At 40.7% G+C, this 143279-nt stretch overlaps 6 protein-coding genes across 10 annotated transcripts; 3 read left to right on the top strand and 3 right to left on the bottom strand.

Moving 5' to 3' along the window:
• Window positions 1-719: 719 nt before the first annotated feature.
• LOC124284980 lies at window positions 720-13266 on the bottom strand. 3 transcript variants are annotated; one of them, XM_046721112.1, is made up of 9 exons: window positions 13194-13266; window positions 12259-12351; window positions 9887-10098; window positions 7847-8108; window positions 7443-7529; window positions 6244-6515; window positions 3234-4638; window positions 2437-2596; window positions 720-1434 (listed from the first exon to the last, which is right to left on the bottom strand). In XM_046721112.1, the coding sequence occupies exons 2-9, from the start codon at window positions 12308-12310 to the stop codon at window positions 966-968; spliced, it is 2919 nt and encodes a 972-aa protein (XP_046577068.1). In that variant the 5' UTR covers window positions 12311-12351; window positions 13194-13266; the 3' UTR covers window positions 720-965. The 3 variants fall into 3 exon arrangements, with proteins under 3 accessions (XP_046577068.1, XP_046577077.1, XP_046577085.1); XM_046721121.1 differs by having other exon boundaries at window positions 12259-12345; window positions 13194-13262; XM_046721129.1 differs by lacking the exons at window positions 12259-12351; window positions 13194-13266 and having other exon boundaries at window positions 9891-9973.
• A 1622-nt stretch (window positions 13267-14888) lies between these two features.
• Window positions 14889-41604, top strand: LOC124284996 (heat shock factor protein 1-like). Its single transcript, XM_046721140.1, has 12 exons — window positions 14889-15061; window positions 17292-17400; window positions 22061-22185; window positions 23361-23488; window positions 24348-24423; window positions 25533-25706; window positions 26335-26454; window positions 27277-27473; window positions 29916-30021; window positions 30822-30863; window positions 37572-37626; window positions 38890-41604. The coding sequence occupies exons 1-12, from the start codon at window positions 14951-14953 to the stop codon at window positions 39120-39122; spliced, it is 1476 nt and encodes a 491-aa protein (XP_046577096.1). The 5' UTR covers window positions 14889-14950; the 3' UTR covers window positions 39123-41604.
• Window positions 41605-44625: 3021 nt separating this feature from the next.
• LOC124285003 lies at window positions 44626-50845 on the top strand. The gene is made up of 5 exons (XM_046721147.1): window positions 44626-44787; window positions 45349-45439; window positions 47012-47158; window positions 47796-47916; window positions 49263-50845. The coding sequence occupies exons 2-5, from the start codon at window positions 45361-45363 to the stop codon at window positions 49873-49875; spliced, it is 960 nt and encodes a 319-aa protein (XP_046577103.1). The 5' UTR covers window positions 44626-44787; window positions 45349-45360; the 3' UTR covers window positions 49876-50845.
• Window positions 50846-52472: 1627 nt separating this feature from the next.
• LOC124285012 (endochitinase 2-like) lies at window positions 52473-58122 on the bottom strand. 3 transcript variants are annotated; one of them, XM_046721170.1, is made up of 4 exons: window positions 57436-58122; window positions 54295-54382; window positions 53836-54186; window positions 52473-53685 (listed from the first exon to the last, which is right to left on the bottom strand). In XM_046721170.1, the coding sequence occupies exons 1-3, from the start codon at window positions 58120-58122 to the stop codon at window positions 53873-53875; spliced, it is 1089 nt and encodes a 362-aa protein (XP_046577126.1). In that variant the 3' UTR covers window positions 52473-53685; window positions 53836-53872. The 3 variants fall into 3 exon arrangements, with proteins under 3 accessions (XP_046577126.1, XP_046577121.1, XP_046577114.1); XM_046721165.1 differs by having other exon boundaries at window positions 52473-53678; window positions 53829-54186; XM_046721158.1 differs by having other exon boundaries at window positions 52473-54186.
• A 3382-nt stretch (window positions 58123-61504) lies between these two features.
• Window positions 61505-75171, bottom strand: LOC124285717 (WSC domain-containing protein ARB_07870-like). The gene is made up of 5 exons (XM_046721997.1): window positions 74556-75171; window positions 73677-73770; window positions 72624-73109; window positions 65260-65387; window positions 61505-61787 (listed from the first exon to the last, which is right to left on the bottom strand). Exons 1-5 carry the CDS (start codon window positions 74556-74558, stop codon window positions 61638-61640), a joined length of 861 nt encoding a protein of 286 aa, XP_046577953.1. The 5' UTR covers window positions 74559-75171; the 3' UTR covers window positions 61505-61637.
• A 26188-nt stretch (window positions 75172-101359) lies between these two features.
• LOC124285542 lies at window positions 101360-114611 on the top strand. Its single transcript, XM_046721788.1, has 7 exons — window positions 101360-101557; window positions 102824-102911; window positions 104336-104535; window positions 106333-106418; window positions 107352-107556; window positions 109575-109787; window positions 114567-114611. Exons 1-7 carry the CDS (start codon window positions 101360-101362, stop codon window positions 114609-114611), a joined length of 1035 nt encoding a protein of 344 aa, XP_046577744.1.
• The last annotated feature ends 28668 nt before the right edge of the window (window positions 114612-143279 follow it).

The following is a 143279-nucleotide window of genomic DNA, read 5'->3' on the forward strand; positions in this document are numbered from 1 at the left end:
AGATTCTCTCTTTGCGTGGTACAACAGAGTTGGAGACGTAGATGGCAGTTTTAACCCAGACTGCTGAGGGTGTGCTAGCGCAAAATACAAACTCAACCCGAACACACACATGACCAAATTAGTAATAATTTACAAGTGACAACTGTGAATCTAAATCTACACATATGTATTTGAAGAGTAGTACAACAGAGCATTCTAGTAGGCCAGTATACATCAGTGTTATTGGAAACAATGACAGTGTTACAGATTCTAGAGAAGTCTTTCTTAAATATTTATGACAAATGTACTTGTTCTGATGTTGGTCAACAATATGGATGAGTTTGTAATTGTCCCCTGACAATGAAGTAACCCTCGCAAAAATGTAGAAATTACAATTAATAGCCACTAATTTATAGGCTACTTCTCATTAACTCTTCCAATTAAATACGCAATGGTCATTTTATAAATATATGAACAAGAACATTGCCTTTTGTATACAATATGCATTTACAATTTGCTTGACATCTAATATAGACATAGGGTTCCGATTACCCGACCGACCCTTGAATTCTGGTGCCGACCCTATTTCTTTTAGCGGTATGAATAAAATAAGCTTTCAGATACCATTGTTATTTCCCGGCACCGACGGACATTGGTCATTCTGATAGAGAAAGTCGACATGGTGGCCTCAAGCTTGATTGAATAAACAATTACACATTGAAAAAAATGTAAAAAATAAAATAAAAATCCTACCTACCTACCCTAAATTTTAAAGATGTGTAATCGGAACCACAACATTTTTTTTATTTGGCCTAGACACAGTAATCTGACAAGCCGTGATATGACTGGAGTACTGTTAAAAGCAGAGTTCGCCACAAGTCACTCACTCACTCTGATGTAGACGGTTGATGACTGGTCAGGTCGACTTAGCCCAGCAGCCTTGCACATGTCATTGCATACAGGGTGGACCTCTGACCAGAACCTATTCATGCCTTTCTCTTGATGATCATACGGACTAAACTTCTCCATGCCGCTTGTATGGAACTGTGGGTCGGTGAGGTAGATGACGCCACTGTCCTCACTTCCAGCCAGCCTTGGATGTCCACGATCATCAGCGTGCCCTTGGACTCGCAGAAGGAGAAGTGGGTCAAGGCCGTGGCCAGTTCCTCCCCGCGATGTTCCTTCTTGTTGGAGAAGGCCAAGTTGTTGGTGAGTTTTATGAAGTCGCCGTGGAGGTAGGGTTCCACGTTGATGCAGTCCTCCAGGCGTCCGTCCGGTGTCAGCAACTGAAGGTGGGATGCAGGAAGGAACTGGACCTGGATGTCTCGCTGGTAGTTCTGCAGGATCTCGTTGAACTTGAGGACATAGTGTCCAGCCATCATCTGACACACCACATCCTGCATGTAGCGTGTTACAGAGTGGTTCTGTGGAGACCTGTACCTCTTGCCCACGTATCTGAAACCAAACTAAGTTGTGTGAAATTTGTGCATTGAATAATGAAGCATACGACTTTATGGGTAACGACTTCTTGTTTATTGCACAGAGCGACGTTTCGGTGTAGGTTCTTACATCGTTTTAAGCTAAAAGTGACTACAACCAAATGATGAGAAGTATAAATACATATTGTATGTTCTGATAAACATCGGAGTAGCATTATTACCGCCTCCGTGGTGTAGTGGTTAAAGCGTCCGCCCGGAGAGCGGAAGGTCGCGGGTTCGATCCCCGACCGCGTCATACCAAAAGACGTTAAAATATGGTTCTTGTTGGTCCCTGCCTGGCGCTCGGCATACAACAAGGACTGGTCGGCTCGGAGTCAGTATAATGTGTTTGAGTGGGGTATTCATGCTTCACTGCGGCATGGCATCTCAGTGGGCTAGCACTATAAAACCAGCTTCAGTCTGGGCTAGTACAAGCAGCCGCACATACACATACACACGCATGCACGTCGTCATATGAGCGAAATATTCTCAAGCACGACGTTAAACCCAATTTCACCTCACCTCACCTCACCTCACCGGAGTAGCATTAACAACATGTAATTAGTTAACCAGTGGCACATAACTGGATGAGGCCAGGTTGTTAGAACAACAATCAGCCATGAAGCTAATAAGCAGGAGCGATTAAGTAGCAAGACCAGTAAAACTAAGCTGTTAAGGTGCTAGTAGATAAAGTCTATAACTTGATTAGCTCTTCGTAGCCCGATGGTATTTTGAAAATACAACCGAGCAAACATTGAAATACTCAGTCTCTCGACCGAATCGTTTTGCCCCACACATTACATAAAATAAATTTGCCCCACTTTTTTAATGAAAAAATATCGTACATTTTGAATTCTCAGGAGAAAATTGTGTCGATAAATAAGTTGACATACTGAAATGTACTCTTCCACACAAAACTCCCTTTCCATAATAGTATATGGTCCGCCCCTTGCATCAAGGAAGAGCAAGTGTGTCATACCGTCCTCTGGGTTCCTCTTGGTGCAGGAACTGAACGTGGTAGGCATCTCGGCAGTGTCCTCTCTTCCCCTCTTCCAGATCAAGCGTCTTCCCAATATATACCAGAGTACTCTGTGCTGTCCAGTCACCAGTGGCGGGGTTGTATGTCAGCAGGAATGACCCTGAACAGGTTGTGTCCATGAGAGTGTGAGGGTAGGATAGCATGCAGTTCCAATATGGCAATGATAACATAATTTCTTTTCACAGAATGAAGCTACGAGTTTTCCTAAAAACAATCTACAATTCAACTAAACATTGCAAATTTTCACTTTAAGAAATTGAGATGCATTTTGTGCGAATATGTATAAAATGTTACGACTCCTCCAGAGTGAATACAAACATAGGTGCAATGTTTGAAACCCATTTTGGGTGTACCACGCCACTAGAGAACAGTAGTGCTAAATTGACACGAGGGGACATCTTTCTGAAGAAATGACATCAAACCTTGGGACATCGATACGTTACAATCATAGGAGCTAGACGTTGACTTCAGTAATGTCTCTTGGTTTGGCCCCCGATACTGCTGGAATATTGCTAAAATCTGGACCAAGTTAAAACTCACTCCTTCACTACAGAGTGAATGTATATCTAAACTGAACTTTATGTAATGCACAGGTACTATTTTCCGTTAGCATAGTCTAATGCATGTACGGTCTCTCAAAAGCACAATTTCCACTTTAAATGAATCTAAACGCTTGGGGTTACATTAGATTTTTCACTGTTTATTTAAAAACAAAATACAAAATTAACTCTACTTACTTCGGAGCTTATCTGCGGGAGATTCCGGCTGTGGCAGGGGTGGACGCCAGTTGCTTAGGTACTCTGCCGGATCATCCGTTGAGATGCTCTCGCCAAGATCCATTTCTACAAAAGAATCGGTCAATGTTGTCCTTGAAAGGTCAACAAGGGGCTGTAACTCTGGAATATCAGTATTCTCATTCAACTGTCTTTTCTTCCTGTCTTCCTCGCTTCTCATTGGCTGATTGGGAATGTCGTGGGGGTGGAGGAATAATCTGTTAACATCTTCACATGTTTCGGATGGCTTCGTTGTAGCATCCTGGTCCACCAAACTATTCTTGTTGGTTATCTGTTTCCCTTCCCCAGTGCTTTCTCTGCTTTCAACAGTTTGGGTAACATACGGTACTGATAAATTCACAAGGTCCTTTCTATGAACTGAGGAAGATGCATCGTCCGGGTCCTGGGTACCTCTACAAGGAACCGGGGAGGAGAAGAAAGCTGGATCCACAGGAAGACCTACACATTTATGCTTATATATCTGCCACTGCTTCTTAGGATCCACAACCCTGCCTGGAGTCATCAGGGGATAGGTGTAACAGCCTTGAGGTGTCTCTTCACTGCCGAGGGATGCCTGCTGGAAACCGTACGTCCAGGCTCTCGGGGTCGTTTCCTTCCTTCGCCTATAGATCACCATAGATTCATTTGTTTCTGTTTGGATATCCGTGTATTCTGGCTTATGGCTTTGGAATGACGATCCTCTAGAGGGCTCTGTCTCTGCTCTTCCCAAAGAAGGGGTAACACCACATATTTCTGCTTCTCTTGATCTGCACTTCCCTCCAAGTTGCCCTTCCACTGAGGTCGATCCATGCTTGGCTAATGACCTCGCCCCATCCACAGCCTGGACCATATCTCCTTGCTGCGGGGACACACCTCCATTCTGAGAGGCCCCTCCTCCCGGAAATCCCTCTTCTTCCTTCTGAGACCCATCTTGCATCTGGGATGTATCCCCATTATGTTGCCTACCCATGCTGTCATTCCCGGCAACCTTCCCTTCAAGCTTAGGAAGATCAAGGATTGCTAAAGACAAGTTCATAATCTTCACTGTCCTCGATGTATGGTCCAGCTGGGCCGCCTGACCAGCAGCTTGATGGCTACATAGATGCAGGTATAACTCCATGCTCAGCTGCTGCAGGTACTCGGCTAGGTCTCGGTCCTGCTGAACAGGGGTGAGTGACAGAGTGAGGCTGATCATGAATAGAGCGCGGACAAATTCATGGAACTGTTCCACACTCCTCAGTGCTGAGACGGTCTTGTGTGCACTCAAGCAGGACTTCATCTCCTTCAGAACTGTCTGGAACAACTTGTATTCCTCTTGGACAGAAGGTCGTAGGATGGCATATTTCAACAGTGAAACATCCGCATCCAGCTGAAAGGACATGAAGAACTCTATAACTACACTGACGATGACAATAACACTGACAATGACCATGACAAAAGCACATGGTCACAAAGTGACAACAGTGATCAAACCCCATCCAGCTGCAAATCTTTTAGAAACGTATATGCAATGACACTGGCAATGAAAATAACAAAATCAAACCAGGAGGAACGTCTTGAATTCACTGCCAGACAACACAATCTGCCAGGTGTAAATGTATACTATTTTCGTTTTCATCAGCATACATGGCATTGACACGATGAAATCATTAGACTTCAAGCTTATGTGGTTTAAGGGTCGGGTCTCAAAACTCAGAGGTAAGCATGGTCGCGTTCTTATTCATGATATTGCGATTTAAGAAGCACGTGACGAATATTTTTTAAATATTTCAAATTCATATTTTATCAGTATTTATATGTTCTTTACACAGGTTATAATAAGAGTATAGTTATGTCCATTCCTCCTCATAATGGACTGCTATTAGCAAGATTAGCATGTTACATTAATGTTGACCCTCACAGGATGATGACGGCCTCCAGCTGTTCACTCCGTAAAGCGATATTATTGAGAACATGATAGTTATTAGTTACTAATACACTTCGTGTGGGGATTCTTGGTAAGACTATGCGATTAATTGATTAATCGGATGATCTGTGCGTTGGTCAATGCTCATGGTGTCAATGACTGGATTAAGCTGTCCAGCCTCATTTTCAGATCGTCTTCTCATAGCTTGAATAATGCTCAGAGGGCGGTGGGGTAGCCTAGTGGTTAAAGCGTTCGCTCGTCACGCCGAAGGCCTGGGTTCGATTCCCCACATGGGTACAATTTGTGAAGCCCATTTCTGGTGTCCCCCGCCGTGATATTGCTGGAATATTGCTAAAACCGGCGTAAAACCATACTCAGTCAGTCAGTCAGTGAATAATGCTCAGCGTAGCCTTAAGAACAAACAACTAAATATGACTTCAGTTTTGGGGATAATTATGAGTTAACTTCCATTGGCATCATGATTGTCTGTAGTCTTAGTCTCCGCAAATCGACATGTAGAGTTGTGCCTTGTGAGCACGCTAAAAACCTATTCTTGCGTTCCGTATATTATTTTGCCTAAAATATTTTTTGGGTTTACCCTACCCTTGATCGTGCGTAGTGGTAAACGTCTATAAGACCTGTATTAGGTCGAGCTTTCCTCCTACAGTAAGCTGACGCGCCATGATATATCTGCAGGGGCGGTGGGGTAGCCTAGTGGTTTAATCGTTCGCTCGTCACGCCGAAGGTCCGGGTTCGATTCCCCACATGGGTACAACGTGTAAAGGCCCATTTCTGGTGTCCCTACCTGGACTCACTCACTATGACATCTGTGTCCACTTGCAAAAAGCGCTACGGCCAACTTAAGTCTATGTCTCTGTTGCGATCACAGGGGGTTCGAATCACTGTTTGGACAATAATTTTAAAAAAAATAAGAATCTATACAAAAATGTAAAAATGTAGATTTTAATTTTTCAAAATGATTGTCCAAACAGTGATTCGGAACCCCTGTGGTTGCGATCATCGTGGCGCTTAAGAGCGCTTTGTGCAAGTGAGCCCTGTACTGTGTACCTGATGCTTGGAGCGGTACAGGCTCTCATCAATAGTCAGAATGTAGCGGACAGCTTCAATGCCGGTCAAGTAGGACTGGTGACAGGGATGCTGGGACTCAAAGTCCTCGGGAAATCTATGTCGGACTTCATCGTAGTCGTTCAGTGACAATCTTCCCAGACATCTGGTGAGCAGCCCGAGACACGATGCTATACCCTTGTCGTCCTGTTCCCTCAGAGAGGCAAACAGTTGGATTGATTGCAACAGAGGCTCGACAGCTTCTTTCATCATACCTGCAAACAAACGACATCTATCACGGACTCTTCCCGAGGCAAGGGAGGTAACTGACCGTAAAATACCAGTTTCCATCCTTGCCGAACTGGGCTGGAATTTCGTGGCTCGTTCGTGGTACCTTCAGTGAATTAAGAGTTGTATACCATCTATGTCCCTCGTTTTGATTAAAGAGATTTCAGCTATCATGTTACTTGCATTTGTCTCAAGCACAACGGCGGCACCCAGTCAAGACGATTTAATCGAAAATCAAGATCACGAAGTACATCAAATTACTTGACCAGTTTGATAAAAACCATTGAAAATATTCGGAAAATATCTGTACGTGGTCTTTAAATGCTGCAAACGGTAATTTCCGTCCCTTATATCTACTTTGTCGAGCAGTTTTGATTGGACTCTAAATAGGCCAAGAAAACTGTGTCTCCGAAATTTCAGCCTAGTTCGGCAAGGGCAGAACCTCAACTACCACTGTACCCTCGCGAAGCGGACACCGACTACGGGTCAGTAATGAACTACTGGATCTCAGGATTGTGATCGAGTGTTGAAACACTCACGGACACTGCACATTCGTACATGATATTCTACATATCTTCCTGCTGTAGTCATTACACTTGAACTGTCATCCAAATGTCCAAAGACAGTCATCAAATGGGTGATGATTTTGCTAACATGAGTCCCAAATCTTTGGTTTTGACACATTAAGGGAAAGATTGCTACCTTGTCTTCATCCAGATCCAGCTGTGTGACCTCATGGGCCAGCTGTGTGACCTCATGGGCCACCTGTGAGACCTCATGGGCCAGCTGTGAGACCTTATGGGCCAGCTGTGTGACCTCGGCCAGTTGTGTGACCTCCTCGGCCAGGGATGTGACCTCATGGGCCAGATGTATGACTTCGTGGGCCAGATGTGTGACATACGGTTTCAACTCACCTAGATTGTGCATAATATTGCCCTTGATCTTGATGACCTCTGCCTTTGTGGTGACATACTGGTCATCATCGGCATACCTCCATTCCCCTACAGGTATACACACAGCTGGCATTGAAGATATAATTGACAGTACAAGAGAAATTAGCCTCCTTTTTGTGTTAAGAATTGAAATTAGAAAAAAAGAAAATTATTTTTTTGGCTTTTTAAAACAATATCACGGCGGGGGACACCAGAAATGGGCTTCACACATGGTACCCATATGGAAATTGACCCCAAGCGAACGCTTCCACCAATAGGCTTCCCAACCGCTCCGGGTCACTAACGAACATAAATTATTTTCATCTGTTATCATGTTTTTTCTCAAATATAACAGTAAGTATGTACTGTCATTCATGGCTGTCTACCTGGATTCCCCTGGGGTCTAATGAGGACTTGGTTGAGGATCTTGATAGCTCCATGGAGGTCCCCCTCGTCCTTCAAGAGCCGGGCTTTCCTCACTTGGATCTGAGGAGCGATGGCCACCTCCGGACATTTCTCCTTTATAAACTCCACAATTTGCAGCAGAGGTTTGGACGTCCCAGACCAGTAGGAGGCCCGGTCCACGGTAAAGGCAATACAGGCGGCCATCTTGAAATCTCCAGCTTCTATTGCCAGATCTATGCACCTCTGCGGATAAAATAACATACAGTGAAGTCACGAGTGAATGAGTCAGTGAGTGAGTTGGGTTTTACGCCGCTTTTCGCAATATTCCAGCAATATTATGACAGGGGACACCAGAAATGGGCTTCACACATTGTACCCATGTGGGGAATCGAATCCGGGTCCTCGTCGTGACGAGCGAACGCTTTAACCACTAGGCTACCCAACCGCCCGGCATGAGTGAGAGTTTAACGCTGAATTAAACGACATTTCAGCTATATCATAGCGGGGAAGGGATCCAGTCGTCTAAGACGGCGCAGTTCAGTGTGCAGAGTTGCGTCCCTTTGATTTACCAGGTTATTATGGTCGTTGGTACCAATTCCGATTCTGTCGGATAATGTTTTCTAGGTTAGCCACAGCCATATCCTTTCAAACACAGTGGTAAACGTCTGAGACCCGCGTCAGTTCGGTATTTCTTCCTACATATAGCTGGCAATGACTAGAACTGACTGACTGACTGAGTTTGGTTTTACGCCGCTTTTAGCAATATTCCAGCAACATCACGGCGGGGACACCAGGTGGGCTTCACACATTGTACCCATGTGGGGATTCGATTTCTGGGTCCGCCGTGGCGTGACGGAATATTGCTTTAACCACTAGGGCTAACCCAGCCGCCCAGCAATGACTAGAACTGACCAAACCCAACAACAAGCATACTCTGCTGATAAACTAAGAATGATACTCGGGGAGAAACTAAGCGGATCCTGAATGTTTGTCTATTGTTCCCCCCAACATTTGACATTTTATAATGCAACAGGAGTGATTGCTCTTTTGTTGTTGTTGTTTTGTTGTTGTTCGCCTCACACAGCAATATTATTCAAGTTGGCCTTTTTGCCAAAGTAATTAATATTATCACCTGCAGTCTTACAGCCGATCGGTTCCCAATTGCGTAGATCGATGCTCATCATGTTGATCACTGGATTGTCTGGTCCAGACTCGATTATTTACATACCGCCGCCATATAGCTGGAATATTGCTGAGTGCGGCGTAAAACTAAACTCACTCATTCACTTACAGCCGATCAGTCTAATAAAACAAAAACAGAAATTAGGCTACTTGTTTCAGTATTTGTTTGTAATGGATACTGAGTTTACACCAAGTTGGAAGAAACAGAGTCTTTACACATGTTGAGTATACCCTGCTCTACATACATGAGGATGGTTGAAAACTACCCAGCCATTCAAGTTTGTTTGTTTGTTTGTTGTATAAAGCCGCACTCACCAATATTCCAGCTATATCGCGGCAGTCTGTAAATAATCGAGTCTGGGCCAAGTAATCCAGTGATCAACAGAATGACCATCGATCTACACTAGAGGGCACAGTCATTCACAAGTGGAATTCTGCACATTACCTGAACGTGGCTAAAGGTATTCTGACAAGTATTAATATGATTAAGACAAGGATTTCAGCAGTGATCAGAGAGTAATGTTGCCTCAACCACAGACGAGAATAGCAGCAGAAACATTTGTATATCTTAAACTTTGTTTGTTGTTTAAGGGGGTACTCAGCAATATGCCATGGCCAGCTATATGGCTGCGTCTGTAAACGATCGAGTCTGGACCAGACCATCTTGTGATAAACATCATGACCTTCGATCTACGCAAATGGGATACGATGACATGTGTCAACCAAGTCAGCGAGCCTGAACACCCCGATCCCGTTCGTCGCCTCCCCTCACAAGCATGGGTTGTTGAAGACCAATTCTAACCCAGATCTTCACAGGGTCGTATTGATGATTGACTCACATACAATACTTCCATCTGATTCATTGATGAGATTCTATCATTTGCAGCGGTCATCATCTCAGGTGTGGCTTCGGGTGGTAGAAAGGGTCGCTTCTGTTCCCTTGCATCATCTATGAGTTGACGTATATTCGGTGGAAGGAGAGCTAGCCACTTGTGCAGTTTTTGTGTTGCTGAGGTGGGTACCGTTTCCCCATAGATGACCGCCTGAATTCCTGCAAATCACGACTCACGTGTCAAAATCTGTAGGTGCGGGATTTAAACGGACTTTACAGTATGTGACCAAAGGCTGATTTACAACAGGGTAGTGTTTATTTGTTTGTTTTCTTACGCTGAGCTATTGCGGCTATATATGTGGACAGATGGATTAACGCTTAGTCTCTGAATACATGTACATGTATACTAGCCACATAAAGAAACTGTGCATTGTCAAAATATTATCCCAGTTGAAAAGTACGATAACAATGTCAAAGGTACATATAAACTTTAAAGGAGGGATCATAAGACCATAACAAGTCGGGAGAATTTCAACTGAAAAGTCAATCACAATGACGTCACGAGTCCACAAGCGGGACAGGGGTCAAACGACCATGTCAAAAGCTCAATAACGGGTATGTCCACCATCGGCATTGAGAACAGCAGTGCATCGACGACGCATAGAGCCTATCAAACGTGCAAGGAAGGCTTGTGGGATGTCACGCCAGATTCTCTCAAGTTCTGTTGCAAGGTCAAGGACGTTATCTGGCGGATGAGGAAGACGGCGTAGACGTCGATCCATCTCGTCCCAGACATGCTCTATCGGGGAGAGATCCGGTGAATTTGCAGGCCAAGGCAGTAAGTCAACGTTGTGGTGTTGCAAGAAATCCATAGCAACCCTTGCCGTATGAGGGCGGGCATTGTCCTGTTGGAATGTTAACCCAGGGCCATGACGTTGCAGAAAAGGAATTGCCACAGGTCGAAGAATCTGATCCCTGTAGCCCACACCAGTTAAGTTGCCCTGAACAATCACCAAAGGAGTTCTTTGGCGTGCTGTTATTCCACCCCAAATCATCACGGAACCACCACCAAAGCGATTCCTCAAGACACAGGCCTGTGCATAACGTTCTCCCGCGCGTCTATAGGCACGTTGACGTCCATCACTATGGGAAATGTTAAACCTGGACTCATCTGTGAAAACAACATTTCTCCACCAAAACAAGGGTCTGCGGACATGATTTCGGCACCACATTCGGCGAGCTTGTCGGTGACGTTGTGTCAGGATAGGCCGTATGGCGGGACGTCGTGGTCTGATCCCGTGATGACGTAAACGTTGTCGAACTGTTTTGGGGTGGATACGGCGAAGTCCTGGGATGGTTCGGGCAGTCATCACTGCAGTCTGAAACCTGTGGCGAAGATGGGTCACCCTTATCCATATGTCCTGTCTTGGCGTTGTTACACGTGGACGTCCAAACGTGGCCGATCGATGACGTCATTTGTGTTCTGGTAGCGTCTCACCAGTGCAGAAATGGTGTTCCGGTGGCAGTGGAAATGTGCAGCCACTTGTCGTTGAGACATTCCCCCACGGACCATCCCAATGGCCTCATGACGTTGTGCAGACGTGAGCCTTGGCATGCTATGCGTTTCAATAGCCGTTTAATTTTTTGAACGATTGCAAGGGCAGGGGTTGAGCTTTCCAAAGTGACAGTATTGTGTGGCATTCATTTGCTCTGTTTCTCTTTCCCGGAATGCAAGTGACGTCACGGAACGTAGCACGTGCATGCATGTTGGATACATGTCACTAATCTTTGAGTTTAAATCCTTATGTGTCTACACTGGTTTGATAAATTTAGATTTTAAATTTTTGTATGCACAGTTTCTTTATGTGCCTATAGTATATATATAATTTTGATAGTAACAAATAAACCCATTTGAATTGAAAAGGAGCCCCAGTGAGATGGGAAATTCAGAGCCTGAACCGGAGTGAATCTAGACTTGCTTCATTTAGGGTTTTAGCATTGGAGGGAGGGCTGGGCAGTAGGGAAAATAATGTGGGTCAGGGACTGAGAGACAGACTAGTGGACAGCCTGTGTCCTATCTTCATTGTCATTCTGATTTAACGACAACATAGAAAATGTTTTTTGTTTAACATCGCACTCGGCACTATTTCATCTACATGTTGACAGTCTATGAACAGATAAAAATTGGTAGCTTCGATTTTATAAACAGGAGACATTGGAACACAATGAGTGCATGTTGAACAATTGAAGCGATAAGTCGACAATGTACAAAGTTATTCACTAACTTTTTTCGGGAACATTCAGAACATCTCAACATTACGCTACGGTTGAAGTAAATTAGTTCTACGTCGAATATATAAGTGCATTTCCTCGTTTTACCTTCATCAGTAATTGGCTGAAGTCCAAAATATTTCAGCACGTTGTCTGACATCTTGAATATGGTCCCTGTTCAAACGAACCTGTTCACTGGAATTGGACAGAAATAGTTTTGAAGCTGGGATTATTACATAACCCAAGGTCAAATCACAATAATCATTCACACGGGCTTGTACTGCAAACAAATGGCATCGAGGTACATACTGTCACTGACGGGGCCTTAACACTATATAGTCCATAGGCGGATCCATAATTAATTAAAGGGGTGGGTAGGTGGGTGGTGGTTCAGGGGGTTCGAAGCCCCCGAACCCCACCTTGGCTCTGCCATTGCAAAACATTAACTTCAATGTGGTCTTTGGTCATTTTCAAAGAGAGGGTGGGGGTTGGGGGTGGGTTGAGGGGCATCTGGACACCCCTGGATCCGACACTGTAGTCAGTGACAGTATATATCTTGATGCCAGAAGAGACCACATGTGGTCTCTGATGCCAGGTTTTTGCGTTACAAGCCCCTGTGCTATCATTTACAACCAAGGTCGCCAATATTCAGGTTGTAGGCATACTTCGGCGCATTTCATTTTCCCTACGAAATAACTTCACAAAATAACTACGACAAGTTGGTGATTGACAATTTGATTTTTGAACTTTGACAATGTGCCTGTAAAATTATACTCTATTGTGACGTGAGTTGCTACACAGGTCACACTAGAGACCATCTATTATATGGTCTCTGGTCACACGTGCTTCATTTCAATCTGACCACGCCATCTTATACTAGACTGAAAGGGTTGAAGGCTCAGCGGAGCGGTGCCTTGTCAACGTCGTATGTAACAGTTCTTGTTAGTTTCATTGTTGTAATTAAAATTTGGAATTCTCGTAAATTTGATGTTTCTGATTACGTGTACAATGACGTCATAGCTAAACTTTGCAATCATTCATACCTTTTGGTCGGCTATGCGCGTGCGTGAGCTTCCATTTCATCAGTTAGGGACTTGGGGTTTCCCCGTATTGTCACGTGACCCACGTGCTACCAGCCAACAACTACCTTCAATAACGGGTTTATGAAAAGACCTCCTGCGATCAACCCGGAATTCTTAAGTACCCAAACACGGATTCGCAATCCTATATTTGGACATCGATGCAATATTTTGAAATAACAAAACCGAAAAACTTAAACTGTTAATACGTTAAGGAAATAACGGACCGGAAAATCTAAGAGAGAGAGAGAGACAATATGAGAGTGCATTAGACACTTTGTAAACTCTGATCTGTTTAGCCTCAAAACCTCTCTGTCTTGTGACTCGATCGTCAACTGAGCGGAAGAGTGGTGGTTCCGTCCCCGAACGTCATACCAAACGGCGTTCAAAGATGGTACTTGTTGTTTCTATGCCTGTCTGTCAGTATTAAAAATAACAAAAAGAGGAGGTGTCAGTATAATGAGACTGAATAGGGTCTCCATGTAAAACTGAGTGGTTTCTTTATCCACACCTTTATCGAGCAAGTGAATTGATTAGTACCTTGATGAACCTGCACAGAAACATCCCCTCTTTTCTAATAATGAAGTTTCTAATGAAAGACAACGCTGTTCTTTGTCCGGCGGATCTAAGGTTGAGGGGAGATAACCCGATGTGTCTTGAGGTGAGGCGAAATGGGGTTTAACGTCGCACTTGAGAATATATGGTTCATATGACGACGTGCATGCGTGTGTATGTGTGGCTGCTTGTACTAGCCCAGACTTTAGCTGGTTTTATAGTGCTAGCTCACTGGGATACCATATCGCAGTTAAGCACTCAGACATATTATAGGGCCTACTGACTTTTAAGCCGACCAGTGCGTGTTGTACCTGTTAATGCCGAGCGCCAGGCAGGGACCATCAAGTACCATATTTTAACGTCTTTTGGTATGACGCGGCCGGGGATCGAACCCGCGACCTTCCGCTCTCCGGGTGGCCGCTCTAACCACTGCACCACGGAGCACAATGGTTAAATCGTTCGCTCGTCACGGCAAAGGTCCGGATTTGATTCCTCATCCACGTACAATTTGTAACTGGGTATTTCCGACACGACCCTAATTTTCAAAACCAGTACTTGCCCCGCCTGTCCTAAGGTCATATAATTCTGCATGTTTTGTTCAGGTTGTCTGTAATGTATGTCGAAGGGTTTGAATTTCTTCAAAATTTAGTGAATAAGATTGATATAATACTATTATGTGATATTGCGAATATAATCCATATACCTAATATAAAGATCAAACTAATACACCCATTATTACTGCATCCTGATCGTGACTGTATAGTTGAGGTAACGGAATTAAGCCAGTGACCCTCATCTTGCATTCTATCGGATTATTGACATTCATTCATGCACGCTGTCATTGATCCTAATTGTTTGGTTAATCGAGATTTGTTTGATCACGTCCAACAATGACTGTGTTATAACCTTAATACTAAACAAACGTCATAAAATAAAACATTCGCTTTAACCCTGTTTAGATATAGTGAATAAATGAATAAAGACAAAATTTCCGTTCTCTGAATGAATGAATGCATTCAAAAAGTAATCGAATCTCGTTATCCATGTGAAGTACTCAATATAGTGACGCATATATCATTTGTCTTTGGGTTGATAGTACGCGCATGCGCTTCACACGGATTGGCAGTACATGCAGGGAAAATACCTTGCACGGTGAAATTTGGAAAATGTATTCTGTTACAGACAGTAACGATACTGGAACCGTTCCTGCATTTTTGAAAAAGTTATGGATATTAGTTGAAGACCCAGGATGGAATGATTTGATTTGTTGGGGAGAGGTACGTATAATCGCAATGACTTGCGGTGAGGGGAGAGAACCGATGCGTGTTCCCTGTATGTCGTATAAATGTTTACGATGACATATCAGATTTGAATCGTTCCTTGATGTACTTTAACGTTTTTGCATTAGTTGCAAGTTTTGGATAAAAAGTATTTTATGTATAGAGATTCGAAAGGTACTGGTGTGAGATGGAGACATGTTGTAAATCTAGATGATATTGAGTGTTACTTGCTATGCAGCATGGCGTTCCCCCGAGAGAAATTAGTCAAATAGGCCTCCCCTTACTATTCTTTGGCATTGTTGACAACGAACATGGAGAGGTTAGACATTTCCAGTTTTAGTTTGTGCGTTGTTTTGGAATTCGTAATTGTGTAGAAACGTTCTTTTGCACTGAGAAAGTTTATATTATAACTGCTTTGGTCTTGATAATGTTCATAATCTGTAATTTTGTACTTATCAAGTGCTTTAGAATGTATCACACTTAATCGTTTAAACATAAAGAATTATTTAATCACCATACTGTAATGCAAATAATACATGTGTAAATATTAAGTGTTTTTATTTATTTGTATAATGGCGTATTGGGTTTTCGATTGGATAACAGTAAAATATTTTCTGAACAGGGAATAAATACAGTATGTACATATTGTTTACATAACATGATTTATTTGATAAACTGTTGCATTCTCATGCATGTCATATGTATTCTATCGGTAACCCGCCATTGCAGTCAAAACAATCTCAAGGTCTTGTCGTACATCTCATCATATGGTTTCGATCCTTCCACTGGCTGTATATTTTCAGCAATGTTGTAATAGCAGATCATGCCCATTGTATCAAAACACTCGCACTATGCAGTCAAACCCGTCACACTGAAGAGATAATAAACAATTTCCCCTTCTACATCGCTCCAAAACAGTTTTAACTGTTGCTGAAAACAACCCCCCAAAATCATCGTGTAGAGTAGCATATAGCAAAAAAAGTCCTAGCAGTACGCTATTATATTGGCATTGCCTGTACAAGGCAACAGCCTTATGAGCAATATCTAGAGGCTCATGATTACATTGCCTGTAACTGGCATTTCATAGCTAGTAACGTGATCTTGCTAGGTTGGATGTAAACTAAGCAGATGAAACAATAATGGCATCTTTGGAGTAAAGATTTATGAGTTTCATGCATTTGATTATGATATTGCATTAATCATCTATTAATGATCCCTGAGTTAAAATTAATCTTTTGTGTTTTTTTGCTGGTGCTTACTCATGGAAACTTGATTCGTAGCATATTGATGTAAGACTGATAGCTGGGATCGACATGTTGACATTCGGGCTGCTTCTCATGGATTTTCTCGCATTCTCGCGCTATTATTAAGTATTAACGGGAATCATAATGTCAGATCAAAACCATATGACAGTCTGAAAAGTAAGACGATAGGATATGTTACATTTGATCAATGTTTAAAAAATCTGTAACAAAAATCAGTATTATTGTGCAACAAATCAACCTGATCAAAAGGATCGTACCATCAGTCTCATATCACCTAAGAACATGCCATTTAACAAGTTTGCTTCTAGATCACCAATTACTGTCAATGGTAGATCACTTTTAACAAACATGTTACAACTTCATCTTGTTAACCTTTTGACTTTGATCTTAACCATAAGTGGAAAGCGGGATGTCATTTGTTTTCCATATTCTGCTATGTTCTGTCATACAATTCTAATACCATAATATACTATTAGTAAAATATAAACTTGATAAAAGAGTTTCAGACTGTGTTAATTGTTTTAGGGAAATTTGCTGGTTGTACTTGTAGTGTTCATTTTTGGCTCAGCTGATGCTCCATTTGTGCACTAAAATCGTACATGGTGCACTCATGAAATTAAACTTTAATCTGAAAATTAAATGCATTACAAGTTTGTCACCACTTGTCAACTCATGCAAAACCAGTTCTTTCAAGAAAACTCAGATTTATCAATTACCATGTTGCTTAGAGTGAAAAATGTTCAGTCAGTGTAAACAAATTTTTATTTAATTGTCTTGTCAAGACTGGATTACTTTCAGCCTGCAGTCTTACAGTTGGAATATTGCTAAATGTGGAGTTAAACAACACAAACACAGAAGACTGGTTCACACCAATGTGCATGCAGGCATGCCCGCACAATCACATGCATGCACAAATTTCACTGTGTTACTTGGGTCATGAATTCATATACATGTTTTTTCAGGGTGGCACCAGTTTCCATGTGTACGACCAGTCCCGGTTTGCTCGGGAGGTCCTGCCGCTATACTTCAAACACAACAATATTGCCAGCTTCATCAGACAGCTCAACATGTGTAAGTTCCCCAGTTTGCAGCCATTAGAGTGACTTCATGCACTTTTGAATATATTAATATGCCCTCACAATGATGCTCTTGACAAGTTGCCATAGGTAATATTGTGAATTTGTTTATGGAAATTTGGTAATTCCAAAATCTATTATGAGTGAGTGAGTGAATTGTGTTTTATGCTGCTTTTGGTTTTAGCAATATTAGAGCAATAACACAACAGGGAATACCAGAAATGGGCTTCCCACATTGTACCCATGTGGGGAATTGAACCCGGGAGTGATGAGACAACGTTTTAACCACTAGACTACCCCACGCCCCAAAAACATATTATGAGCTGTCCTAACTGGAGTAGATGGTCAGGTTGATTACTTATCAATCTTCATACCCCGACAACATGGGATGTTGTTCCTACTCTCAACCACTGGTTTGTTTGCCAAAGCTTAATTACTTTGACTATCATCATGGTCATAATATACCTAAAATATTGCTGACTGAAGTCCAGAACTGCAGACAAACACTGCAGCTGCTACGATTCACTGAACATTTGGTGAATCAAACCATATTCCTTCGTGAATTCAATTTGTTATTCATGGTCACTTGAATCGAACGTTCATGCATATTTAAAGGAATGTACTCATTTGAATTTGGTGTTACTTATCAAAGGGAAATGTGCAAAGTGGAATATGTCCAAGTCAGATCAGGATAGTGGTCAATACTCTTATAGTAATTTGACAGTAATGTGGTCACTAGTCACAATATATCAAAGAATGTACTTTGTTATTGTCCACTGAATATACTAATTAATACTTCAACTGCTAATTTATTGTATTCGTTATCCAATATTCGCATTTGTTGCCCCAAATATTTGCCTTATTGTGGATTCGGTGCAGCCCTGCCAAACACCCGACAAACAAAACTTTGTATAGAATGTTGTCATGGTGATATCATGATGTTATGTACTAATGAAATGTTTATACAGAAGGATATAATTGAAAAATCACTTGAATCTGTCGAATCAATTATCCACTTTACGTATCCTGTTGATAGTACCTCCAGAATAAACAGGCTGACATAGTATTTTCTGTGACATCTAGTTTTATCAGAATGGGCAGTGATTTTCTGGATCAAAGTAGTATAGATAAGTAAATAGAGAAATTCCTGTAGCCCAATGGGTACAATTAGAAATAACTTGTTTATCAAAACTGTCAATGAAATGAATGGGGTGTAGCCAATGATGATATGTTCTTTGACAGAAGTAAATTGGGTATAGAAACATGTCAAATATATATGTCTTTCAAGATAATCCTAGGGATTCAGACACTACAGAGTATAATAAACATGATAAATGGAAGGGGGAGCTAGCTTGTTTGAATTATTTAAAGATGGATAAACACATAATTTTTTTCTTGTTGGTTCCCCCAAATTTGAAATGGTAGAACTAGATATTTATATGAGTGTCCTGGGACACACTTGAAAGAAAATACATCAGTGTCCCGTAGAATTAATGGAATAGTATTGATAATAATGATCAAATAGTCTTTCAATATACAATATGGCTGAATGTAGTTTCCAGCATTTTGATAACTCAATTAGTATGGCTGGAATGAATCACTGATCCAGTGATATATTAATGGATTTAATAAGATTACAGTATTTTCATTCTCTGTATGTATTCATAAAGATTCCCACTTTGTATTCATTATGTTAAGGCACAATCAATACATTGAAATGTGGTTTGAAATGCTTCTCTATTTGGTAATTGGTTGATATAACCTTTATACCACTGACATCCAAATAATATTAATAACTAGTTTTGTGTGTTTCAATCTTTCATATTGTCCAGTGTCACAGTGTGAAGGAAGGCTAGGGGATAGCTTTGTAGTTAAGTGTTTGCTCATGCTGATTCCCCACCAGGCTACCAGTTTGTTTCTGGTGTCCCCACTGTGATGTTGCTGGAATATTGCCCAAAGAAGTGTAAAACCATGCTCATTCGCTCAACACAATGTAACAGATCCATCAGTGTTCAAAATTAATCATGAATATCAATGGATTTTTGTTAGCATGGTTAGAGCAGTGTCTAATGCCAAATATTAAAAATCCTTAACAGTCCCTACATAAATAATACATTCCAAGACAAAGGCGAGCAAGCCTTGAGGATCCTGGACACCCTTAATTTTGAAACACTGCTTTAGCCAGATCGTAAGAAGTTTGAAACTCTAAATGTTTCGTGAGAAATTACTGGGAAAGGCGGTATTTAACTTATAGTTCAAGCCCTTCCAGTAATGAAGGTCGGACATCAAGAAATTCTTCTTGGGTCATGTTGTTTGTTAACTTTGTCGTGATCATCCCTGTTTGGTGTGAGTTAAGGCCACCATGCAGACTGACTTGACTGTCTCGTCAGACCAGCATATCCTGTTGTCTGTCAGATTCAGTAAAGTATTCTCATCTGTTTCCTTGTTTGTTTACTGTGATATGGTAACAGGAAATAAATACTTGCTTCAAACCATGAGTTCAGTAAATGTTTTGAAATGATTTTTGCTTTCATACTGCTTGGATCCAAAATTAAATACATGTATAACCCCCATCTTTTGATTCAAGGAGTATGTAATCACTGTTCTTCAGTATTACTATACCATTAAAAAAAAGTAGGGGATATTCCATTTTGCAAGCATACCACTAGCCACTGCCAGTGCATATGAGAAAAAGTAATATATATCCATACAGATGAAACATTTCCAAAGGAATGGAATAAATTCTCACATTTTCCTTTAATTTCTCTTCATCATGTGTTTCCTCCTTGGCTTCATCATTTGCATTTTATCAATCTTGTAAATCCAATATCCCCTACTTTCTTTGAATGGTATATTTTGAGTATTACTAAGTTAGTTTCACCGTTACTACAAGTTAGTTTAACTTGTGAAGATCTGGTATAGAATTGATCTTCAGTAACTCATGCTTGTTGCAAGGGGCGACTAACTGGATCGGGCGGTCAGGCTCGCTGACTTGGTTGACACATGTCATGGTATCCCAATTGCGTAGATTGATGCTCATGCTGTTGATCACTTGATTTTCTGGTCCAGATTCGATTATTTACAGATCGCTGCCATATAGCTTCAATATTGCTATGTGCAGCGTAAAAGTAAACTCGCTCATTCTTGTGCTGTTCCCATCTTTGGTTCAAACCGATATTACTCTCTGGTCATTCAGGCACATTCACTACTATTCAAATGTAAAACATCAGTAGGTCTGACATATTTGAAATGATTTCCTTTCTAAAGGTTTTTATGAGACAACACGTTATCTGCAGAACAAAAGGCAACAGTAGGAGCAGGTTTCACCTTAACAATGAATGTTTTCTTCCGAAATATGCGTAAAATGAATAATTTTTTGGCAGTGGTGAAACAAATAAATAGTTAGTTTAAAAAATAATAATACCAAAACCAAATTTTTATGTGTTTATATTTGTTAAAATAGTGAAAAAAAGACTTTGCTTAGACAGAATTACGGTCCACCTTCATGCAAATCATGTGGATGCTCCCTTACTGTGATTTGCATGTAGCTACTCTTTACTACTACACCACATGCCTCATTTGATTCTGTCAACATGGTCAACCCTGACAGCCATATGTCACCACTCCCAAGTAACCATGGTAACCTGCAACTTGTACTAGATTCCTTGTCCAGGACTTCCACAGAATAATACAGATTTATCAGGAAAGTGTCTACTGCTCTTCTTAACAATGCTTAAGAAAACAATTTTGTATGAAAAATGAACAATCAATAAATTTTAGTGTTTCTAGTGTATATATCTGAATATATTTCATTGACTGTGGACAAAATTTGATTTTCTTTCTTTCGAAACAGTTTGGTTTCTGAACATTGTGAATTACCTAGACATTTTCTGGAAACTGAAATTTAATGGAAATGAAGATCAATATTTATGAGATTTGCTTTATTTTAGTCGGTCATTATCTTGGGTTTTTTTAATTTTGAAAAACAAAGTAATTCAAAATTTTGCCTCACATGAGTGTTGGGTGCACATGCATGGTGATTGAGAAACTAGCCCCACCACAGTTGGCACCAGTTAGGACAAACAAATCCATGTCTGGCTATTAGAGTCCGTGACTTTCTAAGTTTCTGGTGCTGCAGGAAAGACAAGGACACTAGTCCATAAGTCTGAGACTAGGGACTAGTTCTTCAAATCTACCTTTTTTGTGTAAATCACTAGTCTGCGTTGGATTTGACCAATGTTGAAATTTTCTCTTACCATTTGTTGACTTAGGCTTTAAACTACATGGACTAGTTTCTAATGTTTCGGTTTCAAATGTAGTTTTGATCAAGAATTTGGTCATTGACTAGTTTCTTGACTTGAAAAGTTTGTTGTTTAAGGCCGCACTCAGCAATATTCCAGCTATATGGCAACAGTCTGTAAATAATCAAGTTTGGATCAGACAATCTAGTGATCAATTAATCATCAACAGCATGAGCATCGTTCTACGAAATTGAGATATGATGACATGTGTCAACGGAGTCAGCGAGTCTGACCACCCGATCCCGTTAAATGTCTTTTACGACAAGCATGGTTTACTGAATCTTCACGGGTCCAGACCAATAACATGATTATATAACTGCCGCCGACATGATCTGGAATTTATGTTATATTCAGATGGTTTCCGAAAGGTTATGAGCGTCGACCAGGGTGCCCTGAAGGTTGAGAAAGATGACCTTGAGTTCCACCATGTGTACTTTCAGCAAGGTCAAGAGGAACTAATGGAAAACATCAAGAGAAAGGTGGGTTCCCCAGTTGGGAGGCAGGGTTTCATTTGATATAGGAATCATGTGAGCTCAATGCAGTTTTCAGCCGAAATACTACTCACGATATTTTCAATTATATTTGATGCAAGTTATTTTCATCAGTTGGACAGGTTAGAGGTATTCTGCAAAATGTTTATTGTCCCCCGCCGCAATGCGGAATGTGGGACTGTGTATTCAGCGGCGTCTGTCCGTCCGTACGTTAACTTTGTTAACTTTGTATCTCATGAACTGTTGTACCCAATGTCTTCAAATTTGGTGACAGCCTACATTGGGGCATTACCCAGACATCAGTCGATTTGGGTAACCTTGACCTTATTTTCAAGGTCACCACGACACATTGACCACTTTTTAACCTCTTGTTAATGTGATATCTCATGCACTGTTGTACCCAATGTCTTCAAATTTGGTGACAGCCTACATTGGGGGATTACCCTGACACCAGTCGATTTGGGTAACATTGACTTTGTTTTCAAGGTCACCACAACACTTTGACCACTTTTTAACCTCTTGTTAAACGTGATATCTCATGCACTGTTGTATCCAATGTCTTCAAATTTGGTGACAGCCTACATTAGGGGATTACGCAGACACCAGTTGATTTGGGTGACCTTGACCTCATCATCACACCCGAATACAGATACAGATACACCCGAATAAAAAAGTTGTTAAACAAACGATCATTATTTTGTTGTCACTTTTCGCTGTTTCTTACGAGGGGGGAACCTCTTGCTGGTAGAACAGCCAGATAATCAACAAGCATGTGCAGTGAAATTTCAATTTCACACATACAACTCACACATCTGACAGTTCTACCAGCAAGTGGTCCTCCCTTGTAAAAAATAGCAATAAGTAAGAACAAAATAATGATCGTTTGTTACCAACTTTCTAATTCGGGTGTCCCAAATTATGAGACAAATCATCAGAGTTGGTCTGTTGATTTCATGTGACTGTGCAAAGGTTGGTTGTGTTGCATTTATTAGATTTTGTGTTAGTGAGCAATTCATTGGTCTCAAATGAAGTCATGCGGACTATAACTTCAAGTCCTTTTTTTTCATGATCATGGGTAACATCTGAAATAGTGCCTGTGTTTCATATGATGAAAGGTCATATGTTATGTCCCACTAATCATTTGTTTGTGTTGTTTGATGTAGGTGTCGCCTGGAATGAAGGTGGAGTCGATCAAGTTGAAACAGGAGGATGTATCCAAGGTGCTGACTGATGTCCGCAATCTCCGTGGCAAGCAAGACAATATTACAGCCAAGATGGACACTCTCAAGAGGTAGACAGAGATTAAATATTTTACTGCTTTGTTACTACATTCTAACAATAGTAGGGGCGGTGGGGTAGCCTGATGGTTAAAGCGTTCGCTCCTCACGCCGAAGACCCGGGTTCGATTCCCCACATGGGTACAATGTGTGAAGCTCATTTCTGGTGTCCCCTGCCGTGATATTGCTAGAATATTGCTAAAAGCGGCGTAAAACCAAACTCACTCACTCACTCTAACAATAGTATTATCTTTAGTCTCGTGGATAGAGTATCCAGAGAATGTAAGGTCTGTGATTCAATTCCTGACTATGTCCGATCAAAAGATGTTATATAGATGGTATTTGTTGTTACCCTGCCTGGTATAAAAGTGAGGTATCCAAGTAAAACTGCGGCTTGGTATCATTTAAATTTTACAATATTGCATGTAAAAGTGTTTAACTTTCATTCACTCACAAATAACCTGACGTTAAAGTGGTCTAAGAACCTTAACAAATGGGTCTAGTTCTAAATGTTCTAATCTGATTGCTTAAGAAACATTTTCAGTTGTTTGGTATCATTAAGACAAATAGTAATAGAAAACACTTGAATCAACATTTCCTGGTAGAGATGTCAGAGTAGATGTTAGAGTTTTGCAGGTAAGCAGGCTTTGCATGTATGTTCTGAGGTGGTAGGGTGGTGGGGTAGCCTAGTGGTTAAAGTGTTTGCTCATCAAGCTGAAGACCAGGGTTCAATTCCCCACATGGGTGCAATGTGTGAAGCCCATTTCTGGTGTCCCTCGCCGTGATATTGCTGGAATATTGCTTAAAGCTGCGTAAAACCATACCCACTCACTCACTCACTCACTCACATGTGTGTTCCATTTCTCGTTATAGAGAGAATGAGGCGTTATGGAGGGAGGTGGCCAATCTGAGACAGAAGCACCTCAAACAGCAGCAGATTGTCAACAAGGTAACCATGTTAAACCTACTTGGTGGACGTGAAGGAGTGTTGATGTAGCCTTGTGGTTGGCTCGTCATACAGATAGCACTGGTTCTACTCCCAACACTGTACACTTTGTATGTCCTTTCTTGCTGGCCACTATCATTATATATGGCTGTGTAAAACCAGACTCTTTGGTCTTTGGGAGGGGAAATGGAGGAGGGTGTTTCTGTATCTCATCGTGGCTTCCATTAATTATGTTTTGTTCATTTTGATGTGTTAACATATTTTATTTATGTTTTTTTTGCTATTATTAAACTCGTTATATCACATGACAGATTATACATATTGAAATGAAGTGTGAGTAACAATTTATAACGTTTCGAATAAGTACTTTTCTCTGAATCAGTAAAGAATATCCTAGTCACAGGGTTACCTCAAAGAAATGACATGGCCTAAACAAAGTTGAAGTCACAAATATCATTCCTGTAATCATATGTGTTCATGACATGACTAGTGCTATGCTAAGGGTGATGTAAATAATAGAATCTCCTTGTATAGGCATCTACTAAATCTCATAAAATTGGGGAGACAAATGGACCCGTAGTCTAAGACTGCGCAATTTGTTGTAAGGTACCACGCTTAGACATGCAAGAAAACCACTAATAATTGGTTTCAAATCCGATTCACGACCATAAGTGTTTTTAGGTTAGGGACCGTTCATAATTTATAGCTGGGGGTGGGGTGGTAGTGGTGATGATGATTTTAAGGGTGGGTCACCCATTTTGTTCATGGGAGGTATGGGGGTCATCAATTTTGTACACATCTACTATAGGGGTGGGGGTGTGTGTGTCAGCAATTTTGTACATAAATATTATTAAAAACTTATGCTTAAAAATTATGTGAAGGGGAAGGGGGTCATTGATTTTGTACATGACATGCAGGGGGGGTCACTTACTTTGTACATAAAGTTTAGAGGGGTCATTCACATTGTACATGCTTCTCCATAAAAATCATAATCAATCTCTCTCACACACACACACACACACACACACACACACACACACACCATTTGTTTTTACTTTTGTTTTTTAAATTCTAACAATTATTTCAAAATGGTGATTTTTTTTCTTTGCCAGCTGATACAGTTTCTGGTGACCCTGGTGCGAGGGAACCGGGGAATCCCCACCAATTCCAGGAAGAGAGTGATGCCACTTATGTTGAACAACTCCAGTCAGATCAGTGCCAAGCAGCCCAAGCTGAGTCGACAGTTGTCCATTGAAGAGACAGCCAAACCCTACACTGTTCAGTCGGTATGTGTAACAGGCCTGCTTATAAAACAGAAGAGTGAATCAGAATTCACAATGAAACAGCTGGGATTGTACAGTGGAGCAGTTGGAATAGTACATTGTGCTCTGAGAGATTATTTCTTCTTCTCATCAGGCTTATTATGCATATTTTCCTCTTCTCTGGAGCGACTAATCTGTTGCTTCTCTCTATGCTGGTGGTATGATCACCTTCAAAACCGATATTTAATTCAAGAACTATGCACCCTTGTAAACCTAGTGGAGAAATGGTGTGTCTTCTGGTCTTGCATGTTAATAGTTATCAAAAATGAAATTAAACACGTTCATGTTTGAATGCTTCAATAACTATATATTTCTTCTCATAAATTAACATGTTTGTGCCAAGCTATTCAAACTGTATATGCTTGCCCATCTTGAAATAAATTTGTCAATTTCTGTATTTCTGCACGTGATTTTGCTTTGAGAAAGGAGAGCTTTTCATCTGAGTGTTTTAGTGAAAATTCTCAATAATCTTCGAAGTATTGCAGCTTAACACTTTATGGGTAAAGTATTTTTCACGTGTGGTGGCCTTCATTGATGTCACCAGGGGTTAATGAGCCGGAATGTGTTTCCATATTTGCTGTTTACATTGCAGCCGTCAACCAGTGAAATTGATTTCACCCAACCCCAAGCTTCAGGACCAATCATCCATGAAGTAACAGATTCACTGCCCAATCTCAATCCTGATGTCGTGGATGATGATGAAATCTCACCTGTAAGTAACTATTCATATTAAGTCTCCCGCCGTGATATTGCTGGAATATTGCTAAAAGCGGTGTAAAACAGCACTCACTCACTGTTCATATTATTTCACATGTAAGCACTTATTGTATCTCCTATAAGTAACTGTCCATATTATCACACCTGTAGGTAACTATTCATATTATTTCACATGTAAGCACTTATTGTATCTGCTATAAGTAACTGTCCATATTATCACACCTGTAGGTAACTATTCATATTATTTCACATGTAAGCACTTATTGTATCTTCTATAAGTAACTGTCCATATTATCACACCTGTAGGTAACTATTCATATTATTTCACATGTAAGCACTTATTGTATCTTCTATAAGTAACTGTCCATATTATCACACCTGTAGGTAACTATTCATATTATTTCACATGTAAGCACTTATTGTATCTTCTATAAGTAACTGTCCATATTATCACACCTGTAGGTAACTATTCATATTATTTCACATGTAAGCACTTATTGTATCTTCTATAAGTAACTGTCCATAATATCACACCTGTAGGTAACTATTCATATTATTTCACATGTAAGCACTTATTGTATCATCTATAAGCAACTGTCCATATCTCACCTGTAGGTAACTATTCATATTATTTCACCTGTATGTAACTACCCAAATTATTGACAACTATTGTATCCATAATATCTCAGAGGAAAGTGTTAACATTTATTCTTCTTTAAGTGTATAAAGTTGATACAACATTAGGTAGTGCAGCAAAGGTGATGAACTATTGAGTTCTAAACGATAAAAACTCATCAGAATATTTTGTTTTATGAAGGATGCACTTCTCAATGAAGTGACCCCTATCAGCCTCATGCCAAACATTACCAGCCTTATGACAACCCCTCCCACCTTTACAACTACGCCTACTCCACCAGTGAATGTTCCAACCACAACAGCCGGCATCATGGGCTTGCAGGTGACATCAGCACCCATCACAGCAACGTCCGTCATCCCCACTGACGCATTAGACAGGTACAATGAGACTGAAACAAGAGTATTCGGTTTTAGCAATTACCGGCACAGTGGAAATGTTTGTTTCTTGTCAATTGTTTGAAACCATCCGCTCCATGATGAATATAACCTTTTGGTAAGATAAAATGTTTGTTCAGAATTGTTTATTTTCATGAAAATGTGACCCGTGAAGATCCAGGTTAGAATTGGCCTTCAGTAGCCCATGCTTGTTGGAAGAGGCGACTAATGGGATCGGGTGGTCAGGCTCACTGACTTGGTTGACACATGTCATTGTATCCCAATTGCGTAGATTGATGCTCATGCTGTTGATCACTTGATTGTCTGGTCCAGACTCATTTATTTACAGACCGCCACCATATAGCTGGAATATTGCTGAGTGCAGCGTTAAACAACCAACCAACCAATCATGAAAATGTTACCAAAATAAGCAAATGGAAATGTTTCATTCTTTGACACAATGAAGTTCGAACAGTCACTTGATAGGCCAGAGTATTTCCTCAGATAGTTCACACATTTATCTAGACCTGCTCAGAGGCTGACGTTTTTCTCAAAGTCTGCAGTACATGAAAGGAAAGGAATGAACAAGCTGCAATATTCATGTTGTTATAACTTACATGGTGACTTTGTAGAGGTTATTATAACTTATATGGTGACTTTGTAGAGGTTATTATAACTTATATGGTGATTTTGTAGAGGTTATTATAACTTATATGGTGACTTTGTAGAGGTTATTATAACTTATATGGTGACTTTGTAGAGGTTATTATAACTTATATGGTGACTTTGTAGAGGTTATTATAACTTACATGGTGACTTTGTAGAGGTTATTATAACTTATATGGTGACTTTGTAGAGGTCATTATAACTTACATGGTGACTTTGTAGAGGTTATTATAACTTATATGGTGACTTTGTAGAGGTCATTATAACTTACATGGTGACTTTGTAGAGGTTATTATAACTTATATGGTGACTTTGTAGAGGTTATTATAACTTATATGGTGACTTTGTAGAGGTTATTATAACTTATATGGTGACTTTGTAGAGGTTATTATAACTTACATGGTGACTTTGTAGAGGTTATTATAACTTATATGGTGACTTTGTAGTTACATGGTGACTTTGTAGAGGTTATTATAACTTATATGGTGACTTTGTAGAGGTTATTATAACTTACATGGTGACTTTGTAGAGGTCATTATAACTTACATGGTGACTTTGTAGAGGTTATTATAACTTACATGGTGACTTTGTAGAGGTTATTATAACTTATATGGTGACTTTGTAGAGGTTATTATAACTTATATGGTGACTTTGTAGAGGTCATTATAACTTACATGGTGACTTTGTAGAGGTTATTATAACTTATATGGTGACTTTGTAGAGGTTATTATAACTTACATGGTGACTTTGTAGAGGTTATTATAACTTACATGGTGACTTTGTAGAGGTTATTATAACTTATATGGTGACTTTGTAGAGGTCATTATAACTTACATGGTGACTTTGTAGAGGTTATTATAACTTATATGGTGACTTTGTAGAGGTGACTTGTACAACACAAGACTAACCAAGAGACTTCATGCTTACTTTACATAGTTGCATTGAATGTATTGTTATGAAATGTTGAAACACCACAATTGAAATAAGAAATTTGCCAGAAAATCCAGTTATTAATAAACAAACATTTGAACCCAATTTGTCAAGCCTTTGAGTTCATTTTATTAGGGGGAATCTCAGAAAAATATCATTGTTGAAAAACCTGAATTAATGCTTGATGACAAATTTGTGCGATGGGTTATCCTAGTGGTTAAAGCTTTGGCCGAAGACCCAGGCTTGATTCCCCACATGGGTACTTTGTGTGAAGCCCATTTCTGGAGTCCCCGCTGTGATATTGCTGGAATATTGCTAAAAGCAGCTTAAAACTAAAACTCACTGATGAGACATTCCTTGTAATGTAAACTATTGGTGTTCCGATTAATTGAAATAATCGAAGATTGGTCGCAGTGACTATGTGACCAAGCAATCGATCACATTTTCTCATAATCGAACACAAATGATTTTGGAACTACTGGTTTAGTCTTAGAAATACTTGACGATGGAACATGTCTTCGAAGTTGTCAGGGCCTGAAAACGTGTTTAATTGTTAGAATACTCTCTTCACTAACTGAAAAGTCATAACTGAATATTTCTTGAAGTCTCCAGGAAGTTTATGTTCATGATATGTTAGTCATCACTTTAAAGTAGCAAGTTGCATCATGTTATACTTATCTGCAATAACAACCTTATAGGAAAATCTGAAAAATGACAATAACCAATTTTTTTCGATGATTGATCGGTGTTATAATGAACCAATCATCAATTATAAGATTTTAACCAATTCCCAACACTAATGTAAACACATTTGTGTGTTGATCTGATGTGGCTACTACTGTGTTGCAGGACTGATATGAACGAACAGCTGGACATCCTGCAGACTGACATCAATGAGTTGAAGGATTTGTTGTCAGGAGGACAGTACAGTCTTGACTCCAGTGTGTTGTTGGGGGTAAGTTTGGGTTGGCACATTACTTTCTCCCATTACATGCATGCTACTCATAATCACTACTGGCAGTCATGAAAAAGACTTGCGTCAATATCTTGTTTGTTCATTTTGAAGTTATTATTGCAGAACAGTTACAGTTGATAATTGATCACTGCATATCAAGTTTTCTATCACTGTCTTAAACAAATCTAAATAATTTTGTCTTTTTAGTTCAGAGGACACACATGTTAATCCATGTTCATGTTTTTCCTAAAAATCTGCATATTGTTTTGTATGGATAGTATTTGTTAACTGCATTATTTACTGTGGAATATTTGGTATCAAAACTGACAGTGAAGTATGTAAATCAGTAAGTCGTCACACAGCATTAAATTCTGTAAACCACTTGTCCAAAGATAGAGTCTAGTAAAATTCTGTGTGGTCGAGTAAACTCAGTTGATAATAGTGCATATGAAACTAATATCATATACCAAAAAATGATACACTGAGAAACAAATATGTCTGCAATAACAGCTTTCCAGGTCTCATAATTAATCATGACTGAAAAAACTGGTGAAGTACAGATCAGTGACACCAAACAGTACAATAAATACATAGTTCTTTCCATTTCGTTATCTGTTAACCATTAAACAGCAGCCTGTCAATGGCTAATTTTACTGTGGTTAATGGAGACATAAACACAAAAACTTTGTTTAGATAACCCCCAAAATGCAACAGAATCATGTGCAAAGTACGTGTATGGAAAAGTATTTGAAATGAAAGAGTTGTGTTTGAGTCAACAAACAAGGATTCAATTATTTCAGTTGTTCAATCCAGAGTCGCCCCTGTCTAAGGCTGCAGATACAGTAAGTACCATACGCTGTTTATGTTGAATACAGTTGCCTCTACTCCAGATCATTAAACAACTTCTCGATCTTCTCTTTGAGATATATCTTTACGTATAGTTAGCTATTTAATTTTTGCTTCCTCAGATGGTGATTCTAGGAAAGAAGTCCTACATGTCCAAAGTCTTCCACACTTGTTTCTTTGTTTGTTGTTAAATGCCACGCTCGGTAGTATTTCAGTATGTGACTGTGGTCAGTAAAATTTTTAACTTACCTTACCTCATGGTAATGTGCATATTACCTTTGCAAGATTGGAATGTATTGATAAGTATCCTTGTTGAATGCTATCATGACACTGGTGACGTGTCGATCTCGTCCGGCGAGCAGTAGCACGCCCCCCAATCCCGTCATGTGACAACGAGAACACGTCTCTTTATCCTTTATCGCACTGCGAGTTGGACGTGTATCGAAGTGTATAGGATATTTCTGTTTTCATTGCTTACTGTATTCTTTGTGTTTTGCTACGGTAAGGTTTTCCTATTGTATCCTTCTACCATGATATAACAAAAAATTCTACCCACCGTTGGCTGTTTTTGTCGCTGTACGGTCTTTGCGGTGTGTTGTTTTGCTTTGTTTTGCCTCGCGTTGTTCTTCCAGCTTCGCTACGGCAGAATTAGCTAATTCCTTGGTCAGCCTGGGTTGTTTTTATCCTTGCTTGTCCATTGTATGTATCTTGTTCTCTTTCTTTGTGTCATATTTTTTGTGTTTCCCCTCGTTGAGGTTTTCACTTGCTTGGCAGTAATGGAGGCTGTCGCTAGGCATGGCACATACATGCAGAGCTACTAGTGTGTGCTCACTGTTGTCGTTTAGTTTCGTATTCCGTTTTTCCTGCCGTTTTTCGCTTCATTGTCGCGTTACGCTGTCTGCGTTTCTTTTCTTATATGGGTAAGCGTGTGTTATATTTACTTAACGTGTTCAACAGTAATTGTTTTTCTGTTGTTGCAGTTTGCAGTGGTTAGTTCATGCCATGTGTTTACTGCAATCGGTGCAAGTCTCAGAAGTCAGCTAAAGACCCCCATCCTGCTTGCCTGGACTGTCTGGTCGACTCAGCATGTACTTGGACCTCTCAGTGCTCGTTTCGCGGGGACCTACCTTCCACCGACTCTAAAGCATTCCTAGCTGCTCGGAACAAACGTTTTACTCAATGCAAGCGCCTCATGTCTTCTAACGACGCCTGTGAGACTGCTCAGGTTCCCTCGACGCCTACGGCTCAGCTTGGGAACGCCTCTACGCCTTCAGCGGATCGGCGATCTACGATTTCGCCTCCCCACCAGTCCTCATCTCCGGAACGCTCCAGAGCGAGCATCCTCACACAGGCCCAGATCGACAATGCAGTGAATCCAGGCGTTCCGTCTATTCTTCAGTATTCCCGGCTCATGGATCTCCTGGTTGGTCTCCTTGAGAGGGAGGACCTTCAGCGTCCGGATGATCGCTCTAAAGAACACCAGCGCTCCTCTGACCGTGGTTCACCTTCCGGAGATGATCAGCGCTTGCCTACAGATCGTCAACGCTCCCCTCAACTTTCTCCAAGGCGTTCACCTGCGCGGGACGTTCGCCTTGGGGCTTTCCTGTATGGGACGTACGGTGCTCCTCGCCTCAGCGCTCTCCACGAACTTTCACCTCTTCATCGGCGTTCCCGTTCCCGATCCCCTATATTTAGGTTGCAGGATTCCACGTCCCTTTGTCGAAGGCTCAGTTTGTTCCAGATTATGAGGAAGAAGACAACCAGGGTCTGACGCACTTGGGCCTGGAGAGTGTTTACGCCTGGATAGCTGACAGACTTATCAGTTGCCCGTCTCCAGGGTTGGATATCCCTCGTGCTACCTCCATTTGGGATGAACCAGAGCTCCTTCTGCCACCGCACCCCATGGTTGCTGATGCCATTGCTTCACTTGACGAGGATTTCCAAAAGTTATCTCTCAATCCCTCCATCAAGCCTGCTAAACACAGCCGTCAGGATTACAAGGTGCATTCTTTTGACTTTGTGGATTTTGGCGCTACCCAGGATGAAGCGGCCAAACGCCTTTCGGACGCTTCTCAAACTCAATACAAGGTCCCAGATGCCAAGTTGTTGGCGATTGATACGGAACTCAGTCGAACGTTGAAGCCCCTTTCCGTGCTTGCTTCGGCCACGGAGGCCATGTCTCGAGATCTCTCGGAGGATAACCCTTCCCGCTTAGATCATCTTACCACTATGTTCAGGTGGCAGGCAAGAGTACTGTCCGACGTGGTGGATCTAGTTTGTTTGGCCTAAGCTACCATCACTGTGACTAGGAGGACTGGGTTACTTGCTCCCTGTACCTGGCAGGAGGAATTCAAGAAAAGACTGATGCGTGCCCCGTTTGCGGTGCCCACCTTATTCGCGAATAAGATCATGGATGTTTTCTCAGAGCATGCCTCCTTAACCCAAACTGAGATTGCGCTCTGATCTTTTCGTCACTTCACAACTTTGTCAGTGCCAGCTACCAGTACCACCAACCTTTACCAATCCAGGAGGACGTTGGTTCGTGGAGCCTTTAGTGGTCGTGGCAGGGGACGTCCCAACGGCTTCCAACGTCATCCCGCCGGTAACCAAAAGGACTTGGACAAGACCAGCAAGCTGATGTTTTGGGCGGTCACGACTGGGACCTTCCGCCCCCATTTGTCCATATCCGCGATATACCTGTAGACGGGAGACTCGGGGTCTTCTGGCCCAACTAAACAATCCTAGAAGACCTCTTTGTCACCAATCTTCTCAAGACAGGCTACAAGTTGCCAATAACCAAGTTGCCTGCTTTGACCACTTCGCCCCAGTCTCACGAATATTCCATCGTTCAACACCAGCACCTGTTGACCAACATCCAGATGTTGCTGGACAAGAAAGCCATAGAACAAGTACTAGAGCCCAGCAACTCCCCAAGGTTTTACTCTCCCATCTTCTTAGTACCCAAAAAGAATTCTCAGAAGATGAGAATGATACACAATATCACGGTGTTCAACAAACTGTACCTTCCAGAGCTGCCACATTTTCGGATGATATCTCTGGTCCAGCTACGAACCAAATTGTCCCCCAAGGATTGGTTGGCCAGTCTGGATCTTCAAGACGCCTACCTACATGTTCCCATCTACGAACCTCACCGAAAGTTCCTGAGGTTCATATTCCACGGTCACCATTACCAGTGGAAGGTCCTGCCGTTTGGCATCTCTATGGCCCCGTGGCTTTTCACTCAAATTACAGCACTGATTTCCCGGTATCTTCATCTTCGAGGGATAGAGATCGACCCATACATCGACAACTCTCTCATGAGCCACAAGGAGTGCCTGCTGCTACGCAGACAGAGGGATTTTACACTCAAGCTTTGCCACCAACTCGGTTGGATTGTCAACCTCGAAAAGTCCCACCTAGAGCCATCTCAACAGCTGACATTCATAGGGGGGTTGTTCCTGACAGACCAAGACCTTCTGCGGGTTCCACCGGACAGATGGCAAAGGATCCTCAGTCTTGCTCTTCGGGGTCTGTCACACCCACTTACACTCAGGGAATGGCAGTCCCTATTCGGTCTGTTGATGTCAGCTCAGGATCTTACCGCCGGAGGGAGATTGATGCTAAGACCGCTTCAACGGTTCCTCTCGCCTTTCATCCGCTTAGACGATCTCACTCCGCGGTTTCCGCTGCCCCTTCATCTTCATCCCTTTCTTCAATGGTGGACGATTGAGTCAAAAATTTGCGGCGGCAGCTCTTTGACCGAATTCACACACGATCGCGAACTGTTTGTGGACGCCTCTCTGCAGGGTTGGGGCGCTCACCTTGACTCTCAGACAAGGGCAGGGCTGTGGTCAACCACACAGGCAGGTTGGCACAGCAACAACCTAGAGCTCCAGGCTGTCATCTTAGTCATTCAGCACTGGATTCATTTGCTACGGGGTTCCAAGCTCTTTGTGGCTTCAGACAACTCGACAGTGGTCTTGTTGATCCGCAACCAGGGAACAACCAGCTCAGGCCTTCTCTTGGATCAGACGTTTCATTTGTTTCGTCTCCTGGACGACAACAACATCCAGATCAGAGCTCGTCACATTCCGGGTTGCAGGAACGTCTTGGCAGACGCTCTGTCCCGACCAGACAATCCGTCCCCAACGGACTGGATGCTTCATCCAGAAGCATTCGATCTGGTTTGTCACTTCCATCACAGACTGTTAGTGGACCTCTTTGCAACAAAGCACAACCATCAACTTCCAGTCTACGTGTCTCGTCTTCCGGATCCTGCCGCTTGGGCAGTGGACGCTCTGTCCCTCTCTTCGGAGGGTCTAGACGCCTACGCGTTTCCTCCTCCAGTCCTTCTTCCCAAAGTCGTAGCCAGGCTCAAGGAGACCCCAAGCGGATGACTTTGCTTTTGACTTTGCTTTTGCTCACGCCTTGGTGGCCGGCGAGAACCAGGTTCTCCGAACTATGTCGGCTTGCCGAAGGAGATCCTCAACCGCTACCACAGTGGCCGCACCTTCTACCGCATCCTCACAGCCGTCTGTTGCGCCCAGATCCGGACAGGTTTCATCTATGCACTTGGGCCATCTTCTGAAAGCACTGAAATCCAAGGGTTATTTGGCTGGTGTGGCTACGATCATCGCCTGTGCTCATAGAGTGTCCACCTGCAGCCTGTCCCATGACAAATGGTCTGCGTTTTGTGCTGATCGCTCCAAGAATCCGGTTAAAGCTTCTCCTCAAGTTACTGTGGAATTCCTCCTCTACCTACGCAACACTCGTCATCTGAAGGGTGGTACGATTTCCACTTATTTGGCAGCCCTTAATTCAGTGCTGGCCGTCAAGTCTGATAGGAAGGTCTCCAAGATCCCTGAACTCCTGGCCATGCTGAAAGCGTTTAAGTTGGAGGATCAGAAGTCGAAGTTCCGCCCTCCAGCTTGGGATCTCAACGTGGTTTTACAACACCTACGTGGGCGTCCTTATGAGCCTTTGTCTGAGGCCTCCTTCGAGGACACGTCCAGGAAGGCAGTCTTTCTTTTGGCGCTTGCTACTGCGGCCAGAGTTAGTGAGCTTCACGGGCCAAGACGTCACCAGGATTAGGTTTGAACAGGCTCGTCACGGTTCCGTCCATTTGAGTCATCTCTGGGACGTCATTGCCAAGAACCAGCTGCCTGGTCAGCCGGATCATTTGTTTGTCATCCCTCCTTTGTCTTCTATAGTGGGCAGTGATGAGTCCGATGAACTTGCGTTGTGTCCCGTCAGGGCCCTTAAAGAGAACATCAAGCAGTCGGCAGTCAGGAGACGCGCCAGGAAAGGCCCTTTTATTCCGTTTTCTTCTGCGTCAAAGGGTGAGGTCAACAGAAATACCATCGCTTTGTGGCTTAGCTCCACTATCCTCGCAGCTTACGACTCTGCTGGTTTGCCTCACCCTACCGCCAACAACCCACATGAGATCCGGGCCTTAGCGTCCACCATGGCCCTGCACAGAAACTGCTCGGTCCCCACTATTATGGAAGGTTGTTTTTTGGAGGTCTAACACAGTCTTCGCCAGCCATTATCCGGGATCTGGCAGTCCAGGATGTACAGGGGCTTCAGTCCTTTGGCCCGCTTGTAGTAGCTCAGTAACTGACGCGGCCTTCTTCTCACTAGGTGATTCTTCCTTTTGTTTAATCACCTTAGTGATGGTTTTAAGGTTAACCCACGTTCTCTCGTGTTGTGTTTCCTTATCAGAGGCTCTACTGGTGGTTTACTGTTCTTGTTTCGTCGGTTCCAGTTCTACAACAAGACAGTTTCCACGTCCCCAGCTGTGCTGTTTTGGTCTGATAGTTTTGGCTGGTCCTTGCCGGTGTCCGACCCTCCTGCCTTTCTGTCGGATCAACATGCACATTTCCATGAGGTAAGGTTAGTTAAAAATTTATTAAAATCTAAATATTTTAGATATTTAAATACTTACCTTACCTCATGGCGTCTTACGCCCTCCCTACGATGGATCATCTCCTCCCCACTTTGGACTCTGCTCGGACTTCAGGATTCAGATAAAGTGACGTGTTCTCATTGTCACATGACAGGATTGGGGGGTGTGCTTCCGTTCGCCGGACGAGATCGACACGTCACCAGTTTCATGATAGCATTCAACAAGGATACTTATCGATCACGTTTCCAATCTTTGTATTGGATGAGCAAAGGTAATATGCACATTACCATGATAAAATATTTAGATTTTAATATTTTAATCTTGCCAACTTGTCAATCCAGTGATTGAGATCAGGAGCATGATGACCTACATCAACCGAGTCAGAGACCCAGACTACCTGCTCCTGTTATTTGTTTATTTAAGATCCATGATTGCTTGTCAGAAGATGTGACTAACAGGATTGGGTAGTCATGATCACTGACTTGGTTCATGTATGTCATTGTGGTCAAGTTGCATGAATTGTCTGGTCTAGATTTGGGCGGTGGGGTAGCCTAGTGGTTAAAGCGGTAGCCTGAGTGGTTAAAGCTCCAGCCTGTCATGCTGAAGACCTGAGTTCGATTCCCCGTATGGGTACAATGTGTGAAGCCTATTTCTGGTGTCCCTCGCCATGATATTGCTGGAATATTGCTATTATTGACAGATGGCTGTATTGTTGCTGGAATATTCCCGAGTGCGGCATAAAACATCAAACAAAACCAAGTTGTTATTCCTCTTGATACATTTGATGATATTTTTTCAGACACTGCAGACAATTCAAGATGGTAACAAGTCTGGAAACACTGGTACAATCTTGGGTGAGTGACAGTCATATGGCTTCAGAGTTTTAGGGTTATTTCAAATGTATGGTAACAAAAATTTATTTCTCAAAATAATTTAGCAATGATGAACTTGCTGGTGGTGAAATATTTATACTTGGATTACTAACAAAATGCCATTGATGATTCTGAACATAGTAAGCAGTCAGTGAATACAGACCTAACTTTGTGTATTGTCAGAGTAAATTAAAGATCTATTTCATCACCACAGTTTATGTATGAAAAAAATGAAACATACAACTTAATGGATGAGAACTTCTTATTTATTGCATAGAGTGACGTTTCGATGTAGATTCTTACATCGTTATCGAGCTAAAAGTGAATACAACCAGATGTAGAGGGGTATATATACACAGTATGTTTTGACAACAGCAGATTAACATTAACAACAACATGTAATTGAATAACAACTGGTACATAATTATGAGAGGCCAGTGGGAGACTAAGAACAACAAATGAGACTGGGAACGAAGCCAATAAACAAGAGGGATTAAGTTGTAATAACAAGCTGATTGGATGCTTTGTAGAGTCTATAGTTTGATTAGTTCTTCATAGGCCGATGGTATGTAGTATCCTTGGTCTCTGTTGATCAAAGGTTTGTGGCGGCGGATTTCGATGGCTTCAAAGAGTTTTCTTTTTGTGAGGTCCTGATTCTTGGTTGATAGGATTTCAAATTTGTCAAACTTGATTTGATGAGCAGGGAATTTCTGTTGGTGATCGGAGAGGGCTGATTTGCTGTCTGATTTTGCTGTTGAGGTTTTATGTTCTTGAATGCGGATATCAACGGGACGGTATGTTTCACCAATATAGGAGTTGCCACATTTACAATCTGCTGTTGTCAAAACATATTGTGTATATATACCCCTCTACATCTGGTTGTATTCACTTTTAGCTTGATAACGATGTAAGAATCTACATCGAAACGTCACTCTATGCAATAAATAAGAAGTTGTCATCCATAAAGTTGTATGTTTCATTTTTGAGTCACCAACATCTAGAATGCCCATCAAACAATTAGTTTATGTATGATAATATAAATGAAACAATTTTCTTATCAATTGTAAGTTTTCCTGTTGATGATATTTCCGATTATCAGTCTTTTTAGCAAGCCCAGCAACAAACAAAGATAGTGTCAATTACAGGATTGTTTGTTCAATACTTACTTATTTGCAAGCAATCTTAGACATAGCTGGAATTGTACTTTGTTAAACAACAAACAAAGTCAAAATGTCTGAATTTCAGGTAATGAATTGATCCAGTATGAACCTCAGGAAGACCTGTCCAGCCTGCCACTGTTTGACCTTGGCGACACCGGCCTAAGTCTGCCTGGTCTGGAGGACATGGATGACAACATGGACGACAACCTTGCTGGGAATTCCTTGCCAGAATCTCATCCTCCTGAGCTCCACACTCCGCAGATAGATCCTGATCTATTTTTGACAAATGTGAAAATCAAAAGGGAGAAGGACAACTGATTGAGATGATGTACATATTTTAATTTTGTCATATTTGAGTCAGGAAATGAAGTTGTAAATTACCCAACTCTTTAAGCATTCACAGCTGGTCGAGTTCTAGATGTGCTCTTTGTTACTATGTTACTGACAAATAGCCATGGGATGTTTTGGGAGTTTTAAAGGCATTGATTAGTGTATACACAGTATAGTGAAATCAGTTGTAGGTTGGCCTTTGAGAAATAGTCTTTTCATTTATTTTTTTTTGCCTCAGTATGCCACAGCATAAGAAATATTGAGCATTTATGACATTTTTATTGCATTGTATCCATCAGTCAGTCACCTATCAATAAACATATTGCTGAAAATGCATTTATCAGTGTTCAAAACATACACCATTCAGGGAGACAAAACCAGGTGAGATTAATCAGGATCACCAATTGTTAAAAGTCGTCTGTCATATAAAAATAATTTGTATGCTTTGAAAGTGAAAGTATCCATATTTCTTGTAGCACTGGGACCATTTTGAAAAATGATCCTTAACTTCTGAGTAGTATATATAATATGAGTTAAGGTCATTACCCTTTGGCTCTCAGTCTACTTCTAACGTCACTATTGGTACCCAGAAGGCCCAATCTGGTCTCATGACTGACAAAACCCTTGCATGATATATTATTTGTTTTAATATTGATTACGAAGGAACATATGATTGCATGACCATAACATCTCTGTGAATTGTAAAATGATTTAGGTAGCTTGTTCAGGACAGACAGCAGATGTCGTCTGCCCTTTTTGAAGCTGCTGTTTCAGAAGAAGTGCTCTCATCTATATTTATTGTTGTAGCTTCATCTTTGCTGTAAATAAATGTTAAGATGAAATCATCCATCATGAAGAACTCATCCTGATGTTTCTGTTTATGGCTACTTATTTTTATTACTTATTTCATCGTGTTTCTACCAGGATTAGGGTACCAGGATTAGGGGTTAAAATAGGCAGGTTGTAAGCCCAAATGGATTTGGTGGCTCAGTGACTTGATTCATTGCCTGTCTTCGTACCCCTACTGGGTGGAACATTGCTCACAACACCCATCACAGGATTGTTTGGCTTAGCCTTATACAGGCCACTGTCATTGAGCTGGAATATTGCTTAGTGCCGAATAATCACCACGCCCACATTGTATATATGTACATATGTTTAGCTTGTACAAGACCCTGTTGTGAGGTAATCTACACACTGTAAAAATATATTAGGTTTGTGACCATCTTTAACAATCTTTTGTTCATCCCTGTTTCAAGTTATACAAATGTTTGATGCCTTGTAGAAACAGACTTAATATACTGTCATTTGATTATGGTAGACCTTCATTTAATTCATCTAAGGTATTGCAAATCTGTGCACACACTTGTGTCCTTAGGTGTGCCACAACCATGTGATCGTGGGTTCAAATCCCAGTTTGTTTCTAGGTTTGTCTAACACTTGAGCAATAAACAGTTTTATAAACCAGTGTTAAATTTCCAAAAAGCTCAAGGTATGGCAAACCTGTTCCCAGGTATCACAGTGTCATATGTCTGAGGGGCAGTGGGGTAGCCTTGTGGTTAAAGCATTCGCTTGTGGCGCTGAAGACCTGGATTCGATTCCCCATGTGGGTACAATGTGTGGGGCCCATTTCTGGTATCCACCTTGATATTGCTTGAATATTGCTAAAAGTAGCATAAAACTACAACTCAAACACTCACTCATATGGGCTGAATATCGTTTGAACGACTGTAAGACCATCCTCACTCACTCTAAGTTCTGTTTCTTTTTTTGAAAGTGATAATAAATAAATTTTAAAACTATTGTTTACACTGTGCGCAAAATTATGCTACTTAGGGTCAGCTACCCATGATATATTTCTCAGGATAACTTGTAAGGAAAACTGAGAACTCGCACAATACGTCCACACAGCGGTGTGACAAGAAGAAGAATGATCACTCTGAGGTAGTCACATGGGTAGATAGGGGAACGGGCTGCCCGCTTAGCCAGGGACTAGGGACCTGTCCTATAAAGAGAGCAGCCTGGGGAACATTATCGTATGGACAAGGGAGGCCTACAGGAAAAGTTCTCATTCGTTCCATTCGTGGAAGCAGGAGAGAGAAGTGCAAATCGTGACATGGATAAGTATATGAATATACAATTTATAGTTACAATTTCCAATAACAACTTATTTTTGTGAGTGATGCATGGTGTTTCTTCTATTTTGTGTTTGTTATAAGGTTAACCTTGTCACAACATGTATTTTGAGAAAATATTTGTATCAGCATCAGTTTGTTATTCATATCAGTTTGTTTTGAATTTTCTCAGTTTCTGTTTAGCACATGGGGTTTGGCGCATTGTTGATTGCCTTCTTACATTGGTCATGTACAGTGTATATACAAGTAGGTAGTGTATCATGAATATGCAGACATTATGCACCTGCTCAGTCAGCTGCTATGATTAATAAACTGTTATGGTTTCATACCAAAAATGTCTTTGTGTTTGTTCACATGCAACTGCAATTTGTTGTGCAGAATTGCATCCCTTTGGTTTCAGGAGCTGCCAGTCAAGGATCAGATTTATCATAAACCTACATTGCATGGATATTAGTGGTGGTCCGATTAATTGAAATAATCGAAGATTGGTCGTAGTGACTAAACGACCAAGCAATCGATCATAATTTCTCATAATCGAACACAACCAATTTTGGAACACTTGTTTTCATTAATAATATTTTTCACTTGGTTGGTTTTGTCTGTTACATTTTGTAAGCACTACAAGCTCGTTTCAAGTCATGATTGAATTTATCTTAAAGGCTCCAAGAAATTTATGTTCCTAACATACTAGTCATCCTTTAAAGATGTGAAATTTTGCCAAAAGCCCCAACAGAACTACATGTTTTTTTCCTTATCTTTATGTGCAAAAACAAATTTAATAAATTACGCTAACCAATTATTTTCGATGATGAGCGGTTGTAATGAGCCAATCATCAATTATGAGATTTTAACCAATTCCCAACACTAATGGATACTCAGGTTTTTCTGGTACAGACATAATTGTTTATCAGGTGTTGTGATATAGCTGCAATATTACTGTCCAGAGGATTAAACAAGATACCCTCCCCATCCTTTGTAGTCATTATGCTGGTCAATGTTCAGAGCTATCAGTAATGGATTCACAGGTGACATGATTTTGACAAGTTGTCAGATCGAACTAAAGGATCTAGAGGTTACTCTGCCTGGACCAGCTGTCAGATTAAACACCTATTGTATCCACAGGTTTCACCCTCATGGGCCAAAGTCAGCTTAAACTGAAGGATTCACAGTTACTGTATCCAGACAAATATTCAGATCAAAATATAATCAAAAAATAATCTTACACTGTCTTGACCAGCAGGTTAGGGCATGGACGGGTAACCCGGATATCCGGGACGGGTGGGTAATGAGTTGGCCCCGGTACCCGTCTTAATACACGGTTATGAACATGTGACTAATAGTAACAATGTAATATGTTATTCTTTCATGATTAAAAGGTTGTATTGTCTTTGAAGATTTCGACATAATTACAGTCACTTCTTTTGAATATAATACATGGTTAAGATATTGAAAAACTGGAAATTTTAGCCTCCGAGCTGAAGAATATATTGCCATTTCTTACAAATTTGATGTCAAGAATTAACATGACGGGTATCCGGTTAGGGTAGGGTAATGGGGGTTGAGTACACGGTTAGAAAATTTGGACCCGTCCAAGCCCTACAGCAGGTTTCATCAAGCTGGCATTTAGAGAATGTAATGACAGGAACAACATTCTTCCACGACGTCCATCATTCCGTGTTGATTCCGGATTTAAGCTGCTCACCAGCGACCTATGCTGGTCGTTATTGGCGACCGAAAGGATCTGGCGGTGGGCTCGCTGATAGAGAAGGTGGTGTGTAATCTTCCTTCAACGGTGTTGATCGTTCGATGCAATATCAGTCACTTGATTGTCTGCCGCAGTCGGGTCCAGATTATTTACTACTGGGATTGTTGTTGAGTGTGTCAGAATAACGACACAGAGATGTAGCAATCAGCACGACTTACTTGGCATGTTGGTACCGGAGGAGGTTCACAGAGCCTTTGGCCTATTAGCAGACAAACCGAGAACGGTAAGTTTCTCACAGTGGAGAAACATTTGTTTACCTTTATAAATAATTGAAGTTTACGTTTAGGTACAAGTGACTGAAACTCACATAAAATAATCACCCCAGAGTGCAGATTCCGTGGCTGGACAATGAGAAGGTCCTGAGAGGAAGTCAGTGATTGGACAGTGAGAAAACTTTGAGTTCGTATCACAGGAGGAAGAATTTGTCCATTGCATTTTACTTAAATAATCATATAGTATACTAGATGTACTTAACTAGTTCGTTTCACAGTCCCTAAACCGTATTATTTTCCCTACTGTCTAGCCTTCCCCTCAATGCTCAAGCCCAAAATGGGGCGGTGGGGTAGCCTAAGTGGTTAAAGCGTTGGCTCGTCACGCCGAAGACCCGGGTTCGAATCCCCACGTGGGTACAATGTGTGAAGCCCATTTCTGGTGTCCCCCCGCCGTGATGTTGCTGGAATATTGCTAAAAGCGGCGTAAAACCAAAACTCAGTCAGTCAAGACCAAAATGAAGCGTGTCTACATTTCCTCAGGTTTTGAATCTCCCATCTCACTGGGGCTCCTTTTCAATTTAAAGTGAGTGAGTGAGTTAGGTTTTACGCCGCTTTTAGCAATATTCCACCAATATCACGGCGGGGAACGCAAGAAATGGGCCTCACACATTGAGCCCATGTGGGGAATCGAACCGGGGTCTTCGAAGTGACGAGCGAACGCCTAAACCACTAGGCTTATTATTTTGACTAACGGCTGTGACACCCAACTGAGCTGACTGAAGTTTCAATGGGCGTTCATTGAATCAAACGTCTTTCTCTTTTTCAAACAAATTCCAATATGCTTTATACTAAATTATCTTCTTCGCTTCATGATATTGTTTAACATAAAACTGGATTTGAAAGACTGAATCAGTTACATTTTAGGATTTCGGCCATTTTGGTGAATCTTTGACATTTGCGTTGGATAATTACCACGTTCCCGCTTTGTTTTGCATTTGATGCAAAAGATAAAAAAATAAAAATATGACGATTCTTCTTCTCAGTTCATATAATATTAAAAAGGTGAATGTAGGAAAGCAAAATAACCATAAGGATACGATCCAAGGAATGTTACAGATAATAACAAATTATCATCAATGCAAAAACTAAGAGTTATCTGCCCTTTCGTCTTTTCAGAAACTCCGTGCATTGACAAAATGGACTCCAGATAATGAAATGAACTGAAAGGTTTGACTAACTTTTACTATGCAATCTCTTTTCTACAAGTATCAAATGTAATTTGGGATTTGTTCCTAGCCGCACATCGAATTAAGATTACAATGAAATACACTTACTTTCTGATAATCTAAATTGCAACCCTTACGTCGCAAGGAGCGTGCTTGAATACGTCACGTGACCTTGTTTTCGCTGCGTCTGTGAATTTTTGTCGGTTTATTGATGTTGGATTTATTTTCAAGCTCTGGATTTCGTTATAATTTAGATGCGTGCAAATCGAGGAACAGGATGCGATCTCCCCAATCTCACCTAGATTAGTTCAACAAGTACGAAACCTTGTAGCATTTCATATGTTCAAATGGCTCCATTCCCACGTTATTCGTCATCATCATGGGCGAAACGTAATCATCACGAATTTGAGTATACGACTGCAGGGATATTATTAGGTTCTCGCATCATGTAAACTGATTGTTTTTACTTTTAATATTTAGCCTATATATCATCAGGCGACAGTTGAAAAACGAGTCATTTGTTCTGATGTATGGTCGGATTACATTGTTTTCGAATGGCGGTGTTTACACGTTATATCGAGGCGTTTTGCGTAGCACTAACGTCGTAAATAATCGGATATTAGCTTATGTTTAAGATATATTTGTCATCAATAAGTTGGTGACGACAAGCTCATGCGACTTTCGAGCAACGGATATTCTAAGCTTACGAAAACCCAGAACACACGTGGATAAGTTAATTGATACATCATCCCAGATAGCATTCGGACGTTGGCCCAACGTTGGCAATGGTTTTGCCAACATTGCCAACGTTGAGCCAACGTCCGAATGCTATCTGGGATACAACAGCAAATCTCTATTCAGTATTTTTTTTGTTAGCCCATTTCAGATATGAAAACAGTACCACCAATACAAGTGAGATCTCCAAGTAGAAGTACATCTTCTCGGTCATCAGAAGCAACTCCCACACGTAAGTGTCGTCCTGAAGTGTCAACTCTCTCTCACGTGGCTTGGTCGTTTTCTTGTAGCCAACTGACAGACCAGTCACGAGTTTTAAATTGCGTAATTTAAGCCCATACCAGTATCTTGATCTTGCAATGTAGGTCATATTGATCATTTTATATGATTCCTGTGTAATATCAGTTTTGATTTTCAATGTTTTAACTGTCAGTTGGTAAATGAAAAGTCAGATGTCAGGATTTATACTACTGGGAACACAGATCAGACTATCTCATTCTTGTGTTGCATGAGACTACTAAATTTGGAATTTGAAGGTGAAGCTTGGTAGCTTGGTAGTCTTATTCTGCTTGATACTCAAACCATGCTGTCAGAATGGTTTGTCTGTCACAGCTAGACTCATTAAATGTCACAAAATGTCTGTATAAGGAGCTAGTTTTATAGCTTATTAGACTTAAGTCGTGATTCTTCCTCACTAAAATACATATTGAATGTGGGACAATAACTGCCTATCTGTTCACATTACATTAAAAACCATTATCTTATTGTGTCTTAAGGTAGTTGGGTACAAATTGATAAAGCGCACTAGTACGCTTCTTTGTCCCCCGCCGCAACGCGAAAGGGGGACTATGTATTCAGCGGCGTCCGTCCGTCCGTCCGTCCGTCCTGATTCTTGGTAACGCGATATCTGATGAACTGTTGTACCCAATGTCTTCAAGTTTGGTGACAGCCGTAATTGGGGGATTACGCAGACACCAGTCGATTTGGGTGACCTTGACCTTATTTTCAAGGTCACCACGACACTTTGAACCCTTTCCAAACTCTTGTTAACGCTACATCTCATGGACTGTTGTACCCAATGTCTTCAAATTTGGCGACAGCCTATATTGGGGGATTACCCAGACACCAGTCAATTTGGGTGACCTTGACCTATTCGTCAAGGTCACCACGACACTTTGACCGCTTTTCAAACTTATTTAAAGCCATATCTCATAAAACATTGCACCCAATGTTTTCAGTTATGTTGACAGCCTATATTGGGTGATTATGCAGACACCAGTCATTTCTGGCATAGATATTCCATTCTTTAGTGGCTGGGGACATTGCCATATCAGTGGCAAACACTTGTTTTTGTTATATTGAACCTCAGGTTTATAAATATAAATGAATGTAAATATATTTACCATGTCAATGCAGACAACTGTACAGGGTCACCAATCAGTGTTCATAAATGGCAATCAGAACTGAAGTGAAGTATACTAAATGAAATATGTTGAAAGTATTGACCTTTGGCAACTGAAGGGCTTATAATGACCACTGAATGCTTAATGAGGCAGCATGTGCAGCTGTACAAAAACACATATATATGTATTCCTAATTTAATTGTATTGTTCACAGACTCCCCCTAAATCTTATCACATGTAGTGTGGCTCTTCTCATTTATTACTGATGTCATACATCTATTCATTCTTCATAATTTCACCTGCCATTTATTGGAACTTCAGATTGCAATCAGATCCTTAAGGATATTATGCAAACGTATTTATGCCAAAAAAGTTGACAAGCATTTATTTATTTGACACAGATAAGAATGTGAACGTCAGCGACCTGGTGTCACAGCCTCGCCCCTCTCCATCTAACAGTGACGAACATGATGGTGCTCAGAGACCAGCCTGTCACCATGTGAACACACAGGATACTGGCATTGGACTGCAAGACATTAGACTAGATGGTAGGAACATTGTAAATTGATTCATGAATGCTGTTTGATGGAATTCCAGTGCCCAAATGTAGTAAAAAAAAATTACATCATAGGCATGCTTCATATAAAATCGACCTGGATACTATACAATACCTTGGTTGTAATGTGCTAGATTTGTGCTGGATGTCACATCAAGTCATGTTAAGAAATCTAATGTGTTATGCTCATGGTTTTCTGATTTGTCACTTCCCCCGTAGGTCCTAAGCTTATATTCCATACTCTTAATGCAGCATGTTTTCCCCCTTCATTTTTATTGTTATAGGATATTTATATATCTACTCATTCTTATCAGGTGTTTTATATTTCATCATTCTACAACCCTGAATTTAATATTTTCTACCACCCATATATGCAGTTCTATTCTTTAACAACTTACCTCCAAGTTAGTATTCCTCAAAAGTCACCTTTCAATGAGGAACCCAGATCAAATACGAAAATGTCTGATGATATTTCTTGGAGACAGCTACTCGAACTTGAATAAGAAATTTGTTTGCATGTTTTTGTAAGGACGGAAACATGGGTCCCATTTAAGATTTCTGCATTTATATAGCCACAGCCATATCTGTTGTTGAGGTAATATGTGGTGTAATTTCGTATGTGTTACCAGATCATTTCCTGAACCAGTTCGAACCCAGTGTTCAGAGCAAGCTGAAGATGATAACAGCCGCACACCAGAATGCTAAGAAGTACTTGGACATTACTGTCACTGCACTCAACAACCAGAAACAGTAAGTGTGTTGTACTGGGTACACATCCTGAAGAGGTTAAGTGCCATTTTCCGCCTTATGCCCACAAATATTAGGGCAGAGGAGGGGCTGTTCCAACATATCAGTGAGTCAATAACAACAAATCATATTTGAAGAACTTATGTATCGACTATTTTGGTACAAATTAGTCATATACCTACTATCCATATATAACGTTTCGAATAAGTATTTTTCTCTGAAGCAGTAAAGAATATCATAGTCACAGGGTTACCACTAAGAAATGACATGGCCTAAACAAAGTTGAAGTCACAAATATCATTCCTGTAATCATATGTGTTCATGACATGACTAGTGCTATGCTAAGGGTGATGTAAATAATAGAATCTCCTTGTATAGGCATCTACTAAATCTCATAAAATTGGGGAGACAAATGGACCCGTAGTCTAAGGCTGCGCAATTTGTTGTAAGGTACCAGCTTAGACATGCAAGAAAACCACTAATAATTGGTTTCGAATCCGATGCATGACCATAAGTGTATCTAGGTTAGGGAGCGTTCATAATTTATAGCTGGGGGTGGGGTGGGGTAGTGGTGGTGATAATGATTTTAAGGGTGGGTCACCCATTTTGTTCATGGGAGGTATGGGGGTCATCAATTTTGTACACATCTACCATAGGGGGGGTCAGCAATTTTGTACATAAATATTATTATAAAATTCTGCTTAAAAATTATGGGACGGGAGGGGGTAATTGATTTTGTACATGACATGCAGGGGTTCACTTACATGTACAAAGTTTAGGGGGTTCACTTACTTTGTACATAAAAAGTTTAGGGGGTCACACACACATTGTACATGCTTCTCCATAGAAATCATCATCACAACGACGAGAGAGAGAGACAGAGAGAGAGAGAGAGAGAGAGAGAGAGAGAGAGAAAAATTATGAACGGTCCCTTAGTCACATTGTAAATGCCTGAGACCTGCATCGGCGAAACCGCTAAAACGACGGTTCAAGGGAGGTTACTCGCTCTCACTACATCGGGCAATGTGAACTTCAGGGGTATTGTGAATATAGTTTGATGTAACTGGAGTACTGTTAAAGCAGCGAGTGAGTGAGTTTAGTTTTACCCTGCACTCAGCAATATTCCAGCTATATGGCGGCGGTCTGTAAATAATCGAGTCTGGACCAGTGAATCCAGTGAACAACATCATGAACATCGATCTACGCAATTGAGATAGATGACACGTGTGAACCAAGTCAGGGAGCCTGTTACGACAAGCGTGGGTTACTGAAGATCACTTCTAACCCAGATCTTCAGGGTTTGTTTCCAACTCAATAACTGTAAAGTGTACTGTAATCCCCGGTTTCAGATACCTGAAGTATATGTCCGAGCAAAACAGAGAGTACCAGGTGAAGCTTGAGAACCTTGAGTCAGAGCTGAGGCGGGAGCAGGCTCTCAAGGACAAGGCAGAGCGTGACATTGATATGTGGAAAGCAGAATGCAACAAGGCTGAGGCCACCTTCAACAAAGTCAAATCACGTAAGACACAGATACAGGCTAGTTTGGCACAAATGTATGACAAATATGACGTTCTGATGTCAGAGAATCAGTCCTTGCGGAGACTAGTAGAAAACCTGTCTTCCAGCGGAGAGGAGAAACGACACAGCGTGATGCCTGCCCGTAAACCAAAGCAAGGCATACCAAGACCTGTGCCAGCAGAGGCTAAGAGTGATACAATGGTGCGTTTGCCTCCTATTGCTAAGTCAAGTCAAAGCAGATATTTTAACAAGACCAGACGGCCAGGACAGGCGTCCCTGCCACCAATTGGACAGGGGAGACTCAACCCTCTAAATGATACAGAGAAGACTGCATCTTCTACGTCCCTCCGCCAGTACCGGTCCTCAGTTAGAACACCAACCCCTTGGTATAAGGGCAGCGACAACAGCAATAACAGTGGCATTGGGGATCGTTGGTACCAATGATTTTGAGTGTCATGTACAAACCTCCGATATGACTTATCATAACAGCTCTTGGGATTATCCAGCTATGGTAATGGCATGGAACAAGTCTTTCAAATGCCTGTCATAACCCAACATAAGGTAACACTAATTAATGAGTACCAGAGCATGTACATCTTTCTCTTCCCATTTGGATACATGGTGCATCCAGTTGATATTGTTCATATCTGTCAACCAAACAATTAAACATAGTAGGTATCTTTCTCTTCCCATTTGGATACATGGTGCATCCAGTTGATATTGTTCATATCTGTCAACCAAACAATTAAACATAGTAGGTATCTTTCTCTTCCCATTTGGATACATGGTGCATCCAGTTGATATTGTTCATATCTGTCAACCAAACAATTAAACATAGTAGGTATCTTTCTCTTCCCATTTGGATACATGGTGCATCCAGTTGATATTGTTCATATCTGTCAACCAAACAATTAAACATAGTAGGTATCTTTCTCTTCCCATTTGGATACATGGTGCATCCAGTTGATATTGTTCATATCTTTCAACCAAACAATTAACCATAGTAGGTATCTTTCTCTTCCCATTTGGATACATGGTGCATCCAGTTGATATTGTTCATATATGTCAACCAAACAATTATACATAGTAGGTATCTTTCTCTTCCCATTTGGATACATGGTGCATCCAGTTGATATTGTTCATATCTGTCAACCAAACAATTAAACATAGTAGGTATTATTCCAAAGATAGATAACAAAATCAGCTCACTTTTTATTTAGCTTTTCCAAATACTTGAATTAAGCTGTTTTCATGCTTGTTGAGAACTGACTGCAAGATATCCGAAGAGTGGAGACTAACAATTGTTTGCGGAAAACGTTTTGGGAATGGTTTCTATCTGTATTCAAACTAATGAGGATAAGGAACCTTGTTATGTTATATGTGCATTTGAAAATAGATGATATGGTATAGATTACATGCCTCATATTGATATTTTGTTGATCCCACTTAGTAACAATGCTTGGTTACATTGCGATAAACTCCATGCAGTACATGCTCAAAACGCTAACAGTCAATATTGCTGAAGAGATGAGTTCTAAGTCTTCCTCTAAAAAGTTCACATGGTTCAATCACTCTGTTCTATGGCGAGTGCATTCCAAAAAATTGCTGCTACAAAAGCAGAAAGATCTGATTCCAAATGTTTTCAGTTTGTTTGGGGTAACTTCAGACTGTAGCTTGGTGCCGAGCCCAATACTTAGTGTATGATGTGTTGGCATCAGTGGTGTAGGCTGAGAAAACCTAATTACACCAATTTCCCCCCATAATTGGACCTCTTCGGTTGTGTGCACGTTTCCTTTGAAAGGAGTGATGGACATCAAGAAATGTGTGTTGAGGATAACATCTAAGCGTATTCAACATCTTCAATTGCCCCTTTCAGGGTGTCCATCAACAAACATGGGAGCAACCAGTTATCGCCATCTGTTGATTGTGTTTGCAGGTCGATGACGTCATCTGTGATACGTGACTCGTATATAACGGTACATATATGTTGATTTGACAACTGGAACATATAGGCCACGCCCACTATTTCCTGACCCGCCTTATAAGAGGATGGACAGAACTTTTATTGCAACCCTGCCCTTAACTAAGTCACTTTGCTGCAAATCCGCCAAAATGGTGTGCACACTTTGATGCAAATCCACCAAATGATGTGCGCATTTGCTGTAAATGCGCTAAAAAGATGTGAGCTCTTTTCTTTGCTGCACATCCGATGTAAGGTGCGCGCAAAACCTTCTAAAATGGGTATGCATATTTTGCTGGCGTGTTCTGTGCGCGTAGATCCGCAGAATGGTGTGCACATAGGTTGGTCCCTTTCTACCTCCATAAAAGCAAAAACATAGAAGTTAATTTTCATTTGACTAAAGTTGCCCTCCATATATCATATTCTGGTAGGGGCGGTGAGGTAGCCTAGTGGTTAAAACGTTTGCTCGTCACGCCCAAGACCCGGGTTCGATTCCCCACATGTGTACATTGTGTAAAGCCCATTTGTGGTGTCCCCCGCCGCTTTATAGCTGGAATATTGCTAAAAGCGGCGTAAAACCTCACTCACTCATATTCTTGTATTGATCTGCTGTTACGCAATGCTGTTACTGTTTCATTTTTTTAAAAAATTGGGATGTTCTTAGCTGGACTGTAATGTCATTTTCATTTAACATTAATGGACTCTGTTTTTAAATATAGGAGTGTTTATTGATTCAGATGAGGGAAAAAAACATTTTATAATTGTTATGAACCATTAAATGTGCTTGTTGCAAACGTATGAATTTACACTTTCGCAGATCGGATTCTTCACAGCTTCCCGATCTAACATATGGCTTCATTTGGTTGTATTTGAATAAAATAATCACCAGTGGTGTTGCTGACTGATCACCTAACAACTATTAGCAGAACATTCAATAACTAACTGCAGTAATGAACGATTTTTATTTGTGGCTACTCAGAGCTGTTAGCTGTTCCATAGTGTTTTCATTATTGTCCTGGGCCTAGAGTTTCGAAACGTTCGTAGCCCTAAGAATTGTTAACTTTGATCGTAGCCAAGCCCTAAGAATTGTTAACTTTGATCGTAGCCAATATGTTAAGAATGGGCTCAAGAAGTTAGTAGGGCTCCAAACGTTTCGAAAATATAGGCCCTGAATCGGGAACCAAACTCACACACAACCGTGCCCTATGTACATGGAATGTGCAACAGGATTTGCTTCCTAAAATACGCAATCTAAACTACGAGTACGTTTGCACCGTGCCGCAACAGTATTTGTGATGTTTTGGGTCGAAGGTAGTGTATCACGAGATCACAATGCATGCACTTTGCGATACGGGTTTGGATCAGGGTCCTAATGGAATCACTATGGAACAGCTCTGTGACGCGTCAAGTCAATAATGCATGAGTTATATATAGTGAGTTATATAGTTCAAGTGTTGTAATGAAATTCTTCAAAGGCATTTAGAAGTTGGTGTAATGATACAAGTCAAATGTTTTGGATAACAACTGTTTCTCACGAAAGGTGGGTGAACAAGAGGCAAGAACTAGCCCAGAAACGTCGTGAGAAACAAATAAGTTGTTATCCATAACAAGGTTTTGTTAGACTTAGTATAGCAGTGTAACGAATAATACTGAGCCTATGTTTACTTAGACTGATCCAGGCCCTCCAAGGAAAATGGCGTTGTAGCTCACGTGACGTCATCAGGGACGACTGGCTTTTTCTCCGCGGCATTGCCCTTTGTTCATTTCGTTGAAAACTTTTTTTTACTACCCCATCGCAATTCGGGCAAATATCATGCAAATATCGGTTGTATGATTGACATTTTAAATGCTAATTTCGTTGAAATTGTGACCCGGTTATACAATTTACTTCGTGGATCTATCGTTTGTGATATTTCAACTAGACTGATTCAAAACTACGGTAAAGTTTTTGTTTAGTAGTCAGTATATTTCGTAGTGAAAGTCTTCGGTCTTAGATCCTCTAGTGCTAGTTCTAAATGCTCTAGTTGTCTCATAATATCTCATACTGTCAGTCTCAGATCCTCTAGTGCTTGTTCTATATACATTTGTGGTAGCCTCACAGTGTTTCTGAATGGTCGTCTTAGACCCTGTAGCGGTCTCATACAATATCGTTGTGGCAGCCTTTGGTCCATCCAGTGCTTGTACTATGTGCTTTAATGGTGGTGGTCTCATGCTGTTCATAGAGCGGTCTTGGATCCTCTAGTGCTAGTTGTATAGTCTTTATTGATGGCATCACGCTATTTCGTAGCGGCTGTGTTAGACCCTCTAGTGCTTGTTCTATATACATTTGTGGTGGCCTCTCACTATTTCGTAACGGTAGTCCTAGACACTCGTGTGGTCTCATACGATTTCGTTGTGACATCCTTTGGTCCTCCAGTGCATGTGCTTTTATTTATAATGGCGGTCTTAGATCGTCTGGTGCTAGTTATGTATGCTTTAGTTCTAGCCTTTTATTTCTGTTTCTTTCATGGTGGTGTGAGGCAGTGTTGTAGTGGCAGTCCAAGATAGCGCGGTGGTGGTCTCATACAAGTTCGTCGTGGTCGTCCCAGAACGTCTAGTAGTGGTCTCATCATCAGATGTAGGAGTGGTAGTCCTTTTAGTGGTAGTGTCGACATCAGAGGCAGTTTCGGGTTCGTCAGTTCTATATGATTTAGTCTCATCAACTGATCTGGGGGTTGTAGGCTTGTCAGTTGAAATGGAGCTCGGAGTGCGACTTTTAGGCTCTTCAGTCGTGGTGGTGTCAACGTTACTTGAACCTGTAAAGGAACTAGGATTGTCAAGAGGAGATGGAAAGTGATCAATATGTTGGTAGTATAGATACTGTCAGAAACGCCGCATTAGGTATTACATCAATATGTACTCACCTAGGGGCAGACATAATGACACTGAAGTCACACGTATACACATCTCCATTGTCTGGCATGGGCGGCCGCCACACGGATGGTCCGCTCCCTGGATAAGAACAGCGTGACATTATAATACATGTATTCGTACACTTTTCGTTTTGAGGGGTACAACGACACAAATACATATAAAATGCCAGCGCCCAAGAATAATCTTTGTCGATTATGGCAGAAACAATATTCCTCGTAAATGGCAACATGGTAGTGATAATTGTATGATCAGTGATAACACCTGGTGTTCGTGAAAAGAGTGAGCATGTCCGGCCACTCATGCAATCAGTGTTTGTTACTTGTTTGACGTCACACAACAGTACTGCCAAGCAATGGTGGTCTTTGAATAATCGAGCCTTACATACATACATACATACTTACATCACTCAATCACTCAATCACTCAATCACTCACTCACTCACTCACTCACTCACTCACTCATATATTTATTTAACAGTGTTTCGGGGACATCTGGTTGAAATTTGCATTAGTCGTTGAACGTCAGATGACCATAGAGTTTGTTAGATTATTGGCCAAAAGCGCCCTCCTGTCGATTATGCCAATATGCATGAAAAGTCAAATTCATTAATATCGCATGAGTTTTAGTTGTACGCCGCTTTTAGCATTAGTCCATCACGGCGGGGGATTCTCACATTGTACCAATGTTAGGTCTCCAGTTTGAGAGGCACTTCGACTACCGTCGTTCTGATGAAAAGGATTGGTCGACCAGATAGACTGCTGTCATTAACGTTACATGTCGATATCGTGATAGTGACTGTGAAACACTCGTGCCACTGTCCCCCGCCGAGATATTGCTGGAAAATTGCTAAAGCGGCGTAAAATCCTACTCAAGCGCTCACTCACTAAGTATAGACAATATACATGATAGGTATTGTAATATAGTATTATGGCGTAAAGGTTTAGCACCTTATCCAGTACTATCCACCCTTAGATCATAATTAGAGAATTACAAAGTCTTGGTTACGGCTAGTGAATAAGTGACTGGAGTGTGGTTTTACGTCGCTTTTAGCTATATTCTATCAATATCACGTTGAAGGGCACCAGAAATGGGTTTCAGCCATTGTATCAATGTGCGGAATCGAACCTGGGTCCTCGGCTTGACAAGCGAATGCTTCAACCACTAGGCTGTCTCAATGTTCCAACTGTGAAGTCAGAAGAATATTGTTGTCTTGAGACATAATAATAATGTTTAATTCAAGATAGCCGAAACTGGAAAGGCTTCCTTGCATTTTGGTGTATATTCAGATATGTGTTTGGGGAAGTGTGGCTAGGACCATGCGCTGGAAATGAAGGTTTATTCTTTGATCAATAAACCCAACGGTGTAAAGATATTGATGATCAGGTTTATCAACAGGAGTACAGGCACTAAAATACTTCCTTTCTTCAGTAAATGATGTGAATGGTGGGTGCTACCGGTAAAGCAGGACATGTGTACCCTTTTCATGAACCACTGGTTAGGTAAATATGCCAAACACTCAAGAAATGTACTAATTACCTTTGTATTAAGAACAAGTAACTTAAGTAGAACATACCGGCCATTTAAATGAATACACGTGTACTAAAAAAAAGAAGAAGAAAGGTACATTTATATGTGCTACTTTATGTCACAAACATTCCCATATAGAACAAAGTGTGTTGCTGGTGGATAAATCTTGTTAATGGAGGTAATGTGCGTACACCAAAACAGGATTAGACATTGAGGTGCGCTTGTGGCACCCTCCACAGTCAACAGTAGCATGATGGGGTCACCTTTCACAGGGAGTGGCCATCTGTATTGGCGTTTGTTGACGCGTATGACCGCTCTCTCGTTCACAACAGCAAGTCTCATTGTTGTACCAACATGGCTGCCCAGCACTTCAACGTACGTTCTGGGATTGACGTCTCAAAGCACGAAGATTTCTTCAAAGAGCATCCAATCAGTGTGTGATGAAGTCAGGTGATCTCGATGGCCACACCATGACGTCAACACGTCTGCAGGTACAACGTAGACTTTCATTACGGTCTATCTGTGTCAGAATCGGCCTAACATGGGAACGTTTGGCACGGACATGGCCACAGGACCCAGAAACAGTGCATTACTGGTTGACGTTGCGGTCGGTAAACGATTACGCAAATGACGAAGCCGAATTTGATTATCTTCGTCACGTGCCGTCACACGTGGCCGTCCTGACTTGGGGCGGTCAGATGTTGTAACCGTTTGATGCACACGTGTTCTCGGGTTGTGAATTGTCCACCTTCCGCATCTCATGGCACGTGCTACAGTCACACCAGCCTAGGACATGCCAATTGCACGCTCACGTTCAAGATTTGTAAGGCGTGGCATGAAAATTCTTTATCTCCCAAGGATTGTTAACATGTTCAAATCCCCAGAAAGTTCTGCACTCGTGTTGGTTGTTAAGGTCACGAAATTATGGTCACGTGGCCTCGGGGCAGCGTTTTCACTAAAGAGCGTGCTTCATGCACTCCGCGTTGGTCACCACACTTAAAATGAGCGGTTGCGTCAGGTTAAATCTGGCCATTATGGTAGTCGCCCATAGTAACTACCTTCTACTGACCATTTTCAAAATAATTAATTTCTCCAAGTGTGAAGTTTCTGTTTTGTTCCAAATATATATATATATATATACCAGAATACATATATATATATATATACACCATATATATATATATATATATATATATCTATATATATATATGTATATATCTGTGTGTGTATGTACTTTTGTAAATTTAAAACATTGATATGATGAGTTGGCAATGGGTAACTGTAAGCCATACGTCACTGTAACGTGTACGGTGGGTCGGTAGCCTCTTGACGCAATTAACACTTCACCGTATCCCATGTGCCTAGATCGATGCTCATGATGTTGATCACAGGATTGTCTGATCCAGACTCGATTATTTACAGACCTCCGCCATATAGCTGGAATATTGCTGAGTGCGGAGTTGAACAACAAACACATACGAAAAGATGATAGCATGCGTAATCGTGATGTACGATTCAGTTGTTGACGAGACAGTACCAAGAGGGTAGAACGTCGCCTTTGTCGGAACAAAGTTTAACATTGATGAAGGTTACATAATACTTACAATACGGACGGTGTCCAAGGTCCCATATACCCATTCCTGTCCCGGTCTACAGCCGCTCCCCCTACCAGTAGCCTTCAGCTGACAGACCCCAGTCTGAGTTTGCCAGCAATATGTGGAGCAAGGCTTCACGTAGACACACATGGCGTTGCACTGCCCTTCCGTGTCCAGTACCGCGGTGAGGATCTCGCCCCCCTGGTCCACAGGTTCTTGAGTGGCAGACCGACTTTCCAGTGGGGTGGTCATAGTTTCTCGAGTGGCAGACCGACTTTCCTGTGGGGTGGTCACAGTTTCTCGTGTGGTAGACCAACTTTCCTGTGGGGGGGTCACAGGTTCTTGAGTGGTAGGCCAATTTCCCCGTGGGGAGGTCACAGGTTCTTGAGTGGTAGACCAACTTTCCTGTGGGGTGGTCACAGGTTCTTGAGTGTTAGACCGATTTCCCTGTGGGGAGGTTCCAGGTTCTTGAGTGGTAGACCGATTTCCCTGTGGGGAGGTCACAGGTTCTTGAGTGGTAGACCGATTTCCCTGTGGGGAGGTCACAGGTTCTTGAGTGGTAGGCAGACTTCCCTGTGGGGTGGTCACATAAGTTTCATTCTGCAACCCTGTCGTATGGCCATGCGACGCCGTATCAACAGCAAGGACCATAGTCATTGCAAATAGGAACCAAGATGACATGATGTCTTTCAGCATTGTCCCTCGCAAAGTTCACCAGGGGATATGTTTAGTTCAATGAGTTCGAACCCTTGTTATGGTATATAAGATCGTCGCATTACACATCACATGGTACGGCAGTTGCTGTTAGTTTTCTCCAGTCCTCCAAAACTGAACGCTTGAAGGGACTGTTGCGTATTTCAAGTAGATCCTCATCAGTCATGTGACAACACCTAGTTAAATCTTGCTGGCTCTTCTAATATTAAAAAGGGCCTTTGTATTAAAATATCCACAAAAACTTTCTCATTATTGATAATTACTCCGTAAGCCAATAGTCCTTAAAACGTGTCGTATTGATTGAGAAACATATGCTGAAGCTGCAACTTTTTTGACTATAATAATCTACTTAATATTTGATACCCTGACACCAATTAGATGAACCCATTGTACAGCTCCTCGTGTGTGAAACTAAGAATATGTCAATTAGGTCTAACTACTGAGGGGGAAACAACTATTGCGATAGCGATAGTCTATTGCGACAAACTATTGCGATAGCGATAGTCTATTGCGACAAACTATTGCAATACTATTTTCCCCCTTGAATTGTCTCATTTCAAGTCATTTCCCAAATGAATGTATAGTTCATATGAAATAAAAACAAATTAAGACGTTTCAGTCTCTTTTTAAACTGACAAGAAACCTAGAAACCCAGATCTAGTAAACAGCCATGTTTGTTTAAGAGGTATCAGGGGCGGATAACTCTAACTCAAAATGAACGAAGCTGGTACTTCCTGTATTTGGCGCTGAGCATTTATTATCAGAAGTCAATAATTATTACCTAACTATCGATAGTCACACATACTATCGATGCATCGATAGCTTTTTTCGTTTCTACTATCGATTAATTGCTATTGGAGACTCAACAATTGCAATCCATCGATAGTTCGATGCATCGTTACAGCCCTAAAATTGTCAATAAATATTCCTACACACTATACAGTAATCAATATAAGACGCGGCAATTCACAGGACAGTTGCGTCCCTTGGACACGTTCAGAAACGGTTCATTGTTCGAATCCTCATTCACCCTGATTACTATTTTGTATATGGTTTGCCTGCACCACACTCGTGTCCGTCCTTCCAAGTGGTCAACATAGAGGACCAAGTGGAACAGTATCAGTAGGTCTTCCTACGTGAGTGGCGGTGGGGTACTCTAGTGGTTATAGTACAAATACGTGAGTGTGCTCAATACCGCTTTGAACTGCATTCAAGTATTTTACGACGTTTCAGCTCACGGTTGAAGAGTGAGTGAGTGAGTTCCTTTTTACGCCGCTTTTAGCAATATTCCAGCAATATCACGGCAGGGGACACCGGAAATGGGCTTCACACATTGTACCCATGTGGGGAATCGAACCCGGGTCTTCGGCGTGACAAGAGAACGCGTTAACCACTAGACTACCCCACCGCCCCTGACCTGAGGTGAGGTGATGTGAAATAGGGTTTAACGTCGTACTTAAGACTATTTCGCTCATATGACGACGTGCATGCGTGTGTATGTATGTGTGGCTGCTTGTACTAGCCCAGACTTAAGCTGGTTTTATAGTGCTAGCTCACTGATATACCATGCCGCAGTGAAGCATGAATACCCCACTCAGACACATTATACTGACTTCGAGCCGACCAGTCCTTGTTGTACCCATTAATGCCGAGCGGTAGGCAGGCAAGTACCATATTTTAACGTCTTTTGGTATGACGCGGCCGGGGACCGAACCTTCGACCTTCCGCTCTCTGGGCGGACGCTCTAACCACTACACCATGGAGGCGGTGTTGTTGCCGCCTGAACATACAACCAAGCAGAAATTAAACAACCAACCAATCCAGTGGTAACTAGCATAAAGTATAAAACTGGTGCTCTGGCGTCACGACATGTATAACGACATCATATATACTACTAGTATTCGTTTATACACTGACACACTCACTCATTCATGCACGCACGCACGCACGCACGCACGCACGCAAAATACTTACATCATCCGATCACTTATTATTTTCTCCAGTCAAAATATTATTGATCGACAAGATTAATCAATAGCCGACGATATTTTCTAGAATAATTAATCACAAAAACCTATAATATGGTGTTAGTTTTTCACGTTTCACTGAGTATTTGAGTAACCACACCAATTACAACTCTTCTAAATGATACTGTCTCAGTGACATCGTTCAGGATGAAGACGGATTCGTCACACTACATTTCAGCTGAATCCATTGCGTGAATATTTCACAAGACGTCGTTAGTCGTAATCAGTATAATTGGAAACCTGATATAGGAAATCTATATTTTCTATTTATTTCACAAATCTGTAGTTACTCATTAGACTGTTTTTATTTCCTCTGTGCAAAGGCGATGAACGTGAGAAACGTGGCCACAACGGACTTGGGTCCCACTTTATGCTAGAATTCCGTGGTGTGTTTGTTCGTTGTTTTATCAAATACTCCAGTGCTCCACTGTATGCCGACAGTCTCAAATATCGAGTGTGGATCACACAATTCAGTAATTTGCATCATTAACACCGATCTACGCAATTGGGATTCAATAATGATTATATCAACAAGTCAGCGATGCAGACATATCAATTCTATTTGTCGCCTCTTGGGACACGCGTGTTTTGCTAAAGACTGATTGTAACCCGGATGTTCTCAGGGGCTCCGTAATCTGAAATATTGTTCAGAGCGACTATAAACTGAACTACCTCACTCATACTACAGAGCAACCTGCGTTGTGTTCAATCATTCCACATGTTGATTGCTTTTGCTCACATATCCATTTCAAAATGCAGTTCGATTTTATTGAATTTGCCACATTTGCCCCGATGCCAGATTGTACATTAAATGTGCCTTTCAAATAAAAGTTTCAGTATAAAAGTGGATAAGATACTGTGCTATGCATTACTTGATGAATGCTGGGATAACGCCTGTGTCAGGACAAACGATTTTTACTCGAATCATTGGGGTAGCCTTGTGCTGACATATTCTCTTTTTATGCTCAATGGACCCGTGAAGATCCGGGTTAGAATTGATCTTCAGTCATCCATGCTTGTCGTAAGAGGCGACTAACGGGATCGGGTGGTCAGGCTCGTTGACTTGGTTGACACATGTCATCCTATCCAATTGCGTAGGTCGGTGCTCATGCTGTCGAATCGTAACGAATCGTACCACCCGATCCATAAGTAGCCTCTTATAATCAGCATAATGTAGCTTGGAGTGAGTGAGTGAATTTAGTTTTACGCCGCACTTCAGCAATATTCCAGCTATATGGCGGCGGTCTGTAAATAATCCAGTCTGGACCAGACAATCCAGTAATCAGCACCATGAGCATCGATTTGCGCATCTGGGATACGAAGACATGTCTGAACCAAGTCAGCGAGCCCGACCACCCGATCCCGTTTGTCGCCTCTTACGACAAGCATGGGTTACTGAATATCAATTCTAACTCGGATCTTCATGGTTTGTGGAGACAGGGCATTTACGTCATCATTCACGCCAGGGAATCATGTTTGAACTAATTCATAGATTTCTATGAACCAGTAACCCCCACACGTCTCGTCTGAATTGCCCGAGCAGGCGTTGTTGCAGTTGGAATCATTTTGAAGTGTATGGCCGGGTGCTTGGACGTCATCGCAAAAACACTCATCTGAGAACTGAAATAGAAAGAAAAGATCTTTGAATTTCTGTCATCACCACCACCATCACCACCATCATCATCATCATCATCGTCGTCGTAGTCATCGTAGAAACAGTAGTAATGAGTGAGTGAGTTTGGTTTTACGCCGCTTTTAGCAATATTCCCATTGTACCCATATGGGGAATCGAACCCGGGTCTTCGGCATGACGAACGAACACTTTAACCACCGCCCCAGCAGCAGCAGCAACAGCAGCAGTAGTAGTAGTAGTAGTAGTAGTAGTAGTAGTAGTAGTAGCAGCAACAGTCGTCTTTATCGTTTTCGTCGTCATCGTCATCACTCCTTTTGGATTAATGTAGCCCATTTCTCCTTAAACACACCAGGTGATATACCAACGCTTGCTTCCCTCAGCTTTGCCGCTACACTATTTGGAGCTACTTCAAAATTCAGCACCACAACTTCTTTCGTGCCGACCGTCTACACTCATTCTCAATAACGGGGTGCAAATGCTGTCCATGCTTCTCCTAAACTTCATTAGTAAATGTTATTATCAGTATGGTTGGATAATGGTTCCAACCTGGCCAACATCCATCATGCTTAAACAGTCCAATAACACCAAAAATATATTTGTTACAGCTACGGTAATAGGTCAATTTGAAATGTTCGTTACTGTCGCCGGTAACAAAACCTTACTTTGCAGTTAATGCAGTTTGGTATACAAATACCTGGATCTAAGTAGATTAGGATTTTGATATTGGTCAAAAGTTTCATTTTCTGCAAATTGTTAGACCAATGCATTCTTTTTAGACAAATGAATGTGTTCTAATGCCATGTCGCCAGTTTTAAGGAAATATCCGTGACTAATTTTCAGCTTAACATGTACATGTGTAGAACAAAACATAATCTTACCCATTCACTTTGAATGAATACAATTTCTGTTTACATTAATGGTACTTGACATTATTTGGGGTTTAGAATAACTCTCTGCATAGTATATCTCAATACATAGGAAATATTCCATGCGTATAAATACGAGTGAAATGTCCGTTACCACCGCCAAATTAGGGAATTGTGCTCTTTTTTTACATAGTTTAAGTGACATTTAGAACACAAAGTATGCCAGATGGGAAAAGAAAAAAATATTCAAAGCTTGTGTGGGGTTAATGGTAACTTCTGCTTGATTTGCCAGAATATGAAATCTCCGTTACTGAAATGTTCGTTACCAGGATATTCGAACTAATTTATAATGTGAAGTTCTGATACTATTTTTCAAATACCACGTGACTCCTATCCCATCTGGGAAGTTAAAGGGGATGGATACTATCACCAAAGACTTAAAATTGAAAGTCATCTGAAATAGGAAGTAACGATGTAACGAACATTTCATTACTAAATAACAAATTGACACCACCACTTACTGTTTAGTTATAAGTCACGTGTTCCGAGTTTACAAAGTAATGTCACTCTGTATTTGATGAGACAGACTTGCAACTGGGCAATAGAAACCTTACCATAACATCAATAACAACCACAAGGAACATTTCATCCCAGTAACGGATATTTCTGTCGCTCGATTGGATTAAAATTAAGCTACAGTGCTATTTTTTCCAGATTTTTGTTGCTTGTCTCATGTTATATAGTTACAGTATCATTATTTGAAATTTTTACCCCAAAAAGATTGAATGATAATAAGTAGATTTGAGAATAGTTAACTTTCTGCAATTAAACTGTTAAGATTTATAAAGATAATGTCAATTTTTAGTTTGCAAAAAAAAGCTCCCAAACATGCTCATTAAATCTTTATATGATTGTTTTCAGTTTCAACATCTTGAAATCTGCCCAGTTTAAGTCTGTCTGATGACAAGACAGTGTTTCCTGAAATGTTGCCTGAAATGTTCGTTACTTATATAGTGGTTTATATCTAGTGGTTAGAAACTATTAAACCATGTTTCCTCCTTAACTAGACGACACATATGGTTTATGATTAAACTTTCAGAGGATTTGAAAGTATTTGTCACTTCATGGCATTTTGTTTCATGTGTATCCTGCGTTCCTAAAGTTTGCTTTCACACAGTTTGGTCAATGTTTGCAAGTTCAGTATGTTTTATCTTGCACTGTACTTGCTGGGGATTAGTAAGTCTACCTTGCAAGAACACATTTACAATGATAAGGAAACGTGTACTCCCAGGCTTGGTAATAAGGGCCATGACTGCTTTCTAGATGTGTGTTTTTATCGGCTTAGGTTGTTATCCCATGTTATAACAAACATTTCTGTGTTAGGTTTCTCTAAAAGTGTACCTATCTTGTTAGCTTGTTATATTTCAAAAGTTTTCAATTCTTGTTGAATTCCCGTTGGTTTTAAACTGCCTAATATGTTACCATGGCAAAATGAATGATTTCACTCAAATACAACTGGATTAATGTTTCAATATTTTTGTGAGCCATTTGCACCCCGTTATTGAGAGAGATCTAGTGTGACAAGCGTCTCAATTACAATGCGTATAGAGACCTTCACCTCTGTGGGCAGATGACCTACCCATCAGACATCGGAGGTTGTTATGATAGTTTAGAAATATAGCGTTCACTCAGCTTCCCCTCTGGAACTCACTACCTCTCCATGTCAAGTCATCTCCTTCCATCTCCATCTTTAAATCAAGACTCAAAACATTCTTGTTCAAGCACAACTAAATCTTATAAAACTTCTTCCTGTATATAGTGTACATATTTACTGTTGCGCAAAGAGCATGCCCTTGAGGTGTGGAGTTACTACTATACTGCGCTCTACAAATGTCCATATTATTATTATTATTATTAAATAAAGACTGAGAGAAAGAAAAGGTAATTGACTTCATTTGCACAGACAATTTGTGTCAAAGATCAACTATTCTGAGTAGTACTTATGAAAATATATCATTGAACATTCTTGAGCAGTTCTTGCTTGCATTAAAGTCAGGATGTTACTTCTAGTCCATACCTCCCTCCGCTAAGATCCGAACACCTCACATTTGGTCACGTAAAGTAAACACTGTTTACCATGACCGCCTGAATTTTGAGCCAAATGATAGGACGTCGTTATAAAACTGTCTTTCTTTGGCAAATGTCAGATGTTTTATGAATACATGATGAAGGAGCATGCATTAGCTCTGAATAAATATACAGTATACAGAATAAAAGAAGTTATCATTCAAAAACGTGTCTTGCATTCATGTTCGTCCAACCTCTAAATGCCTTTCAAGAACTTCACATGGTATATGTTAGAGAAATGGATCCACACTTGTAAGGAATTATCAATTCATTGAAAGACACAACAGAATCGACAGGCTGAAATAAATATTCAAAGAGCTTGTCCGCTTCGATTATTCATTTGGAACTGCATCTTTACGTTTACTTTCTTTTATGTTTGTAAGATGTTCAGGGAGATATATTACCGTATTGACTCGGGAATGGGATCAAGAAATTAATATCAAAGATATTACGATAAAAAACAAACCTCTAAGCCAGCATATTTATACGGCCAGCAGTGCTGGAAACACATGTTGTGGTTCATAGTTGAAGACTCGAGGGAGGACCCGTTGAGTGCGCGAGTCCAGCTGTCGTTGTAGCATCCAAGATAGGTGTCTGCAAGTATGGAGGTGATACACACATAGAGGATATTATATGAGTGCCTATGTCATACTATGTTTTCCGTAGATCAACGAAATGGGCCTCAGACACGAACGTGTGCTGTTTATATAACCTGGAGCTGTATCAATGGGGCCTCGGCTATGTGTTTAGAGATTGTATTTTCATATGGCAGGTCTCCTATCATACCAGTCCAAGGCGACTGTTCTCATTGTATATGATATATTGGAAAACAAATTAATTAATAACCTTTGGACTTTGATATTGGAAGACATTATCACGGAAAAGCCAGTCGAGTCGGCGACACACTAAGGGAAGTAACTCCAATTTCCTTCCACCCTGGCTGATGTCGATCAAATGTATATTATAGGGTCGGTGAAGAGAGCTGCATGACAGAACTCTGTATTGGTATTTCGCTCAATCAAATAAGTCACATCACTGGTATGTGTATGCTAGTCTCTGTGACATCAGATTAAACATAGCAACACGATCCGGTAAGTACTCGTACATTTGAATGAGCACTTTGTGACCATGTAACGGAAATATACTACTCACACTTTGCTAAGGATCACACAAATTCCCGAATTTACTTAAACATAGATTTATAATTTGAAATTGTATCTATTTAAAGTGTGAATAGTATAGCTGCAAATCATTTGGCAATATATGAACACTGAGTGAAATTTTGTCTTAAAAGTCAATTAATTTGAAAAGAATATTGTATGATGAAGAGGCCGTTAACCACGTGTACTACAAACGTATATGGTACTTACGATATGGAGACAGTCTCTGAAAACCTCAAGTTATCTAATTTTAAGATATTCCTGTTAAGTGACAGTCACAGTAACGTTAGTACAAGTCCTATAGCGCTCACCTAATCAGTAGGTATTAAGAATATAATTTAAAATATCTAATATAATTGATTTTATTTTTATACAATTTAGTTCGCGATAACCCTACTTTTTTCGCTTGATTCTGATTGGTAACATTTGTTCATAGACTTTAGAGTAGGACAGAGACAGAGACCACCTTTAATATCGGAACAGGTTGTAAAGGCACAATGTCACACATTTTCGACAATATTTTGGCCTATGTTATATATCAAATCTTTGAAGGGCATTTAGAAGTGGAATGCATAAGAAATGCAAGATTTATGGATGTCAACTCTTCACAATAAAGAAGTTGACATCCATAAATCTTGCTTTTGTTATGTTATACATATTGGGGCATATGCCCTCACTTTAGCTTCCTATTGATGCAATAAAAGACTTATCCCTTACGACGTGCCTGAAATCGATAATTGAAAGGCGAACAGATTCCAAACAGAGAAATCTTGCCATACATGGAATGTAAACAATTGCTCCATACATGGAAAACTGTCGCTGTTGTCGGTGTTTGCTGAACTGCTTTCAATCACAAGTTGTGCGTAGGATATTCGCGAAGAGCGCTCCAAGGGACGCAGCTCTATGGGTTCGCTTGAAATAATGTTCGTCCGGTAGCGATTGCAAGAGTCGATTTAATGCAACGTCGGGGAATAAACTATATGGTAGAATCCATGTGGGCTGATAGTATTAGTGTTAGTGTTAGTGAGAGGAATGCATTATATATTTTTAGAGAAGTGTGGTGTGATATAGTCCCTTTAACATGTCTTCTAAATTTACAAACATGGTATTTGCTTGAAAATATTTATCCAGCACTATTTCTTTCTCTATCGCCCGTGAATACACACGAGCGGTTGCCGCATATCAGTGGCGTGTGAAGAGTGTCAATATGTAGTGAAATCATTCAACTCATGTAAGCTCATGTAAGCAAAATGGGCCTGTAAGTCTCGCGAGGCTTTCCTCGCGGTCTAGGCTGGTTACCGGCTCCCTTTGCGCGCACCAACTTGCGATATGCGAGACTGGGCCCAGCTTACTTCCGGTACCAGATTTCCGGTAACAAGCGTATATCATGAACCAGTTCTGGTTCCAAATTACGCGACCGCCAAATATGACTACTAAACCGGACCAAGTGTATGTTGTTTGTCACCGGGAGTACGAAGGTCTCGCGAAGTGCCGTGACCTCCCAGCGGGCACACAACGTTGAATCAACGTTGAATCAACGTTGAATTTTGGTTGTTTGGTTGATCAACCTTTCATAAACGTTGATTCAACGTTTATCATGCAACCAAAGAAAGTTAGTCGAGATTCGTTTAGTTGTCAACGTTGTTTCAACGTAAGGAACCAACAAAATGTCAACTAATTGTTTCCTTGGCAAATTTGATACATAATTCATATTGGTAATAGGTATCCAACTTAGCAACTATCATTTCGGAACATTATTTTCATAAAAGATCAAGATCGAGCCAGTGACAGATATAATCTTATATATCATTTGATTGTGCATCGATCAACGGACGGAAATTTTACGTAAATCGCAGTTTTGGGTATAAAGTCATCAGTTATCCAAATTGCATTACATTTGATATTTTCCCACAAAACTGTAAAAAATTGTATAATTCCCGACAATTTGCTTTCAAACACAAGCCAGATGTTGACCTTTCGATCGCCTCGTTTGGCCATATCCGGACATGCGCACAATTATCGCGCACGCAAAGGCAGCTGATCGTTGTCAGTTCACTTTGGCGAAGTTCAAATCGTTCTATTTTCACCATCTTCACGGCATGCTGGTGTTTATTTGGTAAGTATGTCCTTCATGTATAATGAAAACGTAGGAATGCCGTTTAAATTTAGCAGTAGCAAGAAACTCCGAATCAGGGCTCATGTTTTATCTCACAAGGTTACCGGTATGTCACAGTACATGTTTCTCAAAATTTAGTGGAAGCCCGTGTTTTCCATGAACTTGTTTTGTTATTTTTCAATATATTTGCATGCATATATTTGGCATTTTATTAATATTATATAATCGAATAAGATTCCCTTTCGTACCCATCACCTGATTTGAATTTTGCAAATATACATTTTCAAATAATCAATGAAGTACATCAATATAAGGAACCGTTCATAATTAAATATATGGCTGCGGGTGGGGGTGTTGATGGTAAGGGTTGGAGGGTGGGGTGGGGTGGGGTGTCACCCATTTTGTTCAGGGGAGATAAGGGGTCAGCATTTTGTACACACGCACTATGTTTAGAAATTATGGGAAGGGAGAGGGCGTCATAGATAATGTACATGACATGCAGGGTGGGCCGTCTCTTATTCTGTACATACTCATACACTTTTAGGGGGGGTGGGGGTGTAATTCACATTGTACATAAAATCAACATCACCCCAAAGCCATACATTATGAACGGTCCCTAAGGGCAGCTATACAAAATCGGATAGGATTATTCAACATTTTATATTGCATCCCATTATTATGAACATTTGTTCGTTTGAATAGATCTATCAGTAAATGATGCATTGAGCACGCCCTGAACCCTGTCAACATATGTATATTATTGGGGGGAAGGGGTGGTGGAGAATGGCGTAAGGAAATGCAACGAAAATTTTAACTTTAAAATGTCTTGTGAAAGTCTTTGTTAAGGATGAAATTGTATATAATTTATTTGAACTTTTATTTATTTACAAAAAGTGTAACTTCACTAATGATTCTTTGATGGGACAATTAACAAAACTGCACGCACAGACTTTCATTCTTACACTTGTTTGGAAGGGATATGATAATTCATGTCTCTTAAAGGTAAAAATCTTACATACAAAAGAAGTAATTTTAATGTAAGGAACATTTAATTATGAAATAAGATTATTTTAATGGAATTTGCAGAAATCTCATCTTCGAAGACTGGGTGGCAGCAATTTTGTGGATCACATAAAAGGAGCAAGGCTAAGGTAACACGTTTTTAACATTTCACTTGTTTCCAGTATATCCACCACAAAGTTTAAGAGAAAGATGATAATGCTCTTTCATTACCACCTGTTTTGAATATTTGTGATAATGTTTGGTCGTTTTTGGTGATAATAGTTGGTCGTTATTTTCATTTATATATTAAGGTTGATCATTTAAGAGAGAAAAATTGACAATGATTTCTCCCGGAGATGTTTAGTTTAATGAGCACTCCCTTGCTTGGCGCCATATTGTTTTTCGCCGTAAACAGCTGGATGCAAGATAGCACGCGAGAAGACAGAAGTCATACATTTATAGATATATAGAGATGTTTATTGCTGGGAAACAAACTCTTCAGGTATTTGGTCAGCTGTAGAATTTGAATATGATGTTTTTTATTATTGTCAAAGGGTAGGTTTTTCATTATTTGCAATCTAATATGTGTGCAGTGAAACATACTGAGATTTGGAAGAGGTACAGATGTTGTTAGATATCAGCATTTTATGTACATGTTCCCTTGTTAAGATCATCTATCGAGTATATTAGAGAGAAGGTGTATATTTGTAGTGTTTTAAATCAGAGTTAATTTCAGTGTATGACCTACATTTCAATATGTTTTGGCCACCTGTCACCCCTTTGGTCAAATAGAGTAGGACTTCCATTTCTTGGAATTGAGAGTCAGAGATGCACTGTTTCCAAGAATTTGCGTGTGCCAGCGATGTTTGTTTACAAGTACATTTAAGTCTTTTTGAGTGTAGATTGGAGTTGTAAGAGATGTTATTCAATGTCTTATTATTCATGGTATGATAGATTATTTCTGGCAATGTAGAGTTTAATCTCATTATTTTATTGTTCATGAACCAGAGAAGCATAGTTATGACGTCGCAGATAATACGCACACATAATTCATTATATGAGAGATTTTCTAAGCGTTCCTATAAGAGATTAACTGTAAACATTTATGAATTATAAAAAAGTTATTTATCTGAGTTTTATGAGTGTACAAATGACAAAGAGAGAGAGTAGATAATAGAGAATATATTGTATACTTATGAGAGCTCATTATTGTTTTCAGAACTCCATGATCCATACTTCCTTGTGTTTGGGAACAAATGGTGTTGGGAGACCTCCCACAATAGACTTGTTCTTTGACCTGTGAACCACCACCCATTTTTTTTTCTTATCATTTAAAGTAAAATGGCTTTTGTTACAATTTATAACTCCTGGTAGCAAAATTGCTACATCAGTTCAACTCCTATTAATTTGAAATAATCATTTCCGAGAATCTCTAAAGAAACCTAAATCTGACAGAATAACAACAATCTTCCATTGTTTTGCAGGACAATGTCAAACAATTTGATGTCAAGAATGAATGTTGATGGGCAAAACGGCAAGTTGTCTTTTAAGAATACAAGGTTGTATTCAATCATCTCTGGTAAGTTAATTACCAAGTGCAGCATTTTCATCATGACCAAAGCAAATAATATATGACAGTAAAGCATCGTCTAATTCATCCTACCGGTAATTCATAGTCTAATTAAATAATCAACTTGCAATTGAGGATTTTCTTTGAAAATGTTTAAGAAAACTTCCATTCCTTCGGTTGAAAATATAAATTGTTTACACTTTTCGTCATATTTTGTATTGATGCTGTTCATATGTTCACATGCCAAGTTACAGCAGTGAAATGAACCTTTCAAGTGATTGATTAAACAAATACTTGAATCATTTAAGACAATATATCTTCCATATAACTTATTCATGTATTTAAATATAAAATTTCAGAATGTGTCCTATCTCAAGGGAATGAGATGGGAATGCATCCGAAGCAAATTTCAAGAAAGAGTTAGGAACATTTCTGAAGTATCCACCTGACCGCCAGGCAGGGAGTGGCAGAAAGAAGAGGAGCTGATAATTGTGATTTTGGAGTTGGAATTGTGTTGAAAAATCTGAACTGTGGTATTGAAATTGGTGGCGTAAATGTCACTTTGATGCTATATGCAGATGATATTGTGTTATTAGCACAACAGAGATCACCTACAGACTATGTCATGTGTGATGTTTTACATTATGCATTAAACCACGTTTTCTGTGTGTGTGTGTTCATAAAGATTTCATGAAAAGTGACTTGTTTTATGTGCTGTCTTCAGGTATAGTTCCTGGTCATCTTGGATCCCTTTCATGGTGAAAGTAATTGCATTGTGTTTATTCAGGGGTCTGTCTACGAGCTGAAATTCAGACTAAATGTCTTCTCGGGACAATTTTACCTTTTCAAGGTAACAATACAACACTAAATAGTTTTTCTTAATTTGGAATACTCTTTTCTTCTTACTGGAATTATACGTCCAACTGACATAAAACTTAAATGAACATTATATTGAATGTGGAATTTTAACCAAGTATTTTATCAGGTAAATATTTTTACTGCAATTTTCTGTTTGAACACTGTTTATTGCAGGTAGCTTTTTGGGTATTTTAGCTGGATGCAGGAGTTTGGTGCTACTTTATTGTAGTTTAAAGATGAAGTGCGAGTCTATTTACAGGAAAGCGTAATGCCTCCCAGACACAACCACGGAACAACCCATTTTCAATGTTAATGATATGTCAGACTTCAACGTTGATTCCACGTCGGATATCTACGTCAAAAAAACTTTCATATACAACCTATTTTCAATCTATTTTCAACGTTGAGGATCAACCTATTCTCAACGTTGATAATCGGTCAAACTTCAACGTTGATTCCACGTCGGATATCTACGTCAAAAAAACTTTCATATACAACCTATTTTCAATCTATTTTCAACGTTGAGGATCAACCTTTTTTCAACGTTGATAATCAGTCAAACTTCAACGTTGATTCCACGTCGGATATCTACGTCAAAAAAACTTTCATATACAACCTATTTTCAATCTATTTTCAACGTTGAGGATCAACCTATTCTCAACGCTGAAACAACGTTGATGTGCCTGCTGGGCTACTAAAGGGCCCTATTAGAGCAATGTGAGTAGAGGCTATGGCATATCCTGCACGGCGAACCTTACAGTTCATGCAATGTAATCTGAGCGCTCATTGGTCCTAACAAGTCTGGGTTCGTTAGTATAGAGTGGCGACTTCAAATTGACCGTATGTAGTCACGGGTGATATAGCAAAGCATACAAGATCGTGAAGTTTTGACGTTGCTGGAAATGTTCTATACCTGTGATTTATATGCTTCCAATACACTCTTGCTTTATAGTAGCCTACTGTTAAAATTGATCGGTGCCACGCTGACATGTTTTTTTTAAAAGGGCATTTATTGGGAACAGTTTTTGCTGTTGGTTTGGTCTGCAAGATTTAATGTAAGGACAAAAATTAAAAATGGTGTTACAAAAATGAATACAAAACATTCGATATATGATGTCACTTACAAGTATATAGCTGTTGAGAAGTGGTTGTGTTTGGAGGTCTGGTTGATTCACTAGTCGAGGCAGACGATCTGTCGGTGATGGCACTGGTCACCGCTGATGCTGTTATACTGGTCGGTGCTGACGATTCTGCACTAGCCACCGGTGACGGTAATTCAGTGGTTTCAGTGGCCAGCGGTGATGGTAATTCAGTGGTTTCACTAGCCAGTGGCGATGGTGATTCAGTGGTTTCACTAGCCAGTGAAAATGGTGATTCAGTGCTTTCACTGGCCAGTGAAGATGGTAATTCAGTGGTTTCACTGGCCAGCGCTGATGATTCAGTGGTTTCACTGGCCAGTGCTGACGATGTTGCCACAGTCGTAGTGGTCATATTGGTACTCATTTGATTAACGCTGGTCAATGTTGACGAGGGAGGAAACATCACTGTCGTCATTCCATCGACGGCTGTGTGTGTTGCCGGCGTGGTGTCTTGGGCTCCTGGCAAATCCGCTATATGAAAACGTGAAAAGGGTAAGTTAGCGAGATTTGGTAAACGCCGCGCTGACATGCATGTCAGTTATATCACGGCGGGGGACACCAGGAATGGGTTTCACACATTGTACCCATGTGGGGAATCGAACCTGGGTCTTCGGCGTGACGAACTAACGCTTTCAACACTAGGCTACCCCACCGCCCCAATGCAGGTCTCAAACGTTATGATGAAACCCATCAAACATAGGTATGCAAGGACGAAAAAATAAACCTCTACATTTTCAAAATATACCGCTTCACATTATTTCATTGGGTTTCCTCTCATTCTAAAAATACAAGTTAATTAAATTCAATAATGGTAAAATTATAACATGCCATATTTTTTGTAGAAATATACCCGGAACGTCTTGTGATACTACACATGAATTAAGATGTCTACGGATTCGTGATCTTCTATTTGAATCAGTTTGAAACTATGTATTGTGTTCACAGTCATGAGAAACAAAACGGCTTTTATATGTGAAGATTAGTTGTTAATATTTCTATATGTATGACAAGTTCCCGCAGATGTATGTTGTATTTTACCTATTGGCAGACAGATGTGATGAACGGCAGCCAGTACAGGTATGCACACTTCGTAGTTCCGACAAGGCCGATGAGCACATGCGTGCTTCGCACTCTGAAAGCAATATAATGATTCAGAGAAACTTCTTCTTAACGGCAACCGAATAGTGTCATGACCTTCCTGGGCGATATCTGTAGGGACTGTGGATGTCTGTGACCCCGTGCTTGACGAAACCGATTATCTGTTATCTGTCTGATTGTCTTCTTGTACCAATTACATCAGAGATCATGCGTCCAACTATTGGTTTACATGTCACGGATTCGACCTTTTGCAGACAGTCAGTACTAGAGTACTGCTGATACATACCAACCACCCAATAAAACAAACGTTAGACATTTAGATTAACAGGAGGGGTGACTAAAAGGTTTTTGGCTTAACTAGTCAGTGAGTTTAGTTTTACGCCGCTTTTAGCAGTATTCCAGCAACATCACGGCGGGGGACACCAGAAATGGGCTTCACACATTGTACCCATGTTGGGAATCGAACCCGGGTCTTTGGCGCGACGAGCCTACGCTTTAACGACTAGGCTACACCACCGTCCCGTTGAGCCAAACTAAGAACTGCCTTGAAGGAATAGGATGCTCATTATCTTATTATACAAATAATATGGTATATCGATGCTCATGATGTTGATCACAGGATTGTCTGGTCCAAACTAGATTATTCACAGACCGCCACGATGTAACTGGAATATTGCTTCGTGCGGCGTTAAACAACAAACAACCAAAGGATCGTGACTCACTTGAAAGTTAAATTCTCAAAAAATATAAATTTAAAAAAAGGGTGCAACCATATTATCTGACAGTTACGTTGACAATGCATCTAGCTGTCTTTCTTACCATGCATAAGGGCTCAGCTATTCCTTTATACTCCTTATGAACAAATAATAAAGGATCACTTGTTTTCTCCACGCTGTTTCGAAGTTGGCAGAGTCGCGTTGTCTGCCGCCAACGGAAGCTGTCACATGGCCTTGTGTATAAACACAAAGTATAGCATTGGTATTCTGTAGCCACAGCTTGGGAAAGTAACACAACTCCTTTCAACACCGTCCCACTTGGTTGAGGGTGCGCACATTTTTTGCATGTCAGCGCCAGTATTCGTCATTCCCCACCAAGTATTTGCAAAACATATTTCTGAACAAAACGAAAGAACTAAAATGTGGCACGTTCGTGTTAGGTCCAACGTTCTCATTGCTAAAAAGTACCTTCTGCGGTAACTAGATGATGGCTAATTATGGGTGTTGAAGTTAAAGTTTCTTCCAGAAAAACTCTGTTTAATGCTGAAAACAATCGGATGATAGTTACTGACGTATCAACACCTTGCAATACGGGCCAACTTCATCAAGTGACAAACCCAGTCGAATATTTTCTCCAAATTTAAAGACATCACATGAACAATCTTCCTGGTCAATACGGATCACTTCGTTGCTAATGGCGCCCTCTACGTGACTGAAGGTGAAACAGGTTTGATCGTTGATTGACAAATACACATGTACGGGTATTATTTTTGTGAAACACGTTGTTATAGCAACGCCCACATGTACGTATCAACACGTACCATTGTGTGCTGGCCGTACCTTAATCAGTCAATACTTTTGAGTTAACAGATCAAGGGAACGTGTTCTTTGAGTCTGCGTGTAATGCATTTCTTATCACCCATCATATCTTAGACGTGTAAATACATGCGACAAACACTTTTCCATTAACGCAAGAAATAGCAGCTAAAAGCAGATTCCATTAAACGATTCCGGAGATATATAAGTTTGACGGTTCAAATACTCTATAAAGGAAACAAATGAGAGTTCTCCGAATAGCATCAATATTTAGTGTCGATCTTAATGCAACCATGTAACCCTTTCCAGCTGTAGACAAAATAGAGACGTTGTCAGTGTTGTTGGCAATACAAACACGCATTGATTTTAGAACTGCTGTTATTAGTATTCTATCATATGCAAACAAAACCAGGATTAATAGTCGCAATTCATTTGGACAATCACAGAACCTGTCGCTGTGGCTACTGTGCCAAAGAATGCATTGCTATAGTCACTTTCAGGTAGTTGGTTGGTTTGTTCTTTGACCCTGAACTCAGATATATAAAAAAACGAGTCTGGACCAGACAGTCCAGTGATCAACATCCCGAGCGTCGATCTACGCAAATAGGATACGATGACATGTATCCAGGGTAGAATATCAGGATCCCATCTGGCCCAACTAATTAAATAAATGAACTTATTAAACAATCGCACTGGTCAGTGAGATAACATTGCCCCTCACTAATGGGACACATGCTGGCCAGGTAAATATAGTACTGGCCAGGGGACCGAACAATAACCCCTGACCAGCAGAACACTGGACAAAGGACACTTTGACCAAGTCATTCCAGATATCCAGTCACGATAATGACGCAAACCAAGTAAGTGCAATTTGGCCAGTAATTCCCATGTCCAGTTATGCTATTATGGGCCTAATTAGGAGTAAGATCAAATGGGGAAAGAAAAAAAGGATGACTCATCACTGACCAGATGCGAAATGGGGCCAAAGTCAAAGGACCAGAATGACCAACTATGGGTATATACCGGGACAGGCAATAGGCCTGGGAGAGAAGCTGCATAGAACTTCTGGCCTACGCGTGAAGATGTAGCACTGAATAAACAGTTGTGGACCCTGTGACGGACTTGTGTTGTTCATGCGAAGACATCCACATGTGCGATACATGTGTGAACCACGTCAGCGAGCCTGGTGACCCGATCCCGTTAGCCGGTAAGAATAATGTACTACGATCATGGGATGCTGAAGACCAATTCTAATCCGGATCTTAGCGGGTTTCCATGCAGTAAGATACTCAGACTTCATAGTTGTGTTAAACATGTCAGCTTGTCTGAATTGAGATTATTTTCCTTTCTGAGTCAGGTATAATTCATATCTAAGCTTCTTATTCTAATATTCCAAATAAAAAAGGAAGGTCAGTATGCTTTCCGTTTAACTGGATATATATTGCTACTTTCAAACTTACACTTTACGAACGAAACATTATTATCGGCTGCCATTCATTGTCTTCACAGTTTTGCATCTAACTAATGGCATGTAAGTCGTTTAAATGCATATAGTCATTATGTACAAACCGTTTAGCTATAAAAAATTATAATAATTTCTATATGTTACTGTAAATACTATAAAAGCACAGCAAATGGACAAATGTGAATTCTCATCTCTAACGGGGCGGTGGGGTAGCCGAATGGTTAAAGCATCCTCTGGTCATGCTGAAGACCAGGGTTCAATTCCCCACATGGGTACAATGTGTGAAGCTCATATCTGGTGTCGTGATATTGCTGGCATATTGCTAAAAGCGGCCTAAAACCATACTCACTCACTCAATTTCTGATGCAAGTCGATAGTCTATTGATACCATACAGTGATGTGACTGTGCGATTACAATGTGACGGTGACGTCATACCTAAGGGCGGTACGGCATTGTCGTAAGCAGTACGTACGCTCTCTGTACGCAAAACTATATATACTAATGTCAATAATGGTTGTCACCCCCCTCCCCACCCCACCCCTTCTCCAATAAAAAAAAATTGAAGGGGGTGACAACCATTATTGGCATGAGTATATTTAATTTTTGTGTAGGAGTTTACGCAATTTGAGTATTTGACGTTTTATAATGATTTTGTGCTTCGGCACTTCTACTTTGTAAGATTTTAACTAACATATATCGTTGAAGGGCTGGCAATACCCGACAGTTCGACCCGTGAAGATCAGGCTTAGAATTGGTCTTCAGTAACCCATGCTTGTCGTAAATGGCTATTAACGTGATCGGGTGGTCAGGCTCGCTGACTTGGCTGACACATGTCATCGTATCCCAATTACATAGATCGATGCTCATGCTGTCTATATAGCTGGAATATTGCTCAGTGCGGCGTTAAACAACAAATAAACCAAATAAATCGAATCGTGCAGTAAACAAAAGAGTATACCACCAGGCAACTTTAAACTAATTCATATTTATTTTACGAATGTTTTCAATAAAACGTGATATTAAATATCAATCTTCTGTGAGAAACAACAAACCAGAAAGGAGGATAGATAAAACGACCTTGCCCTAAATAGGAAAAAACGCGAAGTAAAAATGAGGCTTCACGTTGCGTCCAATATATGATAGCACTGTTAAAGTGCCGTGTTAAAGTGCCGTGTTTGTGGCTGCCTTTTCCGGGCCATTGTTTTACACTACACTGAGATACCATACCGCCATTTAAGACTGAAACCTACACGGTCAGAGTACTCACTACGACCTAACCAGTTATATTTGCCTTTTAATACCTCGCGCTAGACATGGTGACATCAAGTACCACCTTTAATGTTTTGTTTGTATGATCCGGCTTCGGATCAAACCACCGACCTTTACTTTTCTGACTAGTAGGCATCCAGAATCTGTGTAAAACTTTTCCCGTCGCGAATGTAATGTTATTACATGAAAAGACAAATGTTTCAAGGTATGGGAACGATCAACAGTGGACAGGAACTGTGCACATGATGCATGCAATTGAGCCACAACACAAGAGGGGGTCAGAAGCGAGAGTGTCCACCTTGTGCATTGATGCAGGCTTGGCACCTTCGCCTCTCTGAGGTCGGTACACGTCGATGAAAGTTCTGGAGAATATAATTCCATATCCATGGATTTGTCGGAGTACCTGCAACGTTGTTGGAGGATTGGGATGACGTCGTGAACGTCGCTTAATTTCATCCCATACGAATTCAGTGGGAGCGAAAGCAGGGGATCTTGCGCGACTGTGTAACACAATAACATTGTTCTAATTACGATACTGCTGTACAACTCGAGAAAAGTGCGCTCTTGTGCTGGCGGAGTGAACCATCCATCCAGAGCCGTCCTATTACAAAAACCGGTAGAGTGACCATTTGCAAAATCTCGTCTCGCTACCTTACAGTCCCCCTCAATCACAATCATTGGCGTCCTTGATGCAACTGATATCCCATCCCACATCATAACGTCCGCACCTCCAAAACGATCCCTTGTGATGTACACCTCTGCGCTGTCGAGGAAGAAGAAACGTGACTCATACGCATAGCTATCACGGCTTTCCATTTGCATCTTCCCCGAAGCGTGTCATGTCGAACTTGTTCCACAACGATGAATAGATGTGTTTTCTGACTTCTGCCTGCTTAAGACAGGTGTACGCGTCAGGTGTACTGAGCTTTTGCAGTGGACATTGTTGTGGTTCTTGGAGACCTTCAGAGATACGTGCTAGCTCAGTGTTAGAGATAAGACTAGTGATGGCTCCATAACGCTAGAAGAGATGATGATGCTTCAATAGTCCTTAAAGTAATAAGACTAGTGTTTATTCCACGATGTCAGCACCATCGACAAAGATATAAGCGCTAGCATTATGGTCTGTCGGAGATAATGCAATCTTCATAAGGGTTTGGACTTATGCACAAGCGATGTCCTACACATCTTTAACACGTGAAGATCTTCAGTACCCCATGCTTGTCGTAAGAGGTGACTAACGGGATCGGGTGGTCAGGCTTGCTGACTTAGTTGACACATGTCATCGCATCCCAATTGCTTAGGTTGATCATGTAGTTGATCACCGGATTGTCTGGTCCAGACACGATTATTTACAGACCGCCTCCAATTAGCTGGAATATTGCTGAGTGTGGCGTTAAACAACAAACCAACAACCAGCCTACACGTCTTCAAGGTTATGTAAGGATTAGTGGTGGTCCGATTAATTGAAATAATCGGAGATTGGTCGCAGTGGCTAAACAACCAAGCAATCGAACATGTTTTCTCATAATCGAACGCAACCAATCTTGGATCACTTGTTTGCATCAACAATATTTTTCATAAGGTTGGTTTTGTCTGTGTCATTAAATTTACATTTCATAAGCACTACAAGCTCGTTCCAAGTCATGATTGAATTTATCTTAAAGAATCCAGGAAATCTGTGTTCCTAACATACTAATCATCCTTTAAATATGCGAAATTTGCAAATGAATTTTGTGCAATTTGCAAAAAAACCCAAATTACTACATGTTTTTTTCTATATTTTTGTGTGAGCATTAACAAGGATAACAGGAACATTTGATAAATGACGCTAACCAATTATTTCGATGATTGATCGGTTGTAATGGACCAATCATCAATTATTAGATTTTAACCAATTCCCAACACTAGTAATGATTGTAGCTGTCAGTGTCATTAAGAGTATTTATTTTCCCATGTATGATTCTATTTGTCTTTTTAAGTTTAAAGAGGGCAATGACATTCCTTTTCTAGGGAGTGAATTCTTTCGGATGAGGTAAACAGTTAACTGGCTTACAGTGTATGTAATTATACGATAAATAACACATCTTGGTCATCTTTTGAAATCCTTTCTAAGATACTATACAGTCAAACACCGTTATTTTGACCTTTGATGTGTCGAACTTAGGTTGTCTCGAAGTAAACGTTTAACCCCGGGGTATTCCTATTTAGTCATCCTACTACGGTTGCTTCGAACCTCGGATAACTCGAAGTATTCCGTAGGTCCATTCAACTTCGACACAGCTGTGTTTGACAGTAGATGCACGTTTCAAATTACAGATCATACGAGAAAAGCAAGAATTTAAGAAATGCGTGGTATATTTGAAACCTTCAAAAAGAAAATAGGTTCTACTGCCAATCAAAACACGTTGAACTCAAGGCAGGGAACTGCAAGTATGTGTGTTCACATTAAAGTAGAGAGATCTGTAGAGAGATTCGCCGCCGCTTTGAACATTGCATCATTTATGTCAGGGCGTGGCAGGTTCTAGCTGCAGAAAAGCCGGAAGTGACGCACGCCTCTGTGGAAGCACCTGTTGTTGCGACATTAGATAATATATTCGTCATCATTTATTAGCATTTGTCATCCCAGAATTTGTTGTAAGCGGCGACAGAGTGCCATGTTCTATATGTCATTGTGTGAATATATCCCGTTGGCCTACCAGAACTCCAGTAGGGTACGTTGCATTGCTATTATCCAAGTCACCAGGCCAGACCTATTTGATCGCCCATTACTACCAGCAACGGTGGCTAGGGACAATTCTAACCATGTTACAGTATGAAAAGTATGTGTAAATTTAATTTATTATATTTACAGATCATTCAGACGGGCACATAATTCTTAACACCACTGGCCTTCTGTTTTAAATACAGTTCTCAATAACATAACTAGGTACAGTGTTATGCCGCTTTTAGTGATCACATTGGGGGACGCCAGAAATGTGCTTTACATATTGTACAATTGCGTGAAATGGGGTTTCGGCCTAACTAGCGAACGCTTTAACCAGTAGACTACCCCATCACTAAATAGAACATGTTTATGTACTAGTTGCCTGGGTTCCCGATCCACAAAGCGTTCGTTGCGTTACGACCTGTCGTAACTCTATTGTTTACCACAGGCTTACGAATGTCGTAGCGCTACGAATGCTTTGTGGCTCGGGACCCTGGTGTTTGTAGGACTGACGCTCCAAGCCATGGGCTGCTTCTGTCACACGCATGTAGCTCTTACTATATGAATAGTCTCAGCGCAAATGGAAAACTGATACATATTTGGGATATAATATAATACGGTAATAGCTATACAGATTAGATTGTTGCCGAGCAACATTCAGTTTGTCATTCAACGGCATGCATAATTAATTATGGTTTTAAAAGCAAAATCAATTTTAGTTTACTTACACAGACACACACGATATCAATGAAACGTAACAATAATCCATGGATCATACAGACCATTTGTGACTGTTTTTGACACGGTTCTTATGAAGGAAATGGCTCTATTTGTACAGATTCTTTGGCTTAGTTCAGGTTTTAAGACATTCGTAGCCATCAATAGCTGCTTTGACTGGCATTCTGCAGTACAAGCTAATACGTACATGGAGCACTATGCTTTCATGAAACAGCAAAGTCCTTCTCTATACGCATGTGCAGCAGAGTGCTTTGTGTCGGCAGCGTGTCTCTCATTCGGGTACCATCAAGACTCCGGCGTCTGTCTCCTCAACAGCAACAGCAGCAAACACGTGGGCGTTGTAGCCAGATCGGGCTTCATCTTCAGCGATATTGAACATTGGCCACAGGTTCGTATTTTTATTTCGACCACGAATACACTTGTGTAGGCATTGTGCACTTCAATTTGGAGTGAGTGAGTGAGTATGGTTTTACGCCACTTTTAGCAATATTCCAGCAATATCACGGCAGGGGACACCAGAAATGGGCTTCACACATTGTACCCATGTGGGAATTCGAATCCGGGCCTTCGCTTGTGACGAGCGAACGCTTTGACCACTAGATTACCCTATCGCACCTTCAGTTTGGAAATTCTACAAAGACAACATAATAATTATGTTTTAGTGTTCAAGTGGTGATGGAATATTATTATCTGAGATTACGAAGACGTATGTCTTACATGACTGCAGTATGTAATGTTACTTCATCAAAATCACGATGTGACTGAGTCGTCTCACGCGTCACAGTTCGCCGTGCAGAGTTGCGTCCCTTGGACGTACAAGACATCTCCCACAGGTGCGTGTGTTTTACACCACAGGGGCTTGTAACGCTAAAACTGCCATCAAGGTATGTACTTCCACTAACGGGGTCTTAGCACTATATAAAAGGAAAGGGGTTTAACGAAGTCAACATACCAAATCCGTTTCAGGGCAAATTCAACAATACTCACTGTATTTATCCCATTGAACGTATGCAGACATTTCAAGCCAACAGATTTCCCTATAAAATGAGACAGACAACAGAAAAATCGAAGCAGGAGCTAGGGTCTTCGGAAGCTCGAAAAATCGTGATTTCTCGATTCCGAGCCAAAATCCCTGCTCAGAATTTGTAGCGGTAACTCATCGATTTTCTTGTTCATTTCACAGTATATACAAACGACATGCATCAAAACATGTTGAATTGATGGCACCTGTCAGCGCGCTAATCACATGTTTTCACTTACACATTACTGTCATATTGAGTTGACGTACATTTAGTCATCGCAAACAGGCCTGAGTTGTGTTCGTTGGCCATTGACGACCTTGGCCTTAACCCGCCCCGCACTAAAAAGAGTCACCGATCTGATTGGATATATTTTAGTTATAGCCAATGAGCTCCCAATGAGAGAATACTTCCTATACAGGGCAGATGCTCCACGTTAGGAGAGAACATGCTTGAGCATTTCACGAACAGCTGTGCCATCACTGATATTCAGTGATAACACATTATGTCCACCTCTAGTTTGTCTTTACGCCCAGTTGAATCTGTTTATGCAGACAATCGAGGCTGAATAGTTTCTAACGTTTATGTTTTATTTGTCAAAAAACATGCTCATCTCATGTTGTGGTCTGATGACATTTTCAGTTCAGGAAGTGCAACGCGTGAAGATATCAGATAAATCAATGTGTCACTCGTGATAAACATGTTTTTAAACACAGTTAAAAATATTTTACAGGCAAAGAAAACATCATCTGCACACATTGATTTTCAGGAGAGCGATGGGATCAGGGTGTTCTGATCTGTGTGCTCTCATGTATGCTCTGTTGTTGCGGTATCATCTAGTTTCTGGGAAAGTAGCACTGCTGTTGGGCTGATGGGTACTTCGACATACAAGTCAGTTAGGTTTCACGTGAGGTGTTATCCTGACACAGGTCAAGGCTTTGCCGGGTTGTCTTAAGCATCGCAAACATTATAGAGAGAGGCAGCTCTTAAATGCTCGTGAAATACTTCAATAACGTAATTCATTATACCATTACTGACATTCGTGAAGGGCAATATAGGTATATCGATACTGATATCGATTTAATAGATTTTGAAATATACACATCAGTATTAATTAAGCACCACCTGAATCCAAAGGTAGTTTGAAAAAAATTGGTCCAAACCGGCGATTATACCTTAGTATACTGAAAAATGTGTATAAGTGTCATAATTGCAGTATGGTCACTACAGTTTTCTTAACCCAAGTGTCGACACAAGAAGAAAAAAACTCATCACAGCACATTTATGTCAATGCAAACATCGTGCACCCACAGTAGTGCAAGAACGTGCTTTTCATGTCATTGTTCACGTTATATTATTATTGTACGTGCATTCGATCGCGCCATACTGGTGAACCTCTTAGAGGTGACTCAGTCATGCTGTGGGGTTGTGTTTCGTATAACTGCAAGTTGAATCTCATGACAGTAGCTGTGATGCGTTATTAACAGGAAGTACTGGATACCGACGTCGTGCCAAATTTTGATAACCACCCCCTTGCCATTCGTCGGGTATTCGAGGCGGTGAGGTAGACTAGTGGTTAAAGCGTTTGCTCCTCACGTTGAAGGCCGGGGTTCGATTGCCCACATGGGTACAATGTGTGAAGCCCATTTCTGCTGTCCCCCGCCGTGATGTTGCTGGAATATTGCTAAAAGCTGCGTAAAACCATACTCACTCACTCACTCAGCTGTTAACAGCTGACATTCATGAATCAATCAAACGTCAACGCAAAACAATAACCAGTTTAGATTATCCGCTAAACAGATTCCACTGGGCGTACAGGACGTTAAAGTGAGTGAGTGAGTTCTGTTTTACGCCGCATTCAGCAATATTCCAGCTATGTTGCGGCGGTCTGTAAATAATCAAGTCTGGACCAGACAATCCAGTGATCAACAGCATGAGCATCGATCTACGCAATTGGGATACGATGACATGTGTCAACCAAATCAGCGAGCCAGATTACCTGATCCTCCTCTTACGACAAGCATTGCCTGACACCGAACAGGGCCAAGATTTCGAAGCTCTCTTAGCGCTAAGATAGTCGTATTTTAATGGTAATGTATGACACTTACGACTATCTTAGCGGTAGGAGAGCTTCGAAAATCTAGGCCCTGAATTACTCCAGTCAAGCGGCACGGGCTGTAATGAATGATGTACATGTAATTGCAGACGCTAGCCGGCAAATGTGCGGAGAAGTTATGTCCTGAGACCTCCACGTGTCGAATAGATCGATATGGACGTGCATCGTGTGTTAAAGGTAACAAGAGAGTACCACTTTTAATCAATTTAAGGTGTTTCTCTTAAAAGTTGAAGTAAACACATATAAATATTGTTGAAAAGCCCATTCGCTAGCATCTGTTTCATTATTTAATTGCCAGTGATCGACTGAGCTGGGTTTAACGGCTCTTCTACCTAATTGTATTTACATCACTGCATGTCTGCTTGATGTAGAAGGAAAGCTCGAAGTGGAAGCATGTCTCAGACATTTACCAATGTGTTGAATCCCATGAGCACGAGTAAACGGACACCCTGTGTCCTAATAGTTCGATAGACACTTGAATGTGATTGGAATTTGAAGCATTTACCCACATATATAATTTTAACATATTCACTGTAATGGAAGCATTGTCATGCCTTTGTCATTGACGTCATGAAATATTTACAGATTTGTAGAAGTACTCATCGAGCCATCAAAACTGTTTAATAAAAGTAAATACCTTTCTTGCTTATCAAATATTTAGACAATGTAAGGTCAGTACAGAAACATTGATTTACATCCTTCAGGATTTCAGTTTCGACACGAAATTTCGATAAAAAGCCAAATAGAAATGAACGCTTCTCTATGTTATCTTTTTTACTGACGTGCAGCTATATTTCCATATGAGTAATTAGAAATGCTATTAAAATTAATGTGTACCTAATGGTTCAGCCGCTTACTATATTGTATACTAAGCATCAATAGAAACGTCAGTTTGGAATTTTCCGTCGCAGAAACGGATAACTGTAAACTCATTTAATGTTTTGATTGTATATTTTTGACAACATCTGAGCAAAGACATTCCTTCCCAAACTCAGAATGGAACCCAGGAAATTGTCTCAAAAACGCAACGTGACCTCGGAGATGGTACAGTGTTCTCCATGTTTTTCATGCAACTCATGCTGCACGTGCTGTTCACAAGGACCAGCCCTGCAAAATGCACCCCAAACCTGGTTGAAACATTCACATTGCAACGTCAACAGGATGCCGCGACTCACGACAGCTCAGAGGGGCCAGGCGCTAGGAAGACTTGAAGCTGGCCACACTGCACAAGCCGTTGCCAATCACTTCCAGGTCAACGTTTGGACCATCTACAGGCTGCAGCAACGTTTCCGGGCCACAAAACACCACAAATGACCGTCCCGGTACTGGCAGACCAAGGGTGACCACAAGACGACAAGACCGCCATGTTGTGCGACAGCATGTACAGAATCCCTTCATGCAGGCATCCAAAACAGCACGCCAGACAGTGGGAACACACGGAAGACCAATCAGTACTGATACAGTACGCCGACGTAACAGCAGGAACCTCCATTGCCGTAGATCTTACCGTGGACCTATCCTCACCCCTTGTCATCGGCGTGAACGTCTAGTTTGCCCTACAACACCAAACTGGCAATACAGGCAATGGAGAACTGTTCTGTTCACAGATGAGAGTCGGTACTGCGTATCAACTGCAGATGGCAGAACAAGAACATGGCGACGACGTGGCCAGCTTGACCCAGACTAATGTGTTATGGAAAGAGACTCATGGGGAGGTGCAAGCATCATGGTATGGGGTGGAATAGGCCTGAACCAGAGAGTGGGTCCTGTGGTGTTCCAGAACCTTGGTCCAGGGAGAGGAGGCTGCATCACAGCGGTGCGCTACGTCGACCAAGCACTCATACCCCACGTCGTACCACATTTCGCACGTCACCGGAACAACATTTTCCAACATGATAACGCCCGGGCCCATACTGTCAGAGCTACTCGGGACTTCCTACAGCACAACGGTGTCAACATTATGCAATGGCCAGCCCTTAGTCCTGATTTAAACCCAATTGAACATCTTTGGGATGAAATTCAGAGGAGACTGAATAATGTCATACCAAGGCCGAACACAGCCGATTTATTGCGCCAGGACTTTCTCAGAATGTGATTCCAGATGCCAGTGGCCTTCATCAATCGATTGGTGCACTCCATGCATAGACGCTGTGCTGCAGTTATTGCTGCTCGTGGTGGTCACACTAGATACTGAAGTCAAGAGTCTGAATGGACTGCAAACGTTCACGTAATGCCTTGAAATTGTGCTGAGTTATTCATTGATGTGTCAAAACTTGTACACAAAAATGTTTTTGATCAGCTTGTTATATCCATTTACAGTGCCTATCTAATTTTGAATCCGTACTGACGTTTTTTTTGCTGCTGAGTATATTTTCACTGTGTCCAGTAACCAGCCACGTGTATTACGTACACAATTACTCAAAATTACCGTGTACCTAATGGGTCAGCCGGTTATTAAGTTAATATATTGTATTGTCACTTTTGTCTTATTTTAGCTCAAAAGCGGACCGATGAATTGCAATCTAACTCAAAAACTAATAAACATATAATACTCAATGAAACGCTGATCATAATCAAAATATCAGAACAACTCTGTGATTTGTTTGCAGAATTTATGTCCTAAAATTAAAAAAGTTGTTTAACAAACTATCATTAAAATATTGACACAGTTCACTATTTGTTACGAGGGAGGAGTGCAGAGAAAGGGACAGCCAGGTGTTAGAGAAGCACGTATACAAGTGCCGACAAAGTTATTGATTCATTAACCTGTGCTGTGCCGTCTCCATCCTTTCTTGCACACCCGGCTGTCCCTTTCTCTGCACTCCTCCGTCATAACAAAAAGTGAACTGTGTCGATATTTTAATGATAGTTTGTTAAACAACTTTTTTAATTTTAGGACAAATTCTGCAAACACCTCTCAGAGTTGGTATGACGTTTCCATTATGATCAGTGTTTCATTGAGTATTTTATGTTTATAAGTTTTCGAGTTAGATTGCAATTCATCGGTCCGCTTTTGAGCCAAACGGACTATAGTAACCTGCAAAGTGTATTACGCGCAATGTATGCAAAAGACCAAGATGGTCATCTGAAGGTGTGCTCTTTAGCAAATGGTGAGTAGCATGGTTTGGAACTACTGCACAGTGAGTGATACCTGATCCCACTACAGATGAACTACCTGGTTCGAACTTACAGGCGAATCAGTTGAACAAATTATCGATCGACCATTTATGAACTCACAATTCATATCTTACCGCATACCACGAATATTATAGTCGTAAGAGGTATGTAATTAACTCGCTGTTCTTGAATAGGTGTACTATATCATATGCTAACATTTCTTATCCACTCATTGACATGGATATGGTACGTACGAAACATGCGGAAATACATCATATATTAGGGCTGTAACGATGCATCGAACTATCGATGTATTGCAATTACATCGATAGTAATTAATCGATGGTAGAAACGAAAAACTATCGATGCATCGATAGTATGTGTGACTATCGATAGTTAAGTAATGACTTCCGTTGGTAAATGCGCAGCGCAAAATACAGGAAGTACCAGATTCGTTCACTTTGAGTTATTCGACCCTGTTACCTCTGAAACAAACATGACGGCAAACACAGCATGAGACTCGGAGTTTGAAATTGTGAATAACAATAAGTTTATGTTTTAACTGTTTCCTTGATCTGGCTGTCAAGTTTCTTGTCAGTTATTAAATAGTCACCCCTATCAGAAATACTCCTCTCCCTTTGCCACGCCAGCAACCATGGTAGGTCTTCGTTTTGGTTATGTTCGTTGACCTTAACCACAGTATCAGGGGCTAACTATTTGCTATCTGGAGGGTATGATGTTACTTTTCATCAACAGAAGCAATACCAGATATGGTCACACAAAAATAAAAGCTTGAATATTAAAAAAAATAAATATTGCAAACACGGATTTTTGGTCCAGGCAATCTATTTTTCTTTGGGGTTTAAGCAGACAAGCCGTGATACTGATGGTCAAGAAGTCGAGAAGGCACGCAGGCATACATACTCATACACACACACGCACGCACGCACGCACGCACGCACGCGCTCTCGCACACAAGCTCGCCTGTAACATTAACTACAGGAAGTGAATCAGGTGTGTGACTGATATACTTTCTACTCTAATCCTGGTATGGACTGATCTTCCCAGGGTTCAGAGGGTGTGGGAACCCACCGGAAGTTACAGGTGCCAGCCGGAAGTACCAGAACCAGTATGAGGGCGCTGTTGCAACATACAGTTGTCGCAAGGATTTCCTGCCATGCTATAATAAAACCACAAGCCTGTGTCAGTCGTCTGGACATTGGGAGGACATGGCTGGTCTTTGTGCACAGTGCAGATGGCACAATCCGGTGAGTTTGAGGTCCGAGTTGGAAGTCTGAGTTGGAAGTCTGAGTAAGAGGACCGTAATTTTGCGAGGGAGATCGTCACTGGTCTGTGTGCACAATCCTGTGAGTTTGAGGGTCGTAGTTTTCTGAGGGAGATCGTCACTGGTATATGTGCACAATCCTGTAAGTTAGGGGGTCGTAGCTGTTTGAGGAAGATCGTCACAAGTCTGTGTGCACAATCCTGTGAGTTATGGGGTCGTTGAGGGACTGGTCGAGTTGAGTTTCTGAGGGACATCGTCACTGGTCTGTGTGCACAATCCTGTGAGTTAGGGGGGTCGTTGATTTCTGAGGGAGATCGTCACTGGTCTGTGTGCACAAGCCTGTAAGTTTGGTGGTCGTAGATTTCTGAGGGAGATCGTCACTGGTCTGCACAGATACCATTTAGTATTTTACCCAGCTTTTTGAATGTGAGCTACATAGGTCTTAACATATGTCTTGCAGGTCCTGAGCAAGGGCTATGTCTTACCATGCGGGCCCTTAAGCAGTTTCAAGGCTACATTTATTGTGAAGCCAACAAAAGCTACCAGGTAATATTCTGTTAACAAACGATCCATACTCTTATCAACACTTTGTCTTTTAAGGTCAAACGTAAGCTCCGTTCAGAGAAAACAACCCCATACACAGAGGACAAACTGTGGGTTTGTAGTTATCATATCTATGGTGTCAACACATCCACACTGTACGAACATACATCGAACCATAATACAATTCAGATGCATGAAATTGAAAAAGGAGAAAAGCAACAAAAAGGCCACAGGTGAATATTTTTTGTTACAGATTTTTTGCGCAGGTAAAGAAAGGCAAAGATATACCATTCCACTGTGACTTCCGTTTCAACTACCATCAACATTCCAACATGATCGCCATCAACACAGAGTTCAAGGGCCACATAGGCCCCCAACTGTATATCACCCACATTCCACTAGCAGTCGGTCGGGAGTCTGAGGTTCAAGTCAAACTTCACAGAGGAGTGTATCAGGTAGGCCAATGACCTCTCGTGACCTCTTGTGATGAAATGGAAGAGTATACATGACCTATATGCAGTAGGTCAATGACCTCTCGAGCCCTCTCGTGATGAAAAGGAAGAGTATACATGACCTATACCAGGTAGTTCCATCAACTTTCATGCCCTTTTGTGATGAATTGGAATAGTACAAATGGCCTACTTGAAGCAGGTAAATGACCTCTCATTTTATTTGAAATGGTATTCACTGAAGATATAACGTACAATGATCTTGGTTTTGTTAGTGAAAGGGGACAGCCATCTTGGACGAAGCAGAGACTCCAGAGTGCGAAATAGCCACTGGCCCGCTGGCTAGTAAAAATTCATTTCGGGCCAGTAAATCTCCACTGTCACTGGCCCGACTGGCTAGTGAATTTTCATGGTGTCATTCTTATATATACCACTCTCTCCGACTTGTTAAGTTATAATACACTTTTAAACCATGCAAGATCATGGCCTGATAAATGATGGCATTTTACTTAGTGTGTTTAGTTTCTACATTCAAATTTCGGGCTAGTGAATTATTTTGTGGTCTAGTAACTTTAAAGCATAGCTTGCCCAACTGGGAAGCAAAATTTGGAAACTATTTCGCACACTGAGCGGAGTTGGTTCATTTAACGGCCCCAGACACTTTGTTTGATTATGAAGGAATCTTAGTACCAGATACGTCTGGACTAAGTTTTTATTTTATCAGCACCAAACCACTGCTATTCAGTGATGTAACACGGAATAACGTTTAAAGTTCAGCTGTTCACTCTTAGTTCATACGGGCAGCGGCAAAAGCGTTTGTGAAGCCCATTTCTGGTGTCCGACACTGTGATATTGCTGGGAAATTGCTGAGAGCGGCGGAAAACCACACTCACTCACTCTTAGTTTATATAATATACAACATATCGCCGGTGGGCAATTGGCCTCTTGTGACTTCTAGCGAAAGAGTGTACACAACACAAACAGTGCAGCTCAATAGGTTTGAGTAGCCCAGAAAAAGTGTCCGGGTTCGATTCAAAACGTGGGTACAATGTGCGAAGTACATTTCTGTTGTCCAAGGCCGTAGTAATGGACCCGTGCAGATCCGAGGTAGAATAGGTCTTCAGCAACCCATACTTGCCACAAAAGGCGACTATGTTTCTCGTAAAAGGCGACTAAGGGGACCGGGTAGTCAGGCTCGCTGACTTGGTTGACACATGTCATCAGTTCCCAATTGCGCAGAGCGATGCTCATGCTGTTGATCACTGGATTGTCTGGTCCAAACTCGATTATTTACAGACCGCCGCCATATAGCTGGAATATTGCTGAGTGCGGCGTAAAACTAAACTCACTCACCTGCCGTAGTAATGCTTGGATATTGCTAGTAGAAGCTTAAAAACCCACTCACTCAAGGTCGGTAAACAACTGAGAGAGCCATATTTGCCTTGTTGCCACTCAACCCTCTCAGATACAACTAGTTATTTTAAGGGTAGTGCTTGACATATTGATCAGCTCTAACCATAATGACTGCACTTTCACACAAATAGGAGACGATAGTAATGTTTCTATTTGGAAACTCATCAACACAATAATCTCGATCCATAAACACTTCCTCCGCTATTGACTTGGCAATAGTTAATTATGTTCTTGTTATTTGTACCGCTAATGATTTTACACCTGTGCGTGAGGTTTTTCAAAGGCGATCGCTATTGTCGCCTCAACTGCGTTGTATTTTCATGAGGCAAACGGTTGTGAATCATATTTAAATCATATTTCATTATTTTTTATTTGTAATGGTGTGGAATTGATGAATAGGTGATAAATCAACATTCTCTGAACACTGTAATGAATGGCATACATAAGACCACACTAAGATTCTCTTCGTGCAGCATACACATGGTAGACCAGGACCGATTGTGGATAAAAGTAATGCAAGAGGCATTTCTCAGTAGGATTTGATATCCAGGCTATTTTACATATTCAAGGGATGCTGATCACGAAAAAATAGGATACCAAGCTGAAAAAAGTGTTTTTGACCCTCAATATTGAAAAACAAAATGGCTGCCAAAATCGCCTTAAATTGGTTCGAGTGCACGGTATTTTCGCCTATAACTGTATCTCTATTTTTTAAATACTTTGAAGAGTGCTTGGAATCCTATTTATTCATGATCAGCACTCTTTATATGTCTTAAAAAGTGAAGTTTCCAAAATCTAAAAACATTCAGCTTGGTATTCTATTTTTTCGTGATCAGCACCCCTTAAATAGGTAAAATAGCCTGTATATCAAATCCTACTAAAAAATGCCTCAACATATTTTATTTGAGCCTTTTTCCAGAATTGGGCCTAGTCTATCACTAGATGGGTATAGTGCCAACTCTTCACGCCGAAGGTTCGGGTTTGAATCCTAATCTAGGTACCATGTGTTACCGGTACATAAGTAAATCGTCTAGTTGCATTGTAAATAGTTGAACAAAGTAGCCTGTCAAACAATCACACAGCATGTATTTAAGGGTTGTAATTTCATAATGGTAAAAGTCAAATTATATAATTATATAATTTTATGTTGCGGTGTTACAATACTGTGCGTGATGGAAAGTAAGTTCCGATGCGTGTGTTGCCATGTGATTCGCGAAGCATTGTGAATACGATGCGATGCGATGCGCGGTGAGCCATGCGTAGCGTTGCGTTGGGTTGCGTTGAGGTTGCGTTGCGGTGCGGTGCGGTGCGGTGCGGTGCGGTGCGGTGCGGTGCGGTGCGAATAATTTCTTCAGCTTGTAGTAGATGTTTAGAACACGACAATAATCCGATCATGTGATCTGTTTCAGCTTGTAGTGGACGGTCACAGCACATTCAACTTCACCGAGAGAGTCAGGGGAGTGCGGCCCGATCATATTCTGATCACAGGTGACGTTCTTGTGCCTACGATTGAAGTCAATTTATGATCCAAAACTACGCACCAAGACACTGGTAAACACTAGACGTATTCTGTATTTGATGAATCGGTCGGAGAGGCTTAAGCTGGAGGCCAATGGAGTTGGTTTCAATGTCAAAGATGGCATTGATTCATAACTGTCTGAAAAGTGTCATATACTGAGGGAAAAAAAATAAGAGCACAAGTGTTCCTTTATTTTTTTTCCAGGTTTCTTCACAGGTTGTGCGATACAAAGCTTGTGAAGAAACTTGGGAAAAATATAAAGGAACCTTTCTGCTTTCATGTGATCCCTTATTCTTTTACCTCAGTATATTATGGAAAACAGTTGAATGTGTGTTTACATAGCTTTTAACAATTTTCAAGCAATATCACAGAGAGATGGGCTTCACACATTCTACCGATGTAGACATGTAGGCGTGAATTCGGCGTGAGAGACAATGAATTGACCACACGGCTAACGTCCCTTGCAGTGAATGAGTGAGTGAGCGAGTTTAGTTTTATGTGAGAGAGAGAGAGAAGCAATGATATGACATTCACTGGTCAAGGATAATATTCATGAGGATAATATGCTTGAAACCACAAGCAGCAGGCGACAACCAGGCACACTAGAAACTAACGAGAGATTCCGGTAGGGCTTTTCAATTTGTGAAATCCTTTTTGCTGATTTTTGTACGCACTTAAGTCCTTTTTGTCTATTTATATTATGGTTGGACTGATGGTTGGTTGGTCTGTTGTTTAACGCCGAAATCAGCAATATTCCAGCAATATGGCGGCGGTCTGCAAATAATTGAGTCAGGACCAGATAATCCATTGGCTTGTTGGACTGACGTGACAATGTGTCAGTATGTTAGTGACAGCATCGTGTCATATCGACGGCTTTAGCACACGCGACGTTACCTAGGACGTAGATTTGTCTTTAGGCGGTGGCAGACTTATTACCATTGTTAAACTTTGCGGGTGGGGTCTTTGCGCAAATCGTGTTAATTAGAAATGATAGCAAATTGAAACAAATGCCATGAATATTTACACACCAATGGACTCTTCCATTGCGACTGTTCAAACCCATGAAAATATTGTTAACCATTGACATCTTAGTACTGAAATAAATTGAACGAAAGACTGTGGTTTCGGCTTGATTTAGACTGAAGGACTTGATGTTGTATTAATGCTGTAGTTTAGTGGAAGGCTGTAGATAACTGACACTTGGTCAGGCAATTGGTAGATGTTATGAACAACCGTCCACTGACATTCAGTCAGCAGGGCTCATTTGCACGAAAGTGGTAATTCCTCTACTTAAGCATAGGCCTTAATGCCAAGACTGCTTTATGCAGTGGTCCCAGAAACTGAAACTGTCACACATAGTAGGGCTGGGACGGGTAACCCGGATACCGGAGCGAGTGGGTAATCAGTTGGACCCGGGTACCCGTCTCAATACCCGGACCCGTTATGATCATGTGACTAATAGATTAAACAATGTAATACATGTATGTTATTCTTTCATGATTAAAAGGTTGTATTGTCTTTGAAGATTTAGACATAATTTGCCACTTCTTTTGAATATAGTACATGGTTAAGATATTAAAAAACTGGAAATTTTAGCCTCCGAACTGAAGAATATATTGCCATTTCTTACAAATTTGATGTCAAGAATTAACATAACGGGTATCCGGGTAGGGTAGGGTAATGGGGATGGAGTACCCGGGTAGAAAATGTGGACCCGTCCCAGCCCTAACACATAGTGTTAGTCGGTAGTCTAACAATCTAATCGAATCAAACTGCTGCAGACTTTCTTCAGGTTACCGGACCACGAGTTATTGGTCGGGCGATTAGAAATACCTCATCCCATGCTCAACAGCCCCTTACAAACCGTCAGATTGCCAACAGACGTCAATGGTGTTGTCAACGTCAAAACGTGTTTAAATCGTCCCTGGTCACGTGTCATGTTTTCAGATGAACTCACTTTGTCCTTCCTTGGTGGTCGTGGTCGTGTGAAGCAATATCGAAATGAATGTCTGGCCAATGTCAACCTGAGACCTCAGAAAGAGGGATGAATGGGTCAGTAGACAGTGATATTAGAATAACATTTTGGCTTCCTTTGTTGTTCCATTTTGACGGCGTTTTGGATATATGTCTATAGACGACAACGCCCAGTAATCGCCATGCACGAATCGTCAAGGCTCACATCTAGCAGTACGACATCCACAGAGTGTCATGGCAAGCAGTGAAACCTAGACTCTTCCGCCACTGAACATGCGACACCGAGCAGTAATCACCATGAACGAATCGTCAAGGCTCACATCAAGCACGACATCCACAGAGTGCCATTGCAAGCAGTGAAACCTAGACTCTTCCGCCACTGAACACGTGTAGGACATGAAAGGCAACGCCATAGGCCATCGACCACATTGGCCGAACGTGGCCGGGCGCTGCAAGATGAGAGGGACATACGCCCTCATATCGCCAACTGGGGAGACACATTCGCAGTGTGCCTCGGTGAATGGGTGAATGTGTTACAAATCGTGGCCGTATCAAGCACTACTGATCCAAACATGTGAACTTCTAAATACCCCAATTTATCCAAATCGTCCTTTTGCTAGCATAACAAGAACTATCATACATCACTACTAATTGTTCCCAGATTCCTTTTAAACAAGTAACACTAGAAACCCGTGAAGACCCGGGTTAGAATTGGTCTTCAGCAACCATGCTTGTATGAGGCGACAAACAGGATCAGGTGGTCAGGCTCGCTGACTTGGTTGACACATGTCATCGTATCCCAATTGGGTAGTTTGATCACTGGATTGTCTGGACTCGATTATTTACAGACCGTCGCCATACAGCTGAATTATTGCTGTTATGCAACAAACAAACAAATGTCTTCGACCACCATGAAAGTTTTGGTATACATTTATGTATGTATGATGTACAATAAGGTATACATTTATGTGGAATGATTATTTTAAGGGGGAAGGGAGGGGAAGGGTATCACCCATTTTGTTCTGGGGAGGTAGGGGGGGTCATCAGTTTGTACACATGTACTTAGGGGAGGGTGTCAGCAATTTTATACATAAAAATATTTTTAAAATATGCTTAAAAATTATGGGAAAGGGTGTGGGGTCATTGATTTTGTACATGACATACCGGGGTGGGGTGGGTGGGTGGGTGGTTTTGTTTTGTTTTTGTCACTTACATTGCACACACATTTTAGGAGGGGGGGGGGGGGCGCAGTCATTCACATTGTACATGCTTCTCCATAAATATCATTATCAATGGTCCCTTATCATAAAACGATATTATGAAAGAGAACAAGACAATATTTAAACAGGCTATAGATCACCAACAACTGAAGGTAGATCACCAGGCTAGGGACCATGGGGACTTACAGTGCTTTTGCTACCTGCATGGTCCCCAGCTGGTTCTTCTAAGCAAGTGTGAAGAATGTAGAGAACGCATCTACTTGAATGTAGAATGGGAAAGAATAACTCGGATATGATCATGTAGAAGGATATAATGTATATAGACTGTAGAAATACTACATGTATGTAAACGGCACCATGTATAATGTACTCAAGAAATACATTCCCATTAAATACTTATATTTTCCTAATCTAATGACTTGTAAAAATCTATTTTTGAAGCAAAATCTTGCACAATCACAAAATTTATCAAAGTACCTAAACTTAGTTGGTAAAAGTGTGAAAAAGACTAAATGATTATATTGTAAACTTTAACTATGCTGTATTTATATTGTAAAATATAATTGTACTTTCTGCCAATTGCCTTTATGTATATGTATTGTAAAGTTTTTCTCATGTTTCTCTTGCACCACCAAGAGTGTTTTTTTAGAATAAAAGATTTATTTTGAGTTAGTGGAAATACGAGATGCGTGTATCTAAAACAGCAAAGGCATAGTCAGAATCGAAGACGGTCAATGATGCTGAAGGTTTTTCAATAGGTAGGATTAATGTGTATGTAAGAATGTAGAAATAGCATTTCTGACACACCCGTGGGTGAAAAACCTATGTGAGAAACTGCATGGTATTCAACATATGTGTGAGATCGATTTCCAAGCCCGTGATTGGCTACTCCATGGTGATGACCTAAGGTCAGATTATGACGGACTACTTTCCTGATGAATCTTCATTGAAGAGTTACTCGTGCTTCTATCGAGCACAAGCCTGTTACTCCAAACTCCGGCGCAGTGATGACTTAGCATACCATCACTGCCACAGGCTAATTTGCATATCACGTGACCAGACTTTTCTCTTGTTTGTAATCAAACGCGCATATTCATAATAAGAAGATACTGGACTCACGAAAGCTTTTCAGCGCTCTCTTCATAATGTTTTACATTGTTGCATATATATATTCTTCCACAACTGCGACAGTAAGGTCTATGACAGTACATATTTATATATCAAACTGGCTGCATCGTTTGCTCTCCATCAGCTTCGATGACAGCACGTGGAGCCGTACAACCTATGTAAACAAAGGATCGCTACGCAAATCGAAATAGTGTTTCATGTTTTTGGATATTTTCTCAGTGAAACTAAACCATTCTATTAAAGATGTTTAGTTAGATGTGGAGAATCGTCAAAAATAAAAGAGTAAAAGAAATCTGTACATTATATTGAATGGACATTGCAAGATGTGACGAATCGTCACATTTTTCTGGCCTGTGGCAGAGGTACTATGCTGGCTTGCCGCATGGAACTCTGGGTAGGAGAGTGCTATTACTCGTGCCAAACACCTTTATACCTACCTGTTATCATATACAGAGTGAGTGAGTGAGTGAGTGGGTTTAGTTTTACGCCGCACTCAGCAATATTCCAGCTATATGGCGGTAGTCTGTAAATAATTGAGTCTTGACCAGACAATCCAGTGATCAACAACATGAGCATCGATCTGCGTAATTGGGAACCGATGACACATGTGTCAACCAAGTCAGCGAGCCTGACCACCCGATCCCTGTAGTCGCCTCTTACAACAAGCATGGGTTACTGAAGGCCAATATTCTAACCCGGACCTTCACGGGTTGTTATTATATAGTACGTTTTAACGTAAACAGGTCTGTACAAAACACACTTAGAATATCTATATATAACAACACGAATTTCTTTTTTCTATCTCCCTTGATTTTAGTCATGAATTTAAGCTAGCTTGAGTAATATCTGTGTAAAGTGTAATTATGTGAATATCGTGAACACACAATATTTGCAACAAAGGTACTTCTACTTGTTCTTCTATGATGTATGGTCCTGCAAACATGCCTGATACGATAACGTCACTTCCTGTCCGTTGTGAGATCGAGTTGCCTCTTAGTTCACTGATGAACTGACGATGGGGACTGATAAACATCGTGATTCTTTAGATTAACATCCATTTCCAGCCTCCGAGATACTAAATAATTATTATTTCTATATTAACAATTCACTCATGACAATCAGAACCAAAATACACTCGGCGAAACAATGTATAACATGAATTAACTTGCCGCGCACATAAATGTCGTTTTCTGATTGAATGAGCGTTCTTCTATTATTTTCAATGTACCCCGCTTACAAGCGAGTAACATTTTCTATGTATACCGCAGGGAATGCCAAACGCATTTGGTACTTCGTAGTAGTATTTCTTTAATCTCGAATAACATTGAATCACGTATGATGTACAGAAATTACCGATGTTTTGCGAATGCAAATCGATGGAAGGGAGATAACTCTAAATTTGTTTTTCTTGTCGTCTTGTCCTCCATATAATGATCCGATACCCGTGCTTCGAACAGTTCAAAAGTACCATTGAGATGTTCGGTAAGATAAATATGTTGTTCACTGGTCCCTCCGGGCTCATGGGTTGATGTACCCTCGATGTTTCTTTATGTTCCCATAAACAAACATTGAGGGTACATCAGCCCATGTCCCCATCGAGACCAGTTGACAACATATGTTTGCAAGTGTTCATGAGTGCAAATGGCGAGACACGTCCTTTCGAATCAATCTCACAATTGCAGATTTTATTTTTGTTGCATTTTCACTGTGGCGCATACTTATTACAATTCATAATATCTAACGAAAAAGTAAATGGCAACTTGACCAGTATTTATAAAAGGTGTCGATATTTGAATTTATGGAGGCTGCATATTTAATTAGTCTATAAAAGTCAGTTAGGCCCCTTTGGATTTCTTTTAATTCTTGCACTTTCTTTTGTGATCTTCTAATGAATATACACTGTTTTGTTATCAATGTGATGATGTTAAGTGGGATATTATTTCTTTCGGTATAGCCAAGGAAAACAATTTCTTTTGGTATATTAATATTTATCTGAGCTTCTGATAGCAGCCACGTTTTCAAATCATTCCAAGAACAAATGGAATATAGATTCCTTTTCTGTAGAACAATAGCTTCATAAATCGCTTTCAAAGTATCCCACTTTATAAAGGCGAGTATTTGTGGGTAGGATATTATGGAAAATCTCATATTGGAACCATTAAAACCTGGTAGAATCTGTGCATTGAAACACCAATAAATTATAGCTTGTACGTCCTCTGTCGTTGATATAATGGGATAATATATGTTCCCATTTAGCGAAATATTGGTTTTTACATTGATGCTTTTGTATCAGTGTTTTGTAGAAATATTGTGAACCTTTCTGAGTTTTCAATAACTGGGCAATTCATAACGTGGTACGACTTTATTTGGTGTCGTTTTCGCTTGTTAGATACTTTTTGAAACAACTCGTTGTAAGATAAATGGTATCTTACACACTTGTGTAGTAATTTCTATATACCTGGGTTGTTTTTGGGTTTTTTTAAAAAAATTCTTTTATTTGTTCCCATGGTTACAAAGTCAATAACAATGGTATATGGTAGCAACAAGCACAGAAAAGGTGAAGATACATTGCTGTAGAGATGGAATAATAATTAGTTGCTGAATATTGGGATGAGCGAATTCCATTTAAGATTGAATTTCTCCATTTCATTGTTTCTTTTGAAATAAATTTTTCTACAGAAAATATCTCTTTTAATACCTTTTTATAATTACTGAATTTTGGAATTGATTTTTTTATATTGCATAAATTGATATGTTTTTTTGCAGAGATAATGATTTGATTTAGTAATTCATCATTATGCAATGTACCAAACCAAATCAAATATTTTGTGATGTTTATTTTCCGTGGTAAATAGTTATTAATCCAGAGTTCTAGATCATTCCAGAATTTCATGCTTTCACAGAATTCCCAATAAACATGACAAATGCTCTCAGAAACATCATTGCAAAAACTACACAAATCATTGTCAATCAGGTTCATTCTCGATAATTCTTTTTTAGTATAAATAACTCTTTGCAAAAATCTGTATTGTTCTATATACCTGTTTGTAGAATGTAAAAATACCATATGCGTAATTGTAAAATGATAAAAGTATATGGACTTTGGAAATACCATGTGCAAATTTGAAGAATTTAGAAATACCACAGGCGTGTGTGTGGCCTGAAAACACCCATATACACGTATGCAGAATGTGAAAATACAACACACATATATGTACAATGAGTGAGTGAGTTAAGTTTTACACTGCTTTTAGCAATCTTCCAGAAATGGGATTCACACATTGTATCCATGTGGGGAATCGAACCCGGGTCTTCAGAGTGACGAGCTAATAAAGTTACCACTAGGGTACCACACCACCATACAATACAATACCATATGCAGTTCGAGTCAAGTATTTTCACAATAGGCAGAACGAGCAATACAAATTAAGGAGGTTAATATAATTTTATGGCACCCTCAGCACTGTCGTTGAAACCTTGAACCTCTTTCATTTCATCCTTAATCAGTTATCTTTCATTATATATTATGTGAAAGAATCTAAATTGGTTCAGCCTTTGAAGGGTCTAGACCATTTGGAGTCAGATAGAAAACAGGCATAATGTCATAAGAGTATGGAGATAAGAACTACAGATGAATAACCAGACGCTTTTTAATTGAAACCATGAGCCTGAATATTTGTTTAGATAAAAGCCTTTTTTGTGGCAGACAATTTCATTTTTCTCAACACGTTTAAAGATAAACTCATTGGGCAAATAATTGTTTTCGATATAACCCCAGCCCCTTCAATATGAGATGGTTGGTCCCATATCAGATATTCATTGTCTAATTCATAGTCCCGTTATCCGTGAAACTACCAGTTGATAATGAAGGGTCGTCTACATCATTGGCTGAATCAGTCTATTGCCGGGATGAAATATTGATGAATCGAGAAGTAACGGTTTCATTGCCTTTTCCCATAAGTTCCTTCGTTTCATTTGACGCCGAAGCAATCTGAATCGTGTGAAAAGGTTGATGTCATGGTCATGTTCCATCGCAGAGTTGTTATTGTTCTGTACATCCATGAGATTATGAAGTTGGTAAACTGTAACAACTGTTTCCACTTGTTTACTGCACTACAACACGACAAGTACATGACGAAGGTGTTCAGAAAGTTGACAAGTGATTCTCTTTATGGCTGTGCTTCTGAATGCCTGATGTCCTCCCCTTGTCGCTCTGTTGGTTATCAACCCGAGACACGCACCTGTTTCCTCAACAGCGACAGCAGCGGACGAGGGAAACTTACCCACAGACCAGGATTCATCTTCACCGACATTGAACACTGGCCACAGGTAGATAATGTCACACATACGTATACATATGCATTATTCTTATATCATGGGTATTTTGACAAGGATTGCAACACTCAAGACCTCAGCAAGATTTTTTGAAAACTATTTCACGTAGTCGAATGTAAATGCGAACGGATCAGTGACAAAAATGATGTACATGTAGTTCCCTATTTTGGACTTGTACCATCTGTTCCCGTGTTGTTGTTTATTGCTGGTGAGCATTTTGACTTGGCTTTGCAAGTGTTTGTGATGGAAGCCACCGATGTGACGGTTTACGACATAATACGCTAAACGCCAAAAGAAACGTTACCCTCCTACATTTATGAATTACTTAAAAGCTATCAAAGACATGTTAGAAGGTATTAGTTTACATGGAAACTTAACAACACAGCTTTATGCAAATTATGAAACAAAATATTCTCAAATGCATTAATATTTTGGTGAAATGGATATTTTTCAGAAGAGTTAAATTGTCCTATTTTCGTCCATGCCGAAATAAACCAAAAACAGTGATTTAGATGTCCAAATAAAAGGTTGAAATATTATTCTGGTTTGAGACGAAGATAAACTATTTAAAATCACCATTTTTCAACTATTAAAACACACAACTGTTGTAGAGTGTGTAAAATTGTAAAATAATAATTCCTATGATATCATTCTTTTAGAACACTTTCTACTGAATTGCATTAGTGAAAACAAGTAAAACGTGTCTGTGGTATTGTGAAAAATGTTAAGGAACATCTAAAATGATCTTTGTTAACATTTTTGATTGCAAAGTAACATTTTTCCATTTTCTGTTTACGCATAGCAATATCAATCGCCAAAACGCAGCAATATGCAAGCAGTATTTGCATCCATTTCACATGTAGAATGATTCTATAGGGTATAAAGAGAGCCTAGAATGCATGATATGATACACAAGTACGGGAAATACACCACGATTAACAGCAGAAGAGAGAGAAAGAGCCATTGTAATGGTGCAGATGGGGTCGACATACAATGCTGTTGCCAACGCCCTCCGATGCCATCGTATCACGGTTATAAGACTTATTCAGGGCTTCAGACAGACTGGGGTCCCCGTAGACAGACCAAGAAGTGGACGTCCACGCATCACAACGCCAGCTGAAGATAGGTACCTGTGGCATTAAGGAAAGAGGGCAACATTTATTTTGGCGTTTAGTGTATATATCGCAGAAACATTTAATCAGTTGTATTTAGTTCTATCTGTACCAGTGGTGCTGTATGGCATTATTTTGTTGGTTTCAGGGTTTGAGGGGAGTATGCTCTGTGATGTCATGTGCAAAGACCTCCAGGTGTCACGTCGATCGAATGCGTCGTGCAACATGTGTGCCTGGTAACAGATCGTACTTTTTGAATAAACTGAAATTCAAAAGAAAGTATACAACTTTAGATTGAAAATAGATTTTATTACCTCAGTAAAATAAATATTAATTCAGACTGTAAACAATTGCCCAAATACATCTGGCGTTGCCTAGTGGGTAAAGCGTTTGCTCGTCACGCCGAAATAACCGGGTTCGATGCCTCACATGGGTGCATTGTGTGAAGTCAATTTCTGGTGTTTCCCACCATATTGCTAGAATATTGCGTAAGCAGTTTGTGAATATTGATTTTCGTGATTTTTATATTAACACCTTTGAGGTGTTCAATATTGCATTGCAAGATCGTTCGGATTTCAATTGTATTGATACTGTCAGACAGGGCATACTAGGAAAAGGCTTCCGGTGGTTGACCGTCACAGGACTGCCATCTGCGTCATGTCGATACCTCTGCACAATCTGTCTGGTGCTGAAGCTTTTCAGGCCTGCAGATCGGAATGACCCGTCTACATAAGCGAAACTGGTCAGTTGTCTCGATCTGCCTCGTGATAGTTGAACTATACTATCCAGCGGCCAGTGTAAAGGCAACACCTTGATGATCGACGCGGGTGTATCGACAGAGAGGTGGAACAACTGGCTTTCGGGATTTGTCCCCCTGAAGGCGTGGCGTCATGGTGTGTGTGTGTGTGTGTGAGAGAGAGAGAGAGAGAGAGAGAGAGAGAGAGAGAGAGAGAGAGAGAGAGAGAGAGAGAGAGAGTGTGTGTGTGTGTGTGTGTGTGTGTGTGTGTGAGTGAGTGGTACCAGTAATACATTAAGCGTGTTTTCACACCTTGTACCCATGTATCTTGTGGAGATTCAAACCCGTACCTTCGGAGTGACGACCAAACGATCCAATCACTAGACAGGATGTCCGAGAAGGTCACTACAGCTATCGACGAAGACCTTACGAAGGAGCTATATGGAACCGTTCTGAAGCATCTCTTGGCGTTAATACTGACAATTATGATACGTGTGATTGCCTTTTCTTTAGTCGTCTCATCTGCCATTTCGCTTTTTTGTACCATAAATGAATGAGGTTCAAAATACATTGCAGGTGACACATGGGCATATGTATACATGCTTGTCGAAATAGGCGACTAACGGGATCGCAGTTCATGTCGATGCTTGCAAACGAAAGAAGTAATGTTCGTTCAAAATGAAAAAAACCCCATCCACTACAAACATGGGCACCCACTACTACAGGACAGCCGTTGTCCATTCCCATTATACATACTCTGGTGGAAATATTGTAAATTCCATGATTCTATTTTACTTTATGTCAGAAACAGTCAATTATGAATTACAACACGGTGTGTATCAAGTTTGATACACATATTGATTTTCAATCCGATTTGGCTGCACTCTTTATTTCAAGTTTCAAGCTTCGACTATTCTGGTCCAGAGTTTCAGGGATGTCAGTACCCACCGGAAGTAGTCGGCATGCGCAGAATCTATGACGGTGTTTATGAAGGAGCTGTGGCGACCTACCAGTGTAAGCGGGACTTCAAGCTCTGTCGTAATGGCACTGTCCGAACCTGTCAGCCTGATGGACAGTGGCAAGACATGCCTGGTCAGTGTGGACAGTTTAGGTGGCATAACCCAGTAAGTAGAAGATCATTTATGTTCAGAGTTCGTTCGTTGCTGCTTAACGTCGCACTCGTAGCAATATTCCAGCTACATAGCGGCGGTCTGTAAATAATCGAGTCTGGACCAGACAATCCAGTGATCAACAGTATGAGCATCGATCTACGCAATTGGGATACGATGACATGTGTCAACCAAGTCTGCGAGCTTGACCACCCGATCCCGTTAGTCAACTCTTACAACAAGCTTGGTTGCTGAAGACCAATTCTAACCCGAATCTTCACTGATCTTGTGAGTAGGTAGAAACGGGTTTGAGCATGGTTATATACATACAGGGCAATCTGTTATATCGGTATCACTATCTTACGGGTTAATCACCATTATCTTTAATCGGACCCTTCGTAATACATAGCCGTTTTACTATGAAGATGATAAAACGTGTTACCCTAAGGACTCACGATCATAAGTACCATATGAAGGACTTAAAGGTATCTAATTAATATCCCATTTAGGATTCATTCCGAATCACAGGTAGCTATGAGCTGTGATCTTTTATTCAGATTCCTGGATATTTCTTACGCTACCGTTAAGGCAGGGCAGGTTTGTGCCTTTCAGTGTTTGTTTCTGTAGTTGATGTAATTATCTCGGCTACTTTACTTTGTACGTCCACGCGTTAAGATTCCGGGTAGAATTGGTCTTCAGTAACCCATGCTTGTCGTAGGAGGCGACTAACGAGATTTGGTGGTCAGCCTCGTTGACTTGGTTGACACGTGTCATCGTATCCAAGTTGCGTAGATCGATGCTCATGATGTTGATCACTGGATTGTCTGGTCCAGACTGGATTATTTACAGACCGCCTCCATATAGCTGGAATATGCTGAGTGCGGCGTTAAACAACCGACCAACCAACCAACCAACCAACCAACCAATGGATTCTGTTTCAGCAGATAATTCTCTGACGCTATATCAACCATGCTCATAGTATGTGTTGATCAGCGATTCATAGTTCCACATCTTCACTCCCCAAAGTCGCTAGGACATCGTGTTTTGTAGATAAAAGAACAATAGATACGTGACACAAATTTAGCCATATGTATTGATTACAGAATATAAGTGGCGAAAATATAACCGACGAAACTCGCATTATAAAAATAATCTATACAAAACTTTTTGTGTGGGTATCATGTTACATATATCATGAGTAATTATGCCAGGTAATCGTTAAATGCTGTGTCAGTTGTCCATACCGTACAAGCCTGGCAAAGAGAATTTTGGTGCATCATATTTGAAAATGTACTCCACTGTAAAACTTCAGTGTTGTTACGATGATCAAACAACATTTGCACAAGACTCGTATGGCGCTTTTTTAACCTGCGTAGAAAGAGCATGCCCTATTAACTTCAAAATAGAACATAAACCAACATTGACAGTTATCCGAACAAGGGAAGTACAACTTGGCAGGTTAATTTATATAAAACAAAACAAAACATAACATAACGCGAGTATCACTGTAATAAGTTGTACATCGTATAACATGACCTTGCTAAACTCGGGAAGCCGTGTTTGTTGTCGTCTCTGATTGTTGTGGCCATACTGGCATAACCTTTTTGTTACCCTTTTTTACTCTCGATAGATGTATAAGTTCAATAGACCCAGTAGCATTGCACCCACTCGTAGTCGAACTGAAACCTTACAGTGTCTACACACAGAGGAAAGATGGCAGGTCGAAGCTGTGTTCCTTTTACTTGTTATGTAAGAGTTTTTACAACATGAAGAAAGGAATGTGTCTCCGGTAATACACATTTGCAATTGTAGACGCTGCCGTCCAAGCACCCTATACCGTGCGGACCAGCGAACAAGGTCAAGGTCGACGTCAGGGCAACAGCAACCAAAGCTGTAAGGTAAGTAAATTATAACTAAACTGAGATCAGATTTTTAATCGTAGTATTTTTGTGATTTTAAATTATGGCTATATTTGACTACAATCGCCAGCGGCTGAAGGGATGGTGTAAATCCAGCATGGGTCCATGCTTGCAGCAAATGTACTGTAAGTCCATGGTCGTTAGCAGGATGATCTACCTTCAGTTGCTGATGATATATATATATTGTATTGTTCTCTATAGTAATATGTTTTTATAATAACATTTTAGTTTTACCTTAAGTACTATCTGTGATACTCCGGTAGTGTTACTGTCCAGGTTTTAATCTTCAAAATGTATTCATTTTTATTTCATAACTTGTCCTCGTCACGATATATTGCCGATATGACGATAAAGATTAACTCACTCACTCACTAAACTGAGAGGAAAAGAAATGTTTAGCGAGATATTTATGTAATTCCAAATAAGAAGAACTGTTGCTGTTAAATTTGATAATGTTTGCTTAGCGACCGCATTCCTGCAAATGTTTAAATATTTTGTATAAAACGAACTGGTTCTTCAGGTGACGACCGTTGTCAGTCAGACCAGTTATATATATATCATCAATATCATCATCATCATTATTCAATGGGGGCGGTGGTGTAGCCTAGTGGTTAAAGCGTTGGCTCGTCACGCCGAAGACCCAGGTTCGAATCCCCTCATGGGTACAATGTGTGAAGCCCATTTCTGGTGTCCCCCGTGGTGATGTAGCTGGAATATTGCTACATGCGGCGTAAAACCAAACTCAGTCAGTCAGTCATCATTCAATACCAAGTGGTCGTGGTTATAACTGGTTTATTTCAAAATAGGACATGATTACAAATGAATTTCATTTGGAAGTATAGCTGAGATGGACACATCTACTCCAGTTTTGTTGGGGGGAAGTATTCCTGTTAGAGATCTGATTTTTTTCAGATGGTATGTGATGATGATGGAGGAAGGCGAAGACGTCCTGTACATGGCAGACTTCCGGTTTAGATATGGAGGCGTTGGTAACTGTACCGTCATCAACAGTGAAATAAGGGGCACGTGGGGGGCGGAAGTTGTCTTCCCACATCTTCCCGTGACTGTGGGGAAGGAATCTAGGGTCGTTATAACCCTTGAGTCGGGTGTGTATAAGGTGAGTACGTTTGGATAACTGTGCCAGTACTTTCTTTGATCGTATTTTAAACTTGCATCTATTCCATCTATATGGCGGCGGTTTGTAAATACTTGAGCCTGGACCGGACAATCCAGTGATCAGCAGAATGAACATCGATCTACGCAATTGGGTTACGGTGACATGTGTCAACCAAGTCAGGGAGCCTGATCACCCGATTCCGTTAGTCGACTCTTACGATAAGTATGAGGTCCAAGTCTACCCGGGTGTGTGCCAGTACTAGTGAGTGAGTGCGTGAGTGGGATTAGACCTCGCTTTGGACGGTATAAGGTTCATATAGGTTGTAGGTTTAAGTGACATCACGAATGTGCATGGCGCTGATAAAGCTAGGAACATAGGAAAAACAAACCGATTCATACTTACCTTTAGGGCTTGCCTAAAGGGAGAGGACTTTGCGAAGCTTATTGCTCCGACTGGGTCTCCTTTACCTGTGGTTAGTCCTATGAGGTTAAACAATATTTGCATGACAGTTGACGGGGTGATGACCCATGGTTCCTCTATTGGCCTCACCATTAAATAGTTGGTGACGCGAGGGTATGTCGGGGCGGCGGGTGGGGTGGAGTCTTTAAGGCATGTTTAAGAATATTGTGTTACGTCGCTTTTAACAATATCCAAGCACTCACAGCAGGGGACAAAATGGACTTCACATATTGTACTCATGTGGGAAATCAGCGTGACGAGCGACTCCATAACCACTGGGCCACCCAGGCAAATACGGACCTAGCCATCGCAAAAAAAATAAAAAATACGTCGGGTCATATCAAATCGCCGACATACAGCTGCAATATCGTTACGTGCGTTACAAACAACAAACGAACGACAAACAAGCCCGCTCTTAACATTCTGTTAATCAAGGCAACATATTCCGAAATATTTTTTGAAGGCCGGAACTTCCAAGTATACTCCTCACAAAAAAGTTAAGCAGCAAGTATTGGCTATCAGTCTGGATAGCCATTCATCGAGATTAATGCAGCAGGAACATTTCTAGGAAAACATAACCTTAAACCAGATTCAAGTTGATTTTGTCCGAAAACATAGATCACATCGCTTGAACACAAACGCCCTAAAAAACACATATTGTTGGAATGGTGCAGGGGGTATGACACAACCTGCTGCTGCCAATCATTTCAGTGTTCACCGTAGTGTCGTTTTAAGAGGGATGACTCGATACCACCAAACTAGACTGATGACAGAGAGGCCACGCACAGGTCGTCCAAGGGTGACAACTCCCCGAGAAGACCGATATCTGGCCACCCTAGCCCTGAGAAACCAGTTCACTACGGCCACATCATTCCAGAATGACCTTCAGAGAGTTGCAGGAAACAGGGTCCCAACACAGACAGTGAGAAACTGAAGGCCTGAGGTCCAGAAGACCAGTACGACTCATCCCACTGCCTGCATATCGTCGACAAAGAAGAGTGAGTGAGTTTAGTTTTACGCCGCGCTCAGCAATATTCCAGCTATATGGCGGCGGTCTGTAAATAATCGAGTCTGGACCAGACAATCCAGTGATCAAGAGCAGGGGCATCGATCTGCGCAGTTGGGAACCGGTGACATGTGTCAACCAAGTCAGCGAGCCTGACCACCCGATCACGTTAGTCGCCTCTTACGACAAGCATGGGTTACTGAAGGCTCATTCTAACCCGGACATTCACGGGTCTCGACAACGAAGGGTGATCTGGGCAAATCAACACCTTAACTGGAGGGTCAATCGATGGCGTCATGTTCTCTTCACAGACGAGTCAAGATTCTGCCTTGACTTCCACGATGGTAGGGTACGTGTGTGGAGAAACCGTAATGAACGATACGCCAACTGTACCATTGCTGAACACGACCAGCACGGAGGTAGAAGTTTGATGGTCTGGGCTGGCATCAGTGTTGGACACAGAACTGATCTTGTGGTTATCAGACGGGGTATCATGACTGGTGTAAGGTACAGGGATGAGATTATCACACCCGTAATCATTCCTCTGGCACAGCAAACAGGGCCCAACTTCATTGTCATGGATGATAATGCCCGTCCCCATCGAGCAAGAGTTGACATTGATGTTATCCAGAACAACAACATCACGCATATAGACTGGCCTGCAAAGTCGTCTCCTGACCTTAATCCCATAGAACATGCTTGGGACATTCTTGGAAGGCGTGTTAAAGGTCTCTGGACCCTGGACCAACTGGAACAGGCCTTATGGGTGAGTGAGTGAGTTTAGTTTTACGTCGCACTCAGCAATATTCCAGCTATATGGCGGCGATCTGTAAATAATCGAGTCTTGACCAGACAATCCAGTTATCAACACCGTGAGCATCGGTCTGCGCAATTGGGAACCGATGACATGTGTCAACCAAGTCGGCGAGCCTGACCACCCGATCCCGTTAGTCGCCTCTTACGACAAGCATGGGTTACTGAAGGCTAATATTATAACCCGGACCTTCACGGGTTTCAGGCCTTATGGACAGAATGGCGGAACATTCCACAAGAGACATTTGGCAGACTCATCTGGTCAATGCCAAGGCGTGTAGTAACTTGAATTGGAGCCAATGGCGGTCATACACATTACTGAACACACGATGGTTGTTCAAAATTGACATTAACTGTAATTCAAACATATTGATTCTTCAATGCAGCACATTCTGGGTGATTGTTTCATTGGTACCGTTTTTGACGATTGGTAACTTTGTTATTGTTTAACGATTTTTTAAATTCTTTTTGTTAATGGAGTGTGCAAGACCTTTATCTTTGTATTCAAGTATCATGAATTTTGATACATGAAAATTTTCTAAGAAAAAAACCCCTTGTTGCTGGATTTTTTGTGAGGAGTATATATGCACGTAGCCATTCTTTCCGATGGACTGTTTATTATGGAATCCTGACATTGTTGCGTTGTTACGCTTTTTTATACACTTTAGGTGGGGCGACACCGCGATATACTTCGACGTTGAAAACTGTAGCGTGGTCGCATTGTCGCCCTTTTGTTGAATGAAAGAAATATTATATAAAGTGCGAAAATGTGACAAAAAGGCCAAAATGTCGTGTTGTCGCGCTTTGGTTAATTTTGTCACCTTTTGCTCGTTTTGTGAGGGCGACAGTGTGTCTTCTATGACTCCATAGTATATTATGTGAGGACGTCGAAATTATAGCCCCGCTACGAAGTACAGGGGGTATATAGCGTTAATTCTGTCCTTCGGTACGTCCTTCCGTCCCGAAACTTTGTCCGGAGCATATCTCTTAAAGATTACATGCTAGGTTCAGCAAACTTCACACACATGTTAATCATTACCCATAGACGTGCCTTCTGCTATTTTGAAGTTTATCAGAATTTTACTTTTCTTGTTTCCATGGAAACACGACTTAGTGCAAAATGTGTTTGATGGGGATCTTGTCCTGAGCATATAACTGTAACTATAGATGCTAGGTTCACCAAACTTAAAACACAAGATAATCATGACCAACAGATGTGACTTTTGCTATTCTAATGTTTATCAGAATTTTAGTTTTTGCCCTTTTTATGGAAACATTAGTGCAAAATGTCTTTAATAGTTACTTGTCAGGAGCATATCTCTGAAGTTATACATGACAGGTTCAATTATTAATGTAATTAGTAAATGGCAAAACTATTATCTAACATGTATATAAAGTTTGGTGGAGTCAAGGATAAAGTCTTGTGAGCTGCTGATCAATGTCACATTATATATATCAGTTGCAGTCGTTTCCATGTCCCAAATTTCAATTTGGGAAGTTTCTATATTTCAATCCCATATTGTGCCGTGTAGGTCAGACTATGCCTCAGGTATCAATCACAAAAATATTCCTGACAATGTATCTCCAACGGAAACCTTCTTAATCTTTCCGACCCGTGAAGATCCGGGGTAGAATAGGTCTTCAGCAACCCATTCTTGTCATAAAAGGCGACTATGCTTGTCGTAAAAGGCGACTAACAGGATCGGGTGGTCAGGCTCGCTGACTTGGTTGACACATGTCATCGGTTCCCAATTGCGCAGATCGATGCTCATGCTCTGGTGACCAACTCGTATTATCCCGGGACAAGCCGAATACCGACTCGTGCCCCTCTGGAAGGATTTCATATTGGCGCATGAACATCAGAACTACTTTAAACAAGAACGATAACTCTATCCCTGTTTGATTCCAATGTATCGTAATTATCACCGAAGCACATGTACATTGTATTGCTAGGTTGTTGTTTTGGGGGTTCGTTTATTTATTTATGTTAAAGAATTACACCTCTTTGATACAACTAAAAGAAGGAGAAAAACATATTTGTTAAAGACACATTCTAATGTAATTATTACCAGCTGTTAACCTTATATTTCCAATTAGGGTTTACTAATCACAAATGGGAATTGTTTTTTTTAATATGCCAAAAAAAGTTTAATAGTTTCAGCTACATTAAATCCCAAAGCACATACTCAAGAATGACTTTAATATATTTCTCAAACTGAACATTCGTGTAATCTTGCTGTCAAACCCCTGGTGGAATTTTCAATGAATTCGCTGAAAAAAATATGAATGACCAAAAAGATAGTCAGACTAAAATATCCCCAGAGATGTGAAATAAAAGCCCAATGTTTGAGATTAAAGTTGATTAGTTACACACAAATATAATATTATTGTTTTGAAACTCGTAGCGATTAATAATTACATTTCCTAAAATTGTTGGAAGCGCACGTACAATCTCCATAACAAGCTCGCAAGATCGTCAGAAATACACTCAGTTGGACCCATGAGAGCCGTTATGTCAACAAACGCACGTGCGTGTATTTGAATCTCTCACCGTCAATCGCATGATTCTTATTAAAAACTTCAGAATAGGCAGCAAAATCCTGTTAGCTACGTTCTTTGTACTTTCAATATGGCGATATATATTTTTCATGATTTTTTAAACAATGACTTAATGCCATAAACGATTTAAGTATTCGGGATTATTTTTATCAAAGCACCGCGCTCATTTACGCGCGTTCTGATTGATTTGTCGTATTTTCGCACATAACAAGTATCGAGTGGGGGACGAGTCTTCTTCTTGGAGGTTACGGAAAGTGGGCGAAGTGGTGACGAATGCCTTGGATTTAGTAATATTTTGTCAGGACTAATGGGTTTATGCAGAGCTCGTTCAAAAAACGAGTCACGAAATCGACATCTTGTTTGTATAGTGGGTGAGCATAATTTTACGCCGCTTATAGCAACATTCCAGCAACATCGCGGCGGGGACACCGGAAATGGATTTCACACATTGTACCCATGTGGGGAATCGAATCTGGGTCTTCGGTGTGACGAGCGAACGCCTTAACCACTAGGCTACCCCACCGCCCCTCTTGTTTGTATAACGACACAGCGACTGACTTGCATATTTGGGTCGATTACAGGATTGGAAAAAAATGGTTCTCAACTGGTTGTCTTGTCTAGTTAGTTGGAATCTATAAACGTTTTCTATTAAGAATGGTATTCCACTTTTGAGGATAGATCATGATATGAATATTACAAATTTTCAAAAGTTAAATCTACCAAAATACTAAAACATTTCATTACAAATCCATCTGTAAACGAAGGAAGAAAACTGTCCAATGAAAAATCGAAATGAATTTGACCCTTATGCAATATAGCAATAGAATAGTAAAATAAAGTTATTTGTGTTTGTCCATTTTACAGTGATCTTCGAATGTAAAATACTAAATATTATTTGATATTAGTGTCACCGATAAATGCTTGTGTAATTATTTTAGCGACAAAGAACGAATCTATATTATAAATAAAAATATATTCAATCTTTCACTATATATCAAACATGCATCTGCAAAATGAAATGAACAACACACAACGTGTAAATGTATGTATGTATGTATGTATGTATGTATGTATGTATGTATGTATGTATGTATGTATGTATGTATGTATGTATGTATGTATGTATGTATGTATGTATGTATCTATGTATGTATGTATCTATGTATGTATGTATGTATGTATGTATGTATGTATGTATGTATGTATGTATGTATGTATGTATGTATGTATGTATGTATGTATGTATGTATGTATGTATCTATGTATGTATGTATGTATGTATGTATACATAATGTTTAACGTCTTTATTTATATTCACGTAATTATGCTTTGGTTTTAAGCCTGGAGGCGTTTTTGTACAATAAAACGTTTGACCTTAACAGACTCGATTATACACAGACCGCCACTGAAATTTTGCGGAGTTAAAAATAAACAAACAAAACACAATCTATTTACCTTGGACCAGTACACAATGAATGGGTACCACCATGGGGCCTCAGTTTCAAGATAAATCGTTGCTCATCATTATCAGAGAGCACAACAATATTTTCTACTGAGGATTGAATGCACTTGAACACCTTAAGCGCCAGAAGAAGAATTCACCACTCCGCAAAAATGTGATTGACATTCCGTGTGACCAATGAGGTTGTCGCTTTCATTATATAGATATATGTACTGACAGTTCGCGGATTAGTTGGGTGGTGTCGCGAAAAACGCACCAATATTGTGTTGGTTGATTGTCGTGCAAAACATGCGCGGGGTGGGGAGGGGGGTGTGTATCGGGGTGGTGCGCAGTCACTTGAGATCCACGTCTGACCGGACAAGGTTGACTGCACCCATCTAAGCGAGAGTTTGGTGTTGAAGGAATATAGACGACTTGCAGTATCATGGTTCCACTGGGCTGATGTTTAAGATCACTGGATCAGAAAGCATGGAATGTGTAAGCTGCGCGTTTTTGTTTTCAACTGGTGATTTTTCTGGAAAGATTTTCGCCCGTAACCTCCGTTTTTATCGTTCTATGCCTAAGAATAGATTGTGTGTAAAACCCTAAAATAACCTAATCCTACACTTAACCCGAACCCTCGAAATAATCCAAATTTAACTGAATACATTTCAAGCGGGGTTTACGGGCGGAACTCCATTTTTCGTTACAATTTCAGTGTGTCTTTTGCAGTTGGCGCGACATGCGATCGAGAACAAGTTCCGAACTATTATTTAATGCTTTCATTGATTAACTGATAATCCTAGGTTCCTGTGATTCAGTGGTACAGAGGAAGGACAGGCCAGATGGACTGATTATCGAACCAAAATACAGAGTCCTTCAAATACGCCGTAATACTTCTTGAAGATCCGGGTTAGAACATAGGGACGTGTCTCGCTTAGAAACAGCGTTAGAAAGACATATAGGTGTATACACCAAACCCTATTACTATGTAAAAGGAAAAGGACGTAACGACGAAACCCCCTCATCAATCAAAGTTAGATTTCACCACGTCAAATACTTGGATCTAAAGCTAGATGATTTCCCTACAAAATGAGCTATAAATGGTCACAATCGGACCATTATTTCAAAAGAATATTTGTTGTTTCAATTCTAATAACATGCGCCATGCGCTCATTTTAGAATTCTGGGCACATTTTTCTTCCCATTGAGGTGCCCTAATGGCGCAAAGGCGATTATTTTTGTAAATTAAGTGTTACTGTTCTATTCAATCATTTTATTATTATTATTATTTTTATTATTATTAGTGCATGCTGAAGGTGCTGGGTATTTTCTCCTCGATCATTGGATGTCAGTCTCAACGGCACATCTTATTATTAAGATCAACTCCTGGGGACCATACAACTCTTGCAGCCACTAGGCGAGTTATTGCGGCTTTCACATCCTTACGAAGTACATTTACAGCTGGGTGGACTGGGACACATACTTTGTCCAAGTTTACTGCACGTTGCTGTACCCGCAACTATAGTTTGGCATGAAATGCATGTGGACCCGTTTTTTGTAAATATCTCTTGATCCAATGATTCAATCGATCACAAACTGTGCAAGTGGATGTTTTGTCAGACAACCTAATCACATTGTAAATCACCGATTTTATGCATTTGTATTAAAGAATCCGTCTATGTAACTGTCAACAAAATAAACAGCAGAACGCAGACCGCTTGCAGAGGGAGGGAGCCAATGACCTGTAACAGCGGCAGTGGTTGGTCTTAAACGTCAACGTTCGTCAATGTAGGTCAGCTATGCACGTGACAGGTATGAAGAGGTGTCACAGGTCGTGAATAGGGTAAGGTGGGTGCCAACTGTTAACCATCATACGGAGTTTGTTTCTCTGAGTTGTTCAACATTAACCACAAAACCCATTAGTGAGAATTATTCTGTAGGTTAAAATCTTTAAATTTGTAATGTTAATGTCATATTTTGTTTATGCAGTACCTAAGTGGAAATGCATTTAAAAAACACAGAAAGTATATTTACACTAAATCATTAATCGGACCACCTATGGTTAGAACTCAACAACTGTTAAAGCCCCGTTCCCTCGGACACAAGCACACACAATCATGCACACTCATTGAAGAAAAGATAGAATGAAGACAAAATTGTTATGTTTTGATGTCGTTCACATCCCAAATTAAGCACTGCATTTCTAATAGCTTTAAGCATATAGATAGTTAATATTTATATTTTCATGATAATTTTATGTGAAATGAGTGTTTCATGTTACACTATAAGTCGTTGGAATTAGTCAGTGCTGTCATTGTTAAAAGAAGTTATATTTCTTTGAGCATATCTGGCTGGATACTATTATTATCTGTAAATATAATAACAGAATTAAACTTCATCAAGTTCACTCCATTCTTCCACAGAGGAGTCATCAGTGTCCAGACGAATGACAACTGGATTAACTGTTTGCTCCTTCAAGCCATCTTTGAACCTGTACTCTTTCTCCACCTTCTTGACATGTTCAACACCTGCATGCCAGCGTGCAATGTCAATGTCACATATAGCAGTGTTGACAATGTGCTTGACATCATTCAACTTGAATGATTGATTTTCCGGGCCACTGTACTTTTAAGGTCTCCCCAGATAAGTTCGATTGGGTTGAGATCACAGTGGTACGGTGGTAATCTCAAGACCTTATGGCCATGTTGGCGTAGCAGGTTGTCAATGTTATATGTGGGTGGAGGTTTGTTAGGTTTAATCAAAGAGTACAACTGTGGTTTAGTTGCCTTAATTGAAAATTGTATATTGTTATTTGTTAGCCATTGCTGCATATCTGACTTCTTTGTATTGGAAGTTGGGCACCTTTGTTTGGATCTCGAACACTGTGATAGGGAGCATTGTCCATGACAACAAGACTTTTGTAAGGCAGAGCTGGCAACAATTGTTCCTCAACATACTGTGTGAAAACCGTTGAGTTCATTTCTGTATGATAGTCCCAACCATCTGTGCTCTTTGACCGAAATACCAGATCACACCCAGGTACGAATCCACGTTGGGAACCAGCATGAAGAACGATTAAACGTTCACCTTTGCCTGTTGGTATTTTCCTACCATCACTGGGATCAGTGGGTAGCCACTGTCTGGCAGCAGTATGGTTTGCATTGACCCAGGTCTCATCCAGATATATGGGTTCGAACCCATCCTCTTTGCCTGCTTAATTTCTCTCAGATAGTTACACCTTATTTTCACAATATCAGATCTCTCACACATTACAAGTTTCCGGTTTGCTACCTTCTTGTACTTGTATCCAAATTTGAGCAGTAGTTTGCTTAGCATAAACCTAGAAACATTAATGTCGTGATCCTCTGCAAGGATGTGTTTTAACTTTCTTGTGGACAGGTGTTCATTTCTAGCAAATAGCCGGCGAATGACATCTCTGATGACCCTGATGTCAAAAGAATCTAACTTTGGATGCCTACCTTTTGTACAAGGTTTTGTTTATTGGTTGTTGGTTTATTTTTTCACAATTTTTAGCACGATGTTCTTTTTCATGCCAAGAGGAAAAGTTATACGTTTCATGTAATCCGACACCTTATAAATCGGTTTGCTACGTTTGCTCTCTTTTTTAAAAAAAACGTTTAGCATCATCTGAATAAGCTTTCATGATGACAGATAGAAATAGTCAATGTGAATGATCCAAAATCACTGTGCAGTGCACAGGAAACTATCGAACTGCACGTGCATTGACCTTTCTGACCCATCACTGCCGCTGTTACAGGTCATTGGCTCCTCTCCTCTCAGCGGTCTGCGTTCTGCTGTTTATTTTGTTGACAGTTACATAGACAGATTCTTTAATACAAATGCATAAAATCGGTGATTTACAATGTGATTAGGTTGTCTGACAAAACATCCACTTGGACAGTTTGTGATCGATTGGATCATGAGATATTTACAAAAACCGGGTCCACATGCATTTCATGCCAAACTATAGGTGTTTGCACGTATTCATGTGGCCACCATCTGGTCATATACCAACGGATTCGTGGGTTCTTTTAAGTGCACAGGGTTGTGTCTGCACACAAGAGATTTTACACCCGGTCACATGAGCTCGATCCCGGCACCTCATCCTCGCTAGATCACTAGCCTGGCGCCAGCTCGCCCACCACGCCCCCTTTCATTATCCCTAATAAAATAGAGTTGTCAACATACGATCTCAACAGCCGCCGAATGGCTCGAGTTACTTCCCATGGAATAGTTTCGGAATGCACATGTGTGAATTTATGACCTCGCTAACCATTCGTGACCAACTTGTGTTATTCCGGGACAAGCCGAATAGCGACTCGTGCCCCATGGAAGGATTTCATATTGGCGCATGAACATCAGAACTACTTTAAACAAGAACGATAACTCTATTCCTGTTTGATTCCAATGGTACTTAATATCACCGAAGCACTCGTATATCGTATTGCTGTTTTTGTTTTTGCCTCTTTATTTTAGAGGACTACACCTCTTTGATACAACTAACAGAATGAGAAAAACATTTTTGAAAGACATTTTCTGACGTAATTATTATCAGCTGTTCGCCTTATATTTCCAATTATATTTCTAAATAGGGTTTGATAATCACAGATTTGTTTTATTGAATATGCAAATATGATATAAAAAAATTCACCTACATTAAATCCCAAAGCAGATACTAAAAAATGACTTTAAAATATTTCTGAAACTGAACATTCGTGTAACCTTGCTGTCATACCCCTGGTGGAATTTTAAATGAATTTGCTAAAAAAATATAAATGACCAAAGAAAAGTCAGACTGAAACATCCCCAGAGATGTGAAATATAAGCCCAGTGTTGAAGATTAAAGTTGATAAGTTACAAACAGATATAATATTATTGTTTTGAAACTGGCACCCGTGAAGAGCCACCTCCTCGTGGTGGGTGCTGGGTAACGCTAAGCGCTTTTCAACCCCCTGTTCTGGACCCGGGGGTATATTTGGTCCACAAACCCGTTTGCCGTGGGTTGCGCCCCTGTGTCGGTGGAGGACGGGAGTCTGGTGGTTGAGGGCACTGGTTCCAGGAACAGCGTTCCTTTGCCCAACACACCACTTCGCCCTTACTTCACCCAGACGGGTGGTAGAACTGGCCCGGTTCTATCAATCGGCTGGTCACGCTAAGCCCTGTGCTACAACTGTAAAGTGTTGCACACAATTTTGAGAATTAATTAGGTGATAATTTTAAGTCTTGGCAAATTTTTGAACTTTGAATTTTTGAATTTCAACTGCACAATTTCATGTACTATGTTTTTGCCTAGAGTCGTATGCCCAGAAGGCGGTGGCTCATGGGCCAATGTGGTGGAATCATTAATCTTTGTATCATTATTTTTCCCCTTCAGGTGATAGAGCCACTGGAGGTTCTACTATCCTTATACGACAGGATGTTATTCACAGCCCTGTTACACTTAACACTAATCTCCAAGCTGTTGCAGTGCGACTTACTCTGGGTTTAGCATTTACGTTATGCTCTCTGTATATTCCGCCTTCATCGACCCTTCAGCTGACTGATCTTCAATCACTCTATGATCAACTCCCAAAGCCATGTGTTATTATGGGTGACCTAAACGGTCACAACCCACTCTGGGGCAGTACTAACACTAATACTAAAGGCAAAATACTGGAAGATTTCATTTCCAATAATGACCTGTGCATATTTAATGATGATTCAAGCACCTATCTGCATCCTGCAACTGGCACGTATTCTTCTCTGGATATGTCTCTTGCAGATTCTAACCTCCTGAATGAATTTGGTTGGTCTGTTCATAATGACCTTTGTGGAAGTGACCACTTCCCAACTATCCTTTCCGAAATAACTCCATCTGATTCTCCATCGTATACAAGATGGAACTTTTCGAAGGCTAACTGGTCTTTATATCAAACTATATGCGCCATCGAAACTGCGACCTGAATGTTTCAGTGATATAACTGATCCCATTCAAACTTTTGCTGACGTTTTAAAGCAAATAGCTGATGAGTGTATACCAAAGTCCTCTACGACTCCACATGTACGAAAACCATGGTTTAATTGTAGACAAGCCAGAAAAGCGAGGAAAAAGGCAGAGCGTTATTTCCGCCATCATCCAACTGTCCATAACTTAAATAAATTTAAAATACTCAATGCAAAGGCGCTTCGTACCTTTAAACAAAACAAACGACAATCTTGGATAAGTTATGTTTCAAAAATTAATTCACGCACGCCAATGTCTAAGGTATGGAACATGGTTCAAAGAATTAAAGGCAAAGGTTCAAAATCTGCTGTAATTTAATTACTGACAAGTCTAAAATTGCATATTAAATTTGCGAAACTCTTGCCAAAAATTCTTCATCAGCAAATTATGTCACTGAGTTTCAGAGATATCAGAAACAACAGGAAAAGACAAAACTTAATTTCGAATCAAATAACGGTGAAGATTATAACGAAGTGTTTTCATTACATGAGCTACATACTGCTCTTGAGCAAGCTCATGACACTGCAGCGGGTGATGATAATATATACTGAGTCAAAAAAGAAACATCACAAAATGTTACTGAAAAATAATGAATAATTTTTCTCTGATGATACATCTATGTATCCGAAATGGGATCCCTATCTTTCGACTCTAGAAACACGTTAGCAAAACTCACTCAAACCCATCCATTCGTCGTGCAAATGACGTTAGTGTCAAATCAGGTTTTGCACGTGCAGTCGATCACTTGATCTTCGCATCGAAGTTTTCTTCATATGCACGTGTTTGCATTGGCCTCAAGAATTGAAAAAAACACTTTTAAACCACAGTTCTAAGGGTACTTGAAATGCCACGATTGTCAAATGTGCAACGTGAACGTGCCGTTGGCATGTTGCAAGCGGGAAGATCAGTTATTGACGTCGCAAGAGCAATGGGATGCAGCCGTCGTACTGTGTATGACTTGCGAGGTCGTCTACAACAAACTGGCACCACTTCTGATCGCCCAAGGTCGGGTCGTCCACGTGTGACGTCACGAGCAGAAGACCGTCAAATCGTCCTACGTCACCTACGTGACAGATTTCTGCCGGCTACACGAACCAGGGCTGAGATGTTTAGAGGTCGACTGTCCTCACAGACCATTCGAAATCGGTTGCGGGCTGCCAATCTCCATTCTCGACGTCCATACCGTGGGCCGATATTGACGCCGTTTCATCAACGTCAACGTTTGCTGTGGGCCCAACGTCACCTCCGATGGACCCACAGAGACTGGAATCGAGTCGTCTTTAGCGATGACTCCAGGTTTACCCTCAGATTCGCGGACGGCAGGCATAGAGTCTGGAGACGACGTCGTGAACGGTATGCCCAATGTTGTGTACAGGAAGTCGACAGATTCAGGGGCGGAAGTGGCATGGGGTGGGGTGCTGTCTGTGGGAACAACCGTTCCCGACTTCTAGTCATCCGTGGAATCCTCACAGCTGCTGCTTACCGCGACCAGGTGCTCACCCCTGAACTCGTTCCTTTCATGGCGGCTCATGGCCAAGGTCTACAGTTTCAGCATGATAATGCTCGGCCGCATACCGCGATGTTGACACGAAATTTCCTTCAAAACGCTGGAATCAACGTCATGGACTGGCCATCGAGGTCCCCTCACCTTAATCCAATAGAGCACGTTTGGGATGCACTTGGGAGAAGGCTTCGTGGTCTTAGGAACCAACCTCAGAATTTGCAGGAACTTGGCGCTGCCTTGCAAGAGCAATGGCGCAGAATCCCCAACCACGTGTTCACAAGCAGGCAGTCGATGAAGAGACGGTGTTTGGCAGTGTTGAATGCGCGGGGCGGCCATACACGATATTGAACTGAGAAATTTCGCATTTTTATTCTTGTGACTTGACATTCTGTATACCCATGTATTGGAACGGCGGTGTAGCCTAATGGAACTGATCATGGCACTGTCAGTGTATCGAGTACATCACACAGATCTCAGCAATGAAATAATAACAATTTAACCATCTTACCATCTCTTGTTCTTTTATAGTTCCCTGAAGAAAGAATGTGAAGTTTCTTTTTTGACTCAGTATACATTACCAGCTACTGAAACAGTTACCTGAACCATGTCTGATGACACTTTTAGATATATTTGACCAAATATGGACGTCTGGAGAATTTCCTCCTTCGTGGCGTAATGCCATTGTAGTCCCAATACCAAAACCTGGCAGGGATCATACAGATCCGTCTAATTACAGACCGATATCTCTAACTAGCTGTGTCTGTAAAACCATGGAACGTATGGTGAATAATAGATTAACTTGGTATCTTGAAACCAATAACCTTATAACAAATATTCAATGTGGTTTCAGGAAAATTCGTAGTACCATTGATCATTTGGTACGTTTAGAATCCTTTGTTAAAAATGCTATAGTAAATAAACAACATGCTGTATCAGTTTTCTTTGATCTTGAGAAAGCTTATGATACGACCTGGAAGTATGGCATTTTGAACGATTTACATGATTTTGGTTTGAGAGGCCGTTTGCCTCTTTTTATATCACAGTTTTTAAAAGACAGGCAATTTCAAGTCCGAGTGGGTTCAACCCTGTCTGATCATTATAATCAGGATCAGGGTGTCCGACAAGGCAGTATTTTGTCTGTCACACTGTTTAGCATCAAAATCAATAGTTTATCAACGATTTTAAATGATTCAATTGATGGATCATTATTTGTGGATGATTTCAATATTTCTTGTCGTGGTAAAAATATGCATACTATTGAACGGCAACTGCAGTTATTTTTAAACAAAATATATAAATGGTGTCTTGAAAACGGCTTTAAATTTTCTAAATCAAAAACTAATTGTATACATTTTTGTAGAAAATATAAGCCTCATAAGGACCCAGAACTATCTTTAAATGGCACTCCCATCAAAGTTGTAAAGGAGGCCAAATTCTTGGGCCTAATTTTCGATTCCCATTAACATAGCTGCCCCATATTAAATCCTATAAAGCTAAATGCCTGAAGGCACTCGATTTGTTAAAGGTTGTCTCCAATTCAAAGTGGTGAGGGGATCAAACTACCCCCCTTCACTTATACAGATCATTGGTGCGATCTAAACTTGATTATGGCTCGATCGTATATGCTGGAGCCTGCAAAAGCAACCTTAAACTACTTGATTCTGTTCATCAATAAATTACATGAAATAAAACCTTTTATATTGGTTACACCTACTTGGGTTGTCAGTCCAGATTTGAGGAGGTCATTATGCGACGATGTCGCATTGGCCATACGCGTTATACTCACAAATACCTATTAAAAGGTGAAGATCCTCCGTTTTGTATCCCTTGTGATGAAAGAACCACGGTCAAGCAATTCCTGCTTGATTGTGTTGAATTCTCCATCATAAGGGATAAATAGTTCAATTTAAAAACAATGAAGGATCTTTTTACAAATGTTTATTATCATTTGATTATTGTTTTTTTAAAAGAAATTGATTTATTTGATGAATTCTGATTAATGTATTTTGTAAATAGACATATTTTAAAGATTGGTAATTAAGATTAGTAACTAAGATTGTTAGTGGCTGTACCCTCAAAGGGGGTTAAATTTATGTAAAATTATTGTCCTCATGAGATGGTACGTATGTCCCAAAACTTTCAAAGTAACATGTAAATTTACCATATTTTAAACGTAGTATCTTTGTTCTTTTAACTGCCGGCTACATTTTCCTACAATCGCCAGCGGCTGAAGGGATGGTGTAAATCCTGCTAGGGTCCATGCAGGTAGCAAAAGTAATGTAAGTCCCCATGGTTCCTAGTATGGTGATCTACCTTCAGTTGTTGGCGATCTATAGCCCGTGTTTTATATTGTATTGTCCTCTGTAATTGAAATGTTTTAGCTTTGCTCGCTAGTTTTATTCATATCTGTGATTCTCTAGTATTTTTACTGTCCATCGTCGACAGGTTTTAATCTTCAAAACGTTTTCTATTTATATTGTATAAATTGTTTTCGTCACGACATGGCTGAGATATTGCCGATGTGACGTTAAATATTAACTCACTCACTGCACCTGCTTGGGCTGTCAGTCCATATTTGAAGAGGTGATTTTAAGACGATGTCGTACTGGTCACAGCAGATACACCCATGAATATTTATCACAAGGTGAGGATCGTCAATTTTGTATCCCTTGTGATGAAAGAATCACGGTCAAGCATGCCTTACTTGACTGTATTGATTTTTCCATCACAGGGATAACTATTTCAAATCACAAACTATGAAGAATGTTTTTAATCATCTAAGTTTTCATTTAGTTATTGGTTTTTCAAAAGAAATTGATTTGATTGATAAATTTTGACGTATATAGTGATGTTTTATAGATAGGTAACACCTGACTATGAACTGTGATTTGTAGTGGCGGTCAGAAATAGTTCACTTTCAAGTAAGTTTTTGAAACAGTAATTGTATGGAGAAAAACAAAATATGATCCCTTGCTTGTGCTCTTTCACGCTAGGAACTTTGTATTACCTTGTCTGTCTATGTTATATATGTCCTTTAAAATATAGAATGTCCGGTCAAGTTGCCTATGCGACTCATCACATGCATGTAAATATAAAAGTAAGCACACCTTCATATTTACATGCATGCGATGAGTCTAATAGGCAATTTCGCCGGACATTGTATACTAGTATGTTAAAGCACATTTTGTTTTCTGCCTATTCACCGATTTATAATGCGGGAGACTAAAATATAAGAAAATCTTCATTTAGAAGTAGTCATTTGCATACTAGGGCTGCAACGATTCGATTCGATTTATCGAAAATCGAATCTGACACTTTAGTTTCGATTTTCGATAACAATTATCACTATTTCGATTCGATATTTCAATACCAATTTAAATTATTTCCACACAGCCAGAACATAATTTTGACTCCAACTCGAGCAGTTTCGAGCGCTGAAATACGGCGAAACGTGATTGGCTGACGGCGGGCTCATTATAAAATGACAATTGTTGCTAGTAGACATCGCCAAGTTGACGAAAGATTTCACGATAAAAATGCCGACTTTGGGAGTTAAATGAAATCTGATATTTTTACTTGTATGAAGAATCGAATCGAAAATGATAGAATCGAGGGTCCAATATCGAAAATCTAATGGAATCGAAGTATGGTTGAATCGTTGCAGTCCTACTGCATACACGCCTACTGTTTATCTGTTTTGACAGTTATGAATCCTGTGTGTTCGAGGCGGCACATCAGCGTGATTGTTAACTAAGTGCACTTACAAAGAAATTTGAAATTCACCACTGACTATGACCTAGTTGTAATTAAGTACCTTGAAAATGCAAAATAGCACTAACGCCCTCAGTAATTCAGTACTGACTATGGTTCATTACGCGCAAGCTGTTTGATAATGACTAATATAAGCAGAGCTGAAGCATTTTATTGCAGACTTCGTATTTTGGATAATACTTACAACAGAAGTATCTGATATTCGTTTGAGGAGAGGTGAACTAGTACGCTTATAACACATGTTATATTTGGAATTACACTTTCTCAGTAAAGAACAGAATCTAGTACTTTTGTTTGGTTGAGTTCCATCCAGGATTCGAACCCACATCCTCAGAGTCAGGCACCTAATCACCAGCACAAAAAGTCAGCCGCCTAACCCACTTAGCCAGCGCGGCTTCCACAAAAATGGAAGTCGGACAACCGAACTGGTAGTCTAGACCACGGACTTTGTGTGCCCCTCTGATGAGTGTTAAGTGGCACGGCTCCCACGACCGAAAGCTATGCATACACAACGCCATTTTGAAAGTGGTCACATATAACATGTTATGTTTGGGATTGCACTTTCTCAGCTAAGTACAGATTCTAGTACTTTTATTGGGTTGAGTCCCATCCGGGATTCGAACCCACACCCTAAGAGTTTTACACTAGTACACTTAGATACGACCTGCATTTGCAGGTCTTTGTACTTCTCGGGCCTTATGACGCTATTATTAATTGTATTTGCCCACGGATACACCATACCGCGCTTTAACTCGGATACCCTATTCCGAAACAATTCCTCCGAGCCGACCAGTCCTTAACCATCCAGGGTAACATTCCCAACATCGGTTGAGTCAGAACAACATAGGTAGTATGTCCCGAGTGTTGCTCATTAAGGCATTAGGGTTCATGATCGTGAGCTTGGGTCAGATTGTTGAAGGGCGGTGGGGTAGCCTAATGGTTAAAGTGTCACGCCTAAGACCCGGGTTCGAATCCCCATATGAGTAATATGTAAGAAGCCTATTTCTGGTGTCCCCCGTGATATTGCTGGAATATTGCTAAAAGCGGTGTCCAAACCCTACTCACTCACTTCTAAACACATACCACCTGGATAGTAACGCTTTTAATGTATGGCTAACGTTGCATTATCCGCGTCACTCTGTCCTGCAGCAATATCAGGCTGAACGACATACACACGATTGGTATTTTCTTCTCTTTCTTCTTTTTCTTCTTCGAGGACCCGTGAAGGTCCGGGTTAGAATATTGATCTTCAGTAATCCATGCTTGTCGTAAGAGGCGGCTAACGGGATCGTCATCGTATCCCAATTGCGCAGATTGATGCTCATGCTGTTGATCACTGGATTGTCTGGTCCAGACTCGATTATTTACAGACCGCCGCCATATAGCTGGAATATTGCTGATTGTGGCGTAAAACTAAACTCACTCACTCATTCTTCTTCGTGGGTGGCATCAAACCACCTGGATCCTGATTGAAGAGCAACCTCCTCGTGGTGGGTGCTGGGTAACGCTAATAGCTCTTACCCCGTGTGGACCCGGGGTAGAATAGGTCCACAGCACCCCATTGCTGGTCGTAAAAGGCGACCGAATTGGACAACCTGTTTGCCGTGGGTTGCGCCCCGTGTCGGTGGAGGAGTGAGTGAGTTAATAATTAGAGTCACATCGGCAATATTTCAGCCATATCGTGAAGAGAATAATTTAATTTACATCAATATTAAAATCAATGCATTTAGCACGTAAACACGTGTCACCGAAGGACAGTAAAATTACTAGAGCATCACAGATATAAATTTTAAACTAGTACGCTATCGTAAAATTAAATCACTATAGACGATACAAAATAAAAACGGGCTATAGATCACCAACAACTGAAGGTAGATCACCACACTAGGGTCCATGGGGACTTACAGTACCTTTGCTACCTGCATGGACCCCAGCTGGATTTACACCATCCCTTCAGCCGCTGGCGATTGTGCTGAGTTTGAAGTTTTGGGACTTCGGTGGAGGAAGGGATTCTGGTGGTTGGGGGTAATAGGATCCTGGAACCGTGCTCCTTTTGCCCAACACACCACTTTGGCCCTGACTTCACCAAGACGGGTGGTAGAATTGGCCCGATTCTATCAATCGGCTGTTCACGCCATGCCCTGTGCATAGACATTATTATTGCACATTTAACTTTTTTGGGTATTAATCATTTTGATTTCTAGTATACAAATTATTGATGTATTAAGTTACCTGGAGTCCTACACCAGAAGGCGGTGGCACATGGGCCAATTTGGTGATGTTGACCTCTAAATTCAGTATGTGTTATCCAATTTCTTGTCATGGGCAGAACCAGCCTGACAATTAATCTGGTATATAAATACTGCTAATTGTGTCATATTCGCTTGAGTATAACACCCCCTGTATCCCTGGTGTCAGCATCTCGGAGATCCGGTGCTTAAATAGAAGTTAGTGCATTCAGAAATGTGAATGCATGAGGCACTTTTGAGAAAAAGGAAGCAAACCACATATTCTGGTGGTAGGTTTTCGTGCTGAATACGAATCTGTTGTTTGCTCCTCCACACGAATTCCAGAAATCGTTTTTGAAATCGCCATTTGTTAGGCAGATTATCCTTACCTTCAATAACTAGGAATCTAGTCCATGAATCGGCATTAGTAGAGATATCTCTTGGAGTTTGGTCAAGTTCATCCATTTCATTTCTTGTAGAACCGGACTGCCTCTTTTTATGCCACAGTTTTTAACAGACAGGCAGTTTCAAGTCCGAATGGGGTCAACCCTGCCTGATCATTACAATCAGGATCAGGGTGTCCCACAAAGCAGTATTTTGTGGTTTAGTATTAAGATCAACAGTTTATCAATTTGAAAGCTTTTAAAGTGAGTGAGAAAGTGTGTTTTACTCCGCACGCAGCAATATGCCAGCTATAGGGCGAGGAAGCTTTTAAATGATTCTGTCATTTGATCACTTTTTGTGGATGAATTCAATATTGCTTGTCGCGGTAAAATATGCATGCTATAGAACCGCAAATGGTGTCTTCAAAACGGTTAAAATTTCTATATGAAAAACAAGCTGTATACATTTCTGCCGTAAATATGAACCACATAAAGACCCAGAACTATTTCTAAATGGCACTTCCATCAAAGTTGTCAAGGAGGCCAGGTTCTTGGGTCTTATTTTCGGTTCACATTTAACTTTCCTGCCACATATTTTAATCCCTTGAAAGCTAAATGCCTGAAGGCACTCCATTTGTTAAAGGTTGTTTCCAATTCAAAGTTGGGAGGGGATCTAACTACCCTCCTTCACTTATATAGATCATTGGTGCGATCAAAACTTGATTATGGCTCCATCGTATATGGTGAAGCCTGCAAAAGTAACCTAAAACTATTAGATTCTGTCCATCACCAAGGTCTTGGGTCCTTTAGAACTTCACCTGTTGACAGGCTCTGCGTCGATGCTGACGAGCCATCCCTTAACCAGGGTGCCGTTGTACAAAGCGATCTTAGTACTAAGGTGACCGTAACTCCCATACCTGAACATAGACTTAAGGTAGTCTTAGCGCTAAGGTTGTTTTGAACAACGGCACCCAGGGCGGTAAAAACTTTACTTTACAATATATCACAAACCTATACTCTAACGAGTCAAATCCTGCATATAACTGTGTCTATGAGGATGTGTACAACAAGACGCCTTCTCTTGTTCCGCCTCTGGGACTAAGGCCCAGGCCTTTCCTTTCTGCTGCTGGCATTGAGCTACGAAATATATCTCCTTCTTTCTTCTCCTCCATGGCAATTGGTGAGGCCACAAGTTGACCTAACACTGACTTGTCAGCAGGAACTGTACTAGTTGTGATATCAAAATAAAACCACTAAATCAGAATCTAATATATGTTTTAATTTACCTTTTAATACCTTTACAATATCTTACATTCCTAACTTTCTATCACAATATATCCAATGTCACAATAAATCCAATGTCACAATATATCCAATGTCACAATATATCCAGTGTAACAATAATTCCAATGTCACAATATATCCAGTGTCACAGTAATTCCAATGTCACAATAATTCCAATGTCACAATATATCCAATGTCACAATATATCCAGTGTCACAATAATTCCAATGTCACAATATATCCAGTGTCACAGTAATTCCAATGTCACAATAATTCCAATGTCACAGGAATCCAGTGTCACAGTAATTCCAATGTCACAATATATCCAATGTCACAATAAATCCAGTGTCACAGTAATTCCAATGTCACAATAATTCCAATGTCACAATATATCCAGTGTCACAATATATCCAGTGTCACAATAATTCCAATGTCACAATATATCCAGTGTCACAGTAATCCAGTGTCACAGTAATTCCAATGTCACAATATATCCAATGTCACAATAAATCCAGTGTCACAGTAATTCCAATGTCACAATAATTCCAATGTCACAATATATCCAGTGTCACAATAATCCAGTGTCACAATAATTCCAATGTCACAATAATTCCAATGTCACAATATATCCAGTGTCATACAATATATCCAATGTCACAATATATCCAGTGTCACCATAATTCCAATGTCACAATATGTCCAGTGTCACAATAATTTCAATGTCACAATAATTCCAATGTCACAATATATCCAGTGTCACAATATATCCAGTGTCACAATAATCCAGTGTCACAATAAATCCATCATTACAAAAATACTTTCACAGAATGTTACATCAAATGGTCACAGTTCACAGTTCCACACATCCACGAATCTCCAAAATTCCACGTTTTGAATGTCACAGTGTCCACAGAATCCCATTTTTTTTAATCCTTGGAACTAATAGTTGATGGAATCCATTTCCAGACTGCACACTTTCGTCACTGGCCTGGTCAGAACTGTTTGACCAGTCTGTATGTCCACCACTCTTGTAAAACCATCCTTCCCAGGGTGAGTCTTGATAATTCGTCCAATAGGCCAGTGTCCACGTGGAGTGTTAGCCAGCACGATGTCATTCACGTTGATATCCTGTCGACGAGTGAGCCACTTCCTCCTTCTGTTAAGACTGGGTATCCACTCCTTCATCCACCTGCTCCAGAAGTGCCGTATAAGCTCCTGTATCCTTCTCCATCGTTTCCTTGGGTTGAAGGTCGTTGTATCGACCGATTCCGGAGCAAAGATGCCTCCTGCCTGTCGGTGAAGAAAGCGGTTCGGTGTCAGAGGTACATCATCCTGTGGGTGTGCTGTCTGATAGGTCAATGGGCGGGAATTCATCAAGGCTTCTGCTCCAATGAACGCTGTCGTGAGTTCTTCATCTGTTACATCACTGTTTCCCAGAATAGCGAAGATTGCTTTTTTGGCTGCCTTGACCATTGTCTCGAACACACCTCCGAAGTGAGGTGCATATGGAGGATTAAACTTCCATTTTGTTCCACGATTTGCTAAAGTTCGTTTCACAGCATCACTGTCCAGACAAGCAACGAGTTCTTTTAGCTCTATCTCTGCCCCAACGAAGTTTGTTCCATTGTCACACACAATGTCCTCATGGAGTCCTCTGCGACTGGCCATGCGATAAAATGCATTGAGAAAGGAATTCGTGTCCAGGCCATATGCGATCTCAAGATGTACAGCCCTCGATGCAAGTCACGCGAAGAGGCATAGATAGCGCTTCAGTCTTGCTTTTCCTCTTCCCTGTAGTGTCAGAAAAGGTCCAGCGAATTCGAGTCCTGATTGTGTGATAGCACGGAGAGAAGGTTTGAGTCTCATGCTTGGAAGAGGAGCCATGATCTGAAGTGCCACTTTCACCTTCTGCTTACGACATTGTGAACATTGTCGCTCCCAGTCTCTAATTTACTCTCTGCCAGAAAGGATCCAAAATTTTGCAGAAAGTGCTGCTAATGTCTGACTGGTTCCTGTAATATGACGTCCTTCCTCATGGTAAGACTTCACAATCAATTTTGTGATCCAGTTTCTTCGCGGCAAGATGATCGGAAACCTTGAATCTTCAGAAAGATGCTCAGCATAAGCCAATCGTCCATCAGATCTCATCACTCCATCTTCATCCAGGTTCGGTTGTAGTCCTAACAGCTTGCTATTAGATGGTAATGGTTGTCCCTTTTCAAGGCAGGAATATTCATCTGGAAATTCTTCTCTCTGCATCTGTGCTATTATCTTGAACTGTGCTGTTTCAATTTCTTCTACAGTCAGTTCTCCATGAATCCTTTTAAGGTTCCCTTCAACACAGTTGTTCAAGAATCTGTATACCCATGCTTGGATTCTTGTCAGTCTTCTCCAATCTGAGTATCGTGTAGCTTTGAGTCTCCACTCTTCACGGTATGAGTCGTTCGCTACCATGGTAATTATCTTGTTTACCTTCAGAGTTTTGGTTTCTGGTAAACATTTCCTTCTGTCTTCTCTTTCAGACAGATTTCTGGGCCATTCACTTTCATCTCTAGCCAGGAAATGGGGTCCTTCCCACCAAATCTGACTGTCAATCAACTTTGATGCAGCTATTCCTCTAGTCAACATATCTGCTGGATTTTGGTCTGTTGGCACATACCGCAACTGACACGGATTAGTCAGTTCTTGAACTTCACCAACTCTATTTGCTACAAATGGTTTGAATGTTCGGCTATGGTTCTTTATCCACCCCAAAGCATTTGAACTGTCTGTCCAAAATGTAACCGTGTCAATCGACACGTCCAAAACCTTTGCTATTGCAACAGCTAATCTGAGTCCAGTCACAGCAGCCATAATTCCATGCGTGGAATGCTAATAGCTTTCAGTGGTGCTACTCGTCCTTTCTTAGCAATGATTACACTGGAGATTTCATTATTCTGGTAAGTATTCACAGCATACACAATGGCACCATATGCATTTTCAGATTCATCTACAAAGCTGTGTAGTCTAGTTTCTTTGACCTTGTTACCACAACGCAAACATCTTGGTACCTGAATGTGTATTAAATCCTTCTGTTCCATAAGCCACTGATATGCTTTCTCTTTCAGATCATTGTCTAGTTCCTCATCCCAATCTAACCCTATTGTCCACATTTCTTGTAAGATGATCTTTGCCCTTACAGTGAAGGGTGCAAGAAATCCTAGAGGATCAAACAGTTTTGCTATTTGACGAAGGAAGATTCTTTTTGAGATTGTGTTGTTCATTTCAGGTAAGTTGTAAGTGAATGTAAAGACATCTCTTTCAGCTACCCGCATGAGGCCGAGTGTTTTCGTCGAGGGTAAGTAACCACTGTCGAACTTAACTTCTGATAATCGTTCTTCAACAGGTATCTGACTGAGAACCTCTTGAGAATTTGAAAGCCACTTCCGAGGGCGCATTCCAGCTCTATTCCAAAGCTCGATCAACTGTCTGTACAACTCAACTGCTGTTTTCTCATCCTCCAAAGAGTTCATGCTATCATCCATATATGTAGCTTTTTTCACAGTTTCTGCAGCTAACGGAAGATCACCCTAATGTTTATTGGTATTTTCCTGACTCACAAACTGAGCTAAAAAAGGAGATGCATTCACCCCAAATACAACTCTACTGAACTCATACTCTGTGGGCTGCTCATCTCGTTTCATGGATCTCCAAAGGAACCTATGATAGGGCCTATCATCTGGAGATAATTTGACCTGAAGGTTTATCGCTATATCGCTCATCAGTGCAACTGGATTGCGTCTAAACCTCAACAAGTCATCAAAAAGTTCCCTCTGTAGCATTGGGCCTTGATGGATAACTTCATTAAGAGAAATACCCTTGTACTTGGCCGAAGCATCAAATACAATCCTCACTTTTGCTGTGAGACGATCTAAACGGACAACCGGAAAATGAGGCAGATACCACTTTCCAGTATGTGTCTTTTCTTCGGGAGATACTTTTCTTATATACCCTTTTTGCGATACTGTGAGATGATATCATCATATGCTTGAGCTATTGTCTCATCCTTTGCTAATTTCTTTTCTGTGCTCTCAAGACGACTGAGAGCCATCTGATAGATATCAGATGGTAAAGCATGTACCTCTTTCTTCCATCGTATGCCAATTTGATAGTGACCATCCTCATACACCAATGTGTCTTTCACCCTATTGTGCACATTCTTGTCTTCGGGGCTCATATTTTCATTTTCTTTCGACTGGAATCGCTCAATTTCCCAAACCTTTTGCAACAACATATTCAACTCTTGATTATCAGCATTGGAACCAGAAAAGAAAGTACTGGTAAAGTGAGACTGAATGTCAGAGCCTGTCCCTGCAATATTTCCAATACAGGTCCAGCCTAGAGGAGTTAACCTTGCTAGAGGTTCACCTGGATTTCCACCTACATCTGAGTAGGAATAATGAAGATCTGCATTGTCCATGCCTATGAGGATATCTACAATTGGAAGGGAGGCAATTTTAGGAAAATCTATGTCTTTCCAATGTGGCCATAACTTACCGTACTTCTTCCACTCAACAACCTGCAAATCACCTGTAACCTTGGTTGTTGTGAAAGCAGTTATACTAACGTCAACTTCTCCATCTCTACTCTCAAGTCCAAATGCCACTGGCATAGTTTCAAACGAGGCTTTCTCATCATTCCAAACTTTCACCGTCACTTTTTTGATTTCACCTTGCAGTCCTAGCTCTGCAGCAACGTCTGCATTAATATATGACCATGTGCTTGCGTCATCTAATAACGCATTAACTGTGACTCTGCGATTCCCGTGTTTAAGTATCACTGGCACTGTTCTAAGCCCTATGAATGAAGGTTTTGAAGCTACGTTGCTTTCCATATCAGTTGCATGTGACCGTTCATGGTTTCCTTTTGAACTATTGTCTGTATTTCCCACGTTGCTTTGTTCAACGGAACCCTTTTCAGTTCTGACAGCTGAATGAACCCTGTCCCTATTCACATTCATGAGCCTGTTGTTGTTGCTTGTGCATCCATCTATACCACACAACGTTGTTCACCAACAGTGTTTACCACGATGATTGCTTCCGAGGCAACGGAAACAAAGATTTAACTCCTTTGCTTTGTTCTATCTATCTTGAACTTTTAATGTGATGAACTTTCTCCCCAGCTGGATTTACACCATCCCTTCAGCCGCTGGCGATTGTGCTGAGTTTGAAGTTTTGGGACTTCGGTGGAGGAAGGGATTCTGGTGGTTGGGGGTAATAGGATCCTGGAACCGTGCTCCTTTTGCCCAACACACCACTTTGGCCCTGACTTCACCAAGACGGGTGGTAGAATTGGCCCGATTCTATCAATCGGCTGTTCACGCCATGCCCTGTGCATAGACATTATTATTGCACATTTAACTTTTTGGGTATTAATCATTTTGATTTCTAGTATACAAATTATTGATGTATTAAGTTACCTGGAGTCCTACACCAGAAGGCGGTGGCACATGGGCCAATTTGGTGATGTTGACCTCTAAATTCAGTATGTGTTATCCAATTTCTTGTCATGGGCAGAACCAGCCTGACAATTAATCTGGTATATAAATACTGCTAATTGTGTCATATTCGCTTGAGTATAACACCCCTGTATCCCTGGTGTCAGCATCTCGGAGATCCGGTGCTTAAATAGAAGTTAGTGCATTCAGAAATGTGAATGCATGAGGCACTTTTGAGAAAAAGGAAGCAAACCACATATTCTGGTGGTAGGTTTTCGTGCTGAATACGAATCTGTTGTTTGCTCCTCCACACGAATTCCAGAAATCGTTTTTGAAATCGCCATTTGTTAGGCAGATTATCCTTGCCTTCAATAACTAGGAATCTAGTCCATGAATCGGCATTAGTAGAGATATCTCTTGGAGTTTGGTCAAGTTCATCCATTTCATTTCTTGTAGAACCAGACTGTACTCTTGTAGTGCCACAATGAAAGAAACATGATTCAGCACCCCTGCTCCCCTTCCACCACGGAATGTCAAAGTGGCCGGTGACATATATAGTCTTAGTCAAACTTCCCATTCTTGAGTAAAACCAAGCAAACCACATATTCTGGTGGTAGTTTTTCGTACTGAATACGAAGCTGTACAATGCCTAATTAGGTCACTACTTGGGGTCAAAGGTCAATTGGTTCAACATTCAAAATGTTTTGTAAAGTGTATTATATATCATTCTCTATCCATACAATTAATTCATTTTACAATGTATCGAGTAATAAAGCTACTACAGGGTTTCAAACTGTTGGAATTCAAGGAAATGCTGAAGGAAGATTTTCGTATTTTTGCAAATATCTCCCTTACGGAGCGACTTTTAGTTTTTGCGTTTTACAGGCATTTGTGCTCAAAAATGCAAAGCAAGGCTGAACCTTTTCCTTTTGTATACAATATCAGAAACAACAGGAGAAGAATAAAATTTTACTCGGATAATGGCGTCGACTATAATTAATTATTTTCATTACATGAGCAACATACTGCCCTCTAGCAAGCACATGATACAGCAACATGAGCTGGTGATGTTCATTATCAGCTTCTGAAACATTTGCCCGAATCATCTCTGGAAACGCTGCTAAATATATTTGATATGATATGGACTACAGGGAATTTCCCAACTTCATGGCATAATGCCATTATAGTTCCTATTCCAAAGCCTGGCCGGGATCATACTGATCCATCTAATTACAGACCCATATCTTTAACCAGCTGTGTCTGTAAAAGTATGGAACACATGGTAAATAATAGATTAACTTGGTATCTTGAAACCAATAACCTCATAACAAATGTTCAATATGCGGTTTCAGGAAAAATCGAAGTACCATTGATCATTTGCATTAGAATCCTTTGTTAAAATGCTAATGTAACTAAACAACATGTAGTATCGATATTCTTGATCTCGAGAAAGCATACGATACCACATGGAAGCATGACAGTTTAAAAGATTTATATGACTTTGAGGGGTCGTTTGCCTCTTTTTATGCCACAGTTTTTAACAGACAGGCAGTTTCAAGTCCGAATGGGGTCAACCCTGTCTCATTACAATCAGGATCAGGGTGTCCCACAAGGCAGTACTTTGTGGTTTAGTATTAAGATCAACAGTTTATCAATTTGAAAGCTTTTAAAATGAGTGAGAAAGTGTGTTTTACTCCGCACGCAGCAATATGCCAGCTATATGGCGAGGAAGCTTTTAAATGATTCTGTCATTTGATCATTTTTTGTGGATGAATTCAATATTGCTTGTCGCGGTAAAATATGCATGCTATAGAACCGCAAATGGTGTCTTCAAAACGGTTAAAATTTCTATATGAAAAACAAGCTGTATACATTTCTGCCGTAAATATGAACCACATAAAGACCCAGAACTATTTCTAAATGGCACTTCCATCAAAGTTGTCAAGGAGGCCAGGTTCTTGGGTCTTATTTTCGATTCACATTTAACGTTCCTGCCACACATTTTAATCGCTTGAAAGCTAAATGCCTGAAGGCACTCCATTTGTTAAAGGTTGTTTCCAATTCAAAGTTGGGAGGGGATCTAACTACCCTCCTTCACTTATATAGATCATTGGTGCGATCAAAACTTGATTATGGCTCCATCGTATATGGTGGAGCCTGCAAAAGTAACCTAAAACTATTAGATTCTGTCCATCACCAAGGTCTTGGGTCCTTTAGAACTTCACCTGTTGACAGGCTCTGCGTCGATGCTGACGAGCCATCCCTTAACCAGGGTGCCGTTGTACAAAGCGATCTTAGTACTAAGGTGACCGTAACTCCCATACCTGAACATAGACTTAAGGTAGTCTTAGCGCTAAGGTTGTTTTGAACAACGGCACCCAGGGCGGTAAAAAAATTACTTTACAATATATCACAAACCTGTACTCTAACGAGTCAAATCCTGCATATAACTGTGTCTTCAATCCCCTCTATGAGGATTTGTACCACAAGACGCCTTCTCTTGTTCCGCCTCTGGGACTAAGGGTCAGGCCTTTCCTTTCTGCTGCTGGCATTGAGCTACAAAATATATCTCCTTCTTTCTTCTCCTCCATGGCAATTGGTGAGGCCACAAGTTGACCTAACAGCTAACTTACCTTTCACAGACTAGAACAATTCCTGTATCTAAACCACGCTCTGCTACCATTTTGGTCAGCAGGAACTGTACTAGTTGTGATATCAAAATAAAACCACTAAATCAGAATCTAATATTTGTTTTAATTTACCTTTTAATACCTTTACAATATCTTACATTCCTAACTTTCTATTACACTAAACCTTTGTCAAACAATCTAACACCCAAATGGTTACCACTAACGAACTATCTCAAGGCGTGCTGCCTTATCAACATATCGAAACGAACTAACTACAATTTTACTTCGAACTCCACACGTGGCGAAAACGCATGCTTTTTGCATGCTCGAGCTTTCCGCGAAGTAAGTTGTTGTCAGGTGTGTTCGTATGTACACAAACTGAAACCTAATAACCTGTCTGGTTAACAGTAGTGAATAAATCAGTACAATGAATGAACAATACATTTGTGTGTACAATTCTTTTGTCCATATCCCCCTCCTTGATAGAACGGAGTTTATCAACACAAATAACGAACTTACCTGATTCAAAATAATATCCTAATAGCAGCCACTAATATATCCAAATATTCTGCAAGTACAGCGAATAAATCCAATGTCACAAATGTCACAATAAATCCATTAGCACAACATTTTCAGTGTCACAATAATTCCAATCTCACAATATATCCAGTGTCACAATATATCCAGTCTCACAATAATCCAGTGTCACAATAATTCCAATGTCACAATAAATCCAGTGTCACAATAATCCAGTGTCACAATATATCCAATGTCACAATATATCCAGTGTCACAATAATCCATTGTCACAATATATCCAGTGTCACAAATATGTCACAATAATTCCAATGTCACAATATATCCAGTGTCACAATAATCCAGTGTCACAATAATTCCAATGTCACAATAATTCCAATGTCACAATATATCCAGTGTCACAATAATCCAGTGTCACAATAATTCCAATGTCACAATAATTCCAATGTCACAATATATCACAGTGTAATGTCACAATAATCCATGTGTCACAATAATTCCAATGTCACAATATATCCAGTGTAACAATATATCCAGTGTCACAATATATCCGGTGTCCCAATAATTCCAATGTCACAATAAATCCAGTGTCACAATAATCCAGTGTCACAATATATCCAATGTCACAATATATCCAGTGTCACAATATATCCAGTGTCACAATAATTCCAATGTCACAATATATCCAGTGTCACAATAATCCAGTGTCACAATAATTCCAATGTCACAATAATTCCAATGTCACAATATATCCAATGTCACAATATATCCAGTGTCACAATAATTCCAATGTCACAATATATCCAATGTCACAATATATCCAATGTCACAATATATCCAGTGTAACAATATATCCAGTGTCACAATATATCCGGTGTCCCAATAATTCCAATGTCACAATAAATCCAGTGTCACAATAATTCCAATGTCACAATATATCCAGTGTCACAATAATCCAGTGTCACAATAATTCCAATGTCACAATAATCCAATGTCACAATATATCCAGTGTCACAATAATCCAGTGTCACAATAATTCCAATGTCACAATAATTCCAATGTCACAATATATCCAGTGTCACAATAATCCAGTGTCACAATAATTCCAATGTCACAATAATTCCAATGTCACAATATATCCAGTGTCACAATAATTCCAATGTCACAATATGTCCAGTGTCACAATATGTCCAGTGTCACAATAATTCCAATGTCACAATAATTCCAAAGTCACAATATATCCAGTGTAACAATAATCCATTGTCACAATAATTCCAATGTCACAATAATTCCAAAGTCACAATATATCCAGTGTCACAATATATCCAGTGTCACAATAATCCAGTGTCACAACAAATCCATCATTACGAAGATACTTTCACAGAATGTTACATCAAATGTTCACAATTCACAGTTCCACACATCCACGAATCTCCAAAATTCCACGTTTTGAATGACACAGTGTTCACAGATCCCATTTTTTTAATCCTTGGAACTAACAGTTGATGGAATCCATTTCCAGACTCCACACTTTCGTCACTGGCCTGGTCAGAACTGTTTGACCAGTCTGTATGTCCACCACTCTTGTAAAACCATCCTTCCCAGGGTGAGTCTTGATAATTCGTCCAATAGGCCAGTGTCCACGTGGAGTGTTAGGCGATATCACCAGCACGATGTCATTCACGTTGATATCCTGTCGACGAGTGAGCCACTTCCTCCTTCTGTTAAGACTGGGTATCCACTCCTTCATCCACCTGCTCCAGAAGTGCCGTATAAGCTCCTGTATCCTTCTCCATCGTTTCCTTGGGTTGAAGGTCGTTGTATCGACCGATTCCGGAGCAAAGGTGCCTCCTGCCTGTCCGTGAAGAAAGTGGTTCGGCGTCAGAGGTACATCATCCTGTGGATGTGCTGTCTGATAGGTCAATGGGCAGGAATTCATCAAGGCTTCTGCTCCAATGAACGCTGTCGTGAGTTCTGCATCTGTTACATCACTGTTACCCAGAATAGCGAAGATTGCTTTTTTGGCTGCCTTGACCATTGTCTCGAACACACCTCCGAAGTGAGGTGCATATGGAGGATTAAACTTCCATTTTGTTCCACGATTTGCTAATGTTCGTTTCACAGCATCACTGTCCAGACAAGCAACGAGTTCTTTTAGCTCTTTCTCTGCCCCAACGAAGTTTGTTCCATTGTCACACACAATGTCCTCTGGGAGTCCTCTGCGACTGGCCATGCGATAAAATGCATTGAGAAAGGAATTCGTGTCCAGGCCATATGCGATCTCAAGATGTACAGCCCTCGATGCAAGTCACGCGAAGAGGCATAGATAGCGCTTCAGTCTTGCTTTTCCTCTTCCCTGTAGTGTCAGAAAAGGTCCAGCGAATTCGAGTCCTGATTGTGTGATAGCACGGAGAGAAGGTTTGAGTCTCATGCTTGGAAGAGGAGCCATGATCTGAAGTGCCACTTTCGCCTTCTGCTTACGACATTGTGAACATTGTCGCTCCCAGTCTCTAATTTACTCTCTGCCAGAAAGGATCCCAAATTTTGCAGAAAGTGCTGCTAATGTCTGATTGGTTCCTGTAATATGACGTCCTTCCTCATGGTAAGACTTCACAATCAATCTTGTGATCCAGTTTCTTCGCAGCAAGATGATCGGAAACCTTGAATCTTCAGAAAGATGCTCAGCATAAGCCAATCGTCCATCAGATCTCATCACTCCATCTTCATCCAGGTTCGGTTGTAGTCCTAACAGCTTGCTATTAGATGGTAATGGTTTTCCCTTTTCAGATCAGGAATATTCATCTGGAAATTCTTCTCTCTGCATCTGTGCTATTATCTTGAACTGTGCTGTTTCAATTTCTTCTACAGTCAGTTCTCCGTGAATCCTTTTAAGGTTCCCTTCAACACAGTTGTTCAAGAATCTGTATACCCATGCTTGGATTCTTGTCAGTCTTCTCCAATCTGAGTATCGTGTAGCTTTGAGTCTCCACTCTTCACAGGACGAGTCGTTCGCTACCATGGTAATTATCTTGTTTACCTTCAGAGTTTTGGTTTCTGGTAAACATTTCCTTCTGTCTTCTCTTTCAGACAGATTTCTGGGCCATTCACTTTCATCTCTAGCCAGGAAAGGGGGTCCTGCACACCAAATCTGATTGTCAATCAACTTTGATGCAGCTATTCCTCTAGTCAACACATCTGCTGGGTTTTGGTCTGTTGGCACATACCGCCACTGACACGGATTAGTCAGTTCTTGAACGTCACCAACTCTATTTGCTACAAATGGTTTGAATGTCCGGCTATGTGTCTTTATCCACCCCAAAGCATTTGAACTGTCTGTCCAAAATGTAACCGTGTCAATCGACACGTCCAAAACCTTTGCTATTGCAACAGCTAATCCAGTCCAGTCACAGCAGCCATTAATTCCATGCGTGGAATGCTGATAGCTTTCAGTGGTGCTACTCGTCCTTTCTTAGCAATGATTACACTGGAGATTTCATTATTCTGGTAAGTATTCACAGCATACACAATGGCACCATATGCATTTTCAGATGCATCTGCAAGGCTGTGTAGTCTAGTTTCTTTGACCTTGTTACCACAACGCAAACATCTTGGTACCTGAATGTGTATTAAATCCTTCTGTTCCATAAGCCACTGATATGCTTTCTCTTTCAGATCATTGTCTAGTTCCTCATCCCAATCTAACCCTATTGTCCACATTTCTTGTAAGATGATCTTTGCCCTTACAGTGAAGGGTGCAAGAAATCCTAGAGGATCAAACAGTTTTGCTATTTGACGAAGGAAGATTCTTTCTGAGATTGTGTTGTTCATTTCAGGTAAGTTGTAAGTGAATGTAAAGACATCTCTTTCAGCTACCCGCATGAGGCCGAGTGTTTTCGTCGAGGGTAAGTAACCACTGTCGAACTTAACTTCTGATAATCGTTCTTCAACAGGTATCTGACTGAGAACCTCTTGAGAATTTGAAAGCCACTTCCGAGGACGCATTCCAGCTCTATTCCAAAGCTCGATCAACTGTCTGTACAACTCAACTGCTGTTTTCTCATCCTCCAAAGAGTTCATGCTATCATCCATATATGTAGCTTTTTTCACAGTTTCTGCAGCTAACGGAAGATCACCCTGATGTTTATTGGTATTTTCCTGACTCACAAACTGTGCTAAAAAAGGAGATGCATTCACCCCAAATACAACTCTACTGAACTCATACTCTGTGGGCTGCTCATCTCGTTTCATGGATCTCCAAAGGAACCTATGATAGGGCCTATCATCTGGAGATAATTTGACCTGAAGGTTTATCGCTTTGCTTTGTTCTATCTATCTTGAACTTTTAATGTGATGAACTTTCTACAGTTCCATACATCATGAGGCTCTGTACATACTCTACACAAGTACTTCTCACCAGCATAGTGTGTACCAGGATTCTGGTTACTATCATGCACTAGAAATGTACGAGGAGCTCGTTTGTACTCTGATTTTACTGACTTATCACAGACACCAGGAATGGTCTCAGTTGCAATAGTTCGAAACTCTGCTTCTTGGAGCACCCATTTTCTGAGAGTTTCAACTGACTCTTGCCTTTGTCTATCAAATACCCAACGTTGATACTCTGTAACCATGGCCTCAGTCATCTTTGTTTGCAACTTCATATAAAATAAGCCATTTCCTAATTCTTCAACCCTGTCAAATTCGCGAAGATTAACTACAGCTACATCAAGCATGTCTGCAAATCTATCTACGTCTTTTGCATGACCAGGTCGAATGGGTTTGAAATTGTCTATTTCTGCAAGATGTAATGCAATCTGTCGTCTCTTGCCGCCAAATTTTCTCTCTAGTCTTTCAAGAGCGACCTGATAAGCAATTGCATTGTGTCCCAAATCTTTAACCACTCTAAGCGCTTCCCCTGCTAAATACTGACGCAACTGCAGTAGTTTGTATTCCGGTGTTGCTGGTGAATTATCAATGCATGCAATAAATGCTGCCTTCCATCCCTGATACGATCTAACATCACCAGCAAACACTGGAATAGTAACTCTACCCAACTGCCTCCACATGTCACGTCCTATTGCACCTTTAGCGGTTTGTTCTGGGATATGTGTGCATGTACTGTGTTCATAGTGTGGATTGACATTTAACACGACGTTTGGTTGATCAAATTCATCTTCATTTCCTCCAGTTTCTTTGTAACTGTGGGTTTTCTTTTACCCTGTTTAGTTGGCTTCTGTGCGCCAGGTAAACTTTGCCCTTTACTATTGTCTTGATCACGACTAAACAGCATTGACATCCCTGTTCTTAAACTAAGTGCAGAACTAGCTTCTGATCTAGAGTCTAAGTACTGCTGAGCATGTGCCTGTGCGCTGTCATTTTCATCTTCAAGCCTAGTTATTTCCATGCTAATGTTTTTAACACTTGCTACATCATTGATTTTTGAATATTCTTCTGACAGTTTTATCATTATTTCCATTGCATGATCTTGCACAATGCACAATTGGTCCATTTGATTTCTAACAGCCCTACGGGTTTGAACATTCTGACCCTCGGTCATGTTGTAGAGTTTATTTCTAGCTTTCGTGAAAGCAGACTTTGCACTGGCTTTTTGCTTTTTTAAACTTTA

The sequence above is a fragment of the Haliotis rubra genome, unplaced genomic scaffold (assembly GCF_003918875.1).
Source record: "Haliotis rubra isolate DU_JTF1 unplaced genomic scaffold, ASM391887v1 Scf11, whole genome shotgun sequence".
Taxonomy (NCBI): Eukaryota; Metazoa; Mollusca; class Gastropoda; order Lepetellida; family Haliotidae; genus Haliotis; species Haliotis rubra.

Excerpts from the sequence above, each read along its gene's own strand:
- LOC124284980 (XM_046721112.1), bottom strand. The coding sequence starts at position 12,310 with ATGTCAGACAACGTGCTGAAATATTTTGGACTTCAGCCAATTACTGAT. Across the intron at positions 4,639-6,243 it reads TGTACCGCTCCAAGCATCAG|CTGGATGCGGATGTTTCACT; the intron begins GTACACAGTACA and ends ATGTCCTTTCAG. Across the intron at positions 2,597-3,233 it reads TCCCGCAGATAAGCTCCGAA|GGTCATTCCTGCTGACATAC; the intron begins GTAAGTAGAGTT and ends CAACCTGTTCAG.
- LOC124284996 (XM_046721140.1), top strand. The coding sequence starts at position 14,951 with ATGTATTCTGTTACAGACAGTAACGATACTGGAACCGTTCCTGCATTT. Across the intron at positions 17,401-22,060 it reads CATCAGACAGCTCAACATGT|ATGGTTTCCGAAAGGTTATG; the intron begins GTAAGTTCCCCA and ends TGTTATATTCAG. Across the intron at positions 30,022-30,821 it reads ACTCCAGTGTGTTGTTGGGG|TTGTTCAATCCAGAGTCGCC; the intron begins GTAAGTTTGGGT and ends CAATTATTTCAG.
- LOC124285003 (XM_046721147.1), top strand. The coding sequence starts at position 45,361 with ATGAAAACAGTACCACCAATACAAGTGAGATCTCCAAGTAGAAGTACA. Across the intron at positions 45,440-47,011 it reads ATCAGAAGCAACTCCCACAC|ATAAGAATGTGAACGTCAGC; the intron begins GTAAGTGTCGTC and ends TATTTGACACAG. Across the intron at positions 47,159-47,795 it reads GCAAGACATTAGACTAGATG|ATCATTTCCTGAACCAGTTC; the intron begins GTAGGAACATTG and ends ATGTGTTACCAG.
- LOC124285012 (XM_046721170.1), bottom strand. The coding sequence starts at position 58,122 with ATGCTGAAAGACATCATGTCATCTTGGTTCCTATTTGCAATGACTATG. Across the intron at positions 54,383-57,435 it reads CCTTGGACACCGTCCGTATT|GGAGCGGACCATCCGTGTGG; the intron begins GTAAGTATTATG and ends GTTCTTATCCAG. Across the intron at positions 54,187-54,294 it reads GTCATTATGTCTGCCCCTAG|GTTCAAGTAACGTTGACACC; the intron begins GTGAGTACATAT and ends GTTCCTTTACAG.
- LOC124285717 (XM_046721997.1), bottom strand. Across the intron at positions 73,110-73,676 it reads TCACATCTGTCTGCCAATAG|CGGATTTGCCAGGAGCCCAA; the intron begins GTAAAATACAAC and ends GTTTTCATATAG. Across the intron at positions 61,788-65,259 it reads ATAAATATGCTGGCTTAGAG|TTCTCAGATGAGTGTTTTTG; the intron begins GTTTGTTTTTTA and ends TTTCTATTTCAG.
- LOC124285542 (XM_046721788.1), top strand. The coding sequence starts at position 101,360 with ATGACGAAGGTGTTCAGAAAGTTGACAAGTGATTCTCTTTATGGCTGT. Across the intron at positions 102,912-104,335 it reads TCGTGCAACATGTGTGCCTG|AGTTTCAGGGATGTCAGTAC; the intron begins GTAACAGATCGT and ends ATTCTGGTCCAG. Across the intron at positions 106,419-107,351 it reads ACAGCAACCAAAGCTGTAAG|ATGGTATGTGATGATGATGG; the intron begins GTAAGTAAATTA and ends GATTTTTTTCAG.